The following is a 142,110-nucleotide window of genomic DNA, read 5'->3' as shown; positions in this document are numbered from 1 at the left end:
AGTAAGCACAATCCTAAACTCTGGGTCTACGCTCCATGTGAAACAGTGGCAAGCAGGGGTTAAAGATTTAGTGGCATCTACCTGATGTTTACCTTCCGTGATAGGATGAGAAATTTTTTTTTTTTTCATTTTGAGAGGAAAAGCGCTGAAGACAAAGTAGACAGCTGTTTTATAAATAAATCCTTCTGGATTCAGCTAATTGAAGGTATTCTCGACATAAAAATGATCCTGATTACTACCATTATTAAACTCCTGTATGCCAGGTGAGTACTTTACATTACCTCATGGATCCTCACAACAACTCTTCAAACTAGATTCCCACACCCCCATTCTGCAATGAGCAAACTGAGGCACACAGATGTTAAGTAACTTAAGTGAGAGAACTGGGATTCAAATCCAGAGCTTTCTGGCCTGTATTCTTTCCACTCCTCCATGTTGCCTACCCCTTGTAATCTATTTCAAATAAATTATGCACTGCTGCCGTTACTTATGCTTCCAGGCAGAAAGCTTTTCAAAGTCAGTAATTTGAATCTTGGGACTGAAAAGGACAAAACCACCATGTCAGGAGTTTAGGGATTTGGATCAGATCTTGTTACTTTTATGGTTTTTAATTCATTGAACAAAAATCATGCTGACATGTTTAGGTCTCTTTTTTGTTCTGCCAAAGCACATGTCAGTATAAGGAAGGAACAGGAAAATTAAAACTTGATCCACTGATTCAAAAAACTTAATCCTGCTGAAATACTAGGAGGGGCAGAAAATAAATGAATCTAAGTCTGTAAGAAACCTCTTAAACGTCTCTAACAATAAGTATTTCAATCTTTCAATTCATATATAATTTGAAATAGGTATCCTATTGTTTAGATCATCTTTAATAAAAAAAATTTTCTTTTTATCTAATCAACTTCCTTTCCACTAGATTCGTTTATATTTTACATGAAGAAAAAAAAAATAAACTGGTGCTCAAAAAAATCTTAAGAGTAAAAGGTTATATAAAGAAAACAAAATCATAATACATGTAATTTGGCCTTAGTAAAGTGTATTTTGTATTTATTAATGTAAATGTGACATTACTGACCCAGCAATCCCTCTCCTGGGTATCTACCCAAAAAATCTGAAAACATTTATCCATAAAGATGTATGTGTTCCAATGTTCATTGCAGTTTGTTGACGGTGGCCAAGACATGAAAACAACCAACGTGTCCTATAGATGATTGGATAAAGAAGTTGTGGTACATATACACAATGGAATACTATTCGGCAGTAAGAAAAGATGATATAGGAACATTTGTGACAACATGGATGGATCTTGAGATTATTATGCTGAGCAAAATAAGTCAGACAGAAAAAGTTGAGAACCATATGATTTCACTGATATGTGGTATATAAAACTGAAAACAAAAGAACAAGACAAACAAATGAAAAAACAAAAATTCATAGACACAGACAATAGTTTAGTGGTTACCAGCGGGTAAGGGGGGAAGGGGGTGGTAGATGAGGGTAAAGGGGATCAAATATATGGTGATGGAAGGAGAACTGACTCTGGATGGTGAACACACAATGTAATTTATAGATGATGTAATACAGAATTGTACACCTGAAATCTATGTAACTTTACTAACAATTGTCACCCCAATAAACTTTAATTAAAAACAAAACAAAAAAAGAACTGAAACAATCGGTACCGTTGACGTCCCCTGTATGTCCCTTCCAAATCAGACTGCTGTTCCTCCCTGAGGAGTTAACCATTCACTATTGTAAAATTTCTGGTGTTTATTTTCTTTATTTATTTAATAATTATATGCTACATGTATGTTTCCCTAAATAAAACATAATTTAGTTTTGTGTTTTACATTATATAAATAAATCCATCTTGTCAATTCAAAAAAAAAAAGTGACATTACTACAGTGTTAACATCAGATAGTTTCCACACATCATAATCCAATTATTGATATGGACAAAAATATTTCAGTTTCAGGATGTATATACAGAGGCAATAATCTAAGGAAATGTAAAAGGGAGTACAGTGAGAAAGAAGAAAGAAGGGAGAAGGGGGAGAGGACCGTTAGCACAGGAAGGGCTAAGTCTGGGATGTTGAGCTGAAAGGTATGTGAAATGCAAGATGAGAAGCAGTTAGCATGATGGAAAGGTGCCGGTTTTGAAGTTGGACAGTCCTATTTCATTCCCATATCTATCACTCAGAAGCTGACCCTCCTTGGGCAAGTTACTTAATTCTCTCTGAGCCTCAGTTTCCTCATCTCTAAAATGAAGATGATAAAAACACTTTACTGGGTGATTGGGAGAAGCAGACACAACATCTATAAAGTAGCAATAAAGATAGCGGCATATAGTAGCCTTGAATAAATGACAGCGTTTATGAATGTCTTAATCAAACGCACTTAATTACTTTCTCATGAAACAAGGGCACATCTGTTTTACAAAAAAAAACGTACTATATTATGGAAATATTTTAATTCCTTTCCAAACCAGTGATTAATGCATCCGATCATCTCCATCTCGCATACGCGGGATTCTGTGAGTACACGCTAGTTTGTCTTCCAGGCTTCTGGCCCCAGCCAGTTGGTTCTGAGCAGCCACTCTGCGCTTGGTGTGCATTTGTTCATCAAGCACTGGCTAAGGCCCCCACGTCCCATGCCAGATCCTGGGCCAGGCTGAGGAGCTCCAGAGTGGAGACAGGCCTGGGCCAACTTCTCCAGAAACTCAGTCCAGTGGCAGAGACAAACTTGTCAACCACTACTTAGAAAGAGGGACTGCTGCTAGGACAGAGACAGGCCTTCTGTGGAAGGAGCCTGCAGAGCACAAGTCACACTGCCTTGAGGTGGGGAAAACGCCTGAGAGATGCCCAGTAACTGGTCAGTTGCAGAAGGTAGGAAAGGGCATTTCAGGCCGAAGCATGGTGAAAAAGATAATGACAGGAGGGCGTGAAGCCTAAAAGCGGCATCAGGGTCAAATTTGTCCTACAGACTTGGAGTTTTCGAATTCTTCTTTAGCCACAAAACCCTGGCTTCAAAGAAAACCAAGGTAGAGTCCCCCTTTATAAAACATACAAAAAGAGAGCTCTTCTGGTTAATGAGGGAAAGGGCAGTAGGGGCGGGGATGGCACTCTATCCCAGGCCTACGAAGCATAGTTCCACCCTGACTGCCCTCCACTTCTGGGCCACCACCTACTGGCTGAGTGACCTTAAGCAAGCTATTTAAACTCTGAGCTTTGCTCTTCTCACCTGGAAATAGAAATTGAAAACAAGCAAACAAAAACAGCATCTACCTTTCAGTTACTGGAAGGATTAGATGAGGTAATAAAAAGAAAGCATACGGTACAAAGGTCAGTACAGAATAAACAATCAGAAAATGTAAGCTGCCTTTGTTGCAATTGTTATTTATGTTTTGGCAACCACTGATGCATCTTTAAATAATGAAGAATTTCTTCATAAAAGCTTTTATCAACAGAGAAATGGTAGGACAAACAATCTATGCTTCATCAAAATGACTTTTTGAGATCTGACAAGTAATTTAACATCTCACACACATTTTAAAATCCAAATGTTCCCAGCATATAGCCCTGAAATTTTTTTTTTCAGTATACATTCATTCATTCATTCATTCATTCAGTTTACAGTTTCACTCTACAGCTATTTACTGGGCACCTATCGTGTGCCAGCCACTGTGTCAGATACTAGGGATATAGCATTAAACACATATGAGTTTACAGTCTGGCAAGAAAGGCAGTCGTTAAACAAATACATGCACAATCAATACATCACAGTCATACTAAGCACAATAAAGACATACAGAGTTCTATGAATACAATTAGCAGGGGGAGGGAGTCTGACCAAGCTCTCCTTGTAGGACTCCAGGAACTAAATGCAAAGATATTTCAGTTAAGATGAGTAAGAGTCGGGGGCCAGGGGAAGCTCACTCCCACCAGAGGGAATGGCCTCTGTAAAGTAGAGGCACTTTTCCAAGTTAGAAGGCAGTACTGCTCAGAAGGGGTAAAGAGGCAGTGTGGCTGCGGTCCAGAACCTAGACGAGAAAACTGTCCCCAAATGAGGAGGTTGGCAAGGTCAGGGCTACACATGCAGGCCCTCTTGAGTCTCAACAGATCCATCAATGGATGAATGGATGGACAAATGCGGTCAATACATACAGTGGACTAGCATTCAGCCGTAGAAAGGAAGGAAATTCTGACACATGCTACAACATGGATGAATCCTGAAGACATTATGCTGAGTGAAAGAAGCCAGACTCAGAAGGACAAATAGTATATGATTTCACTTATACGAGGTACCTAGAATGGTCAAATTCATAGAGAGAGAAAGTAAAATAGCAATTATTAGGGACCTGAGTGATCAGGGAATGGGAAGTTGTTTAATGGATACATTTTCAGTTTTGCAAGTTGAAAAGAGTTCCGGAGAGTGGTTGCACAACAGTGTGAATGTACTTAATACCACTGAACCATACATTTTAAAATAACTACAATGCTAAATTTTTTATGTATATCTTACCACACACACACACACACAAAAGAAAAAAAAGTGGGGGGAAAAAAGTCTTAGTAGATCGCTCCTAAGAACATGGAGCAGTATCACAGATGTTTGAGTGAGGCAGAGGAAACGTGGTCAGATCTGCATTTGGTGTAGACAGCAATACACAGACCAGATCGAAGCACACATGCCAAAAGATGGCCCGGGAGCCTGCAGGCAGACACAGGACGCTCAGGACCCACCCTGCAGCAGCTTCTTGGCTGGGTGATGGAGACAGCAGCCTTTTCCGCTGGGGTCAGAGAGCCTCCTCACATAAGGCAGGGGTTTGGGCTGAGCTGGCAAGGTCACACTTTGTTTGTACAAACTCCACCAGGCAGGTCTTCCAGTAACATCCTGGATGGGGGCCTTCCTGCCAAATTCCTTGAGCATGTTCCCATGGACAACAAGCAGAGGGCATGCCCCGCTGCTAAGTCACACAGCGGAGAATGCCACTGACTAGAAGGATACTTCCATCATTTCAATGAGGATAGGACACACGTACAAAGCCATTCACCTGGCGTGCATCAGAGGGAGCTATTCTCGGCTTGGACAATTACAGTAAAAACCTGGTATAATAATATGTCAGCACCCAACTTCAAAAGGATCTTTGGTCACTTAGAGGAGACTTTAAAAGGTAGAAAGGACATGCTTTAAAGCCAGCAAGTCCTCAGTTAGAATCCCAGCTCTGCTGCTATTAGTTTCAGAACTGTGAGCATGCTATCCAACTTCTTCAGATTCAGTTTCCTTACGTACAAAATGGGAGTAAGAATGTTACTGAGAGAGCGGAAGCAAGAATTAAGTGAAATGATGGTGGCAAGGGCTTGACACCCTCACAGTGTATATGCTCCGTAAGGGTGGCTGAATTCTTATTCTTACTACGGAATCTCTGGGACTTGGGGATAACAGGATGCGAGTGGTGAGGGAGAGAATGATCAAAAGGATTTAGTCACTTGCAGCTTGTGGATGGTACTGAGTGGATGGTGAGCAGAGAGGGAAAGAATGGGAACCAAGGGGGGCAGCAGGCGGCGGGGATGGTGGGAGGCCCAGCAGCTGTGGGAGACGGGCTATGGGAGAAGGAAGCTGCACTTCCAGGGAACAGCTCATCCAAAACACATCTCTGACAGTCCCACTGAGAGGACCTTGCCTCCTCCTCACTGGGCTTCGGGAGACTTCCTCCCAATAGGGGCACCAGCCTGCAATCAGCAGCAGACACACGCTTTGCTTTATTGTTTGCTGGTGGGCGCTGCCCGCTGCCGTGGGGCCGCTGGCCTAAAGGAAATGTTTTTGTTTGTGTAGCCCAGCCAGACTTCCTGTACTTCTAGGTACACAGTTCCCCCTCTCCTCTTTCCTCGCACCCCCACTCCCCTTTGGCTCACAGGCCTGTCTTACGTACACTAATGTCTCAGAAAGACATTAGGTATCCTCTTAGCCCAAAGGAAATCACATGCGCCCTTTGGAAGGGCTTCTACCACCAGCAGTAAATGTGGCGCTCTCTGGAGATACAACTGGTCACCTGCTTTCAGGGGACTGTCCTGTGACTGAGGCCTGGCTAACCCAGACATACCATCCTGAAACACAGTCCAGCATGATGGAAAGAGAAAGGAGGCTGAGGTCAGGGGTCACAGCTCCACACTCTCAGCTGAGTGACCTTGATTCACTCATCTTCTTCCTCGTCACCCCAGGAGAATGGAAATCCAAGTCCAGGGGTAAGTGGAGGCAGCTCTTACCTCAGCTGTCATGTACAGGAAAAGAGCAGGGGTTTGGGGACCAAAGCAGACTTGTTTCCAATCCCAGCTCTGCACTTAGAGTAAGTGGGTATCTGTGGCCAGTTAACTTTTCCTCCATGAATCATAGAGGGGGTCTGATGAAGCGTCAGAACAGTCCCTGAAGCCAGACTGCCAGGGTTTGAGGTGCAGATCTATCAGATCTATCTCAGCTGTATGGCCTTGGGCAAGTAATTTTACCTATTTGCCTCGGTTTTCCCATCTGTCAAATGTGTACAATACCAGTAACTGAGTGAGATTATTACAAGGATTAAGAGTTACTGAATGTGCTGGCCTGTGATGATGTGCTCAATAAACACTATTTATTATTATTTCCTTCAACTGTCAGATGGGGGGTGGTAATAAATGTTGCCTTTCTTCCACAGTTAGTGTTAGGAGCAAATGAGAGATGATGGTTAAAGAACTTTGCCTTTGTAGGTACTGTTTTAAAGCTGTTCATCCTATCAGGACTGAAAATACTGATGATGTCTCCTCCTGGGAGAGCGCATAGCACTGAGGCTATAAGTCTGAGAAACACTGCCTGTCCTTCCACTTACTGAGTGACAGTGGGCACAAAGAACTCCATTCCCGTGACTCAGTTTCTTCATCTGCAACAGGGGTAACAGCATACCCACCTCGAAAGACTACTATGAATGTATTAATTAATATACAAATAGCCCCTGGAACAGCAGTGGGCACAGAGTGAGCGCTCACATTCACTGATTCCGTAAACCCTGGGTGCCTTCATTATCGCACACTTCCCACCTGCTAGGACCTGTTCCGGGAACTATGTCTACAGCAAGGAACAAAAGTGACAAAGCTCCTCCTGTTCACATTCTAGTGAAGTAGAGAGAGAGGGTAAACAACTAAATATATAAAGTGACACATAAGTGCTATGAAGAAAATAAAGGAAGACAGGAAGAGAAGGAGGAATCTTGTTATCACAGTGAGGGCCCATTTCCATCTGCCTAGACATCAGATCACGGTATCACCTGCTCACCTTCGATAATAAACATTTGCAGAGCTCTTTCCCCATGCCAGGCTCTGAGTTGACACGCGCTCTAAGCACCAGCTCAGTGAATCTTCACAACACTTCCATGACATGAGCGGTATTATTACCCAGATTACACACATTAGGAAAGCGAGGCTCACACAGATTGAGGGACCTACCCAAGGCCACACAACAAGTTCCCGGTAGACCTGAGATCTGAGCCCAGTGCAGTCTGACTCTTGAATTCCAGACCTCCCTAAGCAGCTATTCTTACTAGTGGCGGCACTATTCTTATTACTAATTCTGCTCTGACATTAAGGCTGCTTAGCTATATAGTTCACTACTACACTACGACTCTTCCAGCTCCCCTAGAATTCCAAGTGCCATGGAGAGAAAGGAAAAGGGAATCTACGGAGGACTGCTGTGGACTAGTGACCCATGGCTGTCAATTGCCAGGTTCTGTAATGAGGTGCAGGACACCGAGGGTGGAGAACAGACGAGGAGGAGGGAGAGGGGGAGCCTGTCCTTTGGGGTGTAGCTTTTGCATAGGTGTTGGTGGCAACTTTCTCCTCAGCTCATGCTCTCCTCTAGCGTCCTGATTGCACTTTCTTTTGTGTTTGAACCAGAACATCTGTACTGCGAAGGAGCCCCCATTTCACACACTTGGGACCTGAAATAGTAGGAGGCGCTCCTAAAAAGCCACAGGCCAGGTGGGAAGAGGAGAAGGCAGGCATGCTACACTGCGCGGAGGCTCGCCCAGGCCCGGAAGGCACTGGAATTCATCCAGCAGAATGAATGGCCCTGCGAAAGCAGCGATGGCATCAGGCGGCGGGAATGAAAGGGCTAGGAAAGCAGCTGCAGTTGCTCAAATGCAGTTTGTGGCTGCCCCAGCCCAAATTAGGTCATTAGGCATTCTTCTCTGATTTCTTTTTTCCCTTTCAAGATGGCTAAAGGTCTGTATGTGTGTGGGTGTTGTAAGAAAAGGGTATTAGCAGTATTTCCTGGAATGTGCCCAATATACACACGACCCCTGGTACGAGATCCACTAAGCGGTACCACAGTCGGACAAGGAGGCCACAGAGCTGGACAGAGGTAGGTTCCAGGTCAGCAGCCCAAAGAGCAATATGATAATGTGACAAGAACAGGGGCTTCGGGAACAGACAGACTGGGTTTGAATAATGACTCCTCTGCTTTCTAATCTGTGACCTTGAGCAAATTACTTAAACTGATGCCCAGTTTCCTCATCTGTATTATATCCATCTCAAAAGGGAATCTCTCTGCAGCCACAAAAACAACGAGACCACCATGAAAAGATGTACACGAGATATTGTTATGCAAAAAAAGCAAGTTGTTGTAGATATTTAATTCCATTTATGCAAACTAAATGTGTATATATGTATCGTGTGTGTGTTTGCATATGCATCTTTTTAAATCTGAAGGATATATAAACTTGCCAACAGTTACCTCTGGGACGAAAACTTGGGGGACAGTAAAATAACCTTTCATTTTTCTGTGGGATTTGAATTCTTGTAATAAATGTGCATCGTTTTTACAATTTAAACAACAGAGGTGAAAATCATGTATCTGATAAAATTCTAGTACCCAGAATATATAAAGAACTCTTACCACTCAACAAAAGGGCAAAAAAACAAAACAACTAAAAAATGGGTGAAGGACTTGAAAAGACATTTTTCTAAAGATACACATGTGGCCATTTGCCAGATGTCAAATAAGCACACGAAAAATGCTCAACGTTATTAGTCACTAGGGAAATGCAAATCAAAACTAATAATGAGATACTACTGCATACCCACTAGGATGGTAATAATAACAACAATAAACAAATCACAAGTGCTGGCAAGGAGATGGAGAAATTGGAACCCTTATATATTATTGGAGAAAATGAAAATGTGGAGTCCCTGTGGAAAAGTTTGGCAGATCCTCCAAAAGTTAACGGAGTTATCATCTGACCAGCAACGCCACTTATATGTGTATACCCAAGAGAACTGAAAATATGTTTATACAAAAACTTGCACGATGGTGTTCACTGCAGTACTACTCACAGGTCTAGCCAAAAAGTGGAAACAACCCAAATGCTCAGCAATTTACAAATGGATAAACAAAATGTGTTATATCCATACAATGGAATATTATTCAGCGATAAAAAAGAATGAAGCACTAATATATGCAACAACATGGATGATATTTGAAAACATGATGCTAAGAAGCCAATCACAAAAGACCACACACTGTGTGATTCCATGTATGTGAACTATTCGGAATAGGGAAATCTATAATGGAAAGCAGATTAGTGGTTGCCTAGAGCAATGGGGAATGGGGGATTGCGGGTAAAGTGGGGAGTGACTACTAATGGGTACAAGGTTTCTTTACGGGGTGGTGAAAAACGTCCTAAAATCAATTGTGGTGATGGTTGTACAATTCTCTGAATATAGTAAAAACCACTGACTTCCACACTTTAAATGGGTGAATTATATCTCAATAAAGTTGTTAACAAATGTCATGTGCCTGTCCGGATCTTGTCACTGAACAGTACTTGTCTGCTAGATGGAAAGCTTAATGACAAGCAGCACGCCCTTGGTTTCCTCACCTATGAACAGCAGGAATGCTCCCCCATACCAGGTAACAATCACTATGCAGGAAAGGTCACAGGAATACTCAATAATGACAGCTAACTTCATAATGACAGTTTAAAAAATAACATTTTCTCTCATTCATTGAATTTCTTTCCTTTCTTCACCAAAGTCAGACCTTCATCGAGGTCTAAAGGCTCTCCCTGTCTACTCCTGCTCCCTCTCCCCTTTATCCCTTCATAGGAGTTTCTCCCAGTAACTCTTCATCGAAGTAAATATTGCTATTATCCCATTTTACAGATGAGGAAACTGAGACTCAGGGTTGAAAGAACCAGCCTAATATTTACATACCTATTTTTAATTGGTTTTCTTTTTTGAGTTTTTCTGACTGTAATCTTGGCTCCTCTAGGCATCAATTCTGGCTCTCCCTGGCTGCAGAGCTGCTACCCCTCCCGGTTTCACTCAGCCTGGGGACCATCCTACTCTGCCTTACCCACCCAGCTTGCTCTCTCTGGAAAAACCTGGTCATCAGCTAGGAGGAACTGTACATCAGTAGCACGTGGGGAAAAACACTTGAGAAAGAGAATTCAGGCTAGGAGAACTGTAACTCGGGCCTTTTTGCTGTTACCTGTGAAATTCCCTGGTCCATCCTAAGTAGAATCCTCTCAGGCTGTCACCTGGGAACAAAGTGCAAGGGAGGGAGCCTAATCTCTCATGCCCGACAAGGCCTGGAGGAAAAGTGGGAGGCGATGATGGTGACCATTCAAGCACTGTGAGGCCTGGGGAGCCGTACGGTGGGCTGCCGCTGTCTAGAAGAGCCAAGGTCCCTCAGCCTGAGCAGAAACACAAAGCAAATCTCACACCACAGGCAGGACCAGCCATCAGAATTGCTTCTTGGATACACCTTCCAGGAGGTCTTGTTCATCATGTTCATATTCAAAGAATAAACCAAGTTCTCATTAACAATCAAACCACAGTGTTCCTGAGCAACTTAAATTCCAAGACAATTACAACATAATGACTCAACCCCTCCCACCCCTAAAAAATGGAGGAAAAGATAGGGGGGAATTAACATGGGGTTGGGGGAGGGGGATAGTGAGGAAGAGAGTGGAAGAGCGTATTAAGGACTAAAAGATGAATCAATACACAGAAATAAAATATCATGGGTCTTACTCCCAAATAATCAGAAAAAAATGTTTCCAAGAACTCCTGGTTAAGGAGATAATGACAAATACTGTAAGATAAAGGAATTAATATTTATTACGTACCTATGCTACACCAGGCCTCATACAAGGAGCCTCACATACTATATCCCATTACTCCTCAAAACCATAAACATTATTCCCATTCTACAGATAAGGAGACTGAAGCATCAAAAAATGAAGCAGCTTGCCAAAGATCCCTGCAGCGGGCACAGCCCCTGGGTGCCCAGCCAATGACCACGCACGGCAGAGGGCCTCCTTTAATGGGGGCGCCCACCTGGCTGCCTCACCCAGGTGTGCGGCAGTGCATCTCCTTCCAGCCAGTCCTGTCTTTCCTTTCTTCAGCGGTGGCAGACCTGCACCCTGCCTCTTTCACAGGCCTTTCCTCCAATACATCTCCTGCACGTCTAATTGTGTCCTGGCATCTGCTTCTCAGAGGACCCAAGCAGATGTACCCAAAGAGTGACAGAACAGGGATTCGAACCGAGGTGTGTCTATCCCCAACCACTGTGCTTTCCTTTTTAGCCAGAGATGAACTGATAGATAAGTCAGGTTGCTAAATCCAATGACCGAGTCCCAGACCTTCTTTTCTTGACCCATCAGCAATATTCAGCATACCTGATGACGGCCTCATCTTCGATACACTGCACTCGGTTCCCAGGACCCCACACTCTCCTAGTTCCCTGGCCACTTATTCTGAGTCTCCTCTGCTGTTTTCCTCCTCATCATCCTGACCCATCAAACTTGAAGTGGTGTGTCCAGGGCTCCTGGGTTTGCGGACTGTAGGTCTTGGGATGTGTAAGCCTCCATAATCACATGAGCCAATTCTTTAATCATAAATCTCTTTCTTTTACCTCCTGGAGGACCCTGACTAATACCTTACATGACTGTGGCCTCCCCATTTCACTCTGACCTCATCTCCTATTTCTCTCCCCTGCACTGCTCTGCTTCAGCCATGTAGGCACTCTGGCTGTTTCCTTGAACACCTCAGGCAGACTCTCACCTCAGGACCTTTGCATTTGCTGCCTCCTGTCTTAGTGCTGGATATGGGCATAGTTTGCTCTCTCACCTCCTCAGTTCTCAGCTCACATATCACCTTCCCCTGAGCCTTCTGTGAACACACCATTTAAAGTTGTACCACTCCCCCACTCCCATTCAAGACATCCTTTATTCCTTTTTTTCCGCCTTATTTTTCTCCACAGAAAGATATGACCATCCAACACACAGTGGTAAGTGTCTGTTCCTATCCATCTCCCCAGTAGAAGTTCCATAAGGGCAGAGTTTTTGTCTGGTTTGTTCAATTCTGTATCCTCATGTCTAAAACTATGCCTGACACTCTGTGGGTGCTCAATAAGTATCTGTTAAATAAATGTATGAATGTCTTAGAAGTCTCAAATTGCAGGATAAAAATTTTACACCCTCATAAAAGCAGTTAAGTTGTTGCGTGGGGCCAGAGGAAGGTGAGGGCTGACTTGCAAAGGGGTACTGGGGAACTTTTGAGGGGGCGGTTCTGTCTTGACTGAGGTACTGTTACAGGGACACATATATTTGTGAAAAGTCATCATCATATACCCTTGAAATGGGTTCATTTTTTGTATGTAAATTACACCTCAATAAAGTTGATTAAAAACAATCAAACACCCTACATTCCAGACTGCCTCTCACACCAAAAAATGGTACACAAATTCACTTTCAGATTTGGAAAGTCTGTTCCACATGGTTTGGATTGGTATGTAATTAAATGTTAAAATACCAATTGCTGCCCCTTGCTACAAAAAAACAAAAAACAAAAACGAAAAGTGCTTTTAGAAGGCCACAGATGTAAGAATAGACTTGGAAGTCAAAAGAACCCATATTTAAATCTTGCACAACTCTATTAGCTAAATGAACTTGAGCAAGTTATTTAACCTCTCGTGGGCTTTCTTAGCTCAGGTATAAAAAAATAGGGAACAATAGAGTGAAATGAGTTGAATAATATAGCATAGGGCCTAGAATACAGTTTGCACTCAGTAAACGGTCACTTTGCTTAATCTTATTACTGCCATGCAATGAGCCAGGAGAGCCGTTCAAATATCAATGGGGTTTCCGAAGAGAGTAAAGTCAAGTTTGGGTCTGAGGACCACTGGAGGGGTCACCTGGGTGTGTTGCAGATGGTTGTCTGGCCCTGAAATGGCCACGTCTCTTAGAAGCTCAGCCACATGCAACACGCTTTCGCAAACAAGCACTGAGACAATCAAGCAACAACAGCTACTCTGAGGCCCCCACATCCCGTTCCCATCTTCCCCAGTTACAGTCCCCTCCCTACCCCTCCCCACTCCCAGCAGAACAAGAGGCAAAGCCTTAGAAAATCATCATAACACCTTTAGTACAAGAGAAACATTTTAAACAACCAAGATATTCAATAATTGGGAACCAGCTAATGCTACGTTAAATGCAAACACTACGCATCCTTTGAAGAGGAAGGAAGAACTCTCATCAGAGAGCAATTGACACTTGTTAAGTTAAAAACGTGCAGAACAGTATGTACAACATAATCCCATGTCATTATAAGGAAAATGGAGGAGATACAGACGTGTTTGAATTTGTGTAGAAAAACATCTAGAAACATCAAGATGCTAAAACTGGTTTCCTATGGGGCATAGAACGGGGGCATTAACTTTTTATTTAATTCTACTTAAGATAAAACCAGTGCAGACTTTGATGAAAAATAATGAAAGAGCAGGACAATGCAGGAAGGATGCCACCTCACTGGAGAATGAGTCAATCATATATACTTTTATTTCTTTGGTGAATTTACGATTCCTTATAGGTTTATTTAAAGATGGACATGAATTCAGTATTCTCAAACCAAAGCAGCCTCATTCGACTTTGTGTGGTTTTTCTCACTGCAAGTTGGTCAAACAATGAGTAAGGGAGTATGTATTTGTTTGTTTGGGGGCATAATGAAAATGCAAATAGGGTGGAGGCAAAAATCTGTGCTGATCAAAATGAACTGCTCAAAACTTTTCAGGGTCCCTGATTAAGAAATGAAAGACTGATATTCCAGGGAGACCTATTAGGAGACAAGAACAGGAAAAAGGCAGTAAAAGGACCCGAGTTCGAATCCCACTTCTGCCACTTAGTAGCTATATGACATTGGGCATTAACTTCTGTGAGCTTCAGGTCTCTCATCGGTCAAACGGGCAGCAGAATAGTCTCCTGATCCCATAGTACTGATGTGAGAATTCGGGAAGAAACCGTAGAGCATTCAGCACAGCACCTCCAGTCACTACACCTCTAGTGTAGGCGGTTAATAAATAGTACCCCAAATTTGATCATGTAAATAGGAAAGGAAAGTGGAAGGAACTCTTTCGGTGAATCTTGATTAATGGGAATGTTCAAAGATCCATCCACTTGACCGACTTCTCCAAGTGAAAGGACACTGAAGAAAACAAAAGCTATCCGCATTGCCAGCGGGGACTGATGTAACTCAGAGCTTCTGAGGGGCAATGGTATTTTACTGAGGAGAGCCATGAGAAAAACTTGCACACAGCCACACAGAGCTGGATTTCCAGAGTCTGTGAGAAAAGGACTTGGTCATAAGGAGCACTCAGGCCCCAAGCCTGACCGGTTACTGATTTAGGATTTATCTGCCACCCACTTCTTCAAAGGATCAGAGGCAGATCATAGTAAGATACATGCTCAGTACTGACTCATTTAAACGGGAACATAAGATTCAGAGGAGTGTAACGAGGATTAGCACTAGCTGAGACCTGCCGCAACTGACGATAAAACTTAGCTCTGGCAAAAAAGCAAACTTGCAAACTATTACTTGGCAGAGGAGGAGTCACAATCAATCAGGAAAGGCAAATTTTCCTAGAACTCAACATTTTATGATCTAGGAAACTGATCCTAGGAATTTATGTTTCTGATTCCCTCCCACCTCCCAAACATAAGCTTTGGTGTGTTATTTTCCTCCTCACAGCTTTGCCAATTTCCAGCTGTGCGACCTACAGACAACGCCTCACCTCTCAGAGACTGTTTCCTTGCGGTTACAAGGGAATGATGCTCCTGCTTACTTATGAAAGGGAATGAAAGAACATTTGCTAGCGTTAACTGGGTGCTTGCTAAACATCAAAAGCTTTGTGTACATTATCTCACTGAAATCTCCTAATAACCATTTAAGACAAGTTCTGTAAATATTTTACAGATGAGCTCTCTGAGATTCAGAGAGGTGGAGACAGTTGCCATTGTCACACAGCTAAAAAAGCAAATGAGCCAGAACTCAAGTTCATGCTTCTGTGATACCAAGGAACAAATTTAACTGTACGTTTCCACTTTCCCTGTATATGTGAAGCACCTAACAGTTCCTGGCACATAGTAGGTACTTAAACATATTAGTTCCCTTCCTCCCTCCTTCCTTTTCTCCTAAAGTAAACTTTTATATATATAAAATTTGAGTTATATATATTTACATATATATGTATATATATGTGTGTGTGTATATATATATATATATCAAAGTTAACTGAAATAATATTAGTATCTTATATTTATATAGCTTCTTTCCTCTAAGGAAATCACACTACTTAATCTATTTTCTCTACTAATCCTACCAAATCTCAACCTATTGTTATATATTACTTTACTTATTTTACAAATAAGGAACTAGAAGGCAGCAAGCTGCTAGGGTGACATGCCCAGAGTCATATGAAAGTCACTGCCAAAACCAAATGAAAACCTTGGTCCTTTTTACGTCTAAATCAACCTTTATCCTCTCACATGACACAGCCTCCATAATAAAGAACAGATCATTCATTTTTTATCTGGAAAACTACCAAACGTATAATTCAGTAAGGGGCCTCATGACCTTACCACCTTGTCAAAGGGAAGAAAGTATATAAAAAATGAGGTTTGCAGGAGCAGAGGGTTTTGGTCCGTCAACTTTCTCTTGGATTACGCCCATTAACCAACATAAAATAATGTAAAATATAATGTAACAGATCCCCATGTCTTTGGAAATTCAAGTTAAGTTAAACTCCCTGATCCTTCAAACTTATATACAACGCACCGAGGGCAATCACTTAGTCCTGTGGGGCTGCGGAGGTGCACATTATATCAACTAGACCTTTGAAAGAAAAATACGATACCCAATCAGGCCACTCTACGAGGAACTGAAGCCAGCAGTGAGCATTCAGCAGCATAAATTCATAGCATCACAGAATTTTGGAGCTCCACAAGGGGCCTGGCAGACCACTGAGAACAGCCCCTCCATTTAGTGTATGAGGAAACCGAGGCTCCGGGAGGTTATGTGGCTTTTCCAAGATTTCAGACAGGAGAGCAAGAACTAAAGAATAAACCTGCTCACTCCTGTCCATTCCCCTTGCAAATCTTGCTTCTAACGCCCCTGAGTACATGAGAGGGCAGGACAAAGAGCCTGTATTTTGGTAACAGAAAAATTCAGGATTCAAATCCTGATTGCCACTTACGGACCACGTGATCTTGGGCAGGTCCCTTCCTTTCTCTGAATTTACATTTTTTCACCTATAAACTGTAGGTAATAGTAAGTTCCACAAATAAGCTGAAGGTGATCTAAACAGGGGCCTTGGCTCAGCTTGTGAGTTTCATGAAGGCAAACATCAGATTTGTACGACCCCCGCACCCAGCACCGAGTCTGGCACATGATACATTTGAAGAAAATTTCCTGAGCAAATCAATGAACTCACGGACCAAACAGGTACTGGACTTGAACCCAGGTCTATCTGGTTCTTAAACACGAGGCTGTATCGCTCCCAATTCACATGATTTCAAGGCAGAGTATTAATTCTGATTTATAGATTATCGAAAGCACAACAGAATAAGATGGCTATTTTCTGGACATAAAGCAGGAAAAAAGTTCAGTGGGGAAAGTTTCCAGACTCTCAGTGTTGGGATTAATTCTATTGCTAGCATGGGTGCATCACGAAGCTTTGGAATCAACTAAACCTTGGTTTAGGTCCCAGCTTCAGCACAAGCTTTGTGACCTCAGAGATATTACTTTACCTCTCTGAGCCTAACTTTCCATACCTGGAGAAAACCCATCTCATGGGGCTGGTGTGACAAATGAGACAATACACATAAAGAAATGCAGGATGACACGTGGCACGAAAAGACTCTTGACTGGTGTGGCATTCTTTTTCCCTTCCAGTTATTCGGACACTTCATGCATTCGTCTCACTTAGGTCTCTGCTCAAATGTCACTTCCTTTCTGAACCTCCCTCATCTACAATAAAACCCCCACCTCTGTTATCCTGCTTGTTTTTCTTCATAGTCCTTATCGTCACTTGACATTACATTACATCTTTCTTTGTTTTTCTGTTTACTGGGCCTACTCAACTACAAGGTAAGCAAGCCCCAAGACACGGGGCTTTTTGTTGTTTGTTTTGTTTACTGCCGCATCTCAATATCTAGGAAAGTACCTGGCATGTAGTTCGTGCTTGATAAGCATCTGTTGAATGATGGAATGAATTAATTCAACACTTACTGGGAAGTTGCTATATGTGAGGTACTGTGTGAGGAACAGGGACTTAAAGATAATTAAGAAATGAGATTACAGAAGGAGAAACTAATTCTGCATGTTATGGAATCTATAAACCCAAAGAGAGGGTTTCTGTCTCACCTGGATTACTGCAGTTGCCTCCCAACTATTCTCCTTGTGTCTGCTCTGTCCCCCTACATTCCATTTGTTAATTGGCAGACAAAGAGACCCCGCAAAAAGTCAACATTAGATCAGGTCACTCCTCGGCTTATATCCCTCCCATGGTTTCCCAGTCCAATTAGAATACAGCCCAAACCCCTTCCCATGGCCTACGAAGCCTAAACCATCAGCCTCTACTCACTAGTCCAGCTCCCTTCCCCTTCACTGAGTTTCAAACACACTGGCTTTCTCTTTCTCAAAGATGTCAAAGTCTTGTCATTTCTTTTTTTAAATTTTAAAATAAACATACAGTAGTCCCTCCTTATCAACAGGGGATATGTTCCAAGACCCTAAGTGGATGCCTGAAATCACAGATACCATATTTCCCCGAAAATAAGACCTAGCCAGACCATCGGCTCTAATGCATCTTTTGGAGCAAAAATTAATCTAAGACCCGATCTTGGGCGGCCGGATGGCTCAGCTGGTTAGAGCTAGAGCTCTGAACAACAGGGCTGCAGGTTCCATTCCCATATGGGCCAGTGAGCTGTGCCCTCTACAACTAGATTGAAGATAATGAGCTGCCACTGAACTGCCGGAGGGGCGGCCGGAAGGCTCAATTGGTTACAGCGTGAGCTCTCAACAACAAGGTTGCCAGTTCGATTCCCACATGGGATGGTGGGCTGCGCCCTCTGCAACTAAAGACTGCAAACAGCAACTGGACTTGGAGCTGAGCTGCACCCTCCACAACTAGATTGGAGGACAACAGCTTGGAGCTGATGGGCCCTGGAGAAACACACTGTCCCCCAATATTCCCCAATAAAATTTATTAAAAAAAAAAAAAGACCTGGTCTTATTTTAATATAAGACTGGGTATAATATAATATAATATAATATGACATAATACTGGGTATAATATAATATAATATAATACCAGGTCTAATATAATATCATATCATATCATATCATATAATACTGGGCCTTATATTAATTTTTGCTCCAAAAGATGCGTTAGAGCTGATGGTCTAGCTAGGTCTTATTTTTGGGGAAACACGGTTGCACCGAACCCTGTATACCTATATATATATATATATTTTTTTTTTTTTTTTCTATATATGCATATCTCTGATAAAGTTTAATTTATAAACTAAGAGGCACAGTAAGAGATTAACAACAATAATCACAAAATAGAACTATTATAATATACTGTAATGAAAGTTATATAAATCTGGTCTCTCTCAAAATATTTTATTGTACTGTATTCACCCTTCTTTGTAATTTTTTTCCTTCACAATTTCATGGATAGAAGATTCGTTCTTATCGTAGATCTTAGCAACCTCAGCACCCATTTTTTTTCTTTCCTTATTGAGAACTTTCACCTTTTCACTTAAAGAAGCACTTTCCGGCTTCTCTCTGGCATCTCCAAATTGCCAGCATCACTACTCTTGCACTTTGGCGCCATTATGAAGTAAAATAAGGGTGACTTGATCACAAGCACTGTGGTAGCACAACAGTCAATCTGACAACCCCGACAGCTGCTCATGGACAGGGAGCACATACAGCATGGAGATGCTGGACAAAGGGATGATTCGTGTCCCAGGTGGGATGGAGCGGACGGCTCAAGATTTCATCACATGACTCAGAATGGCACACAAGTTAAAACTTAGGAACTGTTTACTTCTGGAATTTTCCATTTAATATTTTCCAGCCACAGCTGACCACTGCTGAAAGCAAAACCACAGATAAGAGGGTCGACTGTACGTTTTTGTTCTTATGCCTAAAATTCTTCAACAAGCAAGGACTAATGTGAAAATAACTCTGCAAGGAACATGGATTCAAGATTACAAGTATCGAGGTCTTTTCTGACTTAGGGCCTTTGCGCTGGCTGTTCACGCTGCCTGGAAGGTTCTTCCCCTAGGGGGGCTCTTCCTTATAATTCAGCTCTCAGCAGAATGGTACTTCCTTAAAGAGTCCTCCCAGGCTAAGGTTGTCCCTGCCACCAATGAATCCCTGCTGGTGTGTGCTCCAGGCAAGGTAGCATGATATACTGGCTGCAAGCAGGGGCTTTGCAGTCAGAAAGATCTGAGTTCAAACCCCAGCTCTGCTTACCATGTGACCCTGGGCAACAAGCCTGACCTCGTCTGAGCCTCATCAAGTCACACGCTATTCGGTCCCACTGCCTGTTCTTTCCACGTAACGTTTCGTTATCTGGAATGACTTTATCTATTTGTGGGTCCTCTCTCCCCAGCAGAATGTAAACTACATCACGACAAGGACTTTTGCAGGTTGACTGCTACTTCTCCAGCCCCTCATACATAGTAGGCACTCGATAAATATTTCTGAATCAGTAAACTGGACCTCAAAAGACATTGGAGTTTGTCAGGATGAGAGGTACAGGTCGAGTATGCTGTCAGCCTAACAGCATGTCCCCATTGCATCAGAATATGCAAATTTCAGCCAAACTTACTTGGGAATGGGTACCCGAATTAGCGTCCCTTCCACTTCTGGGTTCAGATTCATTCCACTTTCTCTTATAGCCTTGATAGCTGCAGCTGTACACTGAAAACCAGATCAAAAGGTAAACAGAATTAGTAAATAATTATTACCAGATGCAAGCCCTCTGTCGATAACTGGCAACCCATCTTGGCAGAACATGGAAACATTTAGTTCTGTTACCAGTAAGATCAGGAAGTTACATTGGTGTAGAGTGCTTTGATCAAGTTGAATAGCAAACTATGTCCACTCCTGGTACCAGTGTACTGCGGGAGGAAAAAAAGCAAAGAGAAGGAAAAAATAAAAAGAAAACAGCTCTGCTTCTTTGAAAAGATTTCAATGGTTTGAGGCAACACAGATCAAAACCACAATAAATCCTCAAGGGAGGGGGGCTGGTCTGTGCAAAGATTGGTGTAAAGACAGATGAAAGATTTTATACATTAAAAATTCCAGTTGACATTTTACACTCAAAATATACCAGTGCCGACTTGAAATGAGTAAATAAATTTAACTCATTCGCATCTACACTTACACCAATCTCACTCATGTTTTGGAATGAGCAACGAATCCCTGCTGGTGTGTGCTCCACGCAAGGTAGCATGGTACACTGGCTGCAAGCATGGGCTTTGGAGTCAGAAAGATCTCAGTTCAAACCCCATCTCTGCTTACCATGTGACCCTGGGCAACGAGCCTGACCTCGTCTGAGCCTCTATTTCATCCTCTGAGACCATGTGCTGCTGTGTACACCTCAGCGACGAGTCAAGGAGGTAGTATGAGCAATGCACCTTGCTCTGTGCCTGGCGCACAGTGACACCCAGGCAAGGGGAGTTATTATATACCTTCGGGATGTAAAGGTAAGAATGCCCAAAAGCCCAAAACAAGGCTGAGCTGCTGTCATCACTTAGCTGAGGCACTGCTGTCCTGACTCACATCCCCCAGGGTCTTCTCAACAGTCCTGCTGCCCACTGTACCAGGTGGCACAGTGGCACACCGATTTCCCAAAGCGCCTCATCTCACCTCACAAACTGGTATAACCACAGCTGATAAGCACTCCTAAAGGATAAAAGATAGCAGTGGGAGAGACTTGCATGGGCACGACTGTGGAATTCATGAAAATGAGGCCTCTGACATTTTCCAAAGAATTTTAGGTTTGCCCAGAGCCAATCCCCATCCCTTGGATTCACAGGGACAATTCTCAGCATTGAGTTCCTCCCTAGACTTTCTGGTTCAAAAGAATGGGGCGTGTGGCATACCTATTTTACATTTTTTCCAGGGTTTGCTTTGATTTTTGAGGGAGTGCCTAAAGAGCTTATCTATTTCATCTGAAAATGACCTTAATTCTACAGGGACATAAGGTGTTACCATAAAGTCAAAAGATAAACCTGAATTTCTACGTGCGGATGAATAATCTAGGGAGGCTGTACACTAAATCTAACAGTGTGGCCACTGCTTGGAACAGTAAACTCTTGAAATGGTACCTTGACCACAGACTATTGGAGCTGGTAGGGCTCTCTGACATAACCAAGTACAGTCCCTTCCTCATGTATACAGGGACCTGTTGGATAAGGTCACATCCCTAAGCACAAATACGGTCTTCCCAGAGAGCCAAAGCAGGGGCGCAAGGACCTCTCCCGCCATACTTCCGCTTCCTGGCAGAGTTAAGCAGAGATGCTGGGCTCCTCAACTCCGAGTCCGATGATGTCACTCTGGCCCTATTTTCTTCCAGATCTCCTAGTTCAATATGCTTAGTAACTGTAGCAGAAGGGGATTTGACGTTTTTTAAATTGCCAAAAATAATTTGGAATTAGGTCTGCTGTATAAAGGGTATGGCCAAGGTAAATGAAAGAGCTGGATAAAGAAATGCAAGTTTCCTCTGCAAGAGAACTGCCTTAATAAAATGAAACGCAGACTTCTGAAGTTAACAATAAAGGGAGAATCTCCACTTTGAAGGGGTAGCCTGATCTCAAGTCTCCTAATCCTTTTCTGACACTTCTCACCAAATGACTGATAACTCATTGTGGTGACACCCTACCACCATCACCTCCCTTTCACAATCAGACCCAAGTGTTTCCATACAACCTTCCCCTGTAGGCAGAGGAGCACCCACTGCTGATACCAAGCTGGGCAGTCACTCTGTTTCAATATTTACATCTTCTCAATACAAGGCTCAGTGCCAGGTACATAGTAAGTGCTCAGTAAAAGCGTGTCGAATGAGCATATTAATAAACTGGCTCAGATCTATTAGAAAAACTCATCTCCTTACTTTTACATCATGTATATAACCCCCCAAAACCTTATTTTAGACTTTTCTTGTTCTGTGCTCATTCATATGCAGAAAAAATATAAATCAAGAGAGGTTTCATTTTGCAAAGAAACCTTAGAAGACATAGTTCTTCTAAAATATTTTAAATATATATATATTTCAGTTTGATAGGTAGGACGCAGAAACTCAGGGAATGACAGTCATTTTCCCAATATGACTTCTGAACTCCTCATGGTTCAAACAAAAAGGCATGTGTTTCTATGGCATTTCCATCTTTCATCTTAGCCGTTACCCTCCCTGAAGGGATGCTCACCGGTATCCCAGGGCAAGTGGGCTGTTCTCAGACGGCAACACTGACTAACTGGTGTGATGCTTGGAGCACTATGTTGAGAAATATCATAGACGCCACCTGGGGTCGGCAGGAGAGGGTTCTGTCATCAATTAGCAATGTCTGCTATTGCCATTCATAAGCTTATAACTATGCTAAACGACAAATGATAATAAAACTTTTGGAGACAGGTAAACAAGTCCTTGATAATTTGTGTTCAAGTCAACTGTGTTAGTGACATTTCAATTACTGGCCTTCCATTTTCTTTATATCTCAATGACTCCCTAGAATATAAGGTCTATGAAAGCAGGGACCTTATCTGTCTGAATCCTCAGTGAATTCCAGTATCTCACATAAAACCTAGTAACTTGCAGGGACTCAAAAAATGTTTGTTAAATGAATGAATGAATGGTAAGAGGAGCACAGGCTTTAGTGTCAAACAGATCTATGTTCAAATCTTGGTTCTATCACAACAGTGTGAACAGGGAGGATATTTTACTTCTCTGAACCTCAGTCTTCTCATCTATAAAACGGAGTCATCTTAATTTCATAGAGGACCTGTGTTGATCACATGAAACAGCACATGAGAAAGTAGTGCCTGGTGCACAGTAGACACTCAGTACACGTTAGCTTTCTTCCTTCCACAAGAGCAATAATGGAGCCTACAGATTTTTTTTTTCATTTGCCTTGTTCAAATCATGCTGTGGTTTTTTTTACTCCCTTCTTTTCTTTCCCATCATTAACTCTAGCTGCAGGCAAGTTTATGGAAAGCAGCAACTGTGTGTATCATTTATCAAGCAGGACACATGTTAAACAAATGCAACACAGTTTTCTGTCTTCAATGCATTTGAAAAGATTATGCATGTAAATCTGCATCGTGTCACCACAGCATGACACAGAAACGCACAGGTTTGGAAAGAAAGCCAGCCGCATGTGAGACAGAAAGGAATTACATAAACACAGAGAGGATTAGCTCAGCATTTTGAAGCTATGAACCTGGGTACTCTATGAACAGCTTCTAAAGGGGAGGAAGGAAATGTTTAGTTAGGGCTATTTGTTTAATATATACACCAGATGAGATAAAGGAATTCAAAAGACAATGTAACTCACACTTCCTCACTCTGTCCTTGTAAAGGATCTCTGTGAGATGCCTATAAAGGTTTCTGGCCCCTCCCCTCCCAAACCCACAGAATTTCAACTTGGAGAAATGGCAAAGATGGCTCTGGTTGAAAAATGACAATATACTCCAACTTCCTAAGAAAAAATTAAGCTGTTAATATCTTCTTTTGCCTCATGAGATGCTCTGGTGGCCAATCAGGTGTTTCTTCCGTGACTGACATTTGCTATTTAATAACAGAAGTGGCTGGCTCTGAAAAGCAATCTGCCTGATGAGGTCTTCAAGTAATTAGGAGGCTGTTCCCTAAATTGGCCTGCAGTGCCTATGGGATTAGATGAACCGGCGGAGAGGCCTCCGCAGTTCAGAGGGGGCCAGAAAAGGAAAGAGGTGACAGTTCCCTTTTCGTCATTTCTCTGCTCTTCAGTAACCCCAGGAATGAGTGACTCCCTTCCATCAACCTAATAACATATATTCATCCCTTTGAGGAAAATTCACTGAGTGCTTCCACGTGCCAGGCACTGTTTCAGGTGCTCAACACAACGAGACAGTCAGATATTATTCCTACATTCCCAGCTTACAATTTAGTGAAAGTGAGATGGAAAATAAAGACATAAATAAGTGTATATCTATTAATAATGATAAGAGCAATGACAAAAAAGAACTGTGCTCTATAGGAGAGGTCAGTGTGGAGGAATAACTTAGGCTGGGTAGGTTAGGGAAGGTCTCCCTGAGAAAGTGACATTGAAGCTGTGATCCCAAATATAAGTAGTAATCAGCCAGGGAAGAGTATTACAAGCAAAGCGAAGAACATGTGCAAAGGCTCCGAAGGTGCACATGGTGCAGTGTGTCTGAGGACAGCTAAGGTGGCTAAAACAGTCTGCAAGGATGACGGAGACACAAGCCCAGAGAGACTGGGAGGGACAGGCAGGGGCCATATCACGCGAAGCCTTCAAAGACACAGTAGTCTTTTTCTTAAAGATTACTTGAAGCCACTGACAAATGTAAAGCATGGGAATGACATAATCCAACGTGTATTTTTAAAAGTTCACTGTGGCTGTGGCATGGAGAATGGTGATGGGGCAATGGTGAATAACAGCCCCCTGGCAAGTGTGCTTGGCCCATTAACTACAAGAGCCCTCTGATTTGAAAGTGTTCATAGCAAAGGCTTTTCCTTACTTATATCTCTAATCCAGCAGGTTCAACTTTGGTCTATGTCTTTGGGAGAGAAATACTGAAACAGACAATCAGAGCAGGAAGGGACTTCAGATTCCTTCATCTCATGTAACAGATGAGGAAATGGAGGTCTAGAGAATGAAGCTACTTACACAAGGTTAAATAGCCAGCTGGTAGCAGAGTTGGGCCAGATTCCAGGTCCCCTAGGACTCCCAATCCAGGTCAATTCCCACTGGACCAATAAGGAAAAGCGCATTTATCTTCCTCAACTAGACTTAAAATCGTAGCCTCAAGGCTGAAAAGATCTAAAGCAACCCACCTTCCAGTCTTGAAAGCACTGTGCTCTATGTAATATTCTGCAATGGTCAGTCCAGTTTGAAAGCAATGTGAATTTCTAGAGGGTCTGCTCCAAATACTAATGCAGAAGTGACAAACTGGTGTCCCATAGGCCAAATCTGACCCATTAATGTGTTCTGTCTCATATTCTTTAAAAAAAAAAAAAGTGAATTACCATATTTTGCCATGTATAATGCACCCACGTTTTGGGCCCAAACTTTCAGGGGAAAAAAATCTTTCATTTTAATTTTTTAATTCAAATTTTTATTTGTTTACATTTATGTACTTGTTTTTGTATTATAAAGGAATTTTAGCATTTATTTTTTAACATGATACAAGACATTTTATGTAACAAATAATTACAAAACACAACAACAGATACAAGGTACAAGAAATTTTATGTACAATAACAAATTTACAATATTTACACATCACAGAAGGCCAAGAACTCTTTGTTGTTGCAAGTTTGTTGTAAGTCCAACAAAACCTATTGTATTCCAGGGTATTATTTTGGATGCGAAATATCATTATTGATTTTTAGAGTTACACTTTTAACTCATAAGCATAAATAAAAGAATTAAAAACATTTATATAGATACAGAATTAGTACTACCCGTGTATAATACGCATCCTTATTGTTCCCTCACAAATTTGAGCAAAAAAGTGCGCATTATACACGGCAAAATACAGCAGTTATCAACATTTAACGAAGATCCCACATAAAAATTTGGATTACTGGCTTCTGGAAATAAAAATCTTAGTATCTGGTAACGCTGATCACCAGGCCTACATTTCTGCTTGGAAAAGAGCACCAGGAGCTGGACATAGGCTGCTTCCTTCAGACAGGGCACGGGCTCTCCAGTTCACCACAGCCCCCTACATGTTGGCCCAGCACCAATCACTGCATCGCCACTGTTGTTTTTCTTAGATGGGGGTCTGTTTCAGTATTCAAATTGCTTGCCTGGCTTCTAGTGTTTGAGTTTAACAGAAAAGGAATTTAGAAACAGGAAAAGAGTTTTTCCTTATCCTTAAGTTCCCTTCTTATGTCTTCTCTCTTGTTTCATCCCCAGGTGGAGGGACTACTTCCTCCTGACTTGACCCCGCCTCCTCCATTCCAAAATAGACCAAGGAGAAGGACCCTTTTAGCAAGGCCACCTTACCTCTGGGAAGCTGGCCATGTTCACCAGAATCAGCTGTGGCGACTTCATGGAGATCTGGCCAATCTGGTTTAAAGCTAGCTTCCCATCAGCAGTTACCACAGTGATATGATCAAGGGATCCTGAAAGAAAAATGGTGGGGTCTCAGAATTCAGACGGACCTTAGCAGCCCCCAGCTAATTCATATTCGACTACTATTTAGGGATCCCTTATCAATGGCAAGACCAGTCAAAAGGTTTTCATAGGAGCAACAGTATCAGATGATAGAAAGAGCTTTGAAGTGTTGACAGAACTAGGATAGAATTCTTTACCAGCAACCAGGGCGGCCAACCATCCTGATTTGCCTGGGTCTGAGAGGTTTCCTGTGACACAGAACTGGATTCTGATTCCAATCACAGTTCTTTCCCTTATACCAGTGGAACTCGAATTTGGCTGTGTTGTCAGAATCATCTGGGAGCTTTTTCATTTAGATTCCTGAGCCCACCCCAGAAATCCCCATTCTGTAGGGCTTGGGAACCTGTGATTTGGGGGAGCCTATAATTTTTTTAAAGATCACCCTGCGATTCTGACACGCAGCCAGGTCTGAAACCACCCCCTTATATCATCTTGATTTTGGTACATAGATCCCCTTCAGAAACAAACAAATACCAACTATTAACACTTAACTGTTATCTTGGATCTGATCTTTAACCATATCTGAATTCTAGAAAACCCTGGGCAAAATTTTCAGCAACCCAATAAGGCAAGCAGATGGAAAAGGGGCATTATTCAAACTCCTTGATTTCCCACTCAAATGCAAATTACAAGAAAAACCTTACCATTCACAGTAGGATTCACTTAAGGATGGCTCATTCTGAGACACAAAGAGAAAGAGGGGTTTGGGGTTGGAAAGGGGTCTTTTAAACAAATTGGGAGTTGTCCCAGAAAACTGTTGTTGGACTAATACAGTACCATCCTATGGCCCAAAGATCTGATTTGAAGTACTCAACCAGAGTACTCAATGCCATCACAAGAGAGAAGGTGGTGACACCACTGGCTTCAATCGATCTGGAGGTATAACAGTAAAAATGTCCTTGATTCTGAAGACAACTGACCTGGATTCAAATACCAACTCTACCATCTCCTGCTTGTGTGACCCTGGGCAGATCCCTTCCACCTTTTGTGCGTCTGTTTCCTGATCTCTAAACGAGGCATAAAAATTGTACTTATCTCACAGACTTGTGATCAGGATTAAATAAAAGAGTTTATGGAAAGCACTTGTAACTGTGTCCTGGCATATGTAAGTGCCCAATCACTAACTATTATTATAACTTCCTGACTTTCTCCCATGTTTTAACCAAACAAACCTATTTACAATTTCTCTAATATAGTCTGATCTTTCTTGCCTCAAGACGTTTAGCATATATTTTTCCTTCTACTGAGAACGCCCTTCTCTGTTCAAATAACTCCTGCTCATTCTTTAACACTCCGCTGTAATGAGCATCTAATCTCAGAAATCTCATCTGACCTCCTAGGCTGGATTACAAACCCCCCAGGAGCTCCCAAGCATCCTACGCACACTGCTATTATAATGATAACCAATATTTGCTGAACACTTCCTACAAGCAAGAAATTGTGATAAACACTTCTATAATTTATTTGCTTTCATTATCATTATAACTCTGAGATAGTTCCACTATTTAACAGATGAGGAAACTGAGGCACAGAGAGTAACTTGCCCAGGGTCACAAGAGCTCCTAATAATGGAGCTTGAATTCAAACCCAGGTCTGACCAACTCCAAAGCTAAGGTCTTCACCACTCTGCTTTACTATATGATTTTATACATTTTGGTTTATTTGTCTGTCCCTTCACATTAGGCTCTAGGCTCTTGAAAGGTAAAAACAATGTGTTTTCTCTCTGTATCTATAGCACCTATTATTAACCAGCACAAAATAAGAACTCAATAATGCTTTGATGAATAAATGTATGGATGGATGGATGGATGGATGGATGGATGGATGGATGGATGAGAGAGGGCAAGAATGAACAAATGAATAAACCCATATCTTAGACAACTATTAAAAACAATCAACTCTCTTGGAGACAGAAACTGCTGGTAGACAGATGGAGGTATAAGAAGAAAAGTGCTTGCTGGTTCAGATAGTAATGAAAGATGATATGGAAGAATCTGGCCACAAAAGACTGGCTAAGTTCTGCCTGTTTCACCCAGTGTCTTCATGGCCCCAAGTTCTACACAGAACGTTACACAAACATAACCCTAAAGAGAAAGAAGCAAAGAGGAAATACCAATGGGAGGCCTTTTGAAAATGGGTCTTAATTCAGCCTTCCTGGTTTGCTACAAGATCCTCTGCCACAGAAGCCCCAGCATGGGCTTCCCAGTATGCAACTGTGGTGTTCCCATTCCCTAAATCCATAGCGACATAAGGCATCAAATCCTTTCCCTCAATCTGTCCCCAGCGAGAATCTCCCTTAGCCTCATTCCTGCCCCTCATTTTCTCAGAGGTTAACATTTAACAAATTACACTCCCAACCTCTTTCCAGGCCCATCATCTTTTTAAGTTCAACAAGAGTGAAGCTTGCTGGCTAATTTTAAGGATCACATTTCTCCCTGAGCTCCTCTCAAACCGCTCTCTGGTTTCGGCTGCAGAATGTTAACAGGCCAGAAGGCACAGGGGAGACAAAGCACTTTATCAGTTTCATACCTAAAATAATAAGCAAGTTTAAAATAAACAGTTGGGAGAGATTGAATGGCACGCTGTCCTGTCAGCAAAGGCCGAAATGCCCGAGTCTAAGGGCTGACAAATGACGGAATGGTCTTCTGGTTTCACAGTGGATCTCATCTCTGAACTCAGCATGTTTCTGCTGGTGTTTATAAACGGAGCTGTATATTTTTCACTTGGTTTTCTTAAGAACAAGTTCATGAAATATTTTCCAGTTTCCTTACGAACTATCCAAACCAAGACGTGAGTGGAAACAGCCCGAGCTCCCACAGATACCTTCAGAGGGGGTCCCAGGCTTGACTCTAGGATGATGACAATTTCCAAAAGGCCAATTTAACAGCAATTGGATTTTTCCTGCCTGCCTGCACCATTAGCTGACAACTCATTTCTTCCATCACATCTGCAAACAGTTCTCCTAGACAGTTCTGACATTTCCCACTTAGAAAGCCACTTGCAGGAAGTTATTAACCCAAACGTAATCTTCCTGGTCAAGCTCAGGGGTACAGAAATGCCTCGGGTGGGCAGGTTTGCAGCCAGTTGGTTCCCAGCAAAGGATAAGAACGGCCAAATAGGAAAAATATACCTAGAAGTATATATAGTGTTTATTATAGCCGTAAAAAATTCCCATTTTTTGAAAGTATGATTCCATAACAGCAAAGACCAGGCCTGTTTTTGTTCACCACTGTGTACCAGCACAATGCCTAGTTCATAGTAGACAAATATTTGCTGAATGGATAAATAAACGGAGTGTTAACCCATCGCTGTGCTAGAACCACATTACATATGTTCCCTCACTTATTTTAATACCCACCCCAAAGCTATAAGGTAGGAATTAAACAAGGAAACTGAGGACCAGAAAAGTATAGTAACCGTCCATGGTCACCAGTTAATAAGGATCAGAGCTGGAGCTAAAACCCAGCTCTACCAGAGCCATGCTTTTCTCACTATGCCCTTCTCCAAAAGACTGGTTCAGTCACTAACCTGGTGAGGTCCTTATATTTACAGTCTTATTGAAATTATCCTTCAGTGCTTCCATCACAGACTTCATTTCTTCTTCCACCTCGTCCAAGCTGATTATATCTTCAACCAAGGCAGTGTTAAGAGTCACTCTCGTTTGGGACTGTCCTTTCCCTTTGGCTAGAAAGTCAACATTCAATGAATAAAAGAACAGCAGCATACACAGAGACAATAAACAACTAGTGAAGAAATGCCTACTATGTGCAGGGAAAAATGCCAAGTGCTGGAAAATTATAGAACATTACCACTGCCCTAAAAAAAGGCCTCCATTTACTGAGTGTCCACTAGGTACTCTGCACTGTGCTAACCACTTTCTCAGACACTAGTGAAGGCACAGGCTTTATAACGAGATACCCCACGTGAAAATCCTGGCTATGATGCAAACCAGCTTTATGACCTTGGGCAAGTTACTCTACTTTTCTGAGTATCAGGTTCCTTACCTGTGAAACAGGGATACTATCAATATTGCCAGGTTGCTACAAGGATACAAATTTAAGTATTCAAATACCTAAAAGAGCACTATTCATATGGCAGGCACTCCGTAAATGAATTATTTCCTTATTTTTCAGAAAAATAAACAGACGATAAGAAAACTAAAATGACCTGCCTAATGTCACAAAGTCATGAAATGGTAAAGCCAAGATTTGGTCCCAGATCTGCCTAATTTTAAATCTATGAACTTTCCATTAGGCTACCAACAGAAAATCTAACTGGAGACAAAGGAAATACATTAATTCATTTTAAAAGGTAGACCAAGACAAAGATATGCAAAGTATTTAATGGCTGGTACAAACAGAACAGTAGTTCAGAAACATTAAACACCACCAGTGGTAGTGACAATGGCTAACATTTTAGAAAATCAACAGCACTGAGAGTTGAGCAAAATTATATGTTATGTCTAAACCATCATGATGATTTTTCACATACCTTCTGTCATGTGTATATACATAGATTGTTCTGGTGAGTAATACAAATATTCTTGCTTTTTTTTTATGGAGGGTGGGAGAAGGAGAAAAAATTAAATATATTTAAATAATACTATCCTACAGTTGTTCATTTACAAAATGTTTGACAAACATTTATTGAGATTCGTTCACAAAAAAATTTATCGAACGTCTACAGCGAGCTACACCCTGTGCTATTTGTATAGCATATTAATTTGCAATGAATTTCAAGTACATTCTTCTATTAGATACTCAAAGCAGCTCTCTGAGGTAGGAAGAACAGAGATTATTATTGTCCCCATTGTACAGATGAGAAATCTGAGGCATAAGCCATTTAAATGTTTTCCCTAATGCAACCAACCAGTAAGCAGAAGAATTTTTTTTTTAAACATTTATTTGCTTTCGTCACCATCATGCTTGAATCCTCGTTGCCCTTAAGTTAAGCTAAAGGCTTAGAATTTTCAGAACTGATGAAAGATGCAAATCTTCAGGTTCAGAAACACAATTTCCAAATAGGATAATAAAAGTAAATTCATACCCAAACAGCTTGTGAATGCAGAAAAGCAAGGACAAAGAGATCTTGAAAACGGCCAATAAGAACAGACAAATTAACCACAAAGCATCAAAGTTTAGAATAATAGCATACTTTCCAAGGGCAACAATAGAAGCTAGAACAATGGAAATAATTTTTTCAACTTCAGATTTTTTTAACCAAGTATGCAAGTTAAAACTTTACAGGTAAGGACCTGATACAAAAGACACCATGAAGTAAAATCGAAATAGGTACCTGTAGATCAACAAAGAATTAGCATTCCTAATATAGAAATCCAATAAAAATAAAAGGAAAAGTCAAACCAATGTTTTAAAGAGGCACTCAAACAAGACAAACACTAAACAGCCAGTTAAATGTGAGCAGACGCTGCTCACACGCTGCAGCTAACGTCTAGTTACTACTAGGAGCCTGCGATGCTGCTGGCATCAGAAGCCCCGTTTCCAGTCCTGTCACGAGCTAGACATGACCATGGGCAAATGTCACACATGTACCTCAGTTTCTTCATTTACAAAATGATGAGACCTGTGCTTCACTAGATAATTATAAGAATTTCTTCCCTGGAAAATTATAAATTTCTTCAGTGGATAATTATAAGGATTAAATTAATGTCAATTTTTTAAAAATTTAATGCAGGGCCGGCCCGGTGGCTCAGGCAGTTGGAGCTCTGTGCTCCTAACTCCGAAGGCTTCCAGTTCGATTCCCACGTGGGCCAGTGGGCTCTCAACCACAAGGTTGCCAGTTCAACCCCTCGAGTCCCGCAAGGGATGGTGGGCTGCGCCCCCTGCAACTAGCAACGGAAACTGGACCTGGAGCTGAGCTGCGCCCTCCACAACTAAGATTGAAAGGACAACTTGACTTGGGGGAAAAAAAAAAGTCCTGGAAGTACATACTGTTCCCCAATAAAGTCCTATTCCCCTTCCCCAATAAAATCTTTAAAAAAAAAAAAATGTAATGCAACATACAGATCAAAAGTGATTACTATTGTCACTATTAACAGAATATAAGTCTTCTAAGCATTAATGCTCTTTCAGCAACTTGTTAATTTTCCTATTAACCTGCATAAAACCATAAAAGGAAAGTCAATGGAAAAAAATATTCATAGCATATTTCTAGCACCATCCTTGGGAGTGGACTCTGCTTGACAATCTTCTGTCACTCATTCACTTAACAAAATTTTTTGATACATACTATGTGTCAGGTCCTGTTAGGTGCTAAACAAGAAAAACACAGGCCTTATCCTCATTGGGCCCAGCATGGAAGACATATACCAAACCATAACCAAACCTATAATTAATTAAATAATTAATGAGTGCTGTGCTAAGTACATCAAAGGTAAAATAACAATGTGCACGAGTGCGTGTAACAAGGGACCTGACCCAGCCTAAGAGGTCAGGGAAGGCTTCCCTGAGAAGTGACATTTAAGCTGAGACCTGGGGTATATCAAAGTCTCATTCTTGGATGACACAAACCATTAAGATCATCCATCTAAATCCACGGCTCTAATATCCCTTACCCAGCAACCTTCTGGTTTTAATTTTACTTCCAACACAGATCTTCCTTTAAGGAGAAAATATGTTGATCCCTGCCTCAAGCATCCTGGTTTGCTTGGCACTTACACCTTTAGTTGTAAATCTCAAAGAAAGAAATTAGGCATTTTCTGAGCCATGGTAACATATGAAGCAGTATGATAATGAGAAAACAGACCCTAGATTCTCCGTCACTGCGACCTTTTCAGCTAATCAGTTGTAGTATCTGAGACACCATTTTCTCATGCGGCAAAGAGAGAAATTCAGTACATCTGTGAGATCCTTCCAGCTATGATCATTCAAGGGCTACATATAAGAAAGGGGTGAGAAGGTCACACGTCTCTACCTTTGGCTTTCTTGGTAGCGAAATGACGGGTTGGTACAGCTGGATAGGCCATGGATTGCCTGTGGTTATTTTGTCTTCCATTCACTGTCTTCAGCATAACTTCTGAAACAGGTCTGGTCAAGGCTGCAAGGGCGTTGCAAACAGGAGGGTGGGCCAAACGGAAGCACCTTAATCCCAAGGCCATGACTGAGGACAATCCTTGTGAACACCTATTAAAAAGAATACGACAAAAAGGAGATCTAAGTAAAACAGACTCTATTACAACTTCAGAAAATAATCTGTGCCCATTATCAAACAACTCTTATAAACTGAGCTATATGCTACCCAATTTATCTCTAATCCTCTTCCTTACAGCTGTACAAGGAAATATGATTAGTCCCATTTTACAGGACAAAGAAAGTGAGGCTCACAGAGATTTAAGTAACTTGCCTACAGTCTGTAGGACTCCAAATTACCATGCTTTCTCCACTGCACCTAATGCATCTCAGCGCACAAGGAACACAGAGTTCAGCAAATGCACAGCAGCCTAATTATCTTTAATGACGCTAATTAAATCCTTATAGGAGAAAAGGAACAAAGTCTTGATAAAGTTATACTATAAAGAGGGAGGGTGCAGAGCACTGGAAGAGACTTTGAACTAAATAAGAAAACCATTTCAACAGGCATAAAATGACTGGAAAATTCACACGACAGCATTGAATTAAAATTTTCTTTGGTTCCTTATGCACTGATTACCAATTAGAATGCACTTTAATGTGAGTCTGAAGCATGGTTGAGGTTTGGGGCCTTCCATGTTACAGAACTAAAGCTCTGGAAAATGCCGCCCTTCTCTGTGTTAACACAAGTTACACTTCTGAGGGCCCGGACTACGGAAGGACGTTGGAGCCTACAGCTCCCTCTGAGAGCACGTAGTCCTAGCTAACTGGCCAACGGAGCTTCTGCCAGAACCTGGCTGTCACTCAGCTAAAAATTAAGAACAATTAGCCTCAAATATCTGGAAGCTACTATCTTTGAAAATCAGTCCCATCTTCATTAAAAAACAAAAATCCTATCCTAAAATTTGGATGCAGTATGACGAACTGAGTAGGAGCATCCACTCTGCACTCAGGAAGACCTGGAATCCAATGCCAGTTCCACCACCTCCTAAATGCCCTTGAACCTCTCTGCCCATTGAGTTCCTCACGTGTCGAGTGGGGATAATTATAGTTTTTACATCGGTTGGGAAGAATAAAAATAAATGAATTTATGCAGGTAAAACATGTGGCACAGCGGCAGGCAGACAGCCGGAGCCCCCCAAAAAGGAGAGCTTTGACGCCTTCCCTTGCAAAAACTTCCATGACAGGGTGACACACAATATAGAAATCTTGCATGTCATTACTGATGCACAGGTAGTCTAGAGTCAGATCTGGATGTAAGTATCACCTTTGGGCAATTCACTCCATCTTTCTGGGCATCAGTTCCCTCATCTGCAAAATGAGAAAGGTAATCCTGATCTTAAAACGACACAGTGAATATGTGTAAAGCACCTAGCACGGTGCCATGAACACAGTACTGCTTAATAAGAGCTAGCTGTCGTTATCGTTATCTGTTAAAAGCAAAGCAAATGAGTAGCCCAAAGGCAAATAATTCCTCCTGATGGGATTTTTAATGGTAAGGGATGCTAGATGTCCCTGATTGGTAGAGGAAGTCAGTAAAAACAGATCTGGATTTAAGAAAAACAACAAAGGAATAGTTTTTCCTCTTCTTCTCTATTATTAATAGCTACTACTGAGGTCAAGACTGAGCTGCTTGCTTTATCCATATTATTTCATTTAATCCTCTTAATAATGCCCAAAAAAAAGTAAAATCATAATCTCCATTTTACAGATGGAAAAACTGAGGCTCCAAGAGACTGGCACGGTCCAAAGGCATGGAGCTAATAGCTCTGCTCTATTTTGGCAAAATCATTCACAAAAGTTTGGCTCTAAGTGAGGTTTCTATATCTAGATTTTCGCCTAATATAGCCAATACCTAAATCACACATCCAAATATGGCGGTATAAAAATGTGTGGTTTTTGTTTTTTAATTTACAGGGTCTCAAGCCGGCTGCTCCATTTAAGACAGGTTTCCTGGTGTTCCTGTTGCAGGTCATACAACCAATCCACAAAGCAACAGGAAATCAAATTGGGTTAGAAATAAACAACCTTTGACAGAAAACGCAGCACCCAAAAGCAGACCCAGTACACGTGAACCGGAAGCCAACTCTATAAATAAACCACATTACTGAAATGCTTAAGGCGTAGATTTTAATTGCACAGAAGTCAGGAAATTTCAAAGTGGAAGTTCAATAAACGCAGTCCCTTGGACCCTTTACCTTAAAGACCTGCATATTAACACTCAGTTCAGCACAGAAGTCGAGGAAAGGAACCATTATGGGAGCCCAAGTGTTATCCGACAAAATTAACCTATACTCAGAAAAAAACATGACAAGAAGTATGTGGGCTTTGCACGTAGTCTTGAATTGGAATCTCAGTTCCCCTACTTACTGGCTGTGTGACCTTAGGCAGATTATTTAACCTCTCTGAGCAAGTTTCCAAGGCATCTTTCTCATGGTGACACTAATGAGACTTTAAAAAGATAACTGTAACAAAAATGAAACAATAGCTAATACTTATATAGTGATAACTATGTACTAGAAACAAGTGCCACTCTGCATATATTAGCTCATTTGAGCCTCACGATAACCCTTTGATATAAGTACTATTATTATACCCATTTTATGGATGAAGAATTTACCCAAGATTTTATTTCAGGCAGTCTAGCTCCAGAGTCTGTGCTCTTAACCATTATACTAAACCGTACATAAAACACTCAGTACAATTATTGGCATTATTATTCAAACAGTTGAGATATTTTTTAAAAGTACTTGAAATACACACTTTTTCCAAAGTTGAGGTTCTCAAAACTTGAATTTTCTTGTTTTTCACAGAAGGTGCATTTTAATTTTGGGAACTAGATGAGGAACACAAAGTCCTAGCTTACCTATTGCCCCAGCAATACCTCCCAATCCACCTGTATACTGCTTATATGTTCATTTTTATAATGTGGGTGTGCACACATGCAGGCCCTTGTATATAAAATAATGTCACACTGTGGATGAAAAAGTGGTTCTAATGAAAGAACTGATCAAATTCCTAACTGGGCAGGTCACAGTGTGTGTGTAGTCATGCCCCAGGCATATAACTCTTTAATAATAGTTTTATCTCTGCCTTAAGCAAGCTGTGTCCACTGTTTTTCTGCATCTATGTTAACACACCTTTGAAATGCCTCCTTTTCAAAGTAACCACCCTCAAAAGAGCAGATCACCTTGCTAACTATCCTGTAATCCAGTCCCTGCTTTGCTTTCTCCCACCTCCATTGGCTTCTTCCATAAAAAGAAGCTGCAAACTGCCATTCTCCAGAGCATCCGAGATCCTGCTTCCCAGCAACTGTCATCAGTTTTGATTCAAGTAAATTCTAATAAAATTTCTATACAGGTTAGGACGTTTCTTACATCGACAACATGTATTACGTGATTTCAACAACCACCAGAGTCGTGATTACCACCGACATTTTACAAATAAGCAAACTGATCTGTCATTTCCTTGCATAGTCCTCTTGCTCCATGGCCCTCAAACATACTGTTGAATTTGCGTGGAATGATCTTCCCCCACCTTTTTAATGAACGACCTCCCATTTTTCTTTCAGATTTCAGCCTAAGCATCACTTCTTCAAAGGACTGCCTTCCTTGGCTATCTCCTCCAGCCAAACTAGGTCAAATGTCCTGTAGCCCAATTACATAATACTCTATGCTTTTTTATAGCACTTACTTTAACAATTATCAGTTAATGCTTGTATAGTTATTTGATCATTGTCTAATTCCCTCCATGAGACTATAAGCACTATGGCCGTCTTGCTCACCGCTGTATCCCCAGGGCCTAGCCAAGTCCCTGAACACAGAAGACACTGAATGTGATGGATACATGAATGAAAATCTAGAAAGGTTAACTCCTTGCCCAAGATCACAATGCTGGCACTAAAATTGGAATTGAAATCTCACGACAGTAGGACCTAAGCTCTACTTCCCTGCTTCAATGATCTTGTGGTTTGCCAACTTTTCACTTAGAGACAGTAGGGCATGTGCTTCTCTAAATTCAGTGCCATGTAAAGGTATTTATCGTGTCGGACTATACACAGAATCATGTCCCTGGCACAGAGGAGGGAGGAGACACTTTGACAGGTGGAAAAAGAGCTTTTGTGTAAAAGCTAGGTCTGGATTCCATATTCCTAGCATTCCCTGCCAACCACCCTCTCTAGATTCGTAACCACCTTGTATCCAAAAAGCATTTGTGACAGCTCTACCAGTGATTTATGATTTGTATCACGTCATTTCTGCTACCTAGGTTTTGTTTCCTCCACTATAAAATGAAGGATCAGACCAAGTCTTCATTCGTTCCAACTATAAAACTTGTCCAAGAGTCTGCGAAATGCAATAGTGTAGTGAAAAGAAAAAGGCACTAAACTGAGAGAAGACGTGGGAAAGAGTCTCGGTTCCAGCACTTCCTAGATATGAGACCTTAGCTAGATCAAATTCTCTGGACCTCAACTCATCTGCAAAATGTAGATGACCGATCATTTGTAGGGGTTGTCAGGCCGATCGAATGACATAAGGGCTGCAGGAGCACTCTGTAAGCACAGAAGGGCTAGAGAGATGGCAACTGTTTTGCCACGGGACTGCACCGAGTGATGGTTACGAGTGGAGGCTTTGGAATTTAAGCCCCACTAATTACTGGCCACGTGACACTGGTAATTTATGAACTTCCGTCTCTTCATCACAGAGGGTAATAATACCTACCCCATGGGATTGTCCTGAAAATTAATATTTCTGCCAGGCAGTGGGCTTCTAAATGGCGGCTACAATTTAGTAAGCGACCCCCGCCCCCATCCTCGAAGTTCCCAGCTGAGGAAAACGAGTCGCGCCCCCAAACCGTGAGGCCCGCTCTGATGCGACAGGTCGTGTCCCCAGCCTTAAAGGTCAAGCCGGACTCAAATGGAACGTGTCAGGGGATCATGGTCACGCTCCTAAAGTCCCTCAGAAGTCCTTGAGTCGAGGTCTCTGGCCCCGGGACCACGCGCGCGCCTCGAGGCCGTACGGAGACCACTCACCAGCTATCGCCCAGGATATTAGCAAGAGACTCGTACGACCGCGGCAGCGGCGGCGGCGGCGCTGACGCCGTGACGTCACGGGGCGGCGCGGCGGCGCAGGCGTAGTACGCCACTGGCGGCCTGGCAGCCGGCAGCGTTGAAGCTGACGCGTCTAGAGCGCCGTCGACCGCGGAGTAGGGACCCGCTTTGGGGGCATGAGCCGAGCGGAAGACGCCGAGGCCACGAGGTGAGTCCGTGCCCCTGCACCGCAACGCCGGCCCCGCGAGGGGCTCCTAGGGGAGGCTGCCCTAGGAGACGGCGGCTCAGGCTCCGCCCCGGATTGTTCCGCCGCTGGCCCGGAAATAACAATCCGAGTAGTGACCCGTCGCCTGTGGGAATTCGTGGCCTGGATCGGGAAGCTGGGGTTCCAGGCTTGACCCCGCCGTTATTGTTAGCTTTTAGGAACAAGTGCCTTTGCTTCTCTGCACGTCAGTTTCCCCAAATGACTACTGCTGGCCTTCAGGGTTGTTTGCAGCTCAGCTGGCAGGATAGATGAAACTCTGTTAACAATTTAAGGGGTTGTCGCCATTGCAAACCCAAAGGATTTTAAGAGTCGCATGCCATCTTGATTTCCTGTTACACTTTACCGCTCCTCTAAAAGTGCTGTGCTGAGTTGTCACAATATTGTCTTATTTAAGCCTCATAACGACCCATGAGATAGGCATAATTGTGCCCATTCTAGGAAGAAAGAGGAAACTGAGGCTCCGAGTGGAGAAGTGTCTGGCTCCATTCATTCTTTCATTCAGTATATTAAGCACCAGCCATGAGCCAGGCAATGTACTAAGTGCTGGGGATAGAACCATGATCAAAAAAAACCCTGTCCTCTAGTAGCTTACATTCTAGTGAGGGAAACAGAAGATAAAACGGTAAATAACACAATGAATCAGTAGTCTGTGGGAAGGAAAAGATGGCTGTGAGAGAGACTAACAGGGAGCTCAGCCCAAGCAGGGAAAGCTTCTCTGACGAGAGGGCACTTGCGGGAGATCATGTCTTAAGAAAATCAGCACAATAACTGGGTGCAAAAGCCAGGATTTGAATGCAGATCTTTTGGCCACATTTCCTGTGTTCTTCCCACTACAAATGGTAGCGCCCTGTGATACTAAGTAGCTATTGGTATTATTGCTGTTTTTAGACAAGAGGACATCAGAAGGTCCTGTCATTCAAGTCTCATCTCAAATGTCATCTCCTTTGGAGGCCGTTCTTCCCCACTGATTCTAAAGCAGTCCATTTCCAATCTCCATGTCAAATTAGCTTGCTTAATTGTGTTTGCAGCACTTACCACAAATTAGGTCTTGTTTGTTTATTTTGCTTTTGTTTTGTCCTGCTCCTCTTCCAAATGCAAGCACCCTGAGGGCACAGACCTTGCTTGTTTACTGCTCTGTCCCTAATACCTAGACAATGCCTAGAAAAATAGAACCACTTTTTTTTTTTTTTTAAATGAATGAACTGTAAGAAAGGAGGAAAGGAAAGCTGGGAGAAGACAAAGTGTTTCTCTTCCCATTTCCTCTCCTGGGATTCTGTTTATGTCTGTTTCACCTTTCCCTCGGGAGGTAAGAGCAAGAGCTAAAGCTTATTCATTTCTCTATTTTGAGCACATAGCCCAGGGGTTAGCAGTTGGTGGTTGCTTGTCACACATTACTGAACAGATTGAGCGAATGAGTGGGAAAGGAAGAATGCCCTCATGTGTGGGGCTAGATAAACACGTTCAGCAATTACACGTTCAGCAATTACCTAGAGGCTGCTGTGTGCTGGACTTTATAGGCTGTGCTGAAATGATATGGGGTAATGGCAGCGTTCAATGTATGTCAGCTGTTACTAAGACAGTTCCTGCAGCAGTGGCCTCAGGACTTCAGGTGAGATAGGACATGTTTTCTCTAGCAGGGAGTTCTGAAGTCTGGCACAGCCTGCAAGTCTTCCCAGCCCATTTTTCTTTCTCTACCACATTATACATTTGTTAGAGCTTTATTTTGCATCTGTCATCTCATTTTTGGTCCTCTCAGCAACCTTAAGTTGTAAGCAGGGCAAGGTTTATTATGTAGCCATGAGGAAACTGAAGCTTAGAGAGAAGTGACTTCCAGTGGAAATGCTGAAATTTGAAACCAGATCTCCTGACACCAAGGATTTTGCTCCGTCCTACTGTCGCCATCATAACCCTCACGCTCCTTTTTTGGCTGTGCGATGAGACATTTCAGGAACTACACCTAATAATAATTTATGCTAACATTAATTGAATGCTTCTTAGGTGCCATGCACTATTCTTAGTGCTTTAGGTGTATTAACTCTGAATCTGCACAACTCTCATGAGGTATTATTCCCACTTAGCAGATGAGGAAACTGAGGCACAGCCTGGTTAAGTAATTTGCCCTAGGTTACAGAGCTAGTCAATGATGGAACTGGAATAACTAAGAAGGAAGTTAGTCTCTTCCAGTCTCCCCCAAAATATTAAGCATGATAATAGCTAATATTTATTGATTACTTATTGTTGTGAGATGCAGTGTTTAGTGATTTTTCATGCACTCTTTAATCTTCACAACGACTCTATAAGAGCTGTCATCTCCGTTTATATACATGAGGAAACAGAGGCTTAGACTGTTCAGGTAATTTACCAGGTCAGTCAACCTGCCTTCATACCCAGTTCTAACTCCAAAATCTATGGCCTTAGATTTCCTATATTGCCTCTTTTCATGAGGAAGAGATGTACTGCTGCTCTATCCTACCCATCTTCTTCAGTGTCATTAAGACTCTGGGGGTTTCCACAGCATATTTTGGGCAACAGTTGTTGCACTGGAGTATCATGTAGTAATAGAGACTTTGGCCTCCTGCCCAGTCAGCCTCTGGCTTCAGAAGAGGAAAACTCTCGTTTCTACACAGAGCCACACCCCTTTCACCTTAAATAGAAGCTTTTTGCATTTTGGCGGCCAGAGGAGCTGTCCCAAGGGAACTGGTGCTGGGGCCCTGGTTGTGGAACAACCGAGGCCTTTGAAGGACTGCCCAGGGCATGCCCTCCTTGAATAAATGTTTGTTGAACTGAATTTGAAGTCTCATGTTCACACAGTGTTGCTCCTCTCCTGCCTGAATGTTCACTTTTCCTTTAGTATTTCATAGAGATTGATGGAAGCAGAAACCAAAACTCTTCCCCTGGAGAATGCATCCATCCTGTCAGAGGGCTCCCTACAGGAAGGGCACCGGTTATGGATTGGCAACCTGGACCCCAAAATCACAGAGTAAGTCGAAGTCGTCTTGATTCATTACCTATTAATAGGGATATTGGCAGTGATTGTGTTCAGAAGAATTTTCAAGGGATGTGGAATATATTTTGGTCCTTTTACTTGTTTTAATTATCTTTGGAGGGGATGTGAGATTATTATTAGTCTGTTATCCTGTTATCTTGACATTTTTCTTACATTTGGACTCTTCTACTGTAAGTACATGGACGTGGATATTCTTTAAACCGTATACTTTTTTTCTTCTTGCCAAAGATGTTCTCCTGTCTTCAACTATTTTAATCCTTGTACCCAGTGGCCAGGAAATTATTTTCTAGAATCAGCTTTGGGCATGATTCCTTCGAAATGAAGGAACAAGCAGAAGAAGTCTCAGTATCTTAACAACTGGGCAGAGAGGTACCACTTGACTCTGGTTCACATTAAAGAGCCGTGGAAGGTCAGAGCCGGAAAGGATCGTAGCTATCATTCCAGTCACCTTGGTTTTCATTTATTCATCAAGTGATTTGAGTGCCTACTGTGTGCCAACTGCCATGCTAAGCAGTTTTCAGACTTGACCTCTAAGGAAATTTGTCTTAAAGTAGTCAGAACCTATATAAAATAAAAGCTCAGAACTGCTCTGATCAAAGGGGGGAAGAGGCACATCCAAAGCCTTTGGCAACTGCTGCCATTTATAGGACTCCATGGTGCACACTTGAAAACCTCTGATATATTCCAACTCTCTTACCCTACAGTAGAGGAAACTGAGGCCCACGAGACGGAAGTGCCTTGCCCACAGTGCCAGGACTAACTGAATTGTCCTGACTCCCTACTCCTTCCATTGTGGACATTATAGTGGAAAGGAATATCTTTGCAAAGAGAATTAAGAGGTTTTTTTTGAGTTTTTTTTCCTCCCTTGCCCGGTTGTTCAGTAGGGGCAGGGTGATTGGCTGATGGCAGGATAGTAAAGGGTGAGTGGGTTGAGCTGTATGGGATCAATGCTAAAAGCAAGCATGGAGGATTGTAACACTGTGCCATTGTGACAGTGTTAGAGGCAAGGGAACCTGGGATGAGAGGAGGTGTATGTAAGGGTGGGGATTAAGAGCGAGGAAAAGGGATACAAACTAATGTATCGGGATCATAACAGAAAGGTTAATTCCTTAATTCCTGCTCAAGCTCAAATCAGCTAAATGTAGATGCCGTTGGGTCCCTGTGGAAATTAGGATGGTGTTGAGGATGTATTGTCCCATATTATGTTAGCTTGGTCGTGGGGGCCCTGCAGTACAGACTGTGCATTGATTTTTGGTTTTCTTTACGGCTCATGGCTTTGAGGATGAATATGTGAATCTGCCCAACCTCTCAGTTAATATTGGTTGATCAGAGAAACTGTTTCCATCATCTAAAACCCCACCTGTGAGGGGATTCTCCCAAGAGTGCTTTCCATTTCCACCTCTGCTTGTCTGAATGGAAATCTGGAGCGTGGAAACAATGTTCATTGTTTTGGCTGCAGTTCCCTATAATGAGACTCTTGTTCTAATGTGTCCTGCTGCTTGACAGGAAGGTTCAAATGGGCATCTGCTCCCTCAGTTTATGTCCTATATTGGAGTATATGGATGTTTTCTTCCGTTAGAGCATTAGCACTGAATCAAAACTTTCCCATTGGTATATCTGCTCTGTTTTCATTAGGCCAAAGGTGGACGTCAAGCACTAACCGGCAGCTCGGGTCCTTGCTGGCTCTACCTGTGGCTTCCCACCTCTGTATCACCAGACATCATGTTAACTCTTTTTCCTTTATGGATTTTGTTTTTGAAAACATTTTCTCTACTAAACAAACCGATTTATTAAAGAGTAATAAATTTCTTTTTAAAGATGTAACTACCAATCATAGCTTATGATAAGCATGAAATGCCTAGTATTAATTTACTTAATTTAATTTACTTAATTTTAGTAAAGAAAGCTAACATTTTAGTGAGGTGGGTCTTATCTTGAGGAAATATGTGATTTCCTTCTAAGTTTTTAAAGTACATAAACTTCTGGATCCTGTTCCTCTCAAGGTGGGTAATGATTGGCCTAGACTGATTACCAAAATGCAGTCAGTCACTCCCAAACATTGAAGGATTACATGATAAAATTTATGTGAACATGTGGTACCTGATAAAAGTCCAATCTCAGAGTATTATTTGAATCCAAATCTCTAAACGTTTTTTTCCCCCCTTCTTCCACCTCTCCCCTTCCCCCGCTCCGGTTCAAGCCGTTGTTTCTCAGTCTAGTTGTGTGGGACACAGCTCCCTGGCCCAGGCTGGTATTATGAGCTTTGCGCTCCCCCGGCTGAGGCAGTCGGTCGCCGGTCGGCCTTTCACATTAGTTCATGACAGCTCACGGCAGCTCTCGCCAGCTGCCGGCTGCTCATACTGGCTGCTGGCCACTCATGCAGCACATGGCAGCCCACAGCAGCTCCACTCACGTTGGCCACCAGCTGCTCCCGGCGGCACACGGTAGCCCACGCGGCAACACACGCCGACCTCTGGCTACTCACGGCAGCCCAGCTCCAGGGAGAGCCATCGTTCACAATCTTAGCTGTAGAGGCCGCAGCTCACTGGCCCATGTAGGAATCGAACCGGCGACCTCGGCGGCGTTAGGAGCACAGCACTCCAACCACCTGAGTCATTGGGTGGTTTTCTTAATTAAACTGACACCCCACCCATAAATTGGTACTGGTTCCTGCTGTTTTCAACAAAACCCTTCTTAGCTCTCTTTCCTATACATATTCATACTCATTACCATCCCTCTTCCTGATCTCTTTTAAACTAATTTGACTGCCCCTCCTATACAAATGCTTTCTTACCTCCTGTTAGAAGACGAATTATAGTATGTGTGTACTGTTGTGAATGGTCACAGCAGTATGTAAATCAGTGGCAATTAAAAACTTTTCCACTCAATTTTTCAGTTAATTTTGTAATTAATTTTAGTCATCCTATGTGTGCGTGCTTGTTAGTTACTAATCTGATTCCTGCTCAAGTTATAGTGCCGTGTTTCTCCGAAAATAAGACCGGGTCTTATATTAATTTTAGTTCCAAAAGACATATTAGGGTGTATTTTCAGGGGCTATCTTATTTTTTCATGTACAACAGCCTACGTTTATTCAAATACAGTCATGTTGTCTTCTAGAACATCATCATAACATACTAAATGTGTCAGTCTGGCTGACGATCTTAACTGGGGCTTATTTTCGGGTTAGGGCTTATTTTCGGGGAAACACGGTAGGATGTCCATCAGTCTCCTCTCAACAGCAGATGCATTGCTAACTGACTGTCTAGCACTGTAATATTCTGCTTCTTGTTTATTTGTGTTCATTTTGTTTTCCAGGAATATCTGTATGACTAAACAGATCTTAGGGATTTGGGTTTAGGGGAATGATGACATACTCTTATTTACGGAGGTAGCAGATTCCAAACCCATGTTCTTGCTGCTGCATTCTGGTTCTTCTCAACTGCATTGTGCCTCATATTTCTTATCTATAAAGTGAGAGTGTTCAACTAAATGATCTGAATGTTTCTTCTAGCTCTAATAATGCATTCATTCCTCTTATTTAAGCTCCTAACAACCGTGTGAAGCAAGTGGAATAGATAACATTTTCCCTGTTTTATAGGACGAGTTCATTGAGTTGACTCAGTTTATGAAGTAGTTAATGATAGGCTCATTTTCCCACTGCCTGATTTAGTGCTCTGAGGACAAATATTCTCATAGTCCACATAACTGAATAGTCGTAATCTAAAGTATCCTATTCTAAATCTTAAACTGTAAAGACCTCTTTTAATTTGTTATGGGACCAATCTAACTAAAGGTAAAACAACACCTGTAAATATCATTACTAGTGCTTTCAACAGAGAAGCCAAAAAAATTCATGTCCTTAGATATTATCTATTTTCCACACTGTGGTTTACTCTAAAAGGATAAATACTGCTTACTTTATCAAGTATTAAATGTGCTATGTAGAAAGCCAAATTAATAGCCACTGTATTATGCATAAGAATTATGAATGGGAACAAAGTCAGGAGAAATTCTAAAAGAAGGAGCAACCCAAATGGGGTGAATCATAAATAAAACTATATAGTAGGAATAAGAAAGATGGTTATGTGTGAGCAGAATATCGGGAGAGTGTTTAGACTAAAGGGGAGGTTGAATGCTAAACGATAATGAAAATAGTTGGATAGATAGAATACTATCAGATTAACATAGGATCTTTACGATTTATTCGGACAAGTTTGAGTTTCATATAGAAGCAACTCATTGTGGGTGGTTAGCAGGAGACTGACGTCACGGAAGTGATGGTTTAGTAGGGAAATTAGACATCAATATGTAGGATGAATAGGAGGGGCAGAGACTGAAAACGAAGATTAGGTATAGATAGACCTGCCATTAATATCACCTAGATAGACACAGTGAACTTGGAGACCAGTGGATGAGTCTGAGAGATGAAGATTGAAGAGGAGTGGAGAGGTAGTCATCTGGATAGTCCAAGTGCCCAATACAGTTCTTGACACACAGTAGGTGTCTGTTTTAACGTTTGTGTAGATTAGTTACATGACTGCCATTAGGCAGCAAGGCCATTTTGTTAATGAAAGCGTATGGGACTAGTGTACTAATTCTCCAGCTCCTGAGGGCTGCAGGGCCCACGTTTCCTAAAGTGAAGCGAGGCTCTGATGAGCTCTCCCATACTGCAGCAGCAGACGAAAGTGCTTGCAGATGTGAAAGCAAGTCTTCAGGCTCTTTTCACTATCAGAGCTTGCAGTCCCCATCTCCAGGAAGTAAAATAGTAAACATCTCATTCCTTTTGTTTTCGGTGTTCCGATAATTTCAAGAAATTATCAGACAAGAAAAGAAATCCTGGAGAAGTTGAAAGACACAGACCTAAGCAGATGTTCCTGGAATCTTAAGGTCGCACTTCTCGGGCAAAACGTATTTGTTAGCTTTTCAAAGAATAATCTGTGTGTTTTTTTTTTTCCTGAGTAAATTAAAATTCATTTCCTAGGAAATGCCGATCGCCTTACCTTCCTGCTATTAAGCTGAATGGAGCTAATGAAAAGATGACCAGCCCACAGTAGTCCTTAGATTGTTGCTTTTTAAAAAAAAAAAAATGGGTTTGACCCACCATTCGTTGCAACTAGCAGAGAGTTAAGGTTTGAATGGATATAGTAAGTGAAAGATGCAGCTGTGAATTAAAGACCCTGGGGGAGACTCTTCTAGCCCATCTGTCTGTGAATTAGAGACTCGCCCTTGCTGTAATGTAAGCCCAGTCAAAAAATCAAGTACAACAGAAATTTGCACTTGAGGGTCTCCCTCTCCGCTGAAGAATCACCTCTTACATTCTCACTAACAGTTGAGGTCTCCTGGTAGGAGTTGAGAGGTTGGAAAGGAGAGGGTTACAGTTGTTTTTCCTTTCACAACAGGTCCAAAGACCCGGTGAATATCCACAATATGCCTTGGGATCCTTGCATCCTGCCCCAGTATAAGACCTGTATTATGTCTTCCTTGCTCCACCGTGTCAGGCACCTGATCCAGGATAATGGGCTTGCTTGTTGGTGTGTGTTAGGATCAAATTTAGTATAGCTTATGATCCATTTCATATCTTTCTGCTCCCAAAGGAGAGTCTTACTCAAGAATAAAATCCTGATGAGTTTTCTCGTAGAAAACAATGTGAATATAAATGTGGCTGTAAGGACAGCTTTACTGACTCCCTGTGGGGTAGAATTCCCAGTAATAACAGATTTAGCATGTGGGCTGATACCTTTTTAGTATCACAGGGACAGCATTGTTTAGAGAAAGCCTTGACTCCATTTGAATAGCACGGAGGATGCCAGGAGGAAGGCCAAAGGAAAAGGAAATGGGAGAGCTGTTGGTTTGTCTCACCCTTACATCAGATGACAGGAAGTCGGAGTTGAGATTGGCCACAGCAACCTGTTAAGGCCACATCTGTTTGAATAACTTAAAAGCTCTATAGAAACCAAATAAATTTCAGAGAAAGGAATCCAAGAAGAGGATGAGGGGCAGAGTGGCAAGTAAGAGCTCGGGGTGAACTTCCTGCCAGGATAAATTTCGTCCTTGGCCATCTATATTCTTTATTCAGCCATGCTCCACAGTATAAATTGTGTTAAGCAACTAAGGCTGGTTAGTTACCCGCAGCTGGATGATTTATGGGACTGGCCAGGTTCCCCTGCCCTGTGTGAGGCCAGCCTCAGTCACGCTGTGGTTCCACATTGTCCTGACGTTCAGTCACATCACAGATTAAAACTCTCAAGCACTTGTGGAAGTGCCACTAGCTGTGGCTTGGTTTTGGGCAGAGTGTCTTACAAGAGCAATTTGGGCTCCTGGCTGTGAAATCTAATAGGGAAGGAAGTCTTCCAGGATTGTTTTGTTTGTGTGAGTGTGTATGTGTTTGTTACTTTGTTTATTTTTGAGATAGGGTAGGCTTTGGCTTTGGGAGTGTGGGCATGTGTTTCTGACGGAGTCCTAGTTATTCACAAATACCGTTTCATTGCCAAGAAATTAAAAAATAAATAAATCGACACTATTTTTGAGCTTTTCTCCAAAAGAAAAACAAATGGTGCTTGTGGGCCAGACAGCTGTTTGTTAGGTGTGGTTTTTTTGTTTGGTATTTTTGTGCTGGACAGACACATAGCCATGACAATTCTAGTTCCCATTCCAGATAGAGGCAAACAACTCTGTTTGCCAAATAAACGAACACAGCCATTTGGAGGAAAACGGGGTACGGGAGGGTGAGGGGGAGAAGGAGGTGCGAGGTTTTATCCCTGGGGTACCTTATCTCCTGCTTTTATCTCCCTGCAACCAGGCTCAGCGGCCAACAATTCCCAGAGCGAACTCATGGGCTGTTCTTCCTCCACAGATACCACCTCCTGAAGCTCCTCCAGAAGTTTGGCACCGTAAAGCAGTTTGACTTCCTCTTCCACAAGTCAGGTGCTTTGGAGGGACAGCCTCGAGGGTACTGTTTCGTTAACTTTGAAACTAAGCAGGTAATTGAGCTCCCCCTGCCACAGTCCTTCACTCTCTGAAGTATTTGTGCGTTTCCCTTAACTATTAAGACCAGAATAGCAGTTCTTTGTGGGCAGGAGCCAGGTCTGACTGATCCCTGTGTGCCTTGCTCTGAGCCCTAAAAGAGATCCTTGTAAACAAATAAACTAGGGACCAGCTTCCAGAATCTGCCCTCCCTAGATTTGCAGACTAAGACGGCTGACCTACTTTTCTGACCAAATGCGCTGGGATGCCCACGTGAAGCACATGGACGTCCTCCTCCCTCTTCTGTTTTGTTTTTTCCTTCAGCGGCTGACCAACAAAGCCTCCTTTTCTTTCAGTAGTTTTTGCCCCGTGGTGCCGAAGCCCTCTCTGTCTGTGGTGAGCCACCCACAAACTCTTGTATTTTGATTTCTTAAAAATTTACCCTTCTCAGTGTGTCAGAATAAATGCACGTGAATTTCAATATATATGGAGGAAGAAAACATCCAGTCTCAACCATGTTATGTACATGTATCTTGTATTAAAATTTAGTCCTTAGAATGGATTGCATTGATAAAGAACTTGAATTTGAATGTTATTAGAGAGATACTACTTAGTGCTCTCTATAACTTTATTAGTTATATGAGAGAACGTTGCCTAGTTATTGTTTTATTAGTAATTATATTTGGGTATTCACTTAGCAGCACAATATCCAGAAATAATCACTGTGAATATATTGTTATATATCTTTCTAATTTCTTCTTTCTTCACATTCACACAAACAAAAAAACAACCCTGGAAGACTTCACACACACACACACACACACACACACACACACACGTACAGTTTATAACATATGAATAGGACCACATCCTGGTTACCACTCAGACTATACTAAATATTTTTCTGTCACCTAATGCACATTAAGGTGACATTCCGTATCATGATACTGTGGTTTCACTGGTGTAGATACAAAGATGTAAAAATTCATCGATCTATATCTTTAATATTTACACGTTACATTATATGTAACTTAGACCTCAGTTTAAAAGTTCACGATTTTTGATGACTGCATAATAATCCATCCTATGAACTATGATGAGTGTTTTGACTAATTGTTGGCTATGTAGGTTCTCGCCAGTGATTCACAAGCGTGAATAGTAGAGTAGTGAATATATTTATATCTCTAACTATGTGCATATTTACTACATTCATGAACATGGAGTGGTGTCAACAAAAGGCCATGAATATTTTTTCTTAATACAACTGCCAGATTGCCATCAAGAAATGATGTATCGGTATCTTCTGAGACCGTGTGAGGGTATTATTTGTCCTGACCAGTGCTGGGGATGTTTTTTTTTATTTCCTCTCATTTTTTTCCAGATGGACTAGGCAATACGTGATACATCGCTATTGTGATTGTTCAGTTTTTGCTTGTTTGTTTTTTTGAGGACACTGAAAGAATGGCTGATACGGTTAGCATTACTAAATCCTTCTTCTTCCTCAATGATAGAGTGTGATGCGGATTCTTACAGACAACTACAATCAGTGCTCGTGTTGGGGATGTATGTTGGTTTAAAAACACTGGACTGAAAGTCACAGAGCCCAGCTTCTATTTCTGGCACTTTTATTTCCTAACTTTGGCAAGTCCCTTAACCTCTTTTGGCCTTAGTTTTCATCTAAAAACAGGGATTTAAAACACATACCCTTCTTACTTTATAGGAAGTTGAGCAAATAGATGAAGGTATATCTAAAAACACAGTTGGCATTTAATAATAATGTGGAATAAATACATGAACTTTGAAACAAAGTACAGAGGTAGGAAATTATTTTTTAAAGCATTTATGCTCTGTTGGCATCTTATTACTGCTGATGCTACAGAATAGAGAGTGCGATGTAAATTCTAATTCATTAAATGAAACTTAAAAGAAAATTAAAATGTCTCCTATCTACCCCTTTAACTTCATCTGCTAAAGTGAGGCAAGGGTGCCAGTGACTATTCAATGCGTGACACATAGTGGGTACTCGATAAATATTATCGAATGTCATACTGGCGAGCTCTGGAGGAATAAGAACCGCCATTCAAACCAGCCTGGAAAGCCTGCTGGTCTTACACTGCAGCCTCAGACAGACTCTTCTTGTTTCTCTTCCTGTTCCGTAAAGGCTTCTTCACCCTCAGTAAACATGGGGTACACTTGGCCAGATGCCTCAGGGATACAAATGGAGCAAAGAAGGTTTGGCAGGATGGAACAGTACAGCCAGGCTTCCTGGGAATGTCCTAGAGTGTCTATTATCCAGCTTCAGGAATTCCTTTCAACCTTGTTGCTCCTGTATCTTATCGGGAAAGGGTCAGGGAACTTTTGGCTCCGAAAGCCAGGTGCACAGATTGGCTCAGACAAATACCTTGCTCAGAGTTTCTTTGACTCACTCCTGCTTTTTCCGGCCTGGTTTCCTTCACTCCCATATCCTTTGAAGCCATGACTGTTTCTCACTTTGGATCCAGGGAGTACAAGCCCTAGTCTAGGAGGGAGTTCCAGGTCCCTGGGGGAGTACAATTTCTTCCCGTAGTAGGTGCTACCCTGACTAACAGAAGTATGTCGAAAGGTGTCACCTAATAAGAACAGTACTATTAGCTAATATTAGTTGAGTGCTTATCATATGTTCCATGCTTTACATGTACTCTTTCACTCCTTACAACAACCAATGAAGAACAAGTAGTATTACCCATATTTTACAGATAAAAAAAGCTAACATTCAGAGAGGTTAAGTGACCTGCCAAATACTATACTGCCAGTAAATGACAGAGCTAGGATTTGAATTTTTGTTTTACTAAAAAAACTCATACACCTTTTTATTATTCTGCCTTTTTTTTATTGTAAATCCTTGCTGATTGTTTACCAAAAGCAGTTTGGTTAGAAATTCAGCCATTAAAGCTAGTGAGGTCCTGTGAGAATACGTATAGCTAGTTGGGCATTTGACTTCTTGACTAACTAGTTCCTTTCCTGGACAGGAGGCGGAACAAGCCATCCAGTGTCTCAATGGCAAGCTGGCGCTGTCTAAAAAGCTGGTTGTGCGGTGGGCACATGCTCAAGTAAAGGTGAGTCTGTGTGCTAGAAAGACAACGTCAGCTCATTCTAAGTGAGTCTGCCGGAAGATAGTTGTCCTCTTAGCCGTTTGTATCCTGGTCTCTTCACATCTGGAAGAGCCGTACTTTGGTCTCCTACTTGTATTTACCATGTGTGTTGCCAGATTTTTCTTTTGAGAAACATCTCTGGAGGGATTAAGTTCCTTGGTTGTTTCTCTCCACATACCCACAGATTCTGTTTTTGATTGATTTTTCCATGTGGCTGATGCATATACTCAGACCTCTATCATTTTTTTGGTGGGGTGGTTCTTTGGAGGAAAAAATGTATTTATTTTTTAAATTAGTTGCTTTAGGCATTATTAGACTCTACCCAGCCTCTCAATTCCGTGAGGAGTTTGAATGTGTTTATTCTAAATGCTTAAGAAATGGGTAGTTTGCATGAGTGCTTAAAGCACAGGCATCTCATTACACCAGAGATTTTGAGTTATTTTGGGGACTTTGCAGTGTCTGTATTGTCTTCAAGGCCTGAGAAGTAGCATGTTGCCTTATTTGTCTTGGAGGAGGTCTCTTGGGAGAATGTACTGGAAAAGCAATGACCATTTAAAAAGAAAAACAAAACAGAATGTCTTTCTGTCACTTTCTGTCATAGTCAGTACAGAGGTGGTGAAGTATGTGGACTGGAGTAATCCCAAGAGTTGATTCTCTACCTTCTGCCGTGGGGTCTTGGCAGACCTGCCTACAAAAAGATTTGTGACAGTTAAAATGGGAGCTTCAGTCTTCAGCTCTATAAGCATGGGTTTTTGATCAGAGATTCTATACCCCACAGGCTTCCCAGTAAAGAGTCAGAAACTAAACATTTGAGCTCAGTGTCCAAGCTGAAAAACAGCTCAGACACTTTGGATCCTTGTGAGTATCTCAGGTAGTCACAGAGTCTTCTCAATTTCTGGGATACATTGCCTTAAAAATAGAAACAACAAGGGAAATTACCAAATGCTTTTTTACTCAAAAGAAAATCAAGTCTCATTTGCCATACTGGCTGTCATTTTCTCATTCTGCATCTCATTGAAAAGGCACGCAAGAGAAATTATTTTTCACTCCTGTCTTTCATTTGAGACTCTCTGTGCCTCACAGTTCTCTTCTCCTACAAGGCTTTTTGACCAGAGGCTCCTGACAGCTCTGTAATATTATGTTCACTTTTTACAAGAAGTATATAATCATCTGACATCAAATTAAACTGCTTTTACTGGAGAATGTTTTTTTCTTTATCAGTGGCTGAAAGCTGTTTCTACTTTTCTTCTCCACTCAGGCCTCCTAAGAGTTGACTATTATGCTTGGTACTTTGCAAAAATCTAGCAAAATTTTGAAGTGTTTTAGATGAAGCAGAATAAATATGGTAAGAGGTGATATGTGACAGTTAAAATAAGAATGTAAGAGGGCCATCCTGCTGTGTATCTGTACCATCTGTGGATTTGAAAGCTGAAATTCTTTCCCTACCAAATAAGGAGGACTAACAGCTAGAGGGGAGGCTTCTTCTAAACTTCTTTTGCTAAATTTATAGCTTTTAAGCCAAAACTGTATGGAGTTTTGCATTAATTTTAAATGTAAAGCAGTCCTAAAATTGTCTAGAAATATGCTGACAATACACTGATGGGATTGGAGTTCGTGAGCCCATGCTCTGCAGTGAAGGGCTGGTTTTTGCTCAGGTGAAGTAAATTCCCTCCTTCTTGCTTTCAGAGATACGATCATAACAAGAATGATAAGATCCTTCCAATCAGTCTTGAGCCATCCTCCAGCACCGAGCCCACTCAATCTAACCTAAGGTAAGATGGGGTACTATAGGAAGATGCAAACAGTCATTCAAGAGCGTGAGCCATTTCTTCATTCCGAGCCCTCATTCATACTCCAGTCAGTGTTTGGACTCTTCATGTGGAATCGAACCAACTAACTTTTGACATGTTGAGAGCTGTGTTCAGTTAATCTCAAGAATGTATACATTTCCTCTCCTCCCTTACCCCCAAGAACATGTTCTACCCATTTATAGAATTCATTCAAAAAAGGATGGGTGTACCTACCACATACAGCCATTGTGCTTGACACTGGGAATGATACAAAAGTAAATCAGACACAGTCTTTTCCTTAAAAACAAGCATTTTAGTGAGGCCTTGTGTCTCTTTGGCATTTGTCATCACACACTAATTCCTCCCCAACTGTGAGTTCTTTTACACAAACTTTTCGTTTGCAGCACTTTAATTGTATGTACCATTTCAGCAACTATAACAGTTTTGGTACCAGTATGTACAAATTGTCAGTTACTTCTTTGGAGTTAATTCAAAACAGAAGGAACTAAGGATTGGGCAGAGTAAGGGGAAGTTAAATGGATAGTTGAACAGATAGAGTTTGGGGTGGGGTTATTTGTTTCTTTGTTTGTTTGCATGGTAACCTAGGGAGAAATTTTAATAATAACAATAGCCCGGATTTATTGAGCTTACTATGAAGCAGGCACTGTGCTACACCTTACATACCATATGTCATTTAATTCTCATACACGTTCTGGTAAAAGTACTATTCCTCTCATTTTACGTAGGAGGATACTGAAGTTTAGGGAGGTGAAATGTCTTGGCCAAGGTCCTGCAGGCAGCAGATAGCAGAGTGCACATTCAAAGCCAGTTCTACCGGACTTCAAAATTCAGTCTTTCAGTTACTATTTCAGAGAAACTCAGACTGTAAATGCAGGAATAAATTCTGCAGAACTGTAAATACAGTTCTGAAGTCTGTTCCAGGGGAGGGGAAGAAGATATGTGAAGGCGAATCCATGTTTTATAAGGTTTAGAAATCAAGATTCAGTCATTCGTTCAGGAATGCAATGCCTATTTGGATGGAGGGCCAGATAGAAAACAAACAAAAGTCCTTTCTTGTATATTGTTTATACCAAACAAAACAGATTTATAAACATCCCATTAAACATACAGGGGATGGTGATTCTGAAATGTTTTCAGGAAGGATAAAATTGGTAAATTAAAATTAATTTTTTTAGTTACTAATTTAAGTTTAATATCATTGATCTCTCTTAATTTTGTGCTCCTTTATTATTTTGTACTTCCAGAAAAAAAATTTTTTATTTTTAATGACTTGTCTAGATTCACTAGTCACTGTACCCACTATGCTTTTTCCTCCTGAGATCGTACCTCCTTGATCACAGATTGGTGTCCATGGAGGTTTTCAAAATTCTGAACTAAGGAAAGAATGACTGCATTTATGCTTGGTGATCTTCATGTTATAATGAACGTGTCTTTAGTTTCTTCTTTTCGGTGTTTGTACTTTTTACTTGATGACCTAGTGTTTTCCATTTATTTTTTAATCCATAGACCCTCACCTTACATCTTTCTGGTAACATCTGTACCTAATTAGAGAAGGTTGTTTCCCTGTGACTCACACAGGGTGAATGGCGGGCTGTCCCGTTAATGAAAGAGGTACTAGAGTGCATCTTGGTAATAAATACCTCTGTTCTTTTTTATTGTAACTTAGTTTTTTAATTTACATTGTTCATGCCACATTATGAGTATGTGCGGCAGATGTATACCTATTGAGGATATCTAAAAGGCCATGTATACATCCCCTTCCAAGGTTCTCTCCCTGGCTATATACCGTTGACAGCATCAAGAATGGAAAATAAACAGAGCTATGGGCCAAAAACATCCACTGCCTTAGTGCTTTACATTCTGGTGCAGGGATAGCAGTGGCCTTGATCAGAATGGAGTTCCTTACAACTTCTGCAGTGTCTCCTCACCCTTTCTTTCTAACATCGGGATGCTCAGCTCCCATCCTGATGGAGAGGGAAAAGCAAGAACTTTGGTGATAAACCAGTTGGGCTTGAATCCTCTCTCTGCCATTTGTTAGCTGTGTGAACCAGGGCAAATCACCACCTTTCTGCATTTGTTTCTTTATTATAAAATATGCATGACAATACTGCACGAGTTAATAACAATGTAAGTCAAATGCTGAGGACAGCACCTGGCTCATTATAGCATCTGTAGGTGACAGCCTTTAGAAACACACATTTGTAAGTAGAGAGACTTCACAGGATTTCCAGGATGTTTTTTCATTATTATTCAGTGACTCAAAAGGTGGTACAGTGTAATAGTTACTAGCATGGGCTTTGGAGTCAGGTTGTGTTCAAATCTCAAGTGTATCATTTACCAGCTGTGTATCACTGGGCAAGTTAAGCTTTCTGTGCCTCGTTTCTTCATCCGCAAAATAAAAATATCACCGGTCTTACCATGTTGCTTTCAATCCTACATGAATTATTTTTTTCAATGTAAGTGTAGAGGTCAGTGGTATTAAATATATTCATAATGTTGTGCAACCATCGCCACCGTCTACCTCCATAATTTTCATCTTGTATAACAAACTCTGTACCCATTAAACAATAACTCCTTATTCCCACGCCCCCCTACCCCTGGCAAACCCCGTTCTACTTTCTGTCTGTATGATTTTGACTAAGTATCTCATATTAAATGGAATCATACAGTATTTGTCTTTTTATGACTGGCGTATTCCATTTAGCATAGTGTCCTCAAGATTCATCCATGTTGTAGCATGTGTCAGAATTTCTATCCTTTTTAAAGCTGAATAATATTTTAAAATATATATCATTTTGTTTATTCATCCATTAATGGATGCTTGGGTTACTTCACATTTTAACATATGAATAATGCTGTTATGGACATGGGTGTACAAATGTCTCTTCCAGACCCTGCTACATGAAAATAATTCCTACATGAATTATTTTTGAGTGCCTACCACCTGCTAAGCACTAAGGTGCGGAATAGTGTTTGTGTCTTCAGATTAAATGTAACAACATGCAGAGGACTCCCAACAGTGTCTGCGCTTATAGTTAAACCTTAACAGGTTGTTCAGACTTGATGTCTTTCTTAAAATGCGAATATTAGTTAGTTTTTGTGTGTATCTTATATAAAATGTTTGAATGTTCCTACTTGAGTATCTTGTTGCTTCTCTGACATGCATAAGAGGTGCAAAGAAGATGAAACACATGAGGATTTTCCAGTTGCATCCAGGCCCACTCTGATCCTCTGCTATCCTCTTTCCAGTGTCACTGCAAAAATAAAAGCCATTGAAGCCAAGCTAAAAATGATGGCAGAAAATCCGGATGCTGAGTATCCAGCAGCGCCTGTTTATTCCTACTTTAAGCCACCAGATAAAAAAAGGACTACTCCTTATTCTAGAACAGCTTGGAAATCTCGGAGATGATGATTATGAATCACTGTAGCAGCAAAAGCAAATTGGTCTTCACACCTGAAATCCTCGGCCTTTGTACTTTCTAGATGTGACTGGTACTATCCAACAGAGCACAATCAAATGTTAAGAATTTGGTAGCATAACAGTTTTGGATGTTCCTATGGATGTTTCTGCCCTGAAGTATGTGTGGAATTGAGCATCTTCCAGAATAAATAGGATCGTATCCAAAATTGTGATTTGAAAACTGGGATGCTCTAGTTGGCTGGTTTGTTTGTATTTGTAACTCCAGAAACACTATATAGTGTTCCAGAGAGAAAGGCAAACACAAAAATGTTACTATTTAAATCAGGAAACTAAATTTATTATGGTCCTAAAAAAATTAATAATAATAGAGCATTTTGGGGGGACTAAAGTGTCCTCACAACGTAAAAGATTCAGGGAGGGAAGTGAGAGATTTTGAATCATGTTCAGAACTGTTGTTCCAGAATTTACTATGGCAATCCCTCCAATTGGACTAAAACAGAAAAAGTTCTTGGCAAAAAGAAGCTGGTTGTTTGAGCAAATGTTGTGGTAATCTGTTTAAGAATTATGTTTATTGTTTCAAAATCCCAATTAGGAAAATATGGTGTATATCTTAAAATTGTTTGTGTCAACAAAACTGGAAAATCAAATTTAGCATTTTGTACCACAACAAAAGTTTTATTTGAAAGTCCATCTTTTATTCTATAATGATCATTTTTTAAAAATCTTAATATAATCCTGCCTTCGATAATACTACAAATGTTGTTATGAACGTGGGACTTTTAAAATCACGCTATTGCATGAGATTGTTTTTATAGCATGAGACTATTCTATTTGGAGTTGTATCATGGTTAATCTAAATAGAAAAGCAAAATTTCTTTGAAAACCTAAACGCTTCTATATTGATCTCTATCAAACAGATTTATTTATTAATTGTTTAGGGGTCTGAGTAGAAGAAATTGAAGTGTCTTGTGCGGGGTGAGGTGGGGACGTACAACGGACACAGTTGATGGAGCAGGCACTGCTCTGGCACCAAGATTGTAATGACCTCATGTCTTATGTAGTTTTTAGAGGCTTGAAAGTCTGCATGACTTACAACAAGAGGGAGAGAAAAATAAATCATATTTATTTGGGAGTGTGTTTCTCTCAGCAGTTTTGGTCATTTGGGTGCCGGGTTGACAGACTGTTTTCACTGGGCAGCACCGTTGCTTCTTTCCCGGGTAAATCATATTTTTTTTTGACCCTCGGTGCCATTCTTAGTGATTACAGACTTTTTACCATTATTCGTAGCAAGAGAAAACTTTCATTATAAGAACTTAAGTCTTCCTATGAGCATAAATGAATTTAAGGCACTGAACCAAAACTTCAGCACAGTGAGGTTTCAGAATTCCCAGAACTGGTTCAGAGAAATTCTTACCACCTTTCCCAAGGTAAATCTTTTTAGCTATCTTTAGGTATTAAATACTTTCTGCGTTTATTAGTTCTGTCTATGATGCAAGTAACTCTTCTTCCTCTTGGGGGGTGGTTCAGGGAGGTGGGAGCGTCCTCCCATTTTTCTGGTGACTATTCTTAGAGTATGGAATCCACCATTTGATCCTTAAGTCCTCAAAGGGTTGTGGTGGAGTAGGACTTACTTAATGCAAAATCCGTCTTCTATTTTTAACAGGAACTTAGAAAATACTTAACTTTGAATTATCTAGAATTGTTTCCTTTAAAAACCAAAACTATTTATTTGTATTTAAAGCAATGTTTATTATTTGTACCGATTCTTATTCCTCTGTGTGAATAAATGTAAGATGGTGTCTGTGCGGTTGTGTCTTCTCTCGTCCATTTTCTGGAATAAAGAGTGCAGCTCTCTAGTGGGCTGGTTTCCCCTCAGGATTTGGGTGGAGGGCAGGGTTGGGGAGACAGGTCCTGTTTCTAAGACCCTTCTCTACAGAAGGCGCTGGCTAGAGGCGACCGCAGGCAACGCTCCACCTTTGTGCCTGCTTCTGTCATTAGAGGAGAGACGAGAGAAGCTGTCCTCACTGCAGAGTGAACTATTGCAGAAGAAGTTGGTAGTGAAAGTCCCGGGAAGCTTCATACTGTGTTTCATCCCTCTTTCAAAGTAGAGCTTTCCAAAGAATGAATATGTGTACGTCATAAATATGCTGAAAGCAGTCTGGTGAAAGGTTTGTAGAATACAAGTGTTAATTGGTTATGAATTACCCATACTTTAAAATTATTTGTTGGTTTACTGTTTTGCTAAAATTATGTCACTTATAATTTTGATTTATGTAAGAATGAAGAATTAAGGGAAATATTTAGGGGAGAGGTATGAACCATCTTCTTAATTTCAGTACCTGTTTTAGCAAATGTAAAATGTAACCCTAACCAGTTGATTTTCTGTAATTGGTATCTCAGTTTTGGGGAAGAGGATGGCATGAGGAAAGATTTTTCAAAGCATGTCAAAAACCAACAGCAAAAGTTTCTTAAAGCCAAATATTCTAGAGCCCTTTCCCTTGTTTACTAAGGTATGTACAGTTACTTTTTGAATCAGCAAGTACATCTGATTTTTTAAATACTCTATAAAAAACAGGATGATTTCTTGCCTTCTAAGTTACATGTTAGCTATTTCCTGTATGTAATCGTTATGTTCCTAAAATATGATTTAATCCCATCATTTTTATCCTTGATCTCTTTTTTTCTCTCCTTTTCCTATGTAGTCCAAAATACCCTGTCAACTCTACCTTCAAAATACACCTTGAATCCAACTACTTCTCACCACCCCCAGAACACTCCCTGCCATTCTTATTCCAGTCGTTGCCGTGCCTGGACTATCGCAGTACCTTCCTACTATACCCCGGCCTCCACTAGTGCCTCCTTAGAGCCAATTTTCCACACATTAACCAAGGCAAACCTTTGAAAATCAGCCTGTCATTCCCCCTCTCAGTGGCTTTCTATCACACCTACAATAAAATCCAAAGACCTACAAGACCCTAGATGACCTGTCTCTGATCACCTGTCTGACTGTACAGCTGACTATTATCCTTCGTGCGCTGTGCTCAGCCGCACTGGCCTTGCTGTTCCTTGAACACAAGGGAGCGTCGGCTGTTCCACAGAGCACACTCCCTCATTTGTGTCTCTGTTCCAATGTCAATGATCAAGGGGCCACCTGACCTCCTTTTCGTAAATCCCAGCCTGTCACTCCCCAGTCCTTTTCCCCTTCTTCATTTTCTAAATAGCACTTACCATTACCTAACATTATGCAATGGGTGCCAAAAAAATGTATACACATTTTAAGAAAGGAAAAAACTATTGAAAGTACACTGATGGGAACACTTTGAGCAGCTCTTGTAATTGCATAAGTCAAACGTGACTTGTATTCATCTTTTGTTTTTGGTATACATTGAATATTATAATTTTAATACAGTTTTTCCCTTTCTTAAAATGTGTATACATTTTTTGGCACCTTTTTGTGTATAAATTTCTTTGTTTTTCATTGGAATGTAAGTTCCACGTTAACAGGAACTTTTATTCACGGCTACATCCCCAACATTTAACAATACCTGGTATGTAATAGCTGCTCAAATATTTGTTGAGGAAAAATCAGAATTGTGGTACTTGAATGCCGAAGGCCCTTGAGAGAGTATCCCATATAGCCCCCCTCATTGTCTGATGGGGAAAAAAACCCCAGCCTTTCTCTGTCAGGCAGAATCACAGAGTTAATGGGCGAGCATTAGGTAGAAGACAGGGCTGCAAACACCTAGTCTGGTGTTCCTTGCAACGACAAACGCCTGTGCCCTCTCTCTGCAGCCCACAAAGCTAAGAATGGTTTTTACGTTTTTAAGTGATTGAGGAAAAAGTCAAAAGAAGAATATTTTTTTGCCACCCGTGAAAATTATATGAATTTTGAATTTCAGTGCCCATAAATTGTTATTGGAATGTAGCCGTATCCATTCATTTACGTATTATCTGACTATTGTCCCACTACAGTAACGGACTTCAGTAATACAGCAAAGACGATGGCTCACAAAGCCTAAAATATTTACTATTTGGCCCTTTACAGAATCAGGTTGCTGTCCCCTGCACTAAACTATATTCTGTGAGTGGAAGTGTCTTTCTAAATGTCTGTGGTGTCAAAATTTCTGGTGTTAACAGAGAATTAAAGCAACACAGAGGTTATAGAACGGTGTGCAGTGAGTAGTATCAGTTCTTTATCACGTCTCTGACCCCTTGTGTGTTTTGTGAGATAGAGAAATGGCTATCCAAGCCTAGTAGCATCGCTGTTCTGAAAAGAAAAAAAAACTACCGATTTCAGACTAAATCCCCTCATTGTACGTGTGAGGAAACTCGGGCCCAAAGAGCTTTGGCATCGGGTATGCCTGAGTTTGACGTCTAACCCCAGCTTCGCTTAAGTGACAAAAACCCTAGGAAATGTATTGGCTCATGTAACTGAAAAGTCCAGGTGTTCAGATGATATGGTCAGGAATCTGTCTGTCTCTTGATTGTGTTTTCCTCTGGGTTGGTTTCATTCTCAGGCAGGCTTTCCTTAGTGGTCTCTGGAGAGAGACTTGAGTCCCAGGTGAAAAAAACAGATCTGTCAGAATTTATCCCAGAACGTGGTGCAATGTCTTCCTTCTTCCGCATCCAGTCTGACGGCTAGGATTACTGACTGTATAGGCTGCCATTTTATTTTTGATCTGCCCTGTGACCTTTCTAGGCTAGAAATAGAATTTAAAATTTAGCCTTAAAGATTAAGCAAATTAAGTTTTCCTCTTCTGGAAACAGGCCTCCCCCTCCCTGTTGAGAAGCTTTCTGGTGGGGGACCTCATCTAAAGGAAAGCGGTTCCTTCCTCAGACGTACTGAGAACCTGCCATGTGTCAGGCATGTACTAAGGCATGGAACCTGTGTGCTGTCATGTGCCCGGATAAAGGGAAGATTCGGGTGCTGCCGGAGCGAGAAGATGGGCACTAACCTGACCTGGAAACAGAGGTGAGGGCATAGATGATTTCCCAGAGACAGCAACACCAGAGCTGAGCGCTGAAGGATGTTGCAGCACAAACCAGGCAAAAGGTTTAAGAACAGTTGGAAGAAGAACAAAGCCCAGTGAAGTGAGAGCTAATCAGAAGAGGAGTTAAGAGCCTTCCGAATACCTATACCCCTAGGATAAGCCAGGTGGACGAGGCCCACAATCCACCCCAATATATACTCGTACATTCTCTCCTAACCAGATGAAACCGCTTGTCCACACAAACACCCTGCAATCTCCCAGCTCCCCGAGTCCTTGTACAAAATGTTCTTTCTACCTGGAAGGTCCCCTTCTGCACACCTGCACTGAGTCTAACAGACATCTTCATTCCCCCCACAGTAGTCACATTTCTGCTTCTTAAATACTTGATTCTGTTTTAGCACTTATCACCATACAGTATATATGTTTTATAATCTAAGAAGTGACTTTCACTGGAAATAAGATGAACATCAGGGACAAGTTGCTTCCCCCTGAAATCAGAAAACAAACAAGGCAACTCTTCCGTATGTGGAGTTAATCCTGGGTGCTGTCAAATCTCACCTCCCACGGCCTCTCCAGCCATCCCTGTACGGATGTCTCTCAAGTTCCTGCCTCCAACTCCAGCCTCTCTTCTGACTACAGACTTAAATATCCAGTCCACTGCTGGGCACCTCCACCTGAGTATTCCCTGGGTACACTGAACCAAAACTGAGCTCTGTCCCCCTTCGCCCCCTCTGCCCCGCAATTGCTCCTGAGTTCCATGTCTTTGGGAACAATATAATGAAGAAAAAACAAATAAATTAGAACCTGGAGTTACCTTTGACATTTTGAGCTCCCCCACTCGACAAATCCAGATTCCTAAATAATCAACTTTATATATTAACATTATAGATGATGTTGTATAGAATCATATATTGCGTATGTTATGTCTAATATCTATGTATTGGAATATGATTCTATATTATATATAGCTTTAATATGTAAAGGTTATTTAGAACACTGGATACGTATTATGGATTATATATAGTTATAAATGTATATAATATATGATTATATAACATAATAAAGTGGCGTATAATAATTAACTTTTTATTATATTCCTTCCATTCTTTTTGTCCCTGCACCTGCCTCATCACCTCACCCTTAGATGATTGCAGTATCTTCAGGACTCGGTGAAGGTCCCATCGCCTTCAGTTCTATTCTCAAGGCACTGCGTAAGCCATCTTTCCAAACCCCCAATTCATGTCATCTTCCTGCTTAAAAGTATTTGATAGCCCCTCACTTTATATTTTGAAGTTGAAATTCCTTAGCATGGTAGAAAAGGCTTATCTCAGTCGAGCCTATTTTTAAGCCTTATCTATAGATACTGTGATGCAAAAAGATGAACAGGAGAGATTTACTACAAATAGTGTGGTCAGGGCAGAATTCTCCAAGGAGGGGACATCTAGCCCCTTGAGGACTCCTCACTTAGCTAGTGATTCCTGTGCCCCATTACGCCCTCTTACAGATGACAGTGGCCCTGGATGACAGTGCTTACTGGAAACCAGGTCAGTGACAAGCTCTTGGAGATGCATCCTGGTCCCTTTGAATCATCACAGCACTTTATTCACTAGTTGGGTTCTCTGTTAATAGCTGTTTTGTGGTTGAATAAACGAAGGCTCATAGAGTTTGTCACTCGCCTTAGGTCCCACAAGCACTGTGTAATAGGTATCAACTCAGGTTACTTGCCTCTAAACCCAGAATCTCTAACCACCACCGAGCCACGCTGCATCCAGAGACAGGATGCTGCTTCCTGTAGAACTAACTGTTGCCTTATAGACCCACAGCTTTCCGGATGACTCCAGACTCCGCAACGCAGCGCTCAGCCCTCCACAATCTGGCTCCTGCCTCCCTCCCCAGTCTCATCTCCCATCGTTGCTCCAGCAAATGTCTAACTGGGCACCCACTCTCCATTCCAATCCAACTCCCCTCAGGCGAGGCCTGCTTCATCCTTACTCATCCCTTAAGGTTTCACTGAAAGGTCATCTCTAGGCTGCCTGTCTTGAGCCAGGTTAAATGCCCCTCCTTGCTTCTCTACCACCTATGCTCCCATTGTGCAGCACCTGTCACACGGCTGGCTTTTTTCCCTCCCAGTAGACTGAGTTCCTCATGGCCAGGGACCAGGATGGTTTACCCTGTGTTTTCTCTGCTTTGCTGGAGCCTGGTATAAAGTGCTTCATAAATGTCTGCTGACATGCATTTATACAATGGATAAATTGTATAATTTATACAGAACTGAGGGAGGGATTTTGGGTGACAATAACTTTGAAATCTAAAAAAAGCCCCTTCACACTGATTATCTCATTTACTCCTCTGAAGTTGATACTATCCCCAAAGTTTAGGAAACTCAGGTTCAGATAAGTGACTTTTCCAAGTTCACCCAGCCAGGAAGTGGCTGGACTAGGATTTCACTCAGGTCTCTGACGCCAAGGCTAGAGCTCGCTCTGTCACTTCCCCCATCATCTGAAACAACACACTCGCATTCTACCGATGAGGACACTGAGGCCAGGAGAGGTAAATGTCTTCCTAGGGTCATGCAGTTATAACCCCAGTTCGTGCGCTGTTCCTCTAGTCAAATAGGAAATGTCTCGAAAGGTGACAAGGCGAAGAGAGGATCCTGAGTGGGGAGAGGTGTGCTGCCTGTGTCTCTTCCCACTGGCCCCTTCCCATTTGTCACAACCTGCATGTTTAAATTTTGTTTTTAGTATTTACTCTGAAATGGCTTTCATCTGATTTCCCCCCTTGCTCACCAATTTAGCTGTCAGAGTAAATAAATGTAAACCGGGGTTTCCAGCCTCCCCCAGCTCACATTACCTTCCTAGAATTACTCCCCGGCGGGGCGGAACCGCTGCTGGGGGCGCTCCCACAGAATTATCCAGTTACTAATAAAGCCTCTTTTCAAACCCAAACCTTGGACCAAGACTCAGGTGGAGGACGATGGTAAAATTCACCTCCGAGGATGAGATGGCCACATCCTGTTTAGTGACCAAGAGAAGGTTTGCGGTGAGAACTAGATGACATTGCAAATGTAGACAACTTAGGCATCATACGTGTAAGGTGCTTATACAGTGCCAGAAATCAAGGCAACACTTCTTAAATATTAGTTTTTAAAGTGGTGTACGGTTAATGGCACCACAATCCTGAGAGGTAAGTGTTGTTATCCCCATTTTGCAAGTAGGGAAGCTGAAGCTTAGAGAAGCCCGGTCTCCTGTAGGAAGAAATCCAGTATCCTGGTAGGATGTACTAAATTTGTTAATCCTGATTTTGCCCAGGTCACTCCTGTCTGGACTCTTTCCCGCTGGAGTCAGGAGTTGTTGAAAGAAAAATTTCTCTTCCAAAGTAATTTCATTTCTGTTCTCTTTGAAGTCAGGCAAGCCCTAGGTTGGAATAATGGTTCTTCAGCTTCCTTAGGTAAGTTATTCAGGAAAATATTTGATTATTTGGTTGATTTATGCCCTGCCTTCCTCCATAAAATACTTGAAATGGCACCGAGTAGAATAACAATGGGACAACGCAGCTAGTCCATACTGGAAGGATGGCTAATATTTATTGGTTGCTTTGTGCATGCCAGGGATGGTTCTTGGAGCCCTTTACTTGAATCATTTGCTTAATTTTCACAAGCACAAGAATTGAACTCTGTTAGCGTCCCCACTTTACAGATGAGGAAACTGAGACTGAAGAGTGGCTGAATAACTTGTCCAGGGTTACCCCAAGTCATCAGGGAAGAGCCAAGATGGGCACCACAGCAATCTGGCTCCAGAGTCTTCATGCTTTCCTGCTGAATTTAATGTCTCTTCTTCCAGTTTTGATTTTCTGAGCACCTAATCAGAATTCAGGAGCAGAATTGCATAGTGGGTAAGAGTTTGGGTTCTGGGGGCGGCCAGATGGTTCAGTTGGTAAGAGCGCGAGCTCTCAACAAGGTTGCCAGTTCAATTTCCGCATGGGATGGTGGGCTGCGCCCCCTGCAACTAAAGATTGAAAAGGGCGACTGGACTTGGAGCTAAACTGCCACCTCCACAACTAGATGGAAGCTGATGGGCCCTGGAGAAACACACTGTTCCCCAATATTCCCCAATAAATTTTATTTAAAATTTTTTTTAAATGAAATGTCTTTTAAAAAAAGTTTGGGTTCTGGAGTCTGAGTGCTAGAGCTTCAAATGAGGCTCCTATGTGCTTATTTCCTTAACTATAAAATACGTGTAGTATTTAACTTCCTTGCATGGCTGCTGTGAGGACTAAAGAGCATAGTGCCAATAAAACAGTGCTTGGCACATAAATTCTCAATAAACGGTAGTTATATCATTGCCATCATTCAGAGAGTTCATGCTTCACAATCCTCATAGGAGCGCCGCAGCTTGTTTGTCCAGCTTCTGCAGCTTTGCAGTCATCTCTCTACCTGGAATACTTCCTTTTCTCCCTCAAATCCATTCAAATTTCATCTGCCCTCTAGTTCCCAGCTCAAGCCTCCTCCACACCCCTTGCCTGAGAAGTTTGTAAACCCAGTACTATCCTCATGATCTTCTTTTCTGGAGTCCTTCTGCACTCACACATCTGGTATATGTGCAGCACTCTATAATGTCCCATGACTTCCCGCTTCCCCCAGGCACCCAGAATGGGAGAAGAAGAGAGAGAGAAAAGTTTGCCTATCATTGTTCCCATTTTGCAGATGAGAAAGCTTAGCCCATATGTGGCGAGGCCAGGAGTCATACCCAGATCTTTTGAAATAATAATAATAATAATAATAATAAATGTGCATGCATTTGTGTGTGTGTATGCAGAGAACAGACATGGTCGTGTACTCGTATGCAGCCTAGAATTCAAGAGTATAAGCTCTGATGTCGGATGAATCTGGTTTTGAGTTCTTGGCTCTGGTGATTAGCCGTGTGGTGCCATTTTGGACATATCACATGATCTCTCTGAACCTCAGCTTCTTTATCAGTAAAATGGGTACACTTATGAGACACCACTTCATAAAGTTATTGGGACAAGAAAACGAAGTTATGATTGTAAAACCCTAAGCCTGTTATGGATTAAAGTACCCAGGAGCAGTCGCTGGGTTTATTATGTGCAAAAGAGATGTTTAAGGGGAAAGAGGTTGTTTGTCTGTGGTCATGTGGATGTTTGAGGGTGCATATGTATGTGTCTGCACATGCGTGTGTAGGTGTATACACCTCACCAGCTCTCACATTGCAATTGTGCTCTTAGTATAAAAGATCAGGATTCAGAGAGCAACTTTCACTCTGAATTTCTGTGTCTGAGAGCAAGAAATGACTGGAATGAAGGGGGCGGCATTCGCTGGGGCTGGGGCCATTTCTATGTACTTTGGTGTTTGTAAAAGAACAGATATTTGTATCTTTGGGGGATGTTGGTGTGCAGACACCCTTGTCTGCCTGTGTCTGTGAGGATGTGCCTGTGTGTGTGCATGACTGAGATTGACTACTGGGACTCCTGTGTCTGTGGATGCTGTTTCTGACTAGAAATGGTGATTTTGCCACCTGTGGGGATGTGTGTAAGTATCTGTGGGTGTCTGAGTAGAGGACGGGAGTTTGGAGCACTGGGTTTAGAGCCCTGGGGGAATCGGTGTTCTGAGTATGGATGTGTGTACAAGTGTAAGAACACTTGTGTGGGGTGTTTGCATTTGTAAATGAGGGCAATTAGGAGGTAATGGTATGTGTGATGGCATGGAAGTGGCATGTCGTGTCTACTGGGCTGGGTCTAAGTTTGAGTGTGCATATTTGTTTTCAGAAGAGGATGTGTGTCCCTAGGCTCATTTTGTTTGTGGAGAAGGGGCTGAGGTTGTGTGTCCACGTCACGTGTGTGTGTTGTAGGGTGTTCGTGTGTGGAAGGCTCTGTCTGAGTTTGAGAGCTTTGTGTCTGTGTGCTTGGGGACTGTGTCTCTTATCTATATACCTGGGCCTCCCTGCCTTCCCCACCTCTCTCACTATCAGTAGAACCCTCCAGAAGGTGAGATAGCTCAGCACATCCTAAAGGGAAGGAGGATATCCCAGGCAACCCCTCCCAGGAGAATTGAGGGGAACACCATCCCAGCCCACCCCAGCCCAGCCCAATCCCCGTCAGTGGTTAGGAGCTGATGCACTCTCTGGCTGTTATGCAGCAGAGGTGTCTGTGCAGGTGTGTGAGGGTACCCCGGGATGCCTATGCTCTGTAAATGATATGGACCTCAGCATGTATACAAATGGAGCAGACGTGGGAGTGCATCAACAGATCTCCATGTGTGAGTATAGGAATCCATCTCAGGCCGATGGTGTGTGACCATGGGTCCCTTTTGTACCCGGGAGTGGAGTTGTGGCTGAGGGCTGTGGGTGCCCCTTGAGGGAGGGGCAGGGTGAGAGCTGTGTGCCTGCCGGTTCCTTTGTATGTCAGCGTGTCTCAGTCTTTCTGTCAGCAGCTCGGAGTTTCTGTGTGTCTATATGACTGTGTGTGTGTCTCTGGGTCGCTGCCTCGCTGTGTGTGTCTCGCTCTCCCTTGGCGGGGAGGGGATTGGTCACGCATGACTCATCTTGAACCGAGCGGGGCTCCAGCGGCAGGGCGGCCGCCACCGCAGCTGGAGGGGGGGCAGAAGGAGAAGGAGGGAGGAGAGGAGAAGGAAGAGGAGGAGGGAGAGGAGGAGGAGGACTACGAGAACCCGGAGACGGAGGAGGAGAAGGAGGGGGCGGGGGCCTCTCCAAGTTTGTCGGGACCTTCTTGCGAGGCGGCGGCGGCGGCAGCCAGGGAGGCCGGGGCTGCGCGCGGGCCGGGGGCGGGGGCTGGGGCCGGGCCCGGGGCGGCAGCGCGGGCGCCTCCGCTCTCCTCCTGCTCCTGCTTCAGCCTGTGTTCCCACTGCGGCGGTGGCCCCCCTTGGCGCGGCTCTCCGCGCCGCGCGCCCGCCGAGCCCGCGGCTCCCTGGCCCATGTACTGGAAGCACGAGAATGCCGCCCCGGCGCTGCCCGAGGGCTGCCGGCTGCCGGCCGAGGGCGGCCCCACCGCGGACCAGGTGAGCGTGCGAGCGAGTGGCTGAGCGGCCCCGGCCAGGGTCGGGCAGGGGCCGGGACTCAGCCGGGCCCGGCTGGGGGGAGCGGGAGTGAAGGGGGTGCGCCTGTGAGTGTGTATATGCGAGTGTGAGAGCGCGCGCGAACGCGGGGTGGGGGGGTCGCGGAAAGTGGGAACACATTATGCAAATATTGGAGGAATTTCTCAAAAAGCGATTTAGCAAAGACACAGGCGAATCAAGAGGAGGCGAGGCGGGTATTGTCCGTCTGAATAGGCGCTGATAGCGCTCGTGTGCCGGAGGTTGTGCGGAGACAACGCTGAGGTTCCCGGCGCGGCGTCTGTCCCCGGCGCGCCGAAGGGCTGGAGGGTGCCTGTTCCTCCTCCTGAACGCCTCTGTTTTCTTTTGGGACCCGTTTCGACCCGGGTCTCGCCCCCATTTTGCTCCTGGTTTCCCTCCGAGTGGCCCTCGAAAGGCGCCTGAATCCGTGTCAATATCGCCGCGTCAATTTCGCTGCGCGCGCGGGGCCGAAACGCTGATGCTCCCAGCGCTCCGCTTTTTATTTTCCTCAAACACCTCCCCCATTTCCTTTTTATTTTCTTTCTTTCTCTCTTTTCTCCTTTTTGCATTTTGTGTCGAAAGGAGGAGAAGGGAGTGAGGAGGGGGGGGTGGAGGGAGAAAAAATTCGATTTTTAATTACTACCATTAAAAAATCAAATTTGCAATTCTTTGGGCGGCCTGATGGATCTCACTGATTGACAGTTGGAATTGACACTCTGGCTACCTCTTATCTTGGGCATTCACGACAATTTCTAATTGCAGGTAGTTTGTGTGTGTGCGCGTGTTTTTTTTCCCCCTCGGAGGCTTGGATTGCAAGGGAACTAAGCGATTACTTCAAGAGCCACGGGTTAAGTGCAGGGAGAGGGGGAGAGAGAGGGAAAAAATCCAATCCAAATTCAAATTGCTTCATTAGAGAGACACCGCTTTTGTGGGGAAGGGCTTTAAATGCCCACTACAAAGTTAGGATTCATTGTTCCGCGCCGGTTTATATAACAGGCGCAGGGAGGCGCTGGGCTCGGGCTGCGCAGAGCCAGTTCTGCAGCCGCCGCCGCCTGCGTTCCCTCCCCCCTCCCCCAGGTAATGGCCCAGCCAGGGTCCGGCTGCAAAGCGACCACCCGCTGCCTTGAAGGGACCGCGCCGCCCGCCATGGTGAGTTCGTTCGGCCCTGCCCTCGGTCTGTGGTCCGGCCCTGAGGACCTGGCCCGTCTTTCGGCCCCGAACCTAGGCCCATGCGCTGGGGGACTCCCGGAGGGCGCCGCCCCTCTCTGAGCCTCGATTTTTCCGGCCGAGAATGTGGGCTTTGACAATTCCCGGCATCCAGGACGCGAGTGTTAAAAGTTGGAGCCGTCCCTTCCTCTCCAATAGGCCCTTCTATTCCTGTCCTCTAGCCCATGGCCTGGCGTCTCGTGGGGATTTCGTTGTCAGTTGGTGCGCTGGGGCCCCAGATTCGTCCCTGAGGCCGTCGTGACACTGGGTGCGGGGCTCAGCGCTCAGCTCAGCGCTCGGCTATCCCTGCAGGCTCAGTCGGACGCCGAGACCCTGGCAGGCTCTCTGGACAAGGACGAGGGTCGCGCCTCCCCTTGTACGCCCAGCACGCCATCTGTCTGCTCACCGCCCTCTGCCGCCTCCTCCGTGCCGTCCGCCGGCAAGAACATCTGCTCCAGCTGCGGCCTCGAGATCTTGGATCGGTATTTGCTCAAGGTGAGATCCCCGGGGGCAGGGTATTGCGTATGCGCTGGTGGGATGTGAGTTGCAGCCCAGAGGGCTGCAGGGAAACAACGCCCGCACCAGGTCTGCTTAATTTCGAATCCTGGCTCAGCTGCAGCCTGACTGCGCGGCTTTGGGCAAGTCTTAGCATCTCTCTGCGCCCCCGGGGTCCGGTATGAAAAAGGGGAAGGGTTTATTTCTACCTCCTTGAGCCTGGGTGTTACAGAATAAAAGTGGGGAAGCCACATGAACCGTCAGAGCTCCAGAGTCTCTGTCTGCAAATGGAGCCGGGGAGGCTGGGGACCAGTGTGAAAAGAGGCCAGCGCTGAGCCGCCCCTACTCCCTCCCCCATCCCCAGGTCAACAACCTCATCTGGCACGTGCGGTGCCTCGAATGTTCCGTGTGTCGCACGTCGCTGAGGCAGCAGAACAGCTGCTACATCAAGAATAAGGAAATCTTCTGCAAGATGGACTACTTCAGGTAGGCTTCGTCCGCTGGGACAGCAGTGTCACCACAGCAGGCCCCCCCACCCCCCGCGCGCATGGAGGCCGGCTTTGCTGCGCATGGTGTCTGGCTCCCTCCCGAGCCCCCGCGTCCCGAGTGCACTCTTGGTACGTGTGGGCCCAGCCCGCTGCTCTCAGCGCCACGAACCAGGAGCTCCAGGCCATGCACCGGAGCCGGCGAGCCTGGGCCCGAGATCTGTCTCTGGTTCCTGCGGCAGACTCGGTTTTGGTCGCGTCTCTGGCTCCGTCTCGGGTCCTGCCTGAGTCTCAGGCTCCAGTTCCGACCTCCAGCGCCTCGGTTGAGCTCTGATGTCCCCGGCTCTGGCTGGGACCCGTTTGGATCCCAGACGCGATCTGGCTACATCTCCAGTGCGCTCAGGGTCTGGGTTCCAACCCTACTCCAACTCCAGACGTGCAGGCGTCTCTTCTTGTCCCGGCTCTGACCCTGGCTCCGCTCTGGATTCGGGGCTGGTTGGGCCTCGAGCACTGGCCACGCATTGGTCTCAGATCCGATCCCATGCTCAAGCTCCTCGTCCCAAGCCCCAACCTCGGTCTCCTGCTCCGCCTCAACTCAGACCCCGGCGTCGATCTAATGTCGCATTTTTAGTCTGGGGTCCTGCCTGGGTCCCAGACGCCTGTTCCAGTCCCGACTCCCTCGAACTTTCTGACCCGGCTTCAGCCTGGCGCGGGTGTAGGCTCTGACTTTGGGCCGCAGGGGCACGAAAGGGGAGAGTCGGGCCCGCAGCCAGGGAGCAGGGATGGATTACCTGGGGCTGCGCTCTCCGTGGCGCCAGGTCCCGACCGCTGTGGACCCGAGCAAGGCTCATCCTCCCTCCGCACCACCGCGTCTCCACCGCTTGCGCTCGCCTCCCTCCTAACCTTGCGGCTTCGGCCTGACCTGGTCATGGGGGCGAGGTCACTGCCAGGTCAGGGGCATACAGGCCGCCTGCCTGATCCCCTGGGAAACCTGAACCAGGCCTGATGCAGGGCCACGGGGACTACGGAGTCCACAGAGAGTGGAGTGAGATCGATTCCTGGAATGCCTATTCCCAAGGGTCTCCGGAAGTAGACAATGCTACTCCCCTATGCGCCCCCCCCACACCTAACCACAGACGTCCTTTCCATCCTTGTCTCAGGAGAGGCCATTGCATCACTTTTCCTGGGAAGACCTCTCTCCCCCTCCACCCCAGAAAGTCGTCCCCTGGGAGTCAGGGAATGTGGTAGAAGGCAATGGCCACCCACCCACCTCCGGCAGCCCACTGAGACTTGGAAGAAGCTGACCTTGAATCTAGGGGGAAGTTTGCAGCCTTTTGGTGGGATGTGAGTTGGGGAAACCATGGGAAGCGTAGTTCAAGAAGTGGACTCTTCTTTTGTGTCTGGGTGTGAAAGTGTGTGCAGCCAGGGTGTGCATGGAAGCGGCCTCAGTGTGCAAAGAGTGTATGTCTGTCTGTCTTGTCGGAATCTGTACACTGGTGCTGAGGGGCTGCCTCACTGAGCTGGGGCAGGGGTGTGTGGCTAGATAATGTTTGTGTCCCTTTATGACAAGCATGTGTGAGTATGGAGAGCGTGTGTCTCTGTGCGAATGTTGGGACTTTGAGTGTGTGTGTGTGTGTGCAAGGAGGTCAGCACAAGATTACATATGGACAGGGATCCAGAGGGAAGAGGGTGAGAATTCTGAAATCCTGTCATTCCTCACCCTACCCCCTCTTCCTCTGAGGGGGGCATTTCTGCTTAAGGCCTTAACCCAAGCACTGAGGGCTCAAGAGTGTGATGTAAATGTGGATTTGTCGCTGAGGACTGCTGTGTGTGTGTATGTCATAGCAGGATTATCATTATTTAGTGTGTAATCCGAGTGTGATGTCTCCCCGCACTGTCCCACCTGACTATTGGCTGGCCAGGGCAGAAAATGGAGGTTAGAATGCCTGTCTAGCCACCTCCCTGCTCTAGGCTTGACTCCAGGTGGTAAAACAAACAAACAAACAAACAAGCCAGCTGTCATTTGAGGGTTCCTTGGGCTCATCTGCTGGTCAGGGACAGGGCTCCTAGGGAACCCAGCAGGATGACATCTCAGCCTCCTCCTGTAGAGTAAGGCTGGGCTGGACTGCTGTCCTGGCTCTCCTGGTGAGAACAGACGTGACAGCCCTGTGAACCACTGGCCCACATTTCCTTGCTGCTTCTCCAGCCCAGCTCATGACTAAGCTGGACGGCGCCTCCTTGGATGCTGTGCTTACTAGACCTACAAGGATTACTCAAAACTCAGATCCTGACCCACTGTCCAATGCCTTCACTGGCTCCAAATCCTCCTCCCCACTGCACTGGGGCGGAGGGTGGATGTGCAGCTCCATCAGGCCAACACCAAGTCACTGTGTGACCTTGGACAAATCACGCTTCTCTCTGCCCTTAGTGTCCTACTTCCAGGGTTGTCTCTCTGAACTACGAAGGAGGGAGTGAAGAAAGGAAGGCTCAGTAGAGGCTCCCTAAAAGGCAGGTGCTATGGGTGCCCCGATTGTCACCATGGCACAATCCCCTCATGGTATTTTCTCAAGTAGTTTGAGGAGCAGGGCCTGCCTGGAGAGATGGGGCTGGGCCATTTCTGAGCTGCAGGATCTGAGCGCTAATCCTTTTCCAGTGACAAGAGCCCCCAAAGCAAAACTAAAACAGATTTTTGGTTAAGAAAATGGAGGGAATAAAAGCTCACATTCCCGGGGAGGAGGGAAGAATTGTGGCTCTTCTGATCATTTCTCCTCCAGCCAGGTCTCCCTGCAGGCATAACCCATCCCTGGTAGCCCCACCTGTAACAAAAATAATAAAACCCACAAAAAGGGAAAGGAAAAGCCGGCAGAGCGCCAGGCAGGGACTATTGTCTGCTCTGAGCAGCAGCCTGAACTCCCGGTGGCTGTTGTAAGGGAGGTCTTCCTGGAGAGAGCATGAATGGTGGCGTGGGAGGCAGATTGCCCCTCTCAAGAGCTGGGGCTCAGGGAGGGGCTGTGCTCTGAGATTCTCTAGCCCTCTGTTTCCTGAATTCCAGGGTCAAGGATCTGGTGGGATATGGACAGAGCACTCTGCCCAGGAGAGGCCAAAGTCTCTCAACAGGATGGAGGGAGGGAGAAAGTGGCCAAGACCCCGTGGAGGGGGCCCTGAGGTCTTATCCCCCAGTTGAAGGGTTTCTTCTGGGTTTCATCCCCCACCTTGCCCCTCCTTGACACCTCCTTCAGTCTGTCACTTTTGGCAGAGCTGGAAGTTAGAAGTTAGAAAGGCACCCAAGTTCACCAGGGAGGGAGGCTGCGGATTATGGGGGTAGTCCAGATCCAATGCTGCCCTTGGCTCATTTGCATTGTTGGGAGGGATTGGTTTTTCACTGGCTGTTTGCCCTTGGCACACAGGTCACTGGACCTCTCTGCCCCAGTTTCTCCAACTCTCCCTCCAAACAGGGACTTCATCAGCCCTTGTGGGTTCAACCAGATTCCCACCTCCCCTCACTCCCTGAGTCCTAGAAGGAAAAAAAAAAAATTACCACCAGGGAAATATGAGATTGCTTTTAACTTCTTCACTTTTATTTTTAAAAGACCATTTTTCTCCCCATTTTCTTCCAAGAAGTAAAGAAAAGTCCTGGGAGAAAATAGTGTTCCTTTCGGGAGCATCATAGCTCCACTGGCCTCAATACTCACAACCCCAGACAGCTTCTTCCTATCCACAGGCCTGTATCTGCTGCCCCCAAATGGGGCATGGATTGATCTGCAGTGCCCTCCTGGTTCCCTCGGCCTCCTGGAAGCATCATGTCCATTGTATAGATGGGGAGACTGATATCCTGGCAGAGTGGCAAGTGAAGAGCCCAGGGTCACACAGTGAGAGATTGTGGAGAGGCTGAGCAGGGATGAGGACCTGGGTCTCAGAATGGATGGAGCTCATCTCCAAGCCAGGAACTGTGTTAACCCTTTACATGCTTTATCACACTGAATCCGCAGGCCCACCCTGTGATTATGATACTTTCATAATCCCCATATTATAGGAGGGGGAACTGAGTCCCTGAGAGGTGAGGTGACATAGTTAATAAGTGGCAGAGCCTGGATAAGCCCCATGGCTACCTGACTCTACCATCCTACCTGACTTCACCATCCTTGGGTCAATATGCTTCCTCTATAGATGAGATATGTCAGCAGCCCCTCTCTACTAGGCGGGGCCTGTGGAATGGCAAAGACCCCTCTCTGCTGGCCCCAAGATTCTCTGCCCAGTTTGGTTTGCTTCACACAGGGAGCACCCGCTGTGTGCTCTGATGTGTGACTCTTCCTGGGTGGGTTCTGGGAGCACTGGGGCAGGAGTGACCTCCTCAGAGACCCTGACTGGATTGACTTTGCCAAGATCAGGTCACCGTGGTCCCTGGCCCTCTGGCCTCCTGACCATGAGAGAGGGGAGTAAAGGGTTAAGTACAGCTGCTGGTGTTTATAGAATGGACTTCAGAGAGCGCCTTGGGCTGGGCCCAGGGGCCTCTGCGTGGTGTTCCTGTCCCCTTCTTGGCCCACGTGACTTAGGGCAAGCCCCCAGCTTTCTAGAGCTTTCTGCGTAGAGCCCAAGCTTACACCCCAGGCTCCAGCGGGAGAACCCCACCTCCTCCCCTCAGAGCGAGGGTCCCCGGGGAGGCTCAGAGCTGGGAAGCGGCCCCCCACCGCGGCAGAGAGCGGCCCAGTGGCTGCCAGCTGTTGGGGGACAGATGTTGGGTGAGCGGAGAGAGGAGTTCGGGGGAGGGGCCTCGGGCCAGGACCTCCGAGGCGCGGGACGTTTTAACCTCTTAATTGCTGGTTCTGTTTTTTGTTGTTGTTGTTTGTTTTTTTTACGGCTTCTTCTCCTAAGAGTTTGCCTAGAAGAAACGGAGAAAAGGGGATAGGCAGGGCTCCACCTCCAATCCCCCTTGTTTGGCCTCATAGAATCGAAGGCCATCAAGGGAGCATCCTGAAGATAAAATAATTGAACTCTGGTTTGTTTCAGCACCCTGGTTCACTGACTTCGTAACTAACATTGGACTGCCCACTCTGAGCTTCGGTTTCCTCATGCATAAAAAGGGTAGCTTAATAATGGGGGACGGGGTCATAGTGAAACTCCGATGGGCTCTTTCGTTAAGGATCGTTCATCCAACCAATTATTACTGAGCGCCTACTCGCTATCCACCGAAAGCAGGCCGGGAGAGTGAGCCTGACTTCGTCGAGGGCGTTCAGCTCCCTCCGCACAACCACCAGTACCCAGCTACCACTGCTCCCACTCGGGGGAGAGAGGGCGAGGAGGTGCGTGACGCCCACTCTACTCCTTTCAGCAGTTGCTAAAATGCACAGCATCTGTCGGACACCTCTCCATCCCCAAAGAGTCAATGTCCTTTGCTCCCAGGCGCGCACCAGGACCGGGGAGGGGAGCGCACAAGGCTGGGGGCGGGGGCGGTAGCCATGCCCCCTAATCCCTTTGGCGCTCCCTTCACAGCTCCCGAACACCCCTTTCTTGAAGTTTCGTTGTCTCCGCCGCCAATTTCGCTGCTTCCGGAATCCGGCGGCTCGGGCCTCGCAGCCCGCCTGGGAAGGAGTCTGTCGGTTTGTCACAGCCTGGATCCGTAAGCCTCCTCGTGCCCCCTGTGTGTGCCACTGACCCCTGCCCTGGGTGGGGAACACGCTGCAGGAGTGGTTCGCAAGGCATCCAAAATTGCGTCATGAGCTCCCCAATCCCCACCCATGGATCCAGCGCGAGGATGATTTCGTTGACTAAGCCAAGCTACAGCGAGCGCGGCGAGATCCTAGCACTGGGGTGATCCCTGGCGCTCCTGGCATTTGGGGTGACACGGCGCGGTTGTTAGAGAAAGTTGCTGAGAGATCGTTCGCGGCGCTCGCCTGGGATCAAGGGGATGGATGGGGGCACTGTGAGCCGCCACTGTAAGCGCGTAACACTCTCGGGCGTCGCGGACTCGTGGAACTGTAAGGTCCGGGTGCGCGGGGTATCTTGGATGCGTCCCTGGCAGAAGACGAGGAATCCTGCACAGTCAAGCGCGCGGAGGACCCGGGATTGCACACTGACGCGGCGCACTCGCGGCGGCGCAGGGAGACCACAGCGGGGAGACGCAGCAGCTCTCGTCCGGCCTCTGAGGGCCGGGCCTTCCCTTCCCCGGCTTCCCCGCTGCCTGGGATCGCACTTCCGGAAACCGCCGGGCCGGCCCTGCGCACCGGAGTTTCCAGGACCCGCGACCACGAGTGGGGACTCGACGTGGTCAGACTAGGCTCCTTTCCTGTTCATACACTCGGGACCCAGCTCTTCTCATCTCCCGTCCGGCTGCTTCCGCAGGCTCTAGGTCCTTCCGCAGGTTCTGCGGACCTCAGCCCAGAACCCACTCTCTTTGTTGTCTTGGGCAAGTCAGTTGCCCACTCTGAACCTCCGATTCCACGTATGCAAAGTGGGTGCCAGTGTCCACACCTCTCGTGGTTGCGGCGAAGCCGAGGGAGTGCAGTGAAGGAATTGCATCTCTGGACCCGAGACCGCAGCAAGGGCTCAGCACACAGCTGGCTGCTCCCTCTTCTAGGAGGCCAGAAAGTGCCCCCAATCTGGACTCTACCAGACCCGCAGCGAAACCGGGGATCGGCCCACGGCGGGAGTACACTGGGGTGGGCAAAGCGGTTTTCTCTCTCATTTAACTGAGAAGGATTGGGAACAGAGACCACAGGCTATGCTGGCCTCTCCCCAGGGGAAGCCGAGTTTCCGACGCCGGGAACCGCCTCGGTTTAGGGAGCGTTTGACCTGGCAAAGGCGCGAAGCACGGCCTGAGCGAACAGCTTCTGGTCCGAGACAGTGACGTTGGAGTTATGTCGGGAGCCGGGCTGGACGAGGCCTCCCCGCTCCCGCACTGAGTTCAACCCAAGACCATTTATTCAACCGGCAGTTGCTTGCATTTGCCAAAGCAGGCGAGGCTGTAATCAGAGTTCGTTTGCTGGTCTGCTTCCTCCACAAACAGGCATTTCTGAATCCTCCTGGGTGGAAGTGTGCGGGTCCTGTGGACACAGAAGCAAATCTTCTTGCTCCTCTCCCAGGGGTGCCAGGGGTGGATGGGAGAGCCAAGGAACCAGACTTCTTCTGCAAAGCAGTGTGATCAGGGCCTAAAGGGTGGTGCTGGGAGTTGTGGCACTCTTCCAGGAGGTTGAGGGCGTGTGGGAAGAGAGAACAACCTGTGCAAAGGCCGGCTGGGTGTGGGAAAGTGCTTCAGAGGTGGCCGTAAAGACGGGGACTGATCTTCCATTGTGCCTGACTGGACTCGTGCTTGGGTGTGGGGTGAAGGATCTGAAGGAAAGTTAGGGACGAGATGAGCCTGAGAAGATGTGGTCTGTTGGGCTTTGTAAACTCCAGGATCTTGGACCAGATTTGAAGCAGGGTCGGACAGGATTCAGTGCGCATGCTGGAACCTTCACCTGCGGCTGCTCTGTGGAGGATGGATTGCCAGGGATGGCCCTAGAAACAGTGAGAGGACCAGAGCTGAGACTGGCAGAGAGGGGTGCACGATGGGAACCTGGCCTAGGAGCTCAGCAGTGGCAGTAGAGAGAAGATGGGTCCCAGGCATACTTAAAAAAGGAACCAACAGAGCTTCACGAGTGGTTGGATGTGGGGTCAGGGAAGGGGAGGAGTGTACGATTTAGGTGTCTAAGCCCCAGCATCTGGATGAGTCGTGGCACCATTTCCTGAAATAGAGTGTGCGCCAGAGGAAACTGAGGCTCAGAGGATTGGGACAGGGTCCAGTAAAGCACAAACCTTCCCTGGTGCTCAGTGGTCAAGCCTGGGGCTGACTTCTGGGACAGGGACACACTCTGTTGCTTCCTGGAAGGCTCCCAGTCCGGTGGTGGAGGCAGCCACACCCGAAAAGCCACACTACAAAGGGGGAGGGAGGAGGGAAAGAGACAGCACCAAGGAAGCCTTAAGGGGGAGAGGGCATTTGATCCCGGCTTTTGTGTCTTTTTAACATTTACTGTTGGAATGTCCGGGCTTCAGACTCTGGGACTAGGTGGTTACTTAATAGACTGCAGAGCACTGACAGATAGTAGTAGTTGTTGCTGTTGTCATCTAGTTTGGCTCAGAGCAAGGAACAGGATAACTCAGGGGGTTAAGCAGTTTGCCAGGGTCATCAAGCCAGTAAGTGCATATCTGTCTGTCCTTCCAAGAAACTCTGAGCTTCTCTATCGTGGGGGCACAGTTTATTCATCTCGGGTCTCTGTCCTTGCAAGATGTGTGACCTTGTACAAGTTACTTAACTCTCTGGTCCCCATTTTCCTCGTCTGCAAAATGAAGATTAATTGGGGATAATCAACATAAAACACTTAGAATCTTCCTGGGCACATGGTAAGTGCTCAAAGATTTGCCTATTATCACTACTATTATATTTTCCTAACACTTAATGAAATATTTTGATGAACAGATTAATGTTATATACAAATGTGACCATTATAGAAATTTGGAAAACTCAGAAAAGCAACAAGAAGACAATAAAATCCACCCACCAGCTCTCCTTCTAAGTGGGACTTGTCTCCAGGGGGATGGGGGTAGGGTGGATCCACGTAGAGGGCAATTCGTGAGGAGTGAAGGCCCTGAGGCCTGGAGCCTGGGTGCAGGCTGGCCACTGGGATTTGGAGGGAAGAGGGGTGGCCTGTCTGAGCCTCGCCATCCCCTTCCCTGCCCCGGTGTCCCGCAGCCGATTTGGGACCAAGTGCGCACGGTGTGGCCGACAGATCTATGCCAGCGACTGGGTACGGCGGGCGCGTGGCAATGCCTACCATCTGGCCTGCTTTGCCTGCTTCTCCTGCAAGCGCCAGCTGTCCACGGGCGAGGAGTTTGGCTTGGTCGAGGAGAAGGTGCTGTGCCGCATCCACTACGACACCATGATCGAGAACCTCAAGAGGGCCGCGGAGAACGGTACCCAACCCGCCCACCCAGCATCCGCTACACCTCTGCCCCCAGCCTTACCCCACCCCAGCACCACAGGAACTGCCCACACTCCTCTAGGGTCAGGTGCTTGCTTTATCACCTGGAGGCTGCGCATGGAGCCAGCTTCTGGCTCCCCCATTTGCTTGGGAGTTGGAAGTCAGTGCCTTTCCCTGTAACTCTGTTTCCTTATCTGTAAAATGGGGCTAATGATAGGACACTTTCTCAAAGATAGATGAGCAGATGTGTTGTAAAGCCAGGAGGCACTAGGTGAACCCTAGAGGTGATCTCATAATGGGGTGGCCCACTTTTCTGTTTGGACAACTCTGGTTGGCTGGAGGGCTCATCCCCTCCAGCTGTCCTGGAGAGATGACAGACTCTGTTCTCCCAAACCCAACCAGCACCAGCAGCTTCGAGCTAGAGGCTTGGGAGTGGGGTTCATCCTGGAGTGTAAGAAGAAAGGCCTTTGAGTCTGGAGACCGAAGCTCCAGTTTTGCTTCTGGCATGCTATTGCTGACATATGAAGTTTCCTTTCCTCTCTGGGCGTCAATCTCCCCATCTGTGCAAGATGGATGGTGGACTACAAACATCCCTAAATCTCTTCTAGCTCTGATACTGTGACTCCCCAAGACACATAGGTCCAGGGACAGGGTCCAGGTCATCTAGAGATTGTGGGGGCTGAGTCACAGGTGGGTTGAGGTTGGAAAGGGGGATCAGAGGCTCGGCTGTGGGCAGAGGGAGGGACCCTTGTCTTAATCCCCCTGTCTGGATCTGTGGAAGCTGCTCGCTTCTCTGTAATGTGGATTATTTGATGTATTTGATGTAATCCATACAACAACCCTAGCAAGTAGCTGCGAATGCCCATTTTACAGATGAGGAAACAGGCAGAGGTTATCTACAGAATGTGACTTACCAAAGCTTACATAGTAGTAAGTCTGCCTGACTCCAAAGCCCCGGCTCTTCAGCACCATACTATACCACCCCATTCTCACGCTCCAGGGCCCCTGAAGCAGACCTCATCAAGCAGAGGAGGCTGTTTGGATGTGGCTGACTCTAAGTTTCATTTGCCCATTGAAATAAAGGGTACACGCCTCCTTGTCCTGTCTGATCTCCTAGGAGGCATCAATACCACAGAGAATCTATCCTATCCCTACTGCTTCTGGAGAGGGGCATGGACCACCCTGTCTCCATTTCCAGCCTGGGGACTAGGTAGGGATTCCTGGCCATGGCCACATCAGGGCCATCATTTTCTCCTGCCAGGATTGGTGCTGAGTGGGCTTAGGTGAGGAGCAAGTGAAGATGGGGTGCCATGGAGTTACCTGCAGTGGGGGTGGGCAAGTCAGCAGTAGAGCTGGCATGGAATCCCAGGAGTCAGAGGTTCCCCCCACCATGGCCCGTCAGTGACCCCAGGCTCTTTCCACACCTGAACCAACCAGAATTACCCCGAGTCACAGCCTTGCCAGTAATGCTCTTGCTCTCCCAGACAGGCCTCACCCCAGACTTCCACCATGCCGGGAAGCTTGATGGCTTGGGGCCTTGGATCTCCTTTCCTGATCAGCCCTCAGTTTTGACTACTGTTTTATTTTTTAAATTGAAACATTCACACACACACGTCCATCATAGAAAATTTAGCAAAGATGGTTAAGCAAAAAGAAGAAAACAAAGATCACTGCAAATGCCACCACCCATGGTATTTTAGTGTGTATCTTCCCAGATTTTTTTCTCTGTGTGTATGTTAGAGTGTTTTTGTTTTCTTCCCCCTCGACACAGTGTTTTTCTAATTAAAAAGAATATAATAAATTTTGAACAGTGGTGAAATTGCTAGTGATTTTAATTTTCTTCTTTGTGCTTATCTGAATTTTCTGAGTTTTTGATAAGGAGCACATATTACCTTTGCATTCAGAAAAATGAGGTATTCAAAATAAAATGGGAGTATATTTAGTGTGATTGTAAAAGTAATGTAAGTGGGAAGAGAATAGCTAACATATATGTCAGTTAACAAAATTAAACCTTAGAGAAGTAAGGTAACATATGATTGTTGTAAAAACCTCCAAAGTTACATAAATATTGAAAGTAGAGTCTCCATAATCGCACTCTTTGGAGGAAACACTGCTAACACCTTCCAACTTTTTTGCTTTCATCAGTTTTTACAAAATTAGGACCACAATTCTGTAACCTGCTTGCTCCGTATCTCCACCAATGTTTGGTTTTCCCAGATTGGGTAAGAGGGAGCCCAGGTTTTGTTTATTTTTGGGTTTTTTTTGTTTGTTTTGTGTTTTTTGGGGGGCTTGAGTCAGCCAGCTGTCAGAATACTAGTGAAAGATCCGGGCAGGGATTTCTCTCTGAGCCTCAGTTTCCACCACTTTAAAGTGAGGATAAAGTCACCTGTCACCAGGGCTGTAAGACATGAATGGTACACCGAATGAGAAGCGTCTGGTACTAAGGGGATGTCCAGAAATGAAAGCCCCTTTACCAAAGACTGAGCTCAGGGACTAGGACCCTGGGGTCCCCGCTCCCAGCCAATTCCGCTCCTGACCCTTCCAGGGACCAGCTCCCCCACCCCCGTCCTTTCCAGACTGCCACTAGAAGAGATGGGGGCGTGATCAGCCACTTCTGTCTCCCCCAGGGAACGGCCTCACGCTGGAGGGGGCAGTGCCCTCGGAGCAGGACAGTCAGCCTAAGCCGGCCAAGCGAGCGCGGACATCGTTCACCGCGGAGCAGTTGCAGGTACCCAGGCAGGGCGCGAGTGGTCGGGTGTGGGAGGGGCGTTGGTGTGGGCGGGGCTGAGAAGGCCTGGCCCCGCCCCGCCCGGTCCCGCGGGTGGCGAGGCGGGGCTGTAGCTGTCTGGGGCGTGTCCTCCAGGCTGGAGCCTCTGATTGGGCCAGGGCCTTTGAGACCTCCGCGTACTTGTGCCTCACCGCCCCCCGCGCTCCCCAGGTTATGCAGGCGCAGTTCGCGCAGGACAACAACCCCGACGCGCAGACCCTGCAGAAGCTTGCGGACATGACCGGCCTCAGTCGTAGGGTCATCCAGGTGGGGACGGGAAAGGGAGGGGCCTTGGGGTCTGAGGCGGGGCCTAGGGGCCCGGGGGGTGGGTCCTTGAGCGCTTGGCTGGGATGCGGAGCCAAGGTCTCGGGGGCACGTGGCCGCGTTCCTCTGGAGGCAGCGAGTCAGTCCGGCCTGGAGCCCCTCGGCTGCGCGTCCGACCCTTTTCTGAGAAGCTGAAGCTGCTGAGGATGTCGTTCCAGGTGTGGTTTCAAAACTGCCGGGCGCGTCATAAAAAGCACACACCGCAGCATCCTGTGCCGCCCTCCGGGGCGCCTCAGTCCCGCCTCCCTTCCGCCCTATCCGAAGACATCCACTACTCCCCGTTCAGCAGCCCCGAACGGGCGCGCATGGTCACTCTGCACGGCTACATTGAGAGTAAGTGACCGCGACACCCAGTCCGCTCTGCCTGCGGGAGAGAGGGGCTCAAAGGAGTGCGCGCGGGCGGCGAAGGTGTGGGGAGGCCTTACCGAGCCTTGTGGGTGAAGAGGTGGACTCCACAATCACTTGGGCCTAAGGATTGGGACGAAGGGTTAAATTCCCTGGCTCTGCTTCAGTAAAAGCAAGCTCTCCCTCCAGTCTTCCAAAAAGTAGTTTCCAAGCACCCACTGTGTGCCAGGGCCCCAAGACTAGGGAGGGAACAAGATGGGTGAAGCCCCTACTCTGGTGGAGCTTGCCTTATGGTGGGAGACACAGCGAAGAACAATAACCAAGTAGATGAGCGCGTGGTTTCGGTTTTGATGGTTTCTGTAGGAAAGGTGCTGGATGGGAGTTGGAGATGCCGCCTCTCAGCAAACTGAGGCTGGAAGCATAGGTAGGGTTAGTGAGACACCGGGAGTGGAGAGAAATAAGTGTGCAGGGTGGTAGAGGAACCTAATGTAGGCAGGCCTACAGCCTGACCGAGGGAGCCTGATGGCAGTGGGTGTACAGTGGTGCCTCGGTTTTCGAACTTAATCCGTTCCGGAAGACCGTGAGTTCTGAAACGTTGGAAAACCAAGGCACAGTTTCCCCATAGAAAGTAATGCAAAATGGATTAATCCGTTCCAGATCTTTAAAATCAACCCCTAAAACTGCAAATTTAGCATGAATTTTACTATCTAATGATACCATAGATCCATAAAATTTATGGCGTTCGTCAACCGATATGTTCGTCAACGGACATTGAAAACTGAGGTACCACTGTATTTAGGATCCCAGAAGAAGGCCAGTGTGGTGGGAATACCCAGGGCTGTGAGGCTATGGGCAAATCACCCAACTTCCTTGAACTTCAGTTTCCTTATATGTAACCTGGGACATTAATCATGCCTACCTCACAGGGTTGTGAAAACCCACTCCCTCTTCAGTAAGTATCTTTTGAGTGCCTTCTGTGTTCTAAGCACGGGGATACTACATAGAAGACAATAGACTAAATAAAGCCCTGTGCTCCTGGGGCTCATTCCAGAGTGGGAGGTGGGTGGAGAGATAATAAACTAATACAGGAGGGAAGGCAGGCATGTCAGTGGGGACTGAGTACTGTGGGGGAGGTAGGGGTAGGTCATGGCGTAGTGACCTTTGAGCAGGAACCTGGAAGAGAGAGGGAGTAGCCTTGTGCATTTCTGGGGGATGAACATACAGTGAATCTGCTATTGATCAGGTGCTTATCACAAATTTTCTTTCCCTTTGAGGTTGTTTTCACTGGTTGTTTCCTCAAAGTGGGCCATGAGCAGAAAAATAGAAGTGACTACAATATATTCGCAAACTCAGATCCTCCCTTCTCTGGCTTCAATTAAAAGGAAGAGAGAGAAGGGATGTCAGACAGACACTGCTGTTTACTTCGCCCCTGCCATGTGCCCCTAACCGTATTTCTAAACATCAGAGACAGCTATCCCATGATACAGATGAGGAAACCAAGGGTCCGCAGTAAGTTAGTGGGAGCTTAAAGACTTGAGTGTGGGCTTTTGTATCAGGCTGTCAGGCTTAAAATCCCATCCCTGCCACTTCTAGCTGTGTGATGTCGGGCAAGCTTCTCAGCTTCCCTGAATACCAGTTTCCTCATCCGTAAAAACAAGGACAAGAAAAATACCTTTCTCAAAGCAGTGTTGTGAGCATCAAATGAGACCATTGACTTAACGTCTTCAGCATTTAGTAAGTGCTGGATAACTATTAGCTGTTCTTTTGACGGTGACGGTGGTTTGGCCGGCAGAGCTAGCGGTGCAGAGTCCTGCCTGCTGCACCAGGCTGCCAGTTGGAAACTGTGTCTCTTTGTCCTGTTCCATTTCTGAACCAGCTGCTCAGTAGGAGGGAGTTTCTCTCCCTTTCTTTTCTAAACAATGATTTATTTGCTGCACAGAGCCTGTTGAAGATCTAGTTCATCTGTTAAAGGCAACAAGGACCAGGGGCTCTGTAGGTACGACTCTGGGCGACCAGCTAGCATTCTACTGTGGAGTTGGGAATGGGTCTAAGTGACCCTCTTGGGAGGGGGACCATGGCCTCCTGAGTCATGCCAGGAATCTGCCTACATACTTTGTTGGCTGAGCCTAGATCTGTCTTTGATGCCTAGAGAAGGGACTGAGGTGCTCTTTCCTTTTCACCTTGAGGTGGAATCCAGCTTGGGCAGGAGGTGTCAAGGGTGTTTGGACCTTCTGCCTCTTGTATGGCTGAAGGTCCCCTCAGCAGTTTGCTTTGCAGTTAACTAAATTCACAGGATCCTGAGTTTCCTGGAGCCTTAGAGCTTGGAATCTGAAAAAAGCTTTGGAACCAGAACCCAGAAAAATGCACATACATGCATAGTTTTCCATATCATGGAAAACTATGATATGGGGGATGTCCTAGGAGTCCAGGCCGTTCATGGACTCCTAGGACACCCCAGATTAAAAATCCCCAATCTTATACAACTGCTTTATTCTGTAGAGAGGGAACGGTGGCTCAGAAAGGCACATGACTAGTCCCAAGTTGCATGTCAACTGTAAGTCTCTATGGAGGGTTCTTTCTCCTGTTACCAAAGCTGCTGAAGTGCTGGGGAAGGAGACCGTGGACTTCTTCTCTACTGTGGTGATAAAGAGAAGGAAACGTGAGAGATGTGGGTCAGACGCAAGAATGGACTTTCTCCCACAGTTTTAGGTGTTAGAATAGGGTACGGAGATTCATTCAACAAATATTTAAAGAGTACCTACTAGATTCCATGCCTTATTCTAGGTATAGTCATACCTCGGTTTTCAAACGTCTCCGTTGACGAACATTTCGGTTTACGAACACCGTAAACCCAGAAGTAAATGCTTCGGTTTTCAAACATGCCTCGGAAGTCGAACATGTCCCATGGCTTCCGTTGAGTCCAAGATCCTGAGGCCTCGCGGTCGGCTGTTTTCCAACGTTTCAGAACTCGAAGAGTCTTCCAGAATGGATTACGTTCGAAAACCGAGGTATCACTGTACTAGAAATTAACGAAGATCTAGAGTCTAGAAAACAGACAAAAATCCTTGCCCTCATTAGAGCTTGTGTTCTAGTTGGCAAAGACAGATAATATCAAATAAAAAATAAAAATATATAGTAAGTCAGATGACGGTTAAGTACTAAGGAGATAAAATAATGCTGGGAAAGGAGACAGGGAGGGTGGAGGTGTTAGGCTGCAATTGTAAGTAGGGCGGTCAGAGAGAGCGTGCTTGCGTGTAGGAGGTGTTCAATACATACTCATTTATGAGTGTTTGTTTATCAGTGAGCTGGACAGTTATCACACAGTATATAGCACTCTATAAAGACTTTCACATAGACCATTGCAAACGACCTTATTGAAATTGTGCCCAGGGTCAGCTAACTGGTAAGTAGCGGAGGAGAAACGGGTCCCAGAGCTCCAGCCTATGGAGCACAGGGCAGGTGGGATCCTGCATGGAGGCTGGGTATGGGCTCCAAGCATCCTCTCGTCCACAGGTCAGGTACAGTGCGGGCAGGTGCACTGCCGGCTGCCTTACACCGCACCCCCCGTCCACCTCAAAGCCGACATGGATGGGTCGCTCTCCAACCGGGGTGAGAAGGTAAATGGAGCCAGGTTGGGTCTGATGGGTCAGAGCCATCCTGCTGGGGCTGGGGATTGGGCAGCATTCCTCGTCGCCGAGCAGGCACCTTACCGCCTTGTAGCAGAGCCTCTCTGCCCTGCATAGTCAGGCCCCCACTGTGCCCCCGAGGCAGTCACTCTAGCAGGTGCCAGTGTGTTCTATGTGCATGGGCACTCCAAAGGCCTCCTTGCAGCACCCCCACTGACGGCTGGCCTTCTCTTTTTCAGATTTGTGAATTTAGTTACTTGGTGGTTGCGGAGAAGGCTCATTTCACACAGCACCCTGCCTCCCACCATCCCTGGTTCTTCTTCCTTCCTTCTTTTTATTCCTGCCTGTTGGCAGTGCATGTCCTGAGCTGGTGGGGCCCAGGGATAGTAGGTCAGCAAATGACCTTGGTCAGCTGGCAAGGCCTCCTTTGTGGAATCTGGGTCTCTGATTGTCTCCAGCTTTAGGACTGAATGTCCACAAAGGTGCTTGGGAATCAGCCAGTCCAGTGGCTTGTGAGCTTTGTGTTTAAGCACCGGGGCCCTTTGTTGAATCTTTTCCAAAACCCATAACGCAGATGAAAGGGGATGGAGCTGATCTGGGTGAAACTGCAGAGGGAGTCAGCCCCCTACTTCCCTCTCAGCTCCCAGATACCTCCCAGTTAGCCCAAAAGCCACAGCTCTGAGACCTCCCCGCCTTTTTAGAAAAGAGGAAGTTGAGGCCCAGGTAGCTTACGGTCACAGAGACTAAATGAAAACCTGTGCATGTATTCATTCACTTATTCATTTATTCAGCTGACATTTGCTATGTACTGACTATACCCAGGGGCCCCATGTCAGTTGCCAGGAGCACAGAGATGAGGAGAGCATGGTCCCTGACCTTGAGGAGGCCACCGTCTGGAGGGGAGCCACCTCCCAACAGTTACAACACAGTGAGATCAAACTATGATGGGGGAGCCAAGGGAGCTGGGGAGTGGAGGGCAGGGGCGTAATTAGGAGAGATGAAAGGAAGCCTTCCTGAAGGAAAGCAAGGTCTGAGCCCAGGCCCGAAGGCTGAAACAGTTTGTGAGGGAAGGCATGAGCCCTCGTGGCTGCAGGGGACACGGAGCAGCACTGTGTGCTGGCACAAACTTGGTGGCAGAACAGTGAGGGGTGGGGGAGGGAGCTTGGGCTGCTAGGTGGGGGAGTATGGCCTTTGCCCCAGGGCGTGGGAAACATCACTTAGTGGTCCTCAGACAGCTGGGGGAAACCCAGGAGTCAGCAGGTGTGGTCCGCCAGGGAGAGAGGGCCGGGGCCTTCAAGCTGGAAGGGGCCCCAGGAGCCCTTGAGTCCGGCAGAACGCAGTGTTGGTGTGATTCTGTAAAGATGCAGATTCCCCAGCCTCACCCCTAGAGAGCTGATGGGGAGGTCTGGGGCGGGGCCTAGGGACCTGTGAGTGTTATACGCAGCCCATGTGATTCTGGCAGGCAGCCAGGGGTGGGGACCACTCCTCTGGGACAACTCCTCTGACTCTGTCTCCTGATTGAGCACCTACTGCGTGCGACGCTCATTGCTGGGCTGCATGGGGGAAGGTATAGGTTGAGGAGGCACAGACAACCTCGTTGGACAGATAGGTTTATCAGTAACTGGTAGTGCTCAAGGCAGAATCCTGCAGCACCTGGTGGTGGGCAAGCATGCCCCAGGAACGGCCCCTCTGGACTGTCATACTCACAGTAAGAGCTGCAGTTTGTTGAGCAGCTCCTCTGTTCACAGCAGGCACTTTACTGAGTGACACTTCCCAAACACTTCACGGGCATGAGGATGGCATCCTCATGGTAAAGATTAAGGGGACAGAGGCTCAGAGAGGTGACACAGGGATGCGGTGAGTCTGTGGGACTCGGAAGGCCGTCTGGTTCAGTAATCACTTCCTTTCGTGCAGCACTTTACAGTTTACACAGTGCTTTCTCGGACCTCACCTTCCACAGCCTCCTGGGGGACGATAATTAGTGTTGAGTCCATGTCACACCTGCAGACACTGAGGCTCAGATGGCAGTAGCTCACCCAAGGCCACACAGAGAGCACGGCAGGGCTGGCCTGCATCCTAGGACTGTCTGCCTTGGAGCTGCCTTTCTCCTGCAAGAAAGCATTCATCCTATCAGATGGCACAGGGACGGCAGAGGCCCGTGGGCATGGTGTGGCTTAGAGCACTTAGGGCAGGGCGTGTGTGGCTTAGAGCAGGAGCTGGGCAGCTACACCCCAAGGTGACAGGGCAGTTGAGGTGAGGGGCGAATGTGGCTTTTGAGGACCCAGAAGAGGGAGTTAAAGCTCTAGGAGAGAAGCTTCAGGAGAGGAGAACATGCTAGGGACAGGGGCATGGAGGAACCTGGGTTTGAGGGTGTTTAGTGTGGCTGAGGCGCAGGGCGGTGGGTGGAGCTGACGGGTCACATAATGAAGGGCCTGGCATGTTGGGTGAGGGGCTTGGGCGTTATCTGAAGGGCGGGGGGAGTCTTGGAAGTATTTAGGGCTGGGCTCAGAGCTTGGAGCTGAGCCCATGCCTTCTGGTTGCTCAGTTAAGCTTGTGGTTATGTCCGGTTCAGCTTGAAGGAAGAGACAGGCTGGGGTCTGGCAATTTGGGCTGTAGAAGTTTTCTGGCCCCTGGGTTTGGCTGCTTAGCCAGAGTTCGCGCTTGCCGGGCTGCGTCCCTAACTTCGCATCCAGCAGCTCTGCAGAACAATGTCTCCCCCCTCATGACCTTCTGCCCCTCACTGTCTGACCTTCCTGCCAGCTCCTGGGGACCTTTTCTGTCCACATCTTGCCAAACCCATGGGGCCTGGTAGGTGTATGTAGTCAGTCAGTGCAGGGCTTTCTCCCAAGTCCCTCCGGGCCTGAGCCAGCCCAGCTGTGAGGAGACCCAGAGCCCCCTGGGGCAGGCCCATGAACCCACTCATCAAGGCCAGCACTGGCCTGGTCAGGAGAACGGTGTCTGAGCATTTGGGGGTAGCACCCTCTGCCCCCATCACATCATTTGGCCACACATACCTGTGAGTTTCCAGAACCACATCTCTTCCTGGTCATGGCCTCTGATCCCACAATTCCAGAGCTTGGAAGGCTTGTAGAACATCAGGGCCAAGCTGTCACGGATCAGATAGAGACTGAGGCCCGTGGAGGGGAAGATCTTACCAGAGTCATCCTTCTCAAGAGAGCTTCTTGTACTAAGAGCCCAAAGCCAGGCTTCCAGGAGGCCGGAGGAGAGCACTGCCCGAGGTTGGGTGAGTGGGTTAAGCAATGCAGCATGAGCGCCAAGTCAGGCAGGCTCTGCTGCCTTCTCACTCGGAGACCTGGGAACACAATTAGCTTCTCTGAGCCTCAGTTCCTGCATCCACAAAATGGGGATAATAATAGGTCCCCCCACCCAAGCTTGTGGCTGAGAGCAAAGACAGTAATGTATGTAAAGAGCCTAGCAGAGTGCCCGGTACATAGAAAGTGCTCCATAGAGGGCGGTTACTCTGATGGAGACCATCACCATTGTTTTCCTCCATCTCCTCCTCATGGTACCTGATCTGGGCACGTAACATTCCTGAAAAGAAAATGGAACAGCCATGTGGCCGTACCCACTTGTTGTCCCTGGACCACTTGAAACCTCCTCCTGACATTTCACTGTGAAAAGGCACATCCCGTTGACCAGACAGCCAGTAATCGACCTGAACTTCAGGGAACTGGCTGTGTTAACGGCAATAAGAAGTCAGCCAGGCACTTTAGGTGGAAGAGGGCGAAGGACAGGGGCAGCCAGTCCCTCAACACCCACTTTGTGTCAGGCACCTGGCATGTCTGAGCCACCGACCTGCCCTGCCCCTCGGCTTTGTGAAGACTAAGTGCCCATGAAGTTGTTGGCCTGTCGCCTGGTGCCTAGGAAGCTTCAATGGCTGCTGTGGTGGCGGCCTTAGAGAGAGAGAGGCTGTGTGGTACAGTGAAGAGAGCTCGCTCCGGGCCCGGGCCGGGGCTGCAGTGCTCAGTTCACCTCTCCCTGGCTGTGTGCTCGCGGGGTCACTGATTTTCACCTCTCTGAGCCTCAGTGCCCTCCCCTGTAAAATGGAGACAATGGTGGGGCACCCTCGGGTTGAGGCGAGGCTTCCATGAAATAATGCTTGTCGGGCACTTCATGCGGTGCCAGTCGCAGGGTGCAGTGGCCAGCAAGCATTTGCTGCTGCCCTTGTATCTCACCGCCTCCCCGTTCTGAGAGAGAGGTTTTGTCATTCCCATTTCACAGATGAGGAAGCAGGCTCAGAGAGGTGAAGTGAGATGCCCACAACAAGTAAGTGACAGAGCTAGGATTTGAAGCCAGATCTGGACCCTGAGCCACCGACATTCTCTGTACGTGTGAGGACCTCTGGGGGCTGCTGAGTGGGACAGGCTCCAGGCTCAGCCATCTTCCCCGCTTTCCTTCTGCAGGTCATCCTTTTCCAGTACTGACGCTGCCGGCACTTCCGTATCTGTCCATGGGCACCCCACAGCTGCCCCTCAGCCGCTGAGATCCAGTGTCCAAGCCACTGCCAGGGATCCACCCACCCCTCAAACGCCATCCTGCCCGCCACCAGCTGGGCCCCTGGGCCTGGCCATCCCCTCTCCTGCTGAGAACCAGAACCCGCCAGGAGCACCTTGGAGTCCTCCTCTTGGAAAGCAGAGCTCCCTGAAATTTGGAATCAGGGTGAAAACAACAGTCAGTTTTTTCCATTTAGACAGGACTCGTCTTCAGCTTAGGCTGATTACAATAGCAAAAGGCCGAATTGAATTGTGCAACGCCAACAGCCTTTTAATTTACAGGTTTTCTTTCCTCTCATGTTGGCCTTTATTCACTACTTCCTTGGAACCATCTCCGAATTCTGAATAGCCGACAACCCCCAATGTTATCCACTCTGTTGCTTTTGTCTGGAAAACTCTACAGTGTCTGTGGGATGTCCCCAAAGGGAAGCTATGTTCTAATTTTATCATTTCCATCTGTCTGGTTATGTCAAGTTAATTCAGAAAGAGAAGAGACACTGACCAACCCTGAGAGGCCCAGTAGGGCAGAGATGGAGGCCTGCCTAGACCAGCAGGCAGGGAGCTGGGGAGAGGAATTGGGGGCAAAAGACTCCCATTGGTTTAGAGTTCAAGGAGAAGGATATGGCACATTGCGCTGTGAGAGGAAAGAAAAAACTCGGGGTGTGTGTGTGAGACCCTCCTCCCACCTCCTTATCCAGCATATATACAGGCGACATAGCAGAGATGGTGTTTGATCTGTGTGATGACATTTCCGAATGTTTGGGCAGGTTACAATTGGGGGCCCTTGTCGGTCACTTGTTGACTCCTGGTAGGGGTGCTTGGGCCATGTCTTTTTTGGGAGGACCTCTCATAGAAGGCTGGGGAACAGAGCCCAGGGAAATGGCAGTCAGCATGTTAATTCTGAGTAGAGAGAGGGTGCCCCCTGCCTAGGTGAGCAGGCCAAGCCCAGGATTCCACGTGGTGCCTCTGGGCTCTCCCACCCACTTGTGAGAGCGGAGGCTAGACACAGCTGTGCTGACATCCACCCTGTCCTGCTGCATCTCTTCCACCCCAAACAAAAGGGCTTGGGCTACACAAGTCCATGATTTATGTTTTCAGGGGATGCCAATATGTCCCGAGTTTATCCCGTAGTTTTATAAGTACTTGGTGTCCTGATCCATTTCCCACTAGAGGCTGCTAGTAGGCGTGTCTTAGCCCAAGTCTTCCTTCCTGCTCTGGTTAACCTGATATGTTGCTTTTGGAAGGAGGCTCTAGGACAGGGAAAGCAAGTCCATGGCACATGCATATCGGCTGTCCCTGTTTTTACCCGCGGCAGACATTGCTAGTCAATGACAGCACTCTCCATTTTACTGAGTCTGGAGAAGGTTGCAGAATCCACATGCTTGAAGTTGGCACTTAAAATGAAAGCCTATATGCCATTCTTGCTTTGGGACCTGGAGAAAGGTGAGACATGCATGTAGCCCAAGAAGAAAACCTTCCCGCTTTCTCTTCTGAAGATGGTTCCTGCTGACTCAGGGCAGAAAGAAGGCACCACTGAAGATCTGGTCAGTACAGCACAGTTCAGAACTCATCCAGTGAATAATGCATACCCGGCCCTGTGCAAGGGGCTGATGTTGACAGGAGTGGCTTGGGCTTGATCCCTGGCCTTGGGGAACTCTAATCTTTCCTTTGATTTTTGCTCCTGAGGTCCCAAGTGCAACCATGTAGTCGGTGGTCAGTTGAGCCCTGCCCAGGGTCATCCAGTACCTATTTGGCCTTGAGCCTCCCGCCAGGGTCTGTTCCTTGCGTGGATCATGTGGTCATAGCATGTTGCAGTTCAGACATGTCTCCGCTAACCTGTTAGAGCAGCCTGGGAATGTACAGGCCATCAAGACTATTTATTTAAATACAAAACAAAAGGGGAAAACACACACATGGAAAAAAAATTGTAAGCACTTTTTTGTAAAACCAATGTCTGTTTTGTTACATACCTTTCATGTTGTGCTTTGTAAATGTCTTATTTGTGTAATAAATAAAGTTAATGCAAGTAGAAGTGCTGGCACTTACATCCAGAACGCGATGGGATTCCATTTCTTTCCTGCTCTCTGGTTAAGGGCTCAGGCCCCTGCCCCCAGTGCATTCTCCTTCCTAGAAAGTTGGTACTGGTCCCCGGTTAGTACAATGAGCGTCATGAAGGCGTGGCAGTGGGTTTCTTCTCTAATCTAAGCTTTGTAGGAAATCAAGCTGGCTGTCATCCTCCGTCTTGGCCCTGGACATGCGTGGTTGGCTGAGCCCTGTGCTAAGGGCTCAAGTTGGGGCGCTGTGGTTGAGCTGGGATTTGGACCCCTTGGAGAAGGCCCAGCCGACTGCCTCAGGGGAGCTCTCAGTCTGGCAAAGGCTGCAAACACACAGGTCCCTCCAATGTGCTGGAGGATGGTTCAGGGGCATTGGAGCTGGGTCTTATCAGATTAGAAGTTCACAGACCGAAGTGCAAAACGAGGTATTGGAGGGGCTGACGAGTGAGGCATAGAGGAGCCTGTTTGAAAGATGGGGAGAATTTGATAGAGTGACCTGAAGGCCGTTTGGGCTTGAGCTTTGACACAGTAAGGGTCTCAGGCTGGCCTCGCGGGGTTCCAGAGCCACCATGTAATCTGGGGAGTGAGAGAGAGCACCTGCCAGCTGGTGCCAGGTTTTTTTCTTTAGCAGCAGAACAGTTTGTTCAAGCCAGAGCTGGCAGAAGGGGAGCGGAGCGGCCGTGCCTGGGGCCGAGGCTTTCCCACCCCTCCCCCCGCCCGCACCATGGCCCTGCAGAGCTGCTTGTAAACCTCAGCTCAGGGTGTCCGTGGCCACCGCCCCTCCACAGCCCCTCTCTTTATTTTATTAGTTCCGCACCCCCATCCCTAACCCCGTCTCTGCCCCTTCCCCCTCCACCCTTCCAATCCATTTATCAAATGTTGATTTAGATAAATGTGTATCTTTGAAAGTAGTTTGGTTTTAATCGTGTGTGTATTTGTGTGTGTGTGTGCTTCTTTACATGAATGGATCTTCTGTTTTCAAAACCCAGTTTGGAAACCCCCAGTGGAGCTCAACCCTATCGTTCTGCGGAGATGACTGTTGCCTCAGAGGAGAGAGGTGACCCCGCCAGAACTCAGTGGTGCAGCTGAGAGGGTCCCGGCCTCCTGGCTCTGCCCCAGCATGCCGCCTCTGGCTCCCTAGTTGGAGCGCCAGTTTCCTGGCTCCAGGACTCAGCAGAGCCCTCCTAGGCCTGACTCTCTCCTGGGCAGCTCTTGGTGAGCCAGGGGACAAGGCCCCGGTGGGCGGGGAGGGGGCCACAGGATCCAGCAGCCTCTAATGGAGGACAGTTATGTAAAGATCCAGGAGGCTGTGGCCCAAGTGTGGCCCTAGAATATGGCACCACTTCCTTTTCTGGCTTTCAGCTGACACATGTGATCTCTGGGGTGTGATTCTGAGAAATAATTACTCCGGATGCACAGCTAAGATTATTCTTTAAAACAAGCACATATTGAATACCTGCTAAGTGCGAGCTCCTGTCTTATCTCGTTCAATCCCCACAGCTACCGTACTGTTTTCAGCATCATTTTACCCATTTTACAGATGAAGAAACAGGCTCTCGAAGAGAAGTGACTTGCCCAAGATTACACGATAGCTGTGGTTGAGCTGGGATTTGGACCCGGTTGTGTATGATGCCAGAGCCACGTTCGTTCAATGCACTACACTGATTTTGTGCTTAGGGTATGAAGCTCAAGTTGGGGAGCTGCCAAGATGGAGCGGCAGGCAGTCCTGGGTAATCATTCCTGGGCCTACCAGAAGGTACCAGCTGTGAGTCTGGGCACAGTCATCCCGTCCTACTGCCCTGTGAGACCAAGACCACTAAGGCAGGCAACCCAGTGGAGTAAAACAAACAAGTCTGGGCTTTGTCCTCAGAAGGACTTGGATTCAAATGCTGTGTGACCTAGGGTAAGTCACTGAATCTCTCTGAACCTCAGATTCCCCATCTGTAAAAGGTGATGCTAAGCCCTTTCTCGCAAGGCTATTGTGAGGAGCAGAGATAACACACACACACTGCCGCACAGGTTAGTTGCTCCTTTGATTACATATATCTACTATTATACGGTGATGGTTCTCAAGCTTCCATGTGCGTCACACATACCTGGCAGTGAAAATTGCTAGACCCCATTCCCAGAGATTCTGATCGGCGGGTGTAGGATGGGGCCCTGGAATATCTCGTTCACAGTGTTGCCCAGGGGATTCTGAGGCATGTGAAACCAGGATCCCGCTCCAAGAGGTAGGCTATGGACAGTACTCCCGAGACCACTGACTGCAGAAAGCCTTTATTCCCAAGTCAAAAGTTATATTTTGGAACTACAGCCTGCCCCCTGGGCCAGCCAATGCCAGTGGAGCAGAAGGAAAGCTGGCAGGGGCAGCTGCAGCACTCACAGCTTGGGCCTGTGACCCACGATCTCGTCCCAGCCCTTCCGGCACGTCCGGATGATCCATTCATGCTCATCGTCATCTGCAAGGGAAGAGGGAGAGCTGGCTATGCCTGGGGCTTGCTGGGCCTTTCCTGCCCTGGGGGACCCCCAGGTGGGGTCTCGGGAAGCGGGAGCATTCCAACAGGGGAGTGGCCTTGGTGGCCAGTCTCTTTAGCTCCATGTTGGGAAGGAACAGACCTTTCATTAAAACCAGATCCTTCAGTCGCCTGTGAGTGCCTGGCCTTGGGGAAATGGACCACAAAAGGGGTTACAGATGGTAGATGCTGCTGATAGAGGCAGGTGTGACACTGAATGGCCGCTCTGATCTGGGAAGACCTTACAGGGACTCGGAGGGCACTTGCCCAGTGTGACATCCACACACGGCACCCCCAGGACGGTCCAGGCCTTGCCGGCAGTGCTAGGAGCCAGACCCTTCAGATCTTAGTTTCCTTTCTGGGCTTTCCACGCTGGACCCTTCAAAGTACGCGCGCTTCCCCAGGGAGCTGACAGCCTCTGTTTACTCAGGTTCTTTGAATGGGGAATGGAGGAGCTGATGTTCTACACGCATTTATCTCCCATAATTTAATCCTCGTGACCAAACGATGGCAGCGATCTCACCATTGCAGGGATGGACAAACAGGCTCAGAGAGGTCAGGTCCCTTGTCCACAGCCACAGGCTTAGTACGTGGGAAAGCCCAGAACTTGTATCTAGGGGTGTCTGCCTATAATATAAGCCTGGGCTGTGTTTTGAACTTCAGAGAGAGCTGAGTGAAACACATTCTTTAGCCGGTAGCACGTCACCATCATCTCTGTGCCAGGTCCCTCTGCAGACTGGCTTTGTTTTTCCTCTTTATCCCCTGAACCCACACCCAGCCCCTCCTCCAACCATGACAGAGACTCTAATGGTGGATATATACCCGTAAAAATGCATGCAGCTCTGTAAAATATGTATTGTTATTTTGTGTGCAAATGTGGCTTTCATTTACACAAATGGCATTGTGCTGTGAATTTCATTGTCTCACTTTTTTCACTCAACACTGAATTTTTAAGATCTATTCTTGTTGCTACAAGTGCATCTAGTCATTTGCTTCTTGTGTGTTATATGCCGTGGAGTCAGCTTCGAATGAGTGAGGTCCCCCATGTCCTGTCCTCACTGCCCTGCTCGGCTCCTGTAGACTCACGCCCATGGCTTCTCGGGTGGAGTCAATCATCTCATCCTCCTCTTTTCCTCTGCCGTCTATTTCCAGCATTATTGTCTTTTCCAAAGAACCCTGCCTTCTCACCATGTGCCCGAAGTAGGACAGCTTCCGTTTGGTCACTTTTGCCTCCAGCAATGTTTCAGGCATAATTTGCTTTAGGACCCACTTGTTCATCTTTCTGGTGCTCCAGGGTATCCACAGAGCTCTCCTCTAACGTCGTATTTCAAATGAATCAAGCTTTTTATTTGTTTTCCCTACCAGCCTTCTTCCCTGTCCAACTTTTGCATTTGCACATAGTAACTGAGAATACGAGGGGGTGGGTGATCTTAACCTTGGTCTCTATGACATATCTTTGCTCTTGGTGATCTTTCCTAATTCTCTCATTCTATAGCTTCTACTTCTTCTTTTTCTTTTTTCTTTTTTTCTTTTTTTGGCTTCTTACTGCTGCCTAATATTCCATCTGGGCTTTCATCACATTTTACTATCTATCCTCCCAGTGGTGGAGACGTAAGTTGCTTCTGCCTCCTGGTATTATACCATGAATAATGGTGGGGACAAACATTCTTGGGTACATCCCTTCACAGATAAATGGAAGAATTTCTCTGGGGTTATATTCCAGGAGGAGGATCACCTGCTTGTGTACATACTTCATTCCCCACAACTCCCAGCTAAGCCTGTGTTTTTTCCTTAGCACCACACTGCCTGCCTGCTGTCCACCCCTCAGTCCTGCTTTCCTTCTGTGCCATGCCCTGGGTCAAAGAGGCTAGCCCAAACCCCTGCCCTCAAGCGTTTCTCTGGGCTGTAGCAGTGGAGGAGCCTTTGCCTCCTCTCCTTACCCAGTGCCTCCTGCCTAAGAGATGGGAGGATGGGACTACCCATCCTCCTTGGGTGCCAAATGGCGGTAGCTAGAGAACAAGGGAACTCCCTGAGAGCTGAAATGTGGAGCGCCCGCAGAGATCCTGTCCTCCAAATGAGACCCCCCTGCCCACCTTCCTCTTCTGTGAAAGCACCAGGCACGAGATCAGGGACACGGAGGCTTACTAACAGCCTACTATGTGCTCCATGCTTTACAAATACCAGATATCATTGAATCTGTGATGGCCCAGTAGAGTAGGGAAGATTACCCCCATCATAGAGAGGGGATGAGCTTTGTCCCATGTCCCCGTCCAGTGGAATTCAAACCAAGGCTCATCAGACTCCAAAGCCCGACTTCCTATTCCAGGGCAGACGCGATGGTGCCAGAGGCAAGGCTGCCCACAGAGCTAGTGAGCCTCCTTCGCCCCATCCCCCACCCCCGCTTTCTTCGTATGTGACCTAAGGGAAAAGGCTGGCTACCTGGCAGGCTTTGAGGACTGCCCTAAGTAGCCGGTGGGCCTCAGTTTCCCCTGAGCTGCCTGGGAATCTGAAAATGTCTGCCAACCCCGGGGGCGAGAGAGCAGTGGCACACAAAGAGTTAAGCACTGGTGAAGCCTACTTTTGCCACACCGCGAGCAGCCTGGTTGATAATTACAGTTCTGAAGTCTCCAGGCTATTCGAATCAGTGCAGCTGCAACCTCTTCAGTGGTAACCCCTGAAACCAGACAAACTGGGTTTATTGTGCTGAACCAGTCCTCGGTCCCCTCCCCGATGGTTACAGATTGACAGCAATGGACTTAACAGCCTCTTCAGTACCCCTTTCACTCTCTACCTGGCTGCATAGCCACCAATTTGAATCACAGATGCCTCCCCCTCCCCGCAGCTGCTCGCCAACCCTCCTTCCCTCCGCCTCCCCGTGGCCCTCGGAGCTCCCGGCCCTGCCATGCCAGGGTGAGGCATCCCAAGCACATTTCATCAATATTTAAAATGGAATTAAACCTGCAGCTTTGATTAATGCCTCCCAGATCCAGGGAGTTGTGATTACTATTTTGCAAATTGCAATTGTTGGAATATGTTAATATGATTGTGTGAGAACATCTTCACCTTCTCAGATAATTTCTCCCCTTTTTTGGGCAGGAGGGGAGGAGGAGCAGAGGGGGGAAAAAAGACAGAGGGGAGGAACCACCCCACAAACTCTACAATCAATTGTAAATGAGCACCCCCAGCACAATTGCCAGTGGTTCCGAGGAGAAGGGAGGGAGACTTCTGGTTTGGTGCATTTATCTGGAAAAGTTTTGGCCCCTGCTGGCCCAGTAATTCCACGCAGGGACGCTGTCCTAAGGGAATAATCTGTCTCGCTACTATTTAGAATCAAGAAAACTGAAATAACTTACATTTCTAAAAACAAAAGAATGATGACTTTGTCATACATTCATTCATTTAACAAATTATTTCTAACCAGTGACTATGTGCCAAGCATTGAGTTAAGCATTTTTCTGGGGGAGGGGTGAGCCATGTGAGAAATTATTTAGCAGCTACTGAAAACATATGATTATGAAGTCTATATTGCAACACAGGAGAAGTGTTTTTGATACAATAATAAGCAAAAAAAAGTGGGAAGAAGCAAGAAACAAAATTGCATAGATGGTATAATCTGTGTAAAAAATATTGTGCACAGAAGAAAAATTAAAAAAAACAAATTGAGTGTGAATAATCATCGGCTGTGAGCAATGGGAGTAGAGGTGTTCTTCTGTTTTCAGTATTTCCCAAATCTGTCATTAACGTGTATTGACAATAGAAAAAAATAAAAATAATTATTGGCTTTTTTTCCTACCCTCCAATTTAATGCCTTGGTAATTTCATGCATTTTAGTAATTGAAATAAAATATTTCTAGGTTCCTAGAAATACCAGTAGGGTTCTTGAACTTCTAAACGGCAAAAAGACCCGGCATAAAAAAATTGGTAAAAATGCATAATAGGCAAATCTCCTGTGCAGAAGAATTCCAAATAATTTATGTGGGTACTCTGTCCTCAAGGAGATGGAGCATAGCGCCCCACTCCTTAGGTGTGGGCTGCATAGTGACTCCCTCCCACAAAGGACAGTATGGAAGAGGAGTGGAAAGGAAACAGTGATTTGACAGTGGAGAAAGCTGACAAACACACTCCTCATCCCAAGTGATCAAGGTCAACATCCACAGTGATCAGCCGTGGGGATAGCTGTAGCTGTGACGTGATATCAGGAAAATGGCATTTTATCTCTGTGGTTCTTCCTCCCTAAAACCATGAACGACAGTCTAATCATGAGAAAGACATCAGACAAACTCCACTCAAGGGACATTTGGAAAATACTTGACCAGTAACTCCTCAAAACTGTCGTTAAAAACGAGGAAAGTGAGAGACTGTCACAGTCAAGAGGACCGAAGGCGACATGACAACTAAATATCACTTCCTCACAAATGTCACTTCCTCACTGATTCCTAACCTAACTGCCTTCACTCCCGGTCACTCCAACCAGTCTTCATTTTATCTTCCTCATAGCTTGCCTCTCTGCAATGCTTTGTTTATATGTCGTTTGCCTTCCCTGTCCAAACTGCAAGCTCCAGGAGCCTTGTTTGCTTGTTCACTGTGGTATCACCAGGGCTTAAAATGAGTATCTGGCACATAGGGAGTGCTTAGTTCACACCGGTTGAATGAATGAACAAATGAATGAACGAATGAATGAACGAATGAATCAACACCCCAATCCTGTGATGGGCCCTGAGCCCAGTGCTGGGGGACAGAGGGGACTGAGACTCAGCGGGGAGTGTTGTGCAAAGGTTTGACTCAGGCCCTCTTTAGGTTTAGGTTTGTCTGCCTTTGGGGCAGAAAGATTTCTTTATTCTTGTTCTGAAGCTTTGGAAGTGACCTTGCTGCCACCGGCGTACCCACCTCCCACCGCCATCCCCAATGAGTCTCACCAATTACTAGGAGAACTGGGATTATTATAGAGAAAAGGAACTGGCTGTGAGAGAGACCTCAGATCTGACCATGGGCTCCCCTGTTGAGAAGCCTTCCCTGAAAAGGCTCCCCACTCCTCCACCTAAATGCCAAGACCCTCTGATCCTTCCTGCTTCCCAGCCTGCCTCCCTGCCCCACTTGCCTCACACTGTAAAATGCAGCCACCGTGAGGTAATGCAGTTACCCGTGGGCCTCTGTACCTTTGTACATGCTGTTCCTCTGAAGGGAACACCCTTTCTTTCAGGACCTGGTTGAGGTGCAGGGTCTCTTGGGGCTCAAGAGAGAGGCCCAGGGCACCTCCTATTTCTGGGCCTTAGTGCATATAAAAGTGAAGAAAGGCTCAAACAAGAGTATAACAATTGCAGTAGATTTTAAACCGGTACATTTGGCAAATTAACGCTTTTATCATAAACGACCAAATGTAAGTGTGCCATTCCAGGATTTCTTTCAAAGAAATATAAATCCATAGTGCACTAAAGGCTGTGTGGTCAGGAAACGGGGTGTGAATTTAGAGCTCTCTTCTGTTAGCCCTTTCACAATCCAAACTTAAAGCCCCTTATGAATGCATGTGGCTGGGGCCCCGTGCCCTCTGTGCCCTCCTGGCTGTCTTCCATTCCCATGGGCCCTGCCTGGACGTCACTTTCCCCGACCCAGGCCAAGTTCATGGTGTCGGTCACAGTTGCCCCCACCAGCATGGAGCAGCCATGTCTGATTCACTTCAGGTTTTCAGGTCCCAGCACAGATCTGGCACTTGAAAAGTATTGAATAAATATAAAGTGAATGAATGAATGAAGTAATGTAAATTTGGGTACATAAAAGTAATAGGTTTACCCTGTGGGATTTGGACAAAGGAGGAAGAATTTCTTCCCCTCCCTCAGCAAACGGAGCTCCTGAGAGGGCAAAGCAGACATGCCAAGTGCAGGGCCAAGACCGCCAGCTTCTGTTTCCTTTTTTGTCTTGAGGCCATGGATTGCGCAGCCCTACCACGTGGAGAAGATAGGTTGTCTGGGCTCATACCTGGGCGCCAACCACACTCCGAAAGCTCAAAGCCCTGGCTGGCCTGGGGCCTGCCTCACAGTGAGGGCGGCAGGAGCAGGCCAGCACAGGCCACCAAGCAGGGCCTGGGTCACCGAAGGTGACATTCTTGCCGTCTTCAGGTCATGCAGTGCTAAGGGAAGAACAGATCCTGCAAACCTCACAACAGATGCAAAGCACTATCAGCCCCCTGGCCGGTTGGCAGGGACAGTGTGACATGATACTAGTTAAGAGCACAGGCTCTGGAGCTCGGCCACCAGCAGCTCGCAGCCCCTCTCGGGGCCTCTTCCTTATCGATGAAGGTGCCTGCCTGGAAGGTTTCCTGTGAGGATCAAGTGAGATCATTCTTGAAAAGTGCTTACCACAGTGCTTGGTGTGCAGGAAATGCCCCAAACTGAAAGAAAAAGCCCGAATTTGTCTTTGCAAAGTGGGCCCTCAGGACACGTGTGAGAGCACAGTGTAGAGGGGGAATTCTGGGCCTGGTGCTGAGCCCGGACGCCAGCTTGCTGGGTGATCGGGGACACATCGCTCTCTCTCGCTGAGCTGGGCTCCTTGTCTACATAGTGGCTCTAACCAGAACTCCTGCAAGGGCAGAGTGAGGACTGGCCAGGATGAAGGGCACCGGGGGGACACCCCGGAAGTGGCAGCTAGGATCATCATTTTGATGGGTCTTTAATTCCCAGACTGGATGCCATCAAGGGTGAGATCTTGAAGGACTCGCTCAGAGCAGCCCTGGGACTTCTGGTTCCCTGCGGGGGTGGAGGAGGAGGCCTTTACACAAGGATCAGCATCCTGAGGATCAAGAGCTGCGGCTCAGCTAATGATTTTTGTTCAAAGCGAGGTGGGCAGGCCAGGGCAGGAGAACCCAGAGAGGACAAACAGGCAGATTCAGGTTATGAGCACCCATAGCAGGATTCTGCTACCTCTCGGCATGCCTTTGAGCCAAGCACACCTGCGGTCACTAGTGCTATGCAGCTCCCACCCTGTGGCGGGGTTCAGGGGTGGCTCGGGTGGGGATTGGGAAAGGGAGGGGACCGAGATGGAACAAGGCGTCTTGCCTCGAGAAGCTCACTCTGGCTGAGCATCTAGGAGGTGCCCAGCTCTGTGGGCAGAATGTCATGTCCGTCCTCTCCTCAGGGAGATGGGGTTGTCCCCATTTAAGATGAGGAAACTGAGGCTTAGAGGGGGTGACATGATTTTCCCACTTCATCCCACCAGGGAAGGGGGACGGGCTCTGTGCTGGTGTAAAAGTCACACTTAATGAGGCTACGTGTGCCTGGGCACACATGGGCGTTGTTTCCACCCAATTGGATGAACATGTGTGGGAATTTAAGTGTGAGTGTGTGTGCGCAGGTGTGAATAGGTGTGTGCTGTGAGTGTGCAAGGGGCTGTGCCTGAGGTGTGGAGTGAAGAGGAGAAAGTGCCTGCATGGCAATGGTCACCGGGCATGTGACATGCAGTGTGGCGGGGTGAGTACCTGACTCTGAGTGTGTGTGTGTGATCAGATGCCAAGGGAGGAGGCACATCCAACCCCCAGAGACGTCCCGTGCTCCTCCGAGTGCCAGGTGGGCCAGGCTCTGGTGTGAGAGCTGCCCTCCTGTCCTGGGGTCACGGCCTGCTCTCAGAGGGCTCCTGTGTGAACCATGGCTCCAGGCTGGGATTGAAGGTACAAGGCAAACCCGGCGCCCCAGCCGTGGACAGGTGCCTGTCCCCAAAGCCTGGCCACACCCTCTGTGCAAATGCAGGACTGTGTGAGCTGCTGGGGCAAGGCCAAGACCCTGAACGGAGCCAGTGAACTGCAGTGAGGGTGGCAACGCCCTGGCATCTTCGTCACAACTCCTGACAAGAAAGAGGCTTTGAACTTTGCTGCCAGTGGTGATGGCCAGAGGCCAAGGTCACGGCATCACCAGTATTGACTGAGGGGTCGTTGTCTAGGCAGAGCCTGCCATAGGGAAGGAGCGGGTTGGCCCTTGGGGCTGTTCTTGCTTTCTGCTGTAAAGAGCATCTTCTGGGTGGGGTGGGTGGAGGGCTTGGGGGTGGGGCGTGGATTAGGCCAGGTAGCTTCACCTACTGGGAACTACACATGCAGGGCCCAGCACCCACAAGCTTTTCAAGGCCTGTTCACATGTAAGAGGCATGGAAAAATGACTGACTCTGAATATAAAATATGAAAAGAGAAACAATAAAGCTGAAATTAATAAATGTTATAATTAATGCATTCAGGCTTAATTAATTATTAAATTTAGAAATCAAAACAATTTTATTATACTTGAAACCAATTTGTAAGCTGGGTTTCCTCATTTTGCAAGCGTTCTCCAGTGTGCACATGGCTCTCCAGAAATCACAGCCAATTGTTAAAGACTGGTAGTCAAACAATTTACCAAGCAGAGTTTTAAAAATCCTTTCAAAGTTTTAACAGCAAATACACACACACACACACACACACATATATATGTATGTATTTCTGTGGGAGTATGGATGTGTTTTGTTTTAATATGTTGAAACGACTGGGGTGAGGCCTCCAAGGTCAGGCCTGGGCTGGATTACGGCTGTGACTGGGAAGGGGTGTCTGGGCAGGACCCCGGCTACCCAGTTTTAGGAAGCGCTTTCATGTCCCAGGCGCCATGCCCTGCACTTGGCAGGCCTGATCTCGTGCAGTCCTTACAAACACCCTGCGGAAGGCACAGCTGGTGTTGTCTCAGGCCGGAGTTTCAGGTCCTCCAGTCGGCAGGTAAAAGGGAAAAGTGCCCATCACCGTAATGACCCTTGGGGATCTCTTAGAAAGCCCCCGGTCTGGAGAAGGACATCTCATTAAGTGCCACACAGTATTGTGACATTGCTGGAACAATGCTGTTGAGGTCCAGATGCAGACCGTGTTGGTTTAAAAAAAAAAAAAAAATCCTCAATGCTAGAATCATCCTGTGTGTGGCAAGGTGCTCATGTGACAGGAAGCACACAGGCCGGAGACCAGCTGATTCACGTCTCCCCACACTCACTGCAGAGGTGGTGTGCGCTGAGTGGGAGAGGATGCCAAATCGCCAACCCCAGCACCGGTACTGCTGTTCTTCCTGCTTCGCCAAGCCCCGCTTTTATTTTTCATCCCTGAATGTGCATTCTCTAAACACGTGCATGATGCCTACCACGCCACCGTACACACGCAGCGCAGGGGAGCAAGGTGCCGAGGCCAAGGTCACTCGGTTGGCCTGACCCCCGTCGCCTTTGCTCTGACCTCGGCTCCCTTCTGTCCCTGCTCTCCCACTGCTAGTGGACAGTGGACTGAAAGAGACAGGCAGTTGGGACCTCTGTCCTCTAGCTGCCAGATGCTGATGCCTGGTACCCGCAGGGGCTCAGTGAAGGCCTGGGTCTGGGGGGGGGTCTTGGGTGGATAGAAAAGGAGGAGGATGATGAGCAACACGTTTAGAACAAGGCCTAGGGCTGGACAGAGAGATCAGGGACTTGCAGGCCTGCAGCCCAGTCTGGGCACCCGCACCAAAAGCAGGTGGAAGGAGGCCAGAGGGCAGTGTGCCAAAGTGACACTAGCGCCTCCATTTGGGGCTTGGGGTTACGGGAGCCTCTGCTTCTCCACCAGCACCCTCACACTGGGTGTAGAGTAATCCCAGTTGTGATCGCAGGTGGACATTAGGCTCGTCACGGACCAGCCACACTCTTGTTGTGTCCCCTGCATCACCTCATTGACGCTCACTATAGCCCTGGTAGGAAGGTCCTATTTCTACCTCCATTTTTCAGACGAGGAAACCGAAGCTCAGAGAAGTAAAGAGACTAGCTGAAGTCACAGAGCTGGCAAATGGCAGAGCTGGGATCTGGAGGCAGATCTGTTTGTCTCCAAAGCCGGGCCTCTAACCCTGCCTGGCTCTCCAGGCCCGGTGGCTGAGTGGGGCTCTCAGCCGACTGCCCTGAGGACCGGAGCTCAGGCTGAGGAAGAGAAGTGAGACTCCCGCCCGCTGTGTTCTGGCCTAGCATTCACTTCTACTAAAGGAGATGAAACAAACTGTGGTGCTGGCTGGGGTTGACCCCAGCCACGGAAGGGGAAGCTGTGTCCTTTGGATGCCTCCAGGAGGCTACCAGAGGGAGGGGGGCGGGCGGGGCAGGGGACATAGTATTACCAGAATGAGGTGGGCACAGGCTGTTAGGGGGATTTCCAGGGCCTTTGGAACTGGAATGGGCAGAGAGGAGGACAAGGGACAATTCCCGCAGGTCAAGCAGGCTGAGGCAGCAAGCTGGGCAGGCGGTTATGCCTAGAGCAAGATTCTGTCCATGTCTTCAGGTGTACTTCTCTGGGGAGAAGGTCCGTAGCTCTGCCCAGCTTCTCAGAGAGGTTCGTGACTCAGAAATGAACACAGCATATCTCGTTGGTTTAGAGCATGGCTTTTGGTATCAGAGAGACCTGGTTCAAATCCCCGTTCCTCCCTTTACTAGCTGCATCTTTCAGTAAATAACTTACTTTCTGAGCCTCAGTTTCCCCATACGCCAAATAGAGATACTGACGTATTCCTCAAAGGATGGGGAAGGGATTATGGCCCTGGCACAGTGGAGGTATTCAGTACTCATCATTTCCCTTTGTGCCCCTTTTGCTTGAGGCAGATGCCCAAGTCTGCTGGTGGGCTGTGTGATCTGTTGTGGGCATTGTATTTGGCAGTTACAAGTGTGATATTATCCCTCACAAAGCCTTCATTATGGTGCTGCTAACAATACCACAGATAAGGCAGGGATGCTCTTGTGTGCCAGCCTCCAGGTGATTATAACATTTGGGTAAATTGCCTTTTGTCTCGTGGAGAGATGATGGTGGGAGGGGCTGTACAGGAGACTCGCTCAGCCATTTTGCAGAACCCGCAAAGGAAGCATCATGGACAGACAGCCTGGATTTTCCTTAGGAGGCCTGGCTGGCAGTGGGAAGGCGGGGGGGTCCAGCCCGGGCTCTATCACAGACAGGCTGTGTGGGGTCCGGCAGGTGTTTTGTCCTTTCTGGCTCTCTGGTTTCTCACCTGCCAGGTGAAGACAGTGGCTTCAAGATTAGAGGAGTCTTGGTTTGTCAGTGACGTTAAAAGATTCCTGTTCTTTGGCCAGTTTTTGAGCAATAAAGTGGGCAGAGAACTCTTGAGAGAAAAAGACCCCCCCTTTCCCGCCACCATCTTACACTCCTGGGGTATTTTTATATCTCTGGTCTGCAAGGAAGGCCCTCGGTTCATTGTTTCTTTCACTAGTGAACCCCAGCTTCTCGTTCAGAAGCAGCTCAAGTGTCATCTTTAGCTTTGAGTCAGCGAGACCGGGGTTCAGACTCCAGCTCTTCCACTTATCCCTTGTGTAATTGTGGGCAGAGCCTCAGTTTTCAGCGCTGTTATAATTTTATGGGACCACCCTCAGTTTCATCGCCTGTAAAGTGGAAATACTATAATAAAGACTACTATTTCACAGGGTTGCTGTGAGGACTAAATGAAATAAAATAAAATATGTGAAGTGCTCAAACCAGTGCCTGGAACACAGTGAACACTCAGCAAATGCTGGTTCTCTTTATTACCCTGCTTTTCCACCTGAGAGAAAATATGGACACTTCTGCATATCAATAGATCCATTCTTTCACCATCACGTTAACAGCTGCATTGTATTTTATTGTAAGAATACACCCTCTATTATTTAATCAGTTCCCTCCTGTTGGACATTTGGGATGTTTCCAGTTTTCAGCTGTTTAAATAATCCAAGAGAGACTTCAGAAGACCACGTGGTCTTTCGTTTCTATCATAGGTGTTCACAACGCACCTTTCGTACAGTTGGATAGGAGCAGACAGACACCCCTGTCTGGTCATGGCCGTGTCCTTGCCTCTGTGGACAGATAATCTTGGACCTTGCCTGGCAGAGTACAAAAATGAAAAACTCTGGAGGCAGGGAGCCCGAGTGCGAATCCTGCCAAATTTCCTGGGGGCCATATTTTAACCTCACCAGCCTCAGCTTCCTCACTTGTCAAACAGGGATCGTGCAAACACTCCCCTCCCCCTCGGCTGAGTGGCCAGTGCCTGGTAAATGCTCAGTCAAGGTCTCATCTTCATCCTCTCTGTCCCCATTCTGGGGCAGCCAGAGTGTCACCTCCCAAAGACCGCAAATCACACAGGTCAGGCCCCTTTTTGGACCCCAATTCACACCCCTTCTTCCCATTGTCCACTTAACGGAGCATGCATTCAAATGAGACTTGTAATCTTGATTTTAGATTCTGTCTGGAACCCACAGGTTCAAACGCAAAGGGGCCCTCTCTGCGAATAATCACTCGTATGTGATATTTTTAAGAAGCCCAAGCCATTGTTTCTGATTGAAGGAAAGTTGGTGCTATTTTGAAGAGCAGCACGATTAAGCGATTAAGCATTAAGCGTGGCGTTATCTCTTTAACCATTGGGAATTACACGCTGTTTGAAAGATTTGTGAGCTCTAGGACATTTGCCAGATGTGCTTGATTCGACATTTCAGACAACAAAGGGGATAATGTTGGCGGGAATCTCGACGGCATTTCTGATGATCAGGATATTCTTTGAGGATGGTACTGAGACCTTTCGGGGAAGAATTTCAGCTTTCACATAAACTCATTTGGGATGCTCACTCTCTGTCTTCCACAAAGCAAATTTAGCTCATTGTTCGTTGTATATGTTAAAATGGTTACGAGGGTTTTTTTCCTTTGAATATTAATAATGTGCCTTTCATCTGAGACACTCGCCTGGGGTGTCATTAATTGCGGGGAGGGAGTAAGGATTAGTCATGCAGTTAGTTTGCAAATGATTCCTGCTAGTAACGTTGAGGCAGGCAACAGCTACACGAAGACACACGCGTACAAGCTGCCGACATGGCTCTGGCTCATCCTTTCTGAGAGGCATGAAGGGGGGGAAGGGTTAGAGTTCATGTCCCAGTTTCCCACCAATCTTAAAGGTAATTGTCCCAAATATCTTCAAATGTTTCTTTATTGGCCCACAGTGTGTAGAGGACCCTTTATCAACCAGTAGCAGCTCAGTTTGGGAACTGCGCTATTTTTGTCTTACGATTCTAAAAATGGACCTTTCCATTCATTTAGGAACATCACTGTGGCCCCACTGGGTGCCAGGAACTGTGCTTGGTGGAGGAGCAAAACTGTGAATGAGGCATGGCCCTGTCTAGGAGCAGAGACAGCTGAGGGAAGAATAAACGACGACACAAAGCTGGCAAGAAGAACGAAAAGAACGGTGTTTGGGCAGGGTTGGGTTTGACTCTGACTCTGTCACCGGCTGTGACCTGGAGCAAGTCATTAACCTGTCTGACATCAGGTGTCCTCATTGCAAAGCGTGGCTGCTGAAAATGACCCCCTGGGGATGGTGGGAAAGTGCAGAGGAAATGAGCAGGTAAGGCGCGGGCCTGGCGAGAATCCCCCCCAATGACCACTGAGCTGTGCATGAGAGCCACTGGTTGGAGACTTCTGATGCTTAAGCTTTTTAAGCATTTTGAGGTGCAGAGAAATCATACAGCCATGCGCCGCATAATGACATTTCGGTCGACGAGAGACCACATACATACACGATGCTGGTCCCATAAGATTATAATGGAGCTTATAAAATTCCTATTACCTAGTGAGTGACATCACCGCCATTGTCAGGTCGTAAACTCACGTTTGTGGCAACGCTCGATAAACACTGCACTGCCAGTTGTATAAAAGTATAGCACACACAGTTATGTACAGTATAGAATACTTGACAACGGTGCTAACTGGTTTACGTACGTACTATACTTTTTCTCGTTACTCTAGAGTTTGCTCATATGTCGCGTGTTTACCATGTCTCTTGATTGCATCATTTTCTCCTGTGCGTGACTTAATCTCATGTTGTTTTGCACAGTAACAGGCTGTACAGGCTTGTAGCCCAGGAGCAGCAGCCGTGCCGTACAGCCTAGGTGTGCGGTGGGCTGTACCATCCAGGTTTGTGTAAGTGCACTCTGTGAGGTCTGCGCAACGATGAAATCACCTAATGACGCATTTCACGGAACATGTCCCCGTCATTAAGTGGCGCGTGACTGTAATGGATTGCTTTTATTACTCAGAAGAATGAGTTATCATGTGCCAGGGGCTGAATTTTGTATAATTTGTTGAAGAATATGAGGGATTGGTAGGTAGGTCCTTTGTCCCCCTGCCTGCTGTCATAAATATTTAATCAGCTCTGACTTGTGGGACTTGTACGAGGTACAGAGGACCCAGTGTGATCAGTCAGACATAGTCACATAGAGTGACTGCCCTCAAGAAGCTCCAGTCTAGTGGGGGAGATAGGCAAATAAAACTACTTGTACTGTCACAGGCTAAGTGCTGTTAGGAGGCAGAGAGGAGGGCCATCTAACCCAGACAGAGGAGTGGAAGGAGGGAGGGAGGGAGGTGAGGAGGGAGGGAGGGAGGGAGGGAGAGGTTGGTTTGGGAAGGCTGCCTAGAACAATGGCCCACCAATGTCGGGTTCAGACCCTTAAGAGGGTTGTAAAATCGGTTTAGCGCAATAGCAATCAGCATTTAAAATAATTAAATAGAATATATAGTCCATCACACGTACGAAGAAAATATACATATGTGTGTGTTTGTGTGTGTACTGAGTCATGATATAAACCCTTCCTTACTACCAGCCAGGGTCCAGAGGTTTGAGAATCACAATCCCAGAGAATTCTTGCCTGCCTAGATCCCCAAAGCCTGGCACATTGTAGGCACTCAAAGACTTTTTGATGAGTGGAAAGATGGATTTAACTTCTCACAGCAATCCAGCAAGCAGATACCATCCTCCCCAGTTAAGAAAGGCCTTCTCCATTCTCGAAAACCCAGGTCTAGCAAACCCAGATCTGTCAAGCACGCTTGCAGTTTGCAGCTTCGCAGTCCAGGGATTTCAGTCAGGTCTGAAGCCTGCTTCTCTGCGTGGGGAAAAGAAGCCAGCGCAAGGCAGGGGTGGAGCTGAGGCATTCCGAGAGGCTCCACGGGCCACCCTCTTGGTGCCTCAGCCTGTGACCTCCTATGAAATGAGCCGCCCAGGCAGCACATACTCAGGCTGCTGTATTTACTGTGGGATGGCCCCAGTCACCCACCGCAGGCCCTCACTGGCCAGCACCCTTGTGCCTTCAGGCTGCCAACAGGAAGCACTATTTGTGGGGCAGACCGGAAGGCAGGGGAGAAAGGGAAGACAGTAGGTGGCTAGAGGCCTGTCTCAGTCCCTGGCAGGGTGAGCTGAGTCCAGGGTAACGGCCAGGTGGCCTTGAACAGAGACTCCCTTTCAGTGGTTTGCAGGACACTCTGAACTTGATCTGTCCTATAATAGCAGGACCAAAATACCCCTTGGCTACCTTTCTCCACTGTCATAGACGCTCAAGGTTGGAAAGACCCTAGAACTTATTCAGTCTAACACCCTCATTTTACAGACGGAGGGAAAGGCCCAGAGAGGGAAGACGCTGGTGGACGGTCAGCGAGCAGGCAGCCTGAGAGCCGGGGCCAAGACCTGGAACACAGGTCTCTCTGCTACTACCAGGGGTCTGGGGTCCTTTAGATGCCCCTCGCTTGACATCTTGCCAGAAGGGTCTCCTATTTAAGTTTACCCCCTTTGGCCCTCTTCTCTATATGTAACCAGAGAAATCTTTCTAAAGGACATATCAATGACAGTATATCTACCTGCCTGAAACATTTCCTTGCTCCCCACTGCCCTCAAATGAAAAGATACCCACCGTATTTCCTCCTTTCCACCTCTTGGGCTTCCTCCTTTGCCTCCTTCCCCTGACATCTCCTAAACTACTTGGTAGCCCCCCTAGAATGCAGAGTTCTCCCACATCTCTAATCCTTTGCACATGCTGTTCCCTCTGGCTTTGTTTTTTTAACTTTTATTTATTTAAGTGTGTTTTTCCAGGACCCAGCAGCTCCAAGTCAAGTAGTTGTTTCAATCTAGTTGTGGAGGGTGCAGCTCACAGTGACCCATGTGGGGATCGAACCGGCAACCTTGTTGTTAAGAGCACCACACTCTAACCAACGGAGCTATCTGGCTCCTCTGCTTTTAACACTCTTCCCAACCCTGCTGCACTTGCCTGCTGTTCTTTAGGTTTCACATTAGATCGTGCTTTTTCCAGGAAACCTCCCGAGCCTGCTGGCCTCCAGGGTTAGGTATCCCTCCTAGGTTCTCCTGCAGAAACTCTGTGTTGTTAGGATCCATTTCACTGTCCATTTCTCCTGCTCCTTGAGAGAAGATTCTATGACACTGCTACCAGCTTCATGCCTAACACTGAGCTAGACCCATAGCAAGTCGTCAGCAAGTATTTGTGGACCAATCACCAGAGTCCGTCCTTCTCCAAACTTCCTAAGAATGGCCTTCCCTTCCCATGACACATTTTTCTAAAGACTTTATTTTTTTAAGAGCAGTTTTAGGTTCACAACAAAATTAAGAGGAAGGTGCAGATATTTCCCATATACCCCCGGCCCCCCCATGCATAACTTCCCCCATTGTCAACATCTCCACCAGAGCCATACATTTGTAACAATTGATGAACCAACACTGACACATTGTAATCACCCAAAGTCCACAGTTTACATCACGGTTCACTCTTGGTGGTGTACACTCTATGGGTTTGGACAAATGTATAATGACCTGTATCCATCATTATAGTATACAGAGTATTTTCACTGGCCTAAAAATCCTCTAAATTCCATCTATTCTTTCACATAATGCACTTTAAAGTTTATCATCAAGCATGGCTTTTGCCCACAGGATTTTTGTAACACGATTTCTGATTCCTCAGTGACACCGTGCTTTTACAAGCCTCTGTGTCTTTGCACATGCTGTTACCGCTGCCTGGAACGTCCTTCCCCACCATTTCTGTTTGTGAAACCCTACTCCTTCTTTAAGATACATTACTTTTGTTTCTGGGAACTTTTCTTCTGACCGACACCCTCCGTCTCAGCCAGGTGATCAATTCCTCGTCCTCAATACCCCCGCGCCCTCCGGGCCTTGCCGCCACCAGGGCCCACGTCACATTATATTGTGATTGTATGCGTCTGTGTCTGTCTCCCCCACTAGACTATAAATCTCTATGGGACCAGGATGTCACCTCAGTGAGGCAAGACTGGAATACAGTTCAAAACTAAAAAACAAAGCGAAAAATGGGTCAGTTGCATTGTACTACAACTGAAGAAAGATTATACTAACATAAAATTCCCAAAATATGTTCCTGGGAATCCTGCTTCCCTATCTCCCAACTAATTTATACGGGGGTGGGTGGGAGAGGAAATGCCACCTTACTGCATAAATTTTCGCAGAGGGAGAGATTTCAGCAGCCAGTACGGGCCTTCTGGTCTACCTGGCAGTTTCTTTTTCATTATAGAGCAGGGTTTCTTGACCTGGGTCATTAGAGGGACCATTAACCTCTAAGATTATATGCAGATCTCGCACGCGCGTGTGTGTGTGTGCGCACATGTATACTTGTGTGTGTGCATGTGTGGGCGCTTTCCTAGGAAAAGCGTCCCCAGTTTTTGTTATTCCTAGTGGGACTGTGACTCCAGAAAAGAGAAAGTTTAGGAATCACCATGTGAAAGGAAAATGTTCATGTTCTTAGGTGGATAGTGGCCTCCTGTGAGTTTGGTCACAATCAGCTTGTGTTGACTCACCAAACGGAGGTTCTGGAACCTCCAAGGTCCTCTACTGGCTGAGGGGCCAGCCAGCCTTCTTGGACCTCATGTATCACTCATGCTTAGGCCTTTAGGGGGGCTGTCTCCTCTGGCTGGAAAACCTCTTCCCAAGACTTGTGGTCAACTCCCAATTATTCTTTGGGCCTCAGCTTCGCTGTCATTTCCTTCTTGAAACCTTCTGAATTTCCAATTCTCGATTAGGAAGCCCTTCTTTGTGCTGCCACAGCATCATTCCCACCTCTCTGGGACCCGCCAACACCTCCCCCATCTCCCCAACTAGGGCCATGTTTCTCCCTTTCATTGTGCTTATTCTGGAATGTAATCAGGTGTTTATAGCACTTGTCTGCTACCCTCTACATAAAGGAAGGGGGTTTGTGTCGAGCTTTGCCAAGTTTCAGTGCTTATATCTAGCATAGATAGATATAGCACATAGTAGGTGTTCATTACATATGAGTTGAAGGGGAGCATGCAAAAATAAGTATTTTAATCTTTTCAGTGCTATCCTTACGTGCTGTCATAGTCAGACCACTAGTGTTATGACTACATACATATAGATTTACATATAGATACATACATATAGATAGACATGAGAATTCCAAATAGCGAAACAGTCAGAGAATCCATTTTTGTCTTTCGTTGGCAAAAGCTTTTCTCACCAAATGCATGTATGTGTGTGCACACATGCACAAACCTGTGTGTGGACACATGCACAAACCTGTGTGTGGATGAGAGAGGAGAACACATGTGTCACAGGGCGTCAGAAGAAACATACCTGCATTTCTCAGAAAGCGATTCTTATAGTCCTTGACGATCCTCGTGGTCGGGTTATAGAAGCCGTCTCCACAGTCGTAACAGCCTTCAGGGATTTTTCTAGGCGGGTCGTCATTGGTGAGTTGAGCGATACCTTGAAAGGATATAATGGATAATTACCTCACCACCAAGGCCAGATTCAAACCCGGTCCCCGCGCAAGTCCACTTTTGGCTGGTAGCCCATGTGAATGTTGGTCCTTCTGTCGGCCTAAACACTCCCCATTGAGGGTGCGGAGCAAAAGCAGAAGGAGCAGCGCCCTGAAGGAGCTTCCTGAAAATGGCTCCGTGAGGCGGGTCTTGGGAACTAGACTTCTGTCATCTTTCTTTGACGCCATCTTCCATTTCTAGGGACACCATGACAAGGGCACAATTTCTGGAGTCCGGGAGAGCCTGAGCATCTCTCCGAGTCGGCCATGTCTATGGCTAGAAGGCATGTCTAGCAGGGGATGGCAGTCAAAGTGTGGGCACAGGCCGGAGGTGTGAGCCATCAGGCTTTACTCAGGAATCCTGTGGAGCAGGGCACGTATAAGGAAGGATGGTAGGAGAGAAATGGGTCAGCTAACAGGGATTAGGTAATGGAGAACCTTGACTCTCACCAAAATTACCATCATAGCTACCACTTGTTGAGTGCTTGTTATGTAGCAGGTATTGTGTTCAGCGCTTGACTCCTACTATTTCACTTAATTCTCACAGCAACCCTGTACTCCATTTTACAGATAAGAAAACTGAGGCTCAGACAGGTCAAGTAACTTGGCCAAGGTTATCCAGCTAGGAAGATACCCAGCTTTGTAACCTATATGTTAAGCTGCCAACATCAGGGGAGGAGAGGGCCTGGGCACCACTGTCAAGACTGGGGACATTGGAAACAGCATGAAAGAACGAGAAGTCGGTGCACCTTTCAGGCCATGCCACTCTGTGTGTTACATATCTTGGAATGCAAAGGCCTGAGCAAAGGGTACAGTTTAGAATCAATAACTTCTCGGGTTCTAATTTGTGGTTCCTATAATTCTCTGTCCTCTGGACTGAGGGCTGGATGCCTACCGAGCACACAGCACTATGCTCACAGCTCAGGGTCCTGCACATAGTAGGTGCTCTTATGTTGGTTAATGATGATAACTAGTACACCATATGCTAATGATTACTGAGCACATACTCCATGCCAAGTGCCTTCCAGCCATTCTCTCCCTAAAGCCTCATGCTCCTGCCCATCTCACAGATGCTCAGAGAGGTGAAGGGGCAGCCGTAACCCTCTCCCTCCCCTACCGATGTCTAGAGATGGCTGTTGGTTGGAGAGGTCTGCTGCAGAGTGCTGAGTGACTTGGGAAGGAAGCGGGTGCTTAGGATCAAACTGCTCTGCTGGGAGTCACAGAAGGAGAAAGGAAGGGGACAGGGAAGGTGTGGCACTGCCTTCAAGTCTGGCAGAGGCCCAGCTTTGGCAAAACTAGCCGCTATGTGAGATCTGAGGGCCTTTGGCTAGGGGTCTTCAGGCCTTGGCTGGGGTGAAGAGCCCGAGACAAAGTCCCAACCCCGTCATAACTAACCCAGGAGGAGCCATTTACAAGCTTCTCAGGTGGCATCTGGACTGGCAGCTTTTTGAAGACAGAGACTGTCCTCTCAGCTCTTGGTCGCCTGGGGCCCAGCCAATGTCTGACACAGAACAGGAGCTCAGGAAATGTAAATGCGGTCACCTTAACTCTCCTAAGTGCACCCCACCCCCCCACACTGTGATGTCAATATTACCACCCGTTTGATATCAACTCCTTATTGAGCACCTACTAGGTGCCAGGCAATGTCCTAGGCACTGGGGACACAGCAGTGAGTGAGACAGAGACCCTGCCCTCAGGGAGCTCACAGTCGGCTCAGGAAGAGAGACACGGAGCTCTCAGGATAGAACCCGGGCGAAACCCACGGCTGCTCTGTGATATGCCACAGGGAGACCTGCTCTAGTCTGGGAAGGCGGCCGAGAAAAAGGCCATTAAGCTGCGACCTGAAGGATGGGAAAGAGTTACTTAGGTTAAGAGAGAGGGTTCGAGCATTCCAGACAGAAGGAATGGCAGGAAAGAGCATGGTCTTTTCGAGGAATAGAGAGAAAGCAAGCCTGGCAAGGGAGGAGAGAGAAAATTTGAGAAGGGTGGGTAGCGCGGGATGAAGCTGGGGACATCAGAAGTCAGAGAATGCAAGTCATTTTAAGAATCTGGAACCTTATCTTCAGTGTAGTGAGGGGCACCGAAGGGGGTGTGTGTGTGGGGGGGGGTGGGGGTGGGCGAGAGGGGAGGTTGGCAATCAGATTCCGGTTTTTCAAAGACGAAAATGGCTGCAGAGTTGCGATTGGCCCACAGGGGGGCCAAGCATGGATCTTGGGAGACCAGGCGAAGGAAGGGAGAGGATGAGGGATGGAGGTCTGGAACAGGGCAGAGGCAGAAAAGATAAGGAAACCCGGCTTGGCATGTGGAGGTGCTCAGTAAATGAATGAATGAGTGGAATATATTTAAGAGGCAGAATCCGTAGGACCAGGTGATGGACTGCAGGATTAGGCTTGTCTGGGGAGTGGGGGGCTGAGAGTGACGGTCTCTGAGGGAACAATCCCTGGGGGACAGTGGGCTAGTGGGGAGGTAACAAATTGAGTGCAGACAATTGAGTGATGGGCAAATATAGGTGTTGGGGAAACTGGATGCAGGAATCTGAGGCTCGGGAGTTTGATTTCAGTTTGGAAGCTGATGGTAACTGAAGGCTTAGAAGTAAATCCGCTTGTTTAGGGAGAGGGTACAGAATGATAACAGAAGAAGGCCTAAGCCAGAGAGCCCTGGGGAACCCCAAAATTAATAATAGGGGGGAGGAGCTGGCAAAGAGTCTGGGGATAGGAACAAAATGGGAGAGTGGAGTGTCAGGAAAGCAAAAGGAGAGAAGGAGGCTCACGTGTTCAACTAACTGACCAAGGCCACACAGCCAGGGCTTGAGCTCAGGTGAGCCTGACTCCAACCCCGGTGCATTCTGGACGCTTCTGCCTTCAGAGAGGTGGACTTGCTCAGGCTGTTTGGCTATTAACCGAGACCTCCTGGCTCCACGCTTTGTCAACTACACCACGTTATCTCGTAAGTTAATTTTCACAGTTCGCCAAGTCATTTTCCCATCTGCCAATTTGTATATACTGTCTGCCCTTTCTGGCTCCAGAACCTGGCTCTTTGGCGTTCTGTGGCCCCTGGGCCATTCCTCTCCTCTCTTGGGTTACTTTAATAGGCCATGGCCCACTTACTTAAAACTGTCTTTCGTTTCCCTCTCAGTTTGGGTGTGAAGGAAAGGGAGGGTGCCTGGTTACCTGTAGGCTTCAAGCCATGGCACATCTCGGTGTAAAACCTTCGATCGTAGGTGTCGCAGTAATGCCAGTTCTTTCCTTCGTACTGCAGCCCATCCGAGAAGGTGTACGTGCCCTGGAAGCCAAGGAGCACACGGGGGTGTCTGAGGAAGTCTGTCCTCTGCCAAGGATGGACGTACATCAGGGAAGAGGCGGCTTTCTCATTGCCACAGAAAAGAAGTGATACCGTCATAGTTATTATGGCTGTGACGATGAGAAGGAATGGATATAACGTGCTTACCTCGGTGCCTGGCACTCAAAAATGGCAACTCACTATGTGACTCTGGGCAGGTGACCTACCTTCTCTAGCCCTTGGTTTCCTATTTGTAAAATTAGGATAATAATGGTACCTACTTAATAGGGTTGATTCAACGAGATCATACCTGTAAAGCATGTAGCATAGTGCCTGGCATATAGTAAGCACTCAATGAATGTTAAGTTGCTAGCATCCTTTTAAGGTTATTATAGTTAAAAAGGTCAGAGCCATCATCCACCACAGCCCTTTGTCCAAACACGTACATTTTGCTTTTGCTGCCTTCGTGCTAGAGGAAGCCCAGGATGCAGGCATCGCATTGGCCTGAGCATCAGGAAACATGGGTGGAAATTCCAATACTATTAATTCACCGTGTGACCTTGGGTAAATCACATCCCCTTCCTGGGGCTTAGATTCTCCAATCTGTAAAACAAGGAGTGTTTCTGAATCTTTTTTAGGTCATGAGCCAGCCCGGTACACACCCTTAGTGAAACTGATGAACGCTATGGATCCTTCCTCCAAAGAAAACTCTGGTCCCACACGCAGAGAAACTTTTCTGTACAAATCAGGAGTTTTCACTGACTCCGTCAATTCTATCCGTGGCCCCACAAATTCAAGATTAAGAATCTTTGGAGGAGATGACGTATCATGATGGCAGTAACAGTACAAGCAAACACTTGCTGAGTGCTTACTGTGAGCAGGTACTGAGCAAAGCACTCACACATGCTGCCTCATTGACTCTCACAGCCATCCTAGGAGGTGCCGAGTACTACTGTGACAGGCTGAATGATGGCCCCCAAACATACCCACGTCTAAGTGCTGCAACCTCTGAATCTGTTGACTAAACATGGCAAAAGGGACGTTGCAGATGTGATTCAGTAAGGATCTTAAAGTGGTGAGATTACCCTGGATTATTTGGGGGAGGGGTAATGTAATCACAACGGTCTTTATAAGAGGGAGGCAAGAGAGTCAGAGAGATAGAAGACAAGGTGATACCAAACGCAGAGGGAGAGAAGATGTGATGACGGAAGCGGAGGTCAGAGTGATGAGTGGCCACAAGCCAAGGAATGGAGGCAGCTTCCAGAAGCTGGAAAAGGCAACGAGATGGATCCTCCCATAGAGCCTCCAGGAGGAATACAGCCCTGCTGACCTATTTGAGACTTCTGACTTCCACAACTGTAAGGTAAGTTTCTGTTGTTTTAAGGCACTGAGTTTGTAGTAATTTGTTATAGCAGCAATAGGAAACTAATACAACTCTCGTCCCCAATTTATTAAACAAGGAACAGGAATCTCAGAAAGGGGAAGTCATGGGCCCAAGGTCACACAATTAGTGGTTTAACAGGATTCAGACTCATTATGGCCTCTCGAGGGGCCCCTCTGGATCCAAAGGGAGAGGACCCAGAGCCCTGGAGATCGAGAGGAGGGGAGAAGAGGGCACCCTGTGGGGCAGTCTGGGTGCTGCATGCGTCAGCAGGGGTTCTTCCTGTCCGAGGCTTTCCCCTCCGTAGCCCCCTCCCCAGGCTGATCACCTTAACGACCAATCCCTTTTCCCAAATGGCTTCATATCGGCTCCCGCTGGGGAAGTACAGGGTTCCTTGGCCGTGAAACATGCCGTCCTTCATTTCCCCAACATATCTTGTTTCGGTAGGGAGGATGTATTCCACATCGTTGCCCTCCATCCTGTAGGGACAAAGGGACATCACTGAGCCCTGCATGGCAGCCGGAGGATCAGAACTGGCAGGCATGGGAGACCCAGGGGGAACCCCACCCTCAGGTGCCTCAGACTTTCATGTCCCAGAAATATTCCCCTCAAAAGCTCAAAAATAAGAGGGGCTGTGTTGTTGAAGGGGGTTGGGCAGAGCTTGGTCTGTTCCTCCTTCCCTACACCTACAGGCTGTCCTGGAGTTCACGTTTTCCCCAGGAACACCCTTTGGTTGGCCCAGAGAGGGGACAGATGTGCCCAAAGCCAGTAAGCACTGTGCAGCAGAGACTAGGGCCAGATTTCCTGGCAGCTGGCTCTGTGTCTTTCCTGCCAAGACCAGCTCACCCCTACCCATTACACCACAAGTGGGATATGTGGAAAAGTATGAAATTTGGATAGAATACATGGGTTTGAACCTTACTTCACCATTTCCTAGCTGTACTATCTTGGAGATTTTCCTGAAACTTTCTGTTTGTCTATTTTCCTTCCTTCCTTTGTGTCTGCCTGTTTTCCAACACATATTTACAGTGAACCTACTATATGCCGGGTATCTTGCTGAGTCTGGTCTGCTGGATATAACGTGGATACAACTGTGTTGAAGCCAATACCATCCCTACCCTGGGAGTCAGGCTCACAGTCTATTGGGGGCACAAATAAGCAATTACATAATGTGTGGTAAGTGCCATGCCAGGGCAAGACAGGCCCCCACAGGAGCAGTGGGCAGGGACACTTCAACCAGTTGATCAGTTGACCAGTTTCTTCAAGTGTGAAAGGCTAAGGTTAATTGCCCAAGATTAACCCAGATAACGTGTAACAGTTTTCCTAGTCAAGGGCCTGACATAATAGGGAATGCTTAAGCAACATGCTTTCATTCATTCCTTCATTCTCCATTCTTCCCCATTAACTGGAGGTCACCACCCCTAACTTCTTTAGCCTTTTGTTTGTGCCTCTGTTGGATGCCAAGCACCTTCCGCCTCATATCCTAATTGTATACCTCACCTCCCCTATTTAATCAAAGCATCTTGAGAAAACTACTTTGGTATCCTTGGCTCTTAGAATCATGTCTCTTCTTAAACAGGTGCTCCGTAAACAGCTGCTGAGTGAGAAATGAAGGAGACACAAAGGCCAGTGAGCTGACTGAATGGATGACACATGCCTCTGTGGCACAGGCCCAAAGCAGGAGAGCGCTGTGGTTAAAGCACAGCTTCTGAGCCATGCAGACCTGGCGTCCAGGCCTGGCTCCACCTCTCTGTGCCTGTGTGACCTTGGACAAGCTCCTTCACCTCTCTGAGCCTGAGATTCTCATCTGTGAAAATGGGGATAATGACAACAATCCCCTAAAGTTGTTGAGATAATTAAGTGAGATAATGGCTGGGAAACTATAGCAGAATGCAAGGCATATACTGAGCTCAAAAACGATTTTGCTTTTACTCTACTGCAAGACGTTGGAGGAGAAAGTAGCCCTTCTTTCCTCTACCTCTTTGCTTGAGATCACATCATGTCTAAGCATAGTTTCCATATAAATCCTTCTTTGAAATTAGACACCCCCCCTTTTTTTTTTTTTTTTGCAAATTGGACATCATTGTCCTTCCACAGACCTTCTGCAGACATCTCCCGCTCACCCAAAATGCAACTCCTCCTCTCCTCCTCCAAAGCAGTCCCTCCTCAGAGTTTTCAGTTTCCACGAGTGGCATCAGAGTCCTCCAAGTTCAAATCCTGGAGCTGGGCACTGGGCTCAGCTGTCTCTCAGCGGGACTGGGGACCAATCAGTTGCCAAGTCCTGGCAATGAAATCCCCAAACTGCTCCTTAATTTTTCTCTTTCCGGAAGCCCCACTGCCTCTGCCTTGGTCTGGGGTCCTGCGGCCTTTTACTGGGACATCTGCAATGGGCTCGGACCTGACCTCCCCATCTCCACTCTGCCTCCCTCCCTTCCCCCTCCTCCCGCTCTCCCTCCTTCCCTTCTTCTCTCTCTCCTTCCCTTCCATTTTTCTTTAATTTATTCAAGGCGAAAAGCCTTCACTCTAAATTCAAGTAAGTTAAAAAAAATAAAGAGAGAGCTATTTTATCACGAAGACTTCAATCCATAATGAGGATACAATGACCATATCTCAAATACCTTTCTTTCATTCATTCTCTTGTTCATTCAGCCAACATTTCCTGAGTGCCTAGCAGACATAGGCACTATGAGGGATACAGAGATAAATCAGATTTCTAATGCCCAGCCCTGCCAAGGATCTATCAGTGGCTCCTCTCACCCACAGAATTGTGCACAGTATTGAAACCTCTCTGCGCCAGAGCCCAGAACCATCTTTCCAGCTTCCGCTCCCATTCTCCTCTGGGCACATCGGACACTCCAGCCAAACTGAACGGCCTTCTCTTCTTATAAGCCCTTTGAGTTTTTGCTCGTGCTGTTCCCTCTGTCTGGAAACATTCTTCACCTTGCATCTCCACCCACATAAGTCCTTCCCAGCCTCCAGGGCCCAATTCAAATATTATCTCCTCCACGAAGCCTTCAAGGACTCCAACTCAGTGCAGCGTCTGCACGGCCCGGCAACAGAGGGTCGATAGTAGAGAGTTCTGCTAAATGCGGAATAGGTGACTTTGGGCAAGTTACCTAACTCCTCTGAGCCTCACTTTTCCCACCTGGAGATGATGCTATCTCATAGGTCTGCTGTGAGGAGGGAAAGATTCAGGCAAAGCCACGATCTGAAATTATTTCCTCATTTATTATTTGTTGGCAACATGCCAACTAGGTTATACGCTCCACGAGAGCAAGGATCGGGACATTTTTAATATTCTTATCCCCATATTTAAAACTGGCAGAGAGCAAACACACATACACACAAGGACATATGGAATGACTATATCTCAGCTCTGCCGCTTGAGCAAGTTACTTCACTTTTCTGGGTCTCATCTTTCTGAACTGTAAAATGGGAATGAACAATCCTACCTGAAATTGTTGTTCTGAAAGTTAAAAGGGATAAAGTTTGTGAAAGTGTCAGGTACAGGTCCTTTTCAAAGGCAAAAAAAAAATAGATGTCTTTTCCTAGTCAGATGTTCAAGACATGGTGAATCAAATAAGACCCTTACCTCCCATGTACGTATTCCCCAATATATTTGCTCCCGGTGTACTGCATGGCGCCGGCCTCTGGCTTCCAGCGGTTGGGCTTTCAAGAATCTCAATAAACACCGCCTCACTATGACAACCAGGAGGGGTGGGCGGAGCCGAAGCGAAGCCCCGCCCCTACGGTCTACAGAATTCCCCAGCCATGCGCACGCTCTGTGGCTCGCAGTTGGGCAGAGCAGTGCGCCTGCGTCCCGCCGGCTGCGCATGCGCAGGCACGAGGTGGCCCTTGGCGGTCGAAAGGGGAGTTCAAGGAGACGGGGGCGACGCAGCCGCGGGTGCCTCGTCCGCCTCAGGGCGACAGCCATCATGCCGGGGATAGTGGAGCTGCCCACTGTGGAGGAGCTGAAAGTGCAGGAGGTGAGGCTCGTCCGGAGGACAGGCAAGCGGGGCATCGGGCTGCAGTTCCCGGGCCTGGGCCCAGCCCTGCTTCAGCTCAGCGGACTCCAGGTCCCGGACCCCCGACCCCATGCCCCCCAACACGTGTGTAGGTCCACCCCCGGACGCCCCTTCCTCAGCTCCGGGAAGCGCCCCACCTCAGCCCGCGGTGGCTCGAGAACTGCCCCCTGCTCCACAGCGACCTGCGTCTTTACGTGAATGATAGTGATAGTTTTTATTAAGCACCTGCCAGGGACGCTTTCCTTACTTCATGCCATGTGATACTCAGACCGCCCTGCGAAGTGAGTATACAACCCGGGGTGCTCACCGTCGAGAGACACAGGGACAGTTACCTTAAAAAGCATCGTCGGTGCAGAGGGCGTTAGAGTGGAACTGGGAAGCCCAGGAAAAGGATCTGAGTTTGGAGCGTGCAGTTGCTTCACAGCCCTGGGAAGGTGTTTGGTAATAAGACATTTGAGGCATTTAGTTATTCAAGAGCTATCATTGGAGTAATTACCATGTGAACAGACACTGGAAAGTAAGTAAGAGATAATGCCCCTGCCCTCACAGAGCTTATAATCTAATACGGAGCCAGACATACAAAGAGGCAATTACAGTGCAGTGTAGTTAGTGCTTGAGGAATGGAGACAGCACGAGACGAATTACAGCAAACATGATCAAGCCTTTTCTCCACGGCCGGTGGGATTTACATGCATTAATTCAGGGAACCCTCCTGGCAACACTAAGGGAGGATACAACTGGCCTCCTAAGGAAACAGGCCCTGAGAGAAGAGGTGATTGGCCCAAGGTCACGTAGCTGGTAGGTGGGAGACCTGGACCGGGAACCCAGGCCTGATTTTAAAACCCATGCTTTTAAGTTACTGAATTACGGACAAAAGCCCAAACGAGTGGGAAGGCTTCACAGAACCATTTTGTGCTTCGCGACACAAGTCCTGTTTGATGACACTTCAGTGTTGGTGGGCAGCGGCAGTTGCGGAGCCGGAAGAGGTGTCTTGGGCTCAAAAAGGACCAGGACACAATCTCCACAAGGCCAGACTGAGCAGTTTGGACTTTATCCTATAAGTAAGGTGATGGGGAAAGGCGGAAGGTGTTAAGGCAGAGGAGAGAGGAGTTTCATGGCCCGACGGGAAGATCAGGCGACACTGGAGGAGAGGGAGGGCAAGACTAAAAATTGTGTGCCAGAAATTACATCCCAGGCACCATGTTAAGTGTTTTACCTGCATTACTTCACTTCATATATGCCTGTGAGAATGGCAACTATTATTTTCCTCCGATGAAGAAATTTTTAGTTGTGTTCAGGGACTTTATAATAAAGTGACATTTACTAAAACGGGGGGTGGGGGGTGCTGCCAACAGTCAGTCTTTTGTTTCTTGCCCTACTGTGAAGCTGGCTTAGTCTCAAGTTGCTGTATTTTTCATGAACTTTAATTTGGTTCAACAAACATCTGAGGTTTTACTTCCTGCAAGTATTCTATATCTGGAATAAATTTGCCTTTAGGCTGCACACAGTTGAATTGAGAAACATAATTACATAAATAAAGTACAAGATTAAATGCTATGGAAGAGGGGCAGACATGGCTTAAGAAAAGAGTAGGATTTGAAGTTGTATCTAAATTCTAGGCCTAATTGCTTGGTTACCTTGATTAGTCACTTTTAGCATTTGTAGACACTTTTATTTGCAAGATGAAGTGATTCTAGCTGTATAATTCTCTGAGGCTATAAAGGGAACAGAAAGCACTTCTTGGGCATAATGTAAGAATTACAGGCAGAGATGGAGACGAGCTTTCTAAGCCAGGGTGGGATCTGAGCAAAGGTAAGGAGATGGGGAAATGCAGGGGACCCAAAATGGGTTCTGGGAACCACAAGAGATTCCTGTTTGAAGTGTCGTAAGTGAAAAGTCTGGATCCAGAAGGCTTTGAATACCTCATAGCACATTTAGGCTTTATGCTGCTGTTATGCTTGAATCTGTCAAGGGTTTTGTTGCTAATTTGTTTTAATAGCAGAGTAAGATACGAATTGTCTTTTAGGAAGATCACTCCAGCAGCTCTGTGAAGAATGGGTTGAAGGGAGGACAAGAAAAGTGGGGAGACTAGTCTTGGTGGCCGTTGAAATAATTGAGGAAGATATTAATGACCTCACCATAACTGGTGATTATGTTTAGAGAGGCAACGACAAATTTGCCCAGAATTGATCAGACTGAGCAACAACTTAGGTATCAGAGGCAGGAAAATTGAGGAATCCATGTCAGATTTGCACCCTGACGATAGGTTGAGTGAAGAAGCCAGAAGGAGCAGGCTTGAGGGGCAAGTTGGACACATTTTGGGCCTCATTGACTTTGGAGTTATGACAAATCCTGATGGGAAAAGTAGGCAGAGCTTTGGGCTGGAAGCTCCTTGTACACACTGACAGTTTTCAGCAGAAAGAAGAGCTAACGTTTATGATGTGCTTTCTATGTGCTAGGCACTGTTCTTAATATATTTGTATGTAGTAACTCATTTAATCACAACAGTTCCACCGAATAAGTACTATTATCCTCCCTTTTACATAAATTAAGTAAAATATAAGGCATAGCATAAATTAAGTCCTATAAAAAGAGGCGCAGACATGGTTTAAGAGAGAGAGAAGAGGACTAGAAAACTGTATACTAGATTGTAAGACTTTTTCTGCCTCCCTTTCTACACCTGCAGACTAATATAAACCTGCTATTGTGAGGATAAATGAAGGGGGACATTGAAATTCTGTGTTCTTTGAGACAAAGGGAGCTGAATGAATTTGAGAGGGTATTCACGGTAAGCAGCTGTGAAAAGATGTTGTTTCTGTCGGAATCCATCAGTCTTAGTGAAGCAGCAGGTGAAGGGCGATGGTGACATCTGAAGTTCCTTGCCATCTCAATAATGGGAAGAGGCCTGATTGGAGGTCACAGTCTCTAGATTCCAGTTATTTGGTTGCCACTGACCTGTCATCTGGAGAACGGCTCTCTTTTTCCTCAGGATAGATTCCATGTGGGTTTCTCATCCTTTAATTCCCTGTGACAGCTTATTTTACATGCTCAGCATCGTGGGTATACCTATATTTTTATAAGACCTCTACATTTGTAGAAAAGTAAAGCAAAGCATGTCAGTGGCTTTTTGGGCATGAGAGCTGTGAAAGCATTTGAGTTATTAAATCAGTTCGAGTCTTGATTTTTATTCTCCCAACTCTTTATGGATAATATAGCAAACAAGTGTTTACCACTCAATGAACCTAAATAAACTCTTATTACTAAAAACTGGAATATAAAATTTTACAGATTTTAAACAGATTTATGAGAGTTGACATGGCAGATTTCACTTACATCATAAGTTAACCTTTGCTTTGATAATTATAACAGGTGTGACATTAGTAGACATAGTCGTAACTTTATTCTCCTCTTCCTGTAGTGTATAGATGAATTACTTTCTTCATTTTCCTTGCCTTTTATCTTACTAATAATTTAACCTAAGCTGTGTGAAATTCATAAAAAATAAAATTTTTATTATAATACAAATAATTATAAAATTATTCTCGCATAAAAATCCATGAAAAATATTTGCAAATCAAATCCAGTGCTATCTTAAAGCATAGTACACTATGACAGGCTAGATTTTATTCTAGATACAATTGGTCAGTTTTAGAAAATGTGTAAATGCTCTATACTACATTTATAGATTAATGAAAAAGAAACCTGAACATTTCAGACTTTCGTGGTGGACAAAATAGCAATAGTAAAATACTACTAATTAGGATTAGAAAGAAACTTCCTTGATGAGGAATAGCCAAACAACTATATCCCAAACAAATGTCATTCCAAAACTGTGTTTTAAAGTTTAGAAAAAGGCAAGGATGCCTACTGCCATTGCTGTTCATCTGTATTATCCTGGAGATTTTGGTCAGGGCAAAAAGAAAGGAAAGAGAAGAAGAAGAAAAAGATATAAATATCAGAAAGGAAGGGAGACAGTTTTATTTATAAATGGAAGTTTTTCCGTTAATTCTCATTAGTTTCGTATCAGAACTAACAAGATCAGTAAGATATTTAGTAAGATATGGCTAGAGAGAAGACGCACTGTACAAACAAGCAGTAACCAATTTGAAATCTAATAGAAAAATATTCCTACTTAGATAGGAGGACATTTTGACAAGTATGTCAAAAATGTTAACATACTTGAGGAATAAAAAAAACATGCATCGTTCCTATATGAAGGAAACTAATTTTAACCGAAGAACATCAAAATGACCTGAATAAATGGAGAGGCATACTGTGTTCTGGACGAGAGGGCATAATTCCTGGATTCTTATCTCTTTTGTAACTGTCGTATCCCCAGTCTCGGGCACAGAGTCAGTGCTCAGCCGCGCTGCTCGTGCTCCGTACTATTTGACTGCCTGGTGAACCACAGTAAACGTTAATTCAATTACAGTTTGGTTTAGGGAGAACTGACATCTTGACTGTATTGGATATCTGTGGAAAACAAAATCCCTGCCCTCTGGGAGCTTACATTCTAGTGGACGCACCGGAGTGACCACCGATGCTGGTTTATATAAAGTGACTAGGAGAAGACTCTCTGAGGAGGTCAAATTGGAGCAGAGACCCAGTGATGTAGAATTCCCTGTTCCCTTCTCATTTAATATATAACTAAACTTACTACAACTCCAGTTGTTTTGGGGGGGGGTGAGGTGGGGTGGTGTTTGTTTGGAAGAATGGCCAAGACAATTTTGAAAACGAAGAATAATGAGGAGAATGGTCCTCCCAGATAACAAAGTGTTCTGTTAAGTTGCAGTAATTAAAACTGTGGTACTGACGCCGGAAAAGGTAGTACGTACAGAAAAGGCCAGCGGGACTGTCGCTGCCGCAGCGGTTCCATAGGCCTGGGACTGTGTGCATTTCCCTGTGAGCTTAGCTGTAGCCACACTGTTTCTCCAGAAAATGACCTGGAATGTGAGTGAGACTGACATAGTTTTAGGGATGGCTACCATGGATGGACACTATAATTTCTAAAAATTCACAAATTTTAATACTTTATTAGTAATGTATCGTTCTACTATTAGATACATTTTACTGTTCTAATACTAGATATATACTGGGGGTGCCAAAAAACTGTATACATTTTAAGAGATGTTACCTATGTATTACTTTTCCAAGTTGAGTTACAGTAGCAGTGTGTAGTATGATGTTCGCTTACAAGATGGCGTTCATCAAATGAATGCTGGCACCATTCCTTGTAGTACAATTTTAATACAGTTTTTTCCTTTCTTAAAATGTGTATACATTTTTTTGGTACCCTCTGTACTATCTAATATTCTCGTATGTTCTAATATTCTATTTCTTTTGTTCCTGTAGAGGAGACTCAAGAAAGCCCCCAGAGTTGGTTCCTCCCATTATGTCCCAGAAGCTTCCGTCTTCCTTTGGAGCACCACTTTCTCTGTCATAAAGACCTGAGGGTTCTGTTGGGGCTGCCGTTTGCTAGAGCTCGGGGATCTCTAAAGCACGGAAGCTTCTAAAGGGTTATTTGGGCAGTCCCCTGCCTTCCTTTTCACTGCACCGTCTGAGCCGCTGCCTTTGTGTTCTCTCTGTTGTGACCAGCGTGAGGTGAAGTGGGGGAAGTGATGTCCCAGTCACACAGCTGTGTGCTTTCTCCCACTGTGCCTTTCCCCAGGTCAAGGTCAGTTCCTCTGTGCTTAAAGCTGCGGCCCATCACTATGGAGCGCAGTGCGACAAGCCCAACAAGGAGTTCATGCTGTGCCGCTGGGAAGAGAAGGACCCGCGGCGGTGTTTGGAGGAAGGCAAGCTTGTCAACAAGTGCGCTCTGGACTTCTTCAAGTAAGAGTCTTTTCACATCACACCTGCTTGGGTGAAACACCAAGGCGTATGTGTCGCAGTGAACGTCCAGCTCGTTAAAGGGAAGGGTCTTTTAGTGACTCATTTTAGTAGGAAATGCAAGGCTTGGAAAGCAGGTAGACCAAAGCAAGCACACAGTAAGTGATACAGTTATGTTATTTGTCCTTTATTATTTGGCAAGTGCTTCCATCTCCGTGAATCTCAGTTTCCAAATTGTTAGAATAATACCTGTCTTATGTAGGGTTGTTATGAAAAATTTGAAAAGGCACCTAAGAACAACTCAGCTCAGTGCTTGCTAGTGGAAATCACTAGATTCCGTGTTTCCCCAAAAATAAGACCAGGTCTTATATTAATTTTTGCTCCAAAAGACGCATTAGGGCTTATGTTCAGGAAATGTCATCCTGAAAAATCATGGTAGGGCTTATTTTCCGGTTAGGTCTTATTTTCGGGGAAGCATGGTGGTTATCTTTATCATTACCACGGAACACACAATTATGGAAAGAAAAGTATATTCAGAGCCAAGTTTTTGGGTAGGTCTCTGTGCTTGATACTGTAAGTAAAAAAAAAAGTCGAAATTATAGTTGTAGAAAAATGTTTTAACAGCCATATTAGTCAGATCTCTATTGAAAGGGACAGAAACTCAACTCAAAGGGAATTGCCTCGTGTAACTCGGAAGTCCAGAAATGGGACTGGTAGCAGGCAGGGCTGGATTCAAGGGCTTAAATAATTTCACAGTGACGGGTGTCTTTTTGCCTCTCCTCTTCTTCCCCTTCTGCTTTTCTCTGTCAGACTCCTTTTCAGACAGCCTCTTTCCTTGCTACAGCAAAAATGGTTACCAGCCACTCCAAGCTGCTATGCTCCTTGCTTAGCAGCTGTAGATAAAGAGTGCCAATTCTCCAGTAATTTGGGCAGAGGTCCCTGGACTGAGTCCGATTGGCCTGGTGGGTTGATTTCATGTGCACGTCTTTGAATCAGTTGTGTTTCAGGAGATAAAATGCTGTGATTGGTCAGGCCTGAAGTGGGAGTAGACTTGATTCATCTAAACCACATTGCTGGGAGGTTGGGAGGGGTTGTTTCCTAAACGAAAATGAGAAGGATGTTAGAGAAGAATAGGGAGTGACTGCTGGCGTGGCAAAACCCACAGATGTCTGTTATAATGACGTTAGAGGAAAAAATCAAATTTCTTTGCATAATAGCTGCACTCCTTTCTTGTTTCTGCTGTCCGTGTCCACATGTAGAGATATTTTTGTGGTTAAAGTCATAGTGTGTCTTTTAAAATTCATTTTTCACTTGAAACTATTGGGAACTTTCTCTCAAATTGCTATATTGTCTTCATGATCATCATTTTTACTGGCTATGTAATATTCCATCAGTCAGTAAACCAACCATAATGTACCTGACCAATTCCTGTTATTAAACATCACTGTGGATTCCAGCTTTGATGGTTTTGCATAAGTCTGCAGTGATTACCTTTGTGTGGAGAGCTTTTTCATTTTTTCATCAATCCTTGGCATAAATTTCCCAGCAGTGAGGTTATTTTATAACAGGCTTTCAATATGTTTTGTGGCTCTTCAACAACAGTTGCCATTTTTTGACGTTGAGTCAGTTACACTGTCTTCAGCACTGTATCTTGGTACCAGTGTCACCTATTATTTAAATATTTGATAGATACAAAATGGCACTGAATTCTTGCTTGAATTTGCATTGATTTGATTGCTAACAGTTGTTTATTTTTAAATTTTTTATTTAAACATTTTTTTTTTTTAAGTAAGAGTTTATTTGAGCCAAAACTGACAACACTGCCAGGAAGCAAGATTTCAAATGCTTCCAAATTTTTTATTTTCTAAGAGAATTTTGGCAAAGCGTTTCTCCTTTGGCCCAGACATGGTACGTTTAAGTGGGAAATGTTTGTATTTCACAAGCTTCCGAGGTACTTAACTGCCTCCATGAGAGGAATTCCTCACTGCTGAAGTTGCTTGTTGTAGGCACTGGTATGTAACTGTCTTGTTGGGTGTGGGTGCCAGGGTGACAGGGTCCAGAACAGAGACTAAGTATTAGAGTACTGATCTGCAGGCCTTGTGCCGCAGCATTTTGGAAGAATATGAAACTCCCATTGGAAACCAGAGTGATTCTCAGGTAGAGGTTTGGTGGGTGCAATTTTGTGTACCATGGAAATCCAGCTCAGCAGGGCTAGAGGTATTTCAGAAAAGCCCCCTACGGCTTTGATAGTCCTTCTTCCTTCCTCTTGCACACCCCACCACCTCCAAGGTTATACTCAGAATACCTGGAAGGGTACATGAAAAACTGGTAACAATGGTCGCCTCCCAGGAGGGGAACGAAGCAGGAATGGAAAGCAGATTTTTCACTATGTATTTCCTTAGACCATCTCTGAGATTCTTCCTGAGCCATGGTAAATAAGATTCCTGTGTTGAGTGTAGCTAGATTCTTGGAATATAACAAGCAAGCTGTTCGTAATTATTCCTTTGGAGGAAGGACGTGTTCTGCATTTCTTCCACTGCCTCAAATACAGCTTCTATGTAAAATAATGGTATTTTATTCTTGCTTTAGTTTGCATTTATTTGATTACTAGGAAGGTTGAATGGTAAGAGAAGAGGAATTCTGCAAAATAATTGCGGCTTATCCCTTTTATACACAAGAGGTACTTTTTCTTCAGCCTTTTTTGGTGGTCGCAGAATGAATTCATATGCTACCTTGCTTCTGAACAGAGAGCACCAAATATAATTTAACGTTATTAATGACAATGGAAATCTCTGTTTTGGTTCAGCGCATTAAGAGAATGAAGACCTTGAGCTTTTAAGGAGTGTATGGCAGTTTGCATATGTACTGAGTGACCCTGGGATGTTCTGCTTGGTAGTTTGTGTATTGCTTTTCATAATTCTGTCTCCCTCTTTGCCATTATCTGTCACCTCTGTCTGCATGCCCATCTCTGATTATGCCTACTTCTTTTCTAAACTTGCTAAGCTGGTAATCTTTAGAATTGGATCTAAAGACAAGAAGAAAAAATGAGGAGTTCTCCTCTGAGTAGAGTATATGCACGTTTGACCACGGTCTTTTGACATTTCTTCTCATTTATTTTTGCTGCATAAAGAAATTAGGTCTTATCCCTCAGAAGTCTTTTTTTCCTTATTGATTCTCGACCTAAGGCTCTCTTGTCTTGTAAGTGAGGTAAGAGTATTTATTTCCATCCTGTTCAAAGAACAAGGCTTTGTATTTGAGGTCTGTACCTATTTTTTCCCCACGTCTCTGTTTTTCATTGTTTTGCGAAGAGCTCCCCCTAACTTAGCCCTCTTTTCCAGGCAGATAAAGCGTCACTGTGCAGAGCCTTTTACAGAATACTGGACCTGCATCGATTATTCTGGCCTGCAGCTATTTCGTCGCTGTCGCAAACAACAGGCAAAGTTTGACGAGTGTGTGCTGGACAAGCTGGGCTGGGTGCGACCTGACCTGGGAGAGCTGTCCAAGGTAAAAAGTGTGTCCTGCTGGCAGGCAACTCGCTCACTGAGGGATGGGTAAAGGCAAGAGATGGTCAGAAAAGGGTCAGAGAGTGCAGGTCAGGTATGATTTGAGAAATCCAAATTTACCTAACAGGTTAATTAGGGAGCGATTATACACAATCCTGAAGGCAGTTTATTTAATGGAGGCACTCCTTTCAATAGCTCTTGCAGTATGTGCAGATTTGTTTGTGGTTAATTAGCTAATTGAAGAACAGAAGGGAGTAGATGAGGATAAACAGAATGTCAGGGGACACTGTCAGTTGAAAACATTGATGTAATTGTTGAATTCAGTGGGGAAATAGGATCAGGGTTATGCCAGAGTTTTCAGGAACATACCGAAGGTAAAAAAAAGTACATGCCTGTAGTTTAAAAAGCATGTTTTCCTAACTTTCTCCTACATTTCCTATCTCAGTTGTGATAACACCATCTGTTGAAGCATCAAAGCTAAAAACTTGAGTGTCTTTTTTCTTCACTTCTTACTCTTTTTCCTTTTATTCTGTCAATTCCTATAGATCAGCAACTCCTAGAAAAATTTTTGAATCCTCTCCCTGCCCCCATTTCTTGGACAATTCTTAACCTGGGCTACGTGAATTTCTGGGAGGGGAGGCTGGATCAGTTCAGATTTTAGAAGACAGCACATCCTTTGAAATTGAAAAAGAATTTAGGACATAATTACATCTTCACTACAGGCATGATCTGTGTGGAAAATGAATCCAATGTCACTTTCTTTTAAAAAACTTGTTAGGGGCTCTCTATAGCTTGCAAGATGAAGCATCCTCCCCAGATCATGGCATACAAGGCCCTTTACGATCTGACTTAGCCCTGCTTCTCAGCCTCATTACCCTCCCTTCCCTCTGGGACAGCATAGGTACCAAGGCATTGGGGATGAACTCAGGGTGTGAATGGAGACAGACAGTAGATGTGAATCGTAGTTCCACTACTTAGTCGCTATGGGATCCTGAGCAAATTGCCTAACATTTCCTATCCTCCCGCGTCTACAGAATGGGACCAGTATTAATCCCTAGTTTTCTGTGAGGGTTAAGCTAGAGAGCCTTTGTGACTCTCCAGCCTTACGCCTGACATATTGTTCCACAGTTATGTTCCTTCCCTTCTATTTGTGTATAGTATTTGTGGATAGTCGGGTCTTCAGCATGGTGTCATAAGTAGATGAATGGCTCAGCAATTTGTTTTTGATGTTTGTATCTGGATTAATTATTTCAGTTCAGATACCTTTTTTTGCTACACTGAGCAAATTGTTATTTTTTTTTAATTGCAGTTGACATTCAGTATTAGTGCCAGGTGTACAGCATGGTGGTGAGAGATTATATAATTTACACAGTGACCCCCACCCCCCCCCGCCCCGTGAGGCTCGTACCCACCGGGCATTATACATACTTGTTGCAATATTATTGACTATATTCTCTATGCTGTACTTTACATCTCCCTGACTATTTTGTAACTACCAATTTATACTTAATCTTCTTACCTTTTTCACCCTCTTCCTCCAACCCCCCTTTCCTCTGGTAACCATCAGTTCTTTGTATCTATGAGTCTTTCTGTTTGTTTGTTTGTTTGTTTATTTTGTTCTTTAGATTCTACATATAAGTGAGATCATATGGTATTTGAACAAATTATTATTATTATTATTATTATTATTATTTTAATTGGGGAATATTGGGCAACAGAGTTTCTCCAGGGCTCATCAGCTCCAAGTTGTTGCCCTTCAGTCCAGTTGTGGAGGGCGCAGCTCAGCTCCAAGTGCAGTTTTCAATCTTTAGTTGCGGGGGGCTCAGTCCACCATCCCATGTGGGAATCGAACCAGCAACCCAGCTGTTCAGAGCTCATGCTCTAACCAACTGAGCCATCTGGTCACCCCTGAACAAATTATTTTTAATAGTTGGTAATTCTTAAGTTAGGAAGTGGTGTGGAACTTAAGACATTTAATAATGAAAACTACCTTTTCTCATTTCTGTCTCATAAAAGGAGAATTAAAAAATCATACTGTTAAGAAAGCATATTTATTCCGGAATCTTTGTATTAACATTTTTAAAAAACCTATAAAATAAAAAAAAATGTCATTGTCTCAGCTCTTCAAAAAGTGTATTTCTTTAAGAGGATTGTCAGTTTTAGGTATATTTAAAATCAGTACCCAGTCTCGTCCTGGTGAGGTGATAATCAGCTGGATGAAGCCTAAATTTGAGCTTCATTCACTTTGCGTTCTGTTTCCTCTGGATTGCCCTGCCCTCCTGTGTTCCCCCAGGGAATTCTTCCTACTCACTCGTCTAATCTCAGCTCAAGATGTCGTGTTCTTCTTTGAAGTTTCTGACTTTCCTAGGCAGAATTGCTCTCTCATCCGTAATTCCATCATCCTTATAATACTAATATTGAAAATAACTTATGGCACATCTGCTATCTATACATCAGGCACTTGATGTATGTTATCCTGACAGTCGTGTCATTTTAGAGGTGGGAAATTTTGAAAGTTAAGCAAGCTGTCCAGCCTCGTTTACCTACCAGGTAGTTTGGCCACATGCTTCTGCTCCTTTTCTCTTTTGAGTGTGACACGGAAGTGGAAGTTGTTTTATTGTTCTTTCCACAATAGTTTGTCCTTTAAAGGGGTCCTTTTGTTACTCTCAGTTTGAGAAAGATTTTTCTCGATTTATTTCATAGATATCTTGAATTCCTTTAAAGGAGCTTCAAATGGCTGCTGGAGGCATGTGGAATTACTCTATCGAGCAATGAGGAACCATAGTGATCTCTAATTATAGCAGAGAGATGAGAACACTGTTTTAAAAACATACAAAAGACTACTCTGGACTTGTCGTCAGGAGACTTGGGTTCCAGCTCCAACTCTGACACTTCCCATGTGTCTTTACCTGAGAGCCTCCCTGTCCTCATCTGTGAGCTAGAGATGATAAGGCCTCCGAGGGTGGTTGCAGTAATTGTGCAACTGTGTACTTGGAAGCGCTGTTCATAATAAATGGCTTTCGAATTTGTACACGTAGGAAGACTAATGCGGTCCAGTTACTACATGGATGACTCAGAGTTCAGACCACGAGGTAACCAGCTGTTAATAACTGGCTTTGTGTCTTTCCACTTCTCTGGGCCTGTTTCCTCATCGTTAAAATGAGAACAGTTTCTGCTGGGTTTCCGATGGAGACTTTTGTGGCCATCGGGGCGTAGTCCATCTCTCTCCCTGATACCCACGGTTCCGTGTTCCAGCATCTCGCCTGGCCTGTTGGCTCAGCCTTTCACTTGCGATCTTGCCACTGTCCAGTCTACACCTTCCATCCTGCGGACGTAATTGAGTTACTTTCCTGCTTCAGGTTACCATCAGGTCAAAATCCGAACACCTTTGCATATCATTCAGTACCTTCATCATCTGGTTCCTGCCCCCCAGCGTAGCGTGTTACTGAAAAGCACAGGCTCTGGAGTGGGCAGACCTGGCTTTGAGTACTAGTTCTTCTACCGTTAGCTAGGTGGCCTCTGAACTCTGCAGAATGACCCACGGGGGTGTGAGGATGAGCTGGAATAGCATGCCCAGCCTCGTTTCTAACCGTGCTAATGCGTGGTTAGGTGCTTCATCTCCCGCCCCTTTTCTTGCAGCCCTTGCTTTGGCCATTCTAAAGACGTGCCTCTGTTTTCATGTGTCCTGTTTGTTTTCTTGGAATGTCTTTCCCTCCCCAATTGTCCTGGCTGGCTCCTGGTCATTCTTCAAGATTAAGCTAAATGTTGCCCCCTCAGAAATAGTCCAGGCCCCTCGCCTTCAGGACGGATCAGGTGTGTGGGGTCCCTGCTCCCCCAGCACTCAGTTCCCGGCTCAGGTATGGTAATTTGCTTAGGAAGTCTTGGTTGATTTTCTTGTCTGACTCCCTCATTAGACTGTGAGCCGTACCCTTCCGTATCCCTAACTTCTGCCATGTGGAATGACACAAAGTGAGCTGTCTTCATTGTTTACTCAAGGGTTAAGTGAGTCTAGATGTGATTTTTCTGGGGCTTCAAGGAAGAGGAGTAGTTGGGGAACAGGAGACAGTGGGAGGTACATTTATGGTCACAGACTACTCCATCTAGCTTCCAACTTTGCGTCTTTCCTCTTCACCCCTCGCAGGTCACCAAAGTGAAAACAGATCGACCTTTGCCGGATAATCCTTATCACTCAAGATCACGACCAGAGCCCAACCCTGAGATAGAAGGAGATCTGAAGCCTGCCAAACATGGCAGCCGCCTTTTTTTCTGGACCATGTAAAGATGGGTCCATGGCCCACACTGTCATGTGCCCAGACAACTGATGAAAACTCACATGCGGTTTGCATCGACTGATAGAGTTCTTTCCGGGATCACAAACATTAACAAAAAAGTTAATTTATGTGACTTGGCAGTTATTCTATACCATTTCCTGGCCATTAAAAAATTTAAAGGAAACAGTTGTATTTTATTATGTTTTATATAACCTTCTGGCCTTTAAAGATGACTTCCCCTTGCTTTTCTTCTTGTGGTTCTGCCTGTTCCTCTCCTTGCTTTAAGTAGGCATTCGCCAGTGTGGCCGGGAGCCCGTTAGATCATAGAGAAATGACTGTAAAGGAAAGGCTTTGTTACCTGAGGCAGCTCCTCGGGGTGTGTCTGTGTTCACACATTTTGGAGGAGCTCTCTTCCCATCCAACCTCTCTGACAAATAGATTTCCCTAAAGGTCATACAAGGGAAGCATCCAGGATAGGAGAAGTGAAGAAACTTTGAGCCCGTGACTCAGGCCATGGGAGGGGCCTCCTGGCTCGGTTTTAGCAGGTCTTGCTCAGAGTTCCTTAAAGAACCAAACTTCCACCACTTCCCCTGATAGCCCATCCTCAAGTGTTATAACCCAGATGTTTTTCCTGATAGACAAGAGAGGTGGAGGCTGAGCTCTCAGCTCCAAAGCCAGGAAGTCGGGAGGTCTGAGTGTCAGTTCCAGCCTTGGGTGTGTTCCTTAACCTCTTGCGAGAGGTTGAATTTGAGGACTGACTAAAGGGAACGTGCTTATCTACCTCCTGGGCAGGTTAAAGCCGCAGGATTTATAAGGCTCTGGTTCAAAGCACTATTATGTCTTCATTTTCCCTTTCATTCAATTTCTTTTTCACTATGAGGCTATTTCCTCTTCATCTGACTGGGTCACTTGACACCTGGTTGTGGCAATAAATTGCATATGACCCTGCGTAAGTCATCTTGACTCCCTGGGCCTTGGGTGCCTTCGTGCAGAGCTCTAAAATGAAGTTGTGAAGAGTAAAGGCCTTTCCCACCCCCTTCGAGATTCGCTTAAGTGGGGAGATTGCTGTGAGGCGTTAGCTGAGATGCAGGGCCTGTTGCCCAAAGTGTCAGGATAGTTAAAGCACCGCATGGTCTGCGTTCCCCCTACCCCACCCCATTCTGACCCCACAGTTGGGAACATTTTGGGTGAAACTTACTCCTACCTGTTCTGCCTCATTCTCCAATTTAATGAAGAAAAATAATAGGTTTTCACATTTATAAAACAGCGAAGTCAACATCCATTACCCTCTGAGTGGCCAAGTAATTGGAAGTCGCCTCTGGTGGGGAAAGTATGGACAGGTGGCATTTATAGGAGGATACCTCAGGCTGCGTGTTGCTTCCTCGGTTCCTTCTGCAAAGGAAGCTGGGACTTGTATAACTAATAACAACCATTAAGCACTGTATGCCAAGTGCTTTCCATATGTCTCCTTCAATGCTCAGAGCCCTTTGAAAGAGATGCTACTTTATGTCATGCCTCTTTCACAGATGAAGGCACTAAAGCTTAGGGAGAGGTTAAGAAGCTCCAGTCTTCTATTAGAAATGGTAGAAATGGGATACAAACGAAGAGAGTTTCTAATGGCCGTACTCTTGTCCTTCGAAGTCATCAGTAGTTCTCGTCTTGGATGCGTGCTGCAGCCAATCACCTGGAGACCTTTAAATACTGATGTCTGGATCCCACCCCCAGAGGTTCTGATATAATTGGTCTGCAGTGTGGTGGGGGCATGGGATTTCTAAAAGCTCCCAAGGTTATTCTAATGTGAAACCAAGGCCCAGGAGGTGAAGTGCTAGTGAGTAGAACCTAAGTGGCCAAGCTGAAATTTAAACCCAGATACACCTGATACACCAAAGCCTATACTCTTCATAGATGTGTGTGTGTGTGTGTGTGTGTGTGTGTGTGTGTGTATATGTGTGTGTATATATATATATATATATATATATATATATATATATATATATACACACCACTGCTTATAAATCACCTGGAGATCTGGTTAAAATGGAGATTCTGATTCAATAGGTCTGGAGTAGGATCTGAGATTTGGTGCTGCTGGTTGGTGCTACTGTTGCTGGTCTGTGGACCACACTTTGGGTAACAAGGGGATAAACCATACTGTCCGTGTGAATGCAGGATCTGTGGCTGACAAACCTATCCCGCTGCAGTGTCCAGCTGCCGGCACTCCAAGAATGTTAATTCACCTCTTTAGAATTAGAGCAACAAGTCCTGAACTGCTAATGGCTTCAAATTCAATTCTAGGATGTTTTAACTTTTGCCCAAGTTGGACAGCAGTTCTTGCCTTCCCCTCCTCCCCACCTTGCTTTGAATTCCTTGAACAAAGAAACTGACTTTTGGCTTTCCTGTATTCTTGATGGCATTACACCACTTCATAGCCTTCTAGGGCTGAAGAGTCTAGGTGAAGATAAAATTCCTAAAATCTCTCACAACAAACGCATCTCGCCATTTCAGTGGGTAAAAGGTCATAGAACAATTTGGAAGCAGTTCCTGGGAAGGATCCCTGAGCGGGGCTCCAATTGATAGTCAGAAAATCTAACCGCTGGTTTGGCTTGAGGATAAAGAGACTAATTCCTTGCATCCCCAAAGGAAATGTATCTGCTTTTTCCTTGGCCAAGCCTGTTCCTGTCTTCTCTATCTGAGTTCGTGGTGTCTCCATCCTTCCAGTGTCAAAACATAAGATGCACTTTTGACTCCTTCCGCTCACTCCTCTGTGCAATCCCAACACCAAGTCCTGTTGAGTTCCTTCTATAACCTCTCACATTTGTGACTTCCTCTTGTATCTCACTGTCACTGTCCTAGCCTGTTTTTGTTCCCTTGCCTGGATTATGAACGCTGCTTCCGATTTGGTCTCCTACGTTCATCTCACCCTCCAGTTCATTCTCCAGCTTGCTACCATGGCTCCTGAGTAGCTAGTAACTAAAGCCCAATCCTTACTGACATTTGGACACTCCATAATCTGGCCTCAGCCTAGCCCATTTTTTACCACCATTATCTCACGTCTCCTTACCGTGTACCGTACAGACTCCCAAATATCATTCCTCAAGTGTGTTTTCCAATTTCCAAATCTTCACTAATGCCACCGTCCACTTGCAAGGAAACAACCCTTCCCTCATCTCTGCCTCTTGAAAGTTTACCCATCTCTTAAGGCAAACACTAGTGCTGTCTTCCCCAGGAAGCGTCCCTTTCCTACAGCCAGAAGTGGTCTTTCCTGTCCTTTTGTTCCCATGATACACTAGGGCATGAGGGGTGAGCGCGAGGGCTCTGGAGTTGTGCTGTTTGGATCTGAATCCAGGCTCTTGTCATGTAATAGCTGTGTGACCCTAGGCAAGTGCTTAACTTGTCTGTACTTTATTTTCCTTATCTGTAAAATGGGAGGACAATAATACCTCCTTACATGGCTCTGAGCATGTCATGAATTATACACATGAACTGCTTAGTACAGGGTTGGTGAATGATAGCCATCGTTAAGCACCCTATTTGAGTAACACCTGTCATGGCACTGGATATATTGTGTGTCTCCTGGCCTCAGTACTCTAAGATCTGGACTTTTATTTATATTTCTATATTTTAGTGTCCAGCTCATGACAGACATCAGGAAATGATTATGCCAGATTTATCTTTCCAAAGAACATCCAAACCCTCTATTTGCTACAAAAACAAAACAGAACAAAACAAAAAAACAAGTTAATTTTGTAGAAAAAGGAGTAATTCTTTGAGGTAAATTGCCATCTTTGTAGGTATCAAATCCTAGCTGAAAAGCTTTGGCTATAATAAAAGATGTGTTCTTCTGCCCTGAAATGGATCACGACATACTTGGGTTTTAAAAAGTACCGGTTGCTTCTACCACATAGTAAGTGTCAGTTTGGGATTGTGATGCCTTTGTGTGTTTTGATCATTTGTAATATGTGTCACATGTAGTTTGTTTTAATAAGATACTGAAAGCTGCAAATTTATTTACTTTGGAAAAATAAATTAGGATGGGTTTAAGAGATTAGGGAAAGATTAAGTTAGAAACCCTAGGCTTTGTTTCTGAGCAGTGGTCCATCTGGGAAACAAATGGAGGTTGTCTGGTTCCAAAGGCCACACTTGTCCCTTGAGGTCATTGACTTCAGCCGAGGGTGCATGCTAGAATCACCTGGAGACCTGTAAGTGCTGATGTCAGGATCCCACCCCAGGTATTCTGGTGCAATTGGTCTGCAGTGTGGCCTGGACATGCAGAGTTTGTAATAAATAACAGGACTCTTGCTCAGTTATACTCAAAAATACTTTCTTTGGAGGGAGAAAAAGGGGTA

General features: G+C 45.8%; 5 protein-coding genes across 9 annotated transcripts in view; 3 read left to right on the top strand and 2 right to left on the bottom strand.

Annotated features, from left to right (window-relative positions):
• Window positions 1-39,041, bottom strand: part of MRRF (mitochondrial ribosome recycling factor) — a 49,417-nt gene extending 10,376 nt beyond the window's left edge. The window contains exons 1-5 of one of the 2 annotated variants that reach the window (XM_033122770.1): window positions 38,900-39,041; window positions 33,716-33,924; window positions 30,311-30,466; window positions 26,612-26,730; window positions 20,209-20,300 (exon numbers count right to left, since the gene is read on the bottom strand). In XM_033122770.1, the coding sequence (XP_032978661.1) occupies window positions 20,209-20,300; window positions 26,612-26,730; window positions 30,311-30,466; window positions 33,716-33,899 (551 nt within the window). In that variant the 5' untranslated portion in view covers window positions 33,900-33,924; window positions 38,900-39,041. The remainder of the gene's footprint in view (window positions 1-20,208; window positions 20,301-26,611; window positions 26,731-30,310; window positions 30,467-33,715; window positions 33,925-38,899) is intronic. The other variant, XM_033122769.1, reaches the window with a different exon arrangement.
• RBM18 (RNA binding motif protein 18) lies at window positions 38,987-59,320 on the top strand. Of its 2 annotated transcripts, none has more exons than XM_033122771.1 (6): window positions 38,987-39,125; window positions 42,034-42,162; window positions 49,043-49,169; window positions 52,161-52,247; window positions 53,970-54,055; window positions 57,344-59,320. In XM_033122771.1, the coding sequence occupies exons 2-6, from the start codon at window positions 42,050-42,052 to the stop codon at window positions 57,501-57,503; spliced, it is 573 nt and encodes a 190-aa protein (XP_032978662.1). In that variant the 5' UTR covers window positions 38,987-39,125; window positions 42,034-42,049; the 3' UTR covers window positions 57,504-59,320. The 2 variants fall into 2 exon arrangements, with proteins under 2 accessions (XP_032978662.1, XP_032978663.1); XM_033122772.1 differs by having other exon boundaries at window positions 39,016-39,125; window positions 42,044-42,162.
• Window positions 59,321-69,241: 9,921 nt separating this feature from the next.
• LHX6 (LIM homeobox 6) lies at window positions 69,242-94,360 on the top strand. Of its 2 annotated transcripts, XM_033123986.1 has the most exons (11): window positions 69,242-69,536; window positions 70,668-70,739; window positions 71,109-71,291; window positions 71,656-71,777; window positions 80,502-80,722; window positions 83,358-83,458; window positions 83,669-83,764; window positions 83,980-84,154; window positions 87,680-87,783; window positions 88,615-88,720; window positions 92,217-94,360. In XM_033123986.1, the coding sequence occupies exons 1-11, from the start codon at window positions 69,453-69,455 to the stop codon at window positions 92,294-92,296; spliced, it is 1,344 nt and encodes a 447-aa protein (XP_032979877.1). In that variant the 5' UTR covers window positions 69,242-69,452; the 3' UTR covers window positions 92,297-94,360. The 2 variants fall into 2 exon arrangements, with proteins under 2 accessions (XP_032979877.1, XP_032979878.1); XM_033123987.1 differs by lacking the exon at window positions 88,615-88,720.
• A 2,281-nt stretch (window positions 94,361-96,641) lies between these two features.
• MORN5 (MORN repeat containing 5) lies at window positions 96,642-123,851 on the bottom strand. Of its 2 annotated transcripts, none has more exons than XM_033123545.1 (5): window positions 123,729-123,851; window positions 120,465-120,615; window positions 118,647-118,842; window positions 115,293-115,424; window positions 96,642-96,819 (listed from the first exon to the last, which is right to left on the bottom strand). In XM_033123545.1, exons 1-5 carry the CDS (start codon window positions 123,773-123,775, stop codon window positions 96,740-96,742), a joined length of 606 nt encoding a protein of 201 aa, XP_032979436.1. In that variant the 5' UTR covers window positions 123,776-123,851; the 3' UTR covers window positions 96,642-96,739. The 2 variants fall into 2 exon arrangements, with proteins under 2 accessions (XP_032979436.1, XP_032979438.1); XM_033123547.1 differs by having other exon boundaries at window positions 118,647-118,758.
• A 104-nt stretch (window positions 123,852-123,955) lies between these two features.
• On the top strand, window positions 123,956-137,948 carry NDUFA8 (NADH:ubiquinone oxidoreductase subunit A8). Its single transcript, XM_033124053.1, has 4 exons — window positions 123,956-124,122; window positions 129,830-129,993; window positions 133,329-133,494; window positions 137,635-137,948. Exons 1-4 carry the CDS (start codon window positions 123,970-123,972, stop codon window positions 137,770-137,772), a joined length of 621 nt encoding a protein of 206 aa, XP_032979944.1. The 5' UTR covers window positions 123,956-123,969; the 3' UTR covers window positions 137,773-137,948.
• Window positions 137,949-142,110: the final 4,162 nt, after the last annotated feature.

The sequence above is a fragment of the Rhinolophus ferrumequinum genome, chromosome 12 (genome assembly GCF_004115265.2).
Source record: "Rhinolophus ferrumequinum isolate MPI-CBG mRhiFer1 chromosome 12, mRhiFer1_v1.p, whole genome shotgun sequence".
NCBI lineage: Eukaryota > Metazoa > Chordata > Mammalia > Chiroptera > Rhinolophidae > Rhinolophus > Rhinolophus ferrumequinum.
This window is presented reverse-complemented; position numbering and strand designations above follow the sequence as displayed.

What these genes read in the sequence shown, in the direction of transcription:
- RBM18 (XM_033122771.1), top strand. Translation starts at nt 42,050, where the DNA reads ATGGAAGCAGAAACCAAAACTCTTCCCCTGGAGAATGCATCCATCCTG. An exon ending in TTAACTTTGAAACTAAGCAG is followed by an intron (nt 49,170 to 52,160) that starts GTAATTGAGCTC and finishes TTTCCTGGACAG; the next exon opens with GAGGCGGAACAAGCCATCCA. An exon ending in CCCACTCAATCTAACCTAAG is followed by an intron (nt 54,056 to 57,343) that starts GTAAGATGGGGT and finishes TCCTCTTTCCAG; the next exon opens with TGTCACTGCAAAAATAAAAG.
- MORN5 (XM_033123545.1), bottom strand. Translation starts at nt 123,775, where the DNA reads ATGCAGTACACCGGGAGCAAATATATTGGGGAATACGTACATGGGAG. An exon ending in GGGGAATACGTACATGGGAG is followed by an intron (nt 120,616 to 123,728) that starts GTAAGGGTCTTA and finishes TTGTCCCTACAG; the next exon opens with GATGGAGGGCAACGATGTGG. An exon ending in CCATGGCTTGAAGCCTACAG is followed by an intron (nt 115,425 to 118,646) that starts GTAACCAGGCAC and finishes TATCCTTTCAAG; the next exon opens with GTATCGCTCAACTCACCAAT.
- LHX6 (XM_033123986.1), top strand. Translation starts at nt 69,453, where the DNA reads ATGTACTGGAAGCACGAGAATGCCGCCCCGGCGCTGCCCGAGGGCTGC. An exon ending in GCGGCCCCACCGCGGACCAG is followed by an intron (nt 69,537 to 70,667) that starts GTGAGCGTGCGA and finishes CCCCTCCCCCAG; the next exon opens with GTAATGGCCCAGCCAGGGTC. An exon ending in TCTGCACGGCTACATTGAGA is followed by an intron (nt 84,155 to 87,679) that starts GTAAGTGACCGC and finishes TCTCGTCCACAG; the next exon opens with GTCAGGTACAGTGCGGGCAG.
- NDUFA8 (XM_033124053.1), top strand. Translation starts at nt 123,970, where the DNA reads ATGCGCAGGCACGAGGTGGCCCTTGGCGGTCGAAAGGGGAGTTCAAGG. An exon ending in AGGAGCTGAAAGTGCAGGAG is followed by an intron (nt 124,123 to 129,829) that starts GTGAGGCTCGTC and finishes GCCTTTCCCCAG; the next exon opens with GTCAAGGTCAGTTCCTCTGT. An exon ending in ACCTGGGAGAGCTGTCCAAG is followed by an intron (nt 133,495 to 137,634) that starts GTAAAAAGTGTG and finishes CACCCCTCGCAG; the next exon opens with GTCACCAAAGTGAAAACAGA.